The 106305-nt window shown below is 45.4% G+C and overlaps 3 protein-coding genes across 6 annotated transcripts in view; all 3 read right to left on the bottom strand.

Moving 5' to 3' along the window:
- Positions 1–9042: 9042 nt before the first annotated feature.
- CALR (calreticulin) lies at positions 9043–23449 on the bottom strand. 2 transcript variants are annotated; one of them, XM_078785535.1, is made up of 10 exons: positions 23394–23449; positions 23076–23185; positions 18870–18971; positions 17270–17473; positions 15552–15646; positions 14968–15177; positions 11285–11398; positions 10943–11086; positions 10724–10816; positions 9043–10167 (listed from the first exon to the last, which is right to left on the bottom strand). In XM_078785535.1, exons 2-10 carry the CDS (start codon positions 23167–23169, stop codon positions 9952–9954), a joined length of 1272 nt encoding a protein of 423 aa, XP_078641661.1. In that variant the 5' UTR covers positions 23170–23185; positions 23394–23449; the 3' UTR covers positions 9043–9951. The 2 variants fall into 2 exon arrangements, with proteins under 2 accessions (XP_078641661.1, XP_067963794.2); XM_068107693.2 differs by lacking the exon at positions 23394–23449 and adding an exon at positions 23353–23391.
- An 11095-nt stretch (positions 23450–34544) lies between these two features.
- Positions 34545–65973, bottom strand: ATPAF1 (ATP synthase mitochondrial F1 complex assembly factor 1). Of its 3 annotated transcripts, XM_078785428.1 has the most exons (10): positions 64523–64759; positions 64112–64207; positions 60742–60814; positions 60597–60653; positions 48277–48339; positions 46216–46266; positions 44975–45022; positions 44688–44783; positions 38705–38812; positions 34545–34932 (listed from the first exon to the last, which is right to left on the bottom strand). In XM_078785428.1, coding segments are annotated over exons 2-10 (750 nt in total). In that variant the 5' UTR covers positions 64114–64207; positions 64523–64759; the 3' UTR covers positions 34545–34680. The 3 variants fall into 3 exon arrangements, with proteins under 3 accessions (XP_078641554.1, XP_067963770.1, XP_067963779.1); XM_068107669.2 differs by lacking the exons at positions 64112–64207; positions 64523–64759 and adding an exon at positions 65750–65973; XM_068107678.2 differs by lacking the exon at positions 64523–64759 and having other exon boundaries at positions 64112–64227.
- Positions 65974–104166: 38193 nt separating this feature from the next.
- LOC144892692 (uncharacterized) overlaps positions 104167–106305 on the bottom strand; it is a 6119-nt gene continuing 3980 nt past the window's right edge. The window contains exon 6 of the mRNA XM_078781058.1: positions 104167–104736. Within this exon, the coding sequence (XP_078637184.1) occupies positions 104482–104736 (255 nt within the window). The 3' untranslated portion in view covers positions 104167–104481. The remainder of the gene's footprint in view (positions 104737–106305) is intronic.

Here is a 106305-nt window from a genome sequence, read left to right as displayed (position 1 = left end):
AAATTTATCGGGTCGGGACGCCCCGAGGGTAGAGAAGGGTGCAATGTTGCGAATATGGAATTTGGCCTCCATATCCGCTTGTAAATATTCCCCTATTTCCCCAATACTCCCCAATCCCCCATTCCCTAGTCCCATTGTCTGTAAACAACACTCTGTAGAACCGACCTTCCCCTTTTTCCCCCATTAAATGTCGTGCCCAGGTCCACCGCATCTCACGTAGACAACTTTCGGACATCTTGCTAGTTATTCTTATTCTATGTCAGTTAAGGACTCGTTTCCATTAATTCTGACTCTTCGTTGCACCAGAATGTGATGATATGGCACCAGTAGTGAGTTTAGGACCTTCCCATACCTCCTCCCGTCTTCTTCCCCAAACAACAACAACAACTACAACTACAACAACAATTACAACAACAACTACAACAACGGCGCTGCGCGGGGGGAGTGTGCGTCCTCCCACCGGCTCGGTTAGCCGCCATGAGCATGCGCTCCACGGGGTTACCACGAAGGGGCTCCCTGTCAGCCCCTCGTCAAGGGCGGAGCCGGTAACCCCCCCGCACGCACCCAATGAGAAGCAACGAGCCGATTCCATCTGGGGCGGAGCTAACGAGCCGAGGGTGTGTCACTCCCCGCCGGATATACGCAGCCACTTGCCGGATGTGAGGTCAGATGCGCCCCGAGCTTGAAGAGGAAGTACCAGTCGTGACCTCCGAGCGCTGTGACCTCCCTGCATCTACTGGACCGTACAGTACCCTGTCCTTGAGCCAAGAGTGCACCTTGAGCCATCGATACCCGCTTTCCTTGCCATCAATCCCCGTGTGAGTCAGCCTTTTGTCCCGTTTATCTGTCGTCTGTTGGGGTTAATATAAGACCGTAATTAAGTGCCTATCTTACTATGCTGTACCTCTCGTCCCTGTAATCTGACCTTCCGCCCTAATATAATCTCCTCCGGAGGTCTTGAGAACTGTATCCCTGGTGTCGTGTCATTTGAATCCCAGCCGTGTGTCTTTTCCTTCATTGATTTAGCATAGCGCGATTTGGTCAACGTCGGGTGGAATCGGGTGAGTTGGGGAAGAATCGGGGCAACTGTTAGGTCGCGGCAATACCACCGCTCGGTAAATAACATCTAAGCCGCGTCTGTAACAGTATTATTAAAGTGTAAAGTGTATTATAAAGTGTAAAGTCATTTAGACTTTACACTTTATAATAGTGTAAAGTGTATTATAAAGGTAGTGTAAAGAGTATTAAAGTCATTTAGAGGATAGTTAGGATTAAGAATCTCCTCGCACCACCTACATCCACTCACCTGAGGTGACAGAACTCCACACCATGCCATGTTTTTATTATTTTTGTGCAAATGTTTGGAATGTGAGACGCATCATGACGTGGGTGTGACATTGTGCTGATGTTCCATCTCTCCCTCCTTATGAGGATTGATGATGAATTGGTGATGGCAAATTTAGACAATGGGATTGTGACGAATTTGGTATAGGGGAGATATGGGGAAGACGTGACGGTAGCGACGAATTTGTAAATGTGTAGATTTTTTGTGTACATATGGGGTAAGGGCAAGGGTAGAGTAGGTAACAGGGGGGGGTGACGTACGGTAGGGGCGAGCTTTTCTCCGCTCAGTCTCCAGACGCACCTCACTCTGCATTGCCTTCGTTGATGTGTACCCTTGTGACCTTACCCCTCACTCACCTGTCTTCTCTGTCTTCCTTCCCCAACCCGAGGATCGTGCTCTCTGGGCACTGAGGGGAGCGTGCGGGAGGCCGCGTCGGTGTGCCCGAATCCCCGCAACTAGCTGCCTGCATCGATGCACCACTTTATGGACCACATGTCTGTGGCCAGGCACCACTCATGGACCCCACGGGTTGGGGCATGGCCCCTCTGCTGGGACCGGCCACGATGGCCCAAGATCTTGCTTGCGGACCCGGTGAGGTGGCACCAAGCCCACAGGTGAACCACCCACAGTCGGCCCCTGTGGGCCATAAATAAAAACAGTGGACACGGTTGTGCTTTTGTTTTATTTCCACCAAATAGGCCACAAGAAAGACAACTGGAAGAACGACAACGGCCAGCAGAGGGAGCCGAAGAGCAAGACGACCAACAGTTGTTTTTTTATTTTATACTGTGGTGACTGTGCACTCCGGTGCGTTTTGGTGAGTGGTGCTTTGGTGATTATTGGTGCTGGTGCGTCGATGCAGTGCATGCTGTCTCCTCCCCTCCCACAGGATTTTCTTTTTGTTCCCCCAAAAGAAAAAAAATCACAGGTCCTGGGTTGCGTTGTGTAAATACTGAAATAGCGTCACTTGTAAATAATGCTCCCCACCGTACATGTTTAGTTTGAATACAATTCCGCAATTCGGTTATCCTGTAGGCGTGAGTCTGTTAGGTAGGGTGCAATGCAGCAGAGGGACATACTTATTTGTGTTTTAAAACTGTCGCACTCAGGGTCAGGTTAATTGTAGAGGGAATTACACCTACGTGCCAAATTAAGTTAAAGTTTTATAGGCCCGGGACGTGCCTGGAGGATGAGGGTGCCGTGTTGCGGATTTGAGAATCCTGCACGTTGTAATTGTTGTAAATATCACCCTCTGTAAGTAATGTCATAATTCTTGTAAATACCTCCATCAATTTGTGTAAAGATCAAAGGTCGTCCCCTTAGTTAATCCATCGCATGCACGTAGAAAATCATATACCCTTCTAAATAGTTATTTCTTTATTATGTGTTCCAGTTTAAGGCTCTGTTGCCCATTAGTTGACACTGCATTGCACCGAATCGAATAAGATAGATCCCCTTTTTCAAATTCCCCCAAAGCCTCCCTTTCCAACTGCATTTATTGCCAACTGCATTTGCCACCATTACGGCGTGGTCAAGCCTCGGAGAAGAAGGGGGAGGAGCTACATGAAGGGCGTTGCCCACCCATCGTCATCAAAAGTTTGAGCCAGCCAGCCCCCACCAGCCAACCAGGGTTCATGAGATACCATCCCGGGCATGGCGCGCATTGATCATGAAGCGCGTTATAAAAGCGCCCGCGCAAGCCTTTTCGGGGAGATGCGGCAGATGTGGCAGATGCGTGACCCAGGAGATGAGTGAGGAGTCCACCGCAATTGAGTTGAGCTTTGACGGCAGTTTCGACCCGCTGCTACGAAGCAACGCCGCCGTGCGAACCAGATTGAGGAGGGTCGGCGGCCGCTCACCTCGAGCCTTCCCGTTTACACGAACCGGACCCGCATCCTTCCAGCTCTGTGGACCACCTGAACCTTCTCATCCTTCCAGCCATTCGTTCCTGCCTTCATTCCCCACTCGTGCAAGTCTGACTGTCGTCTGTTTGTCTGTGTTGTCCTGGGGTTTAAGTTAAGCTTGTCTAAGTAGAATTGCACTGTCTTCTTCTTCTGTAAATTACTTTCATTTTCTTTCCTTCTCCTTGGTTTCTTTGATTGTGTAAATAGTAATTAGTAGACTACGGATTTTTATGTTAAGAAAATAGGCCTTTTATGTTTTGAAAAGCGGGAATTTTTTTTTTTTATGTGAAAAAATCCCGAAATATTTTTTTCCCTCGTTTTATTCATTTTTTTTTTATTACCAAGCTTTTCAGAAATCAGTCAAAAAAAGAACAAAAAATGGTAAGCTTTTTCCTGCACAACATTAAGCACTATGGGCTAGTAAACAGGTAAAAAATGACGCTCAGGTACCTTTATTGCAACCGCATTGTTTGATAAGTAGAGGACTAGAAGAAATTGACAAGACCCTTTTAGGAACGGTTAAAGTAGGTGTTTGAAATCATTATCTTGGTAATGTTCTCCTTGGTGAGGGGGTGTCGGCGGTCGGTGAGGACGTTTCTGTAGACGGAGAAGGACCTTTCCACGTCGACGCTGACGATGGGGCAGTCCCTCAAGAGGGGGATGTCAGCAAGCTTGACTCCAGCCGGCACACCAACCTCAGATCCGTGCTGATCTCCATCCAGGATCAAAGCCACTGTCGGGCACACCAATGTCGGGACTGCGCTGCAGCACCGCCTTGAACTTGGTGAGCAGGATCTCCTTACGGCAGCCTCGGATCTTTTCGAGCTCCTCCTTGGCCTGATCAAGGAGCTGGAAGGCCTTGGCCAGCTCCATGCCGGCCACCTCCAGCTGCTTAAGGATCTTCGGGATGAACGACACGTGGGCATTTAAGAAGACCAAACTGAGCTTGATGTCCGCCTTTCCGAACAGGTCCTTGGCACTCCAGATTGCCATCGCGTCGTCATCGTTCAGCTGGTCCACAATGTCCTTGACGGCCTCGAAGTGCTCGGCATAAAACACCACGGCGTCGATCCACGTCCCCCACCGAGTCAGAATGGGCTCCGGGGGGGAGAGAAAGATTGGGCTGCTGCTCCTTCCAAAGACAACACGCGACGGGGCTTTGACGAACACCTTCTTCGTCGTGGCAATCAGGTTGTTGACGTCCTTGAACATTTCTCGGACTGTCTCGCAGACACGGTGGAGCGCGTGGGCAACGCAAGTCACATGCAGCAAGTCCGGGAAGAGTTCCTTCAGGGCATGGCCGGCCTTGATCATATAGGCCGCGGCGTCGCTGACGAGGACCTTGAGGCACTCCGGCTTGAAATCAGGCCAAAGATAGCGCAGCGTGTCATTGACTGCACGCACGATCTCCCCGGAGTTGGTCTTCTCCAGAAACATGCACTGGACGAGGTGGGGACGAAAGTACCCCTCCTTGGACAAGCGTCCCGCGATGATGTTGGCCACATATCGACCTGCCGAATCGGTCATCTCGTCAACGGACAGCCAGATGGGCTGCTGTCCGAGGTCGGCACGGATCCCCGCCAAGGCCTTGTCGTAGCACTTCTCGAGGTAGTGCTTTCGAATCCAGCTTTCATCGGGGATCTGGAGAGTGATGTGCTTCTCCAGGAACGACCGGAGGGCAGGGTTTTCCAATTTCGACCATGGGATGCCAGCGGCCAGCATGGCCTGGCACAGCTCATGAGCCACGACGTCGCACTTGTGCCTCTTTCCGCCACCAAAGTCCTCCATGGTGGCTTGCGTGACCGTCCTCTTCTTCTTCAAGGCCAAGATGCTCTTGTGGCGGTCTCCTCGGACATGTTGGGCCAGCTCAGACTTCTGCTTCGCCCGGAAAGTCTTTTCACAAGCTCAACAGAAAGCCGTGTCACTCGACACGTACTTGAAAGTGGCCCCATCGCCGCCAGCGTTGAATTCCTTCAGCCACTTGTCACGAAGAGCAGCACTCATCTTGATAGGAGACTTGTTCACACTTTGTGTACACTCTCTCACTGTAGTACACCGCCTCACTGCTGTACACGCTGGGGACGCAACGCATGCAAGTGGACGCAACGTTTTGTTTTTGAGATCGATCGCAGTTAAAAATTTCGATTGCAGTTACAAATTTCGATCACAGTTTAAAATTTCGAAAAATTCCCTAATTTTTTTTAGGGTTGCCAGACATTTTCGACCAAAAAGGGCATTTTATTTTATTTTTCCCGAAAAAGGGCGAAATTCTTTTTTTCTCTGAAAATAGAAAAATAATTTTTTTGCGCGCAAAAAAGCCGTTTTATGTGAAAAAATATTTTTTATTTTTTCACATAAAAATCCGATGTGCAGTAATTAGTAATAATAATAATAATAGCGTAAGGACTCGACTTTGTTATCCCTTTTACGCCACACCCAGTCACCCGATGCCCACGGCACTAATGGATTTATGATCTACTAGGGCATTGCCCGTACTATATCTATATCTAAAATTATATCCCCCCCCTCTATTTACATGAAATGGTTTGGTCCAAAGCGAACGGCTTGCGAGTACGGTGACAATCCCCCCCCTCTATTTACATGCAATGGTTTGGTCCAAAGCGAACGGCTTCCGGAGTTTGGTAAAGAAATCGCCATCGCGTGCACAAACGCGCAGGAAAGCGAATGAATCGCAAATTCGGTTTTATTAGTTTTAAAACATAGTTTAACGCCAACATAGTTTGCAAACGTGAAATAAATGAATACGCTCTCAAATGTGCCATCCGAGGCAGAGTGTGTCCTCCACGTTCGGCACACGCGATCGTTCGCTGCTCTCTGATTGGTTGAATCGTTTTTTGGACATAGCTCGGTAAGTAATTGTCCGATTAATATGAAACCTTGAAAAGGCACATCCTCGGGTCCCCAGCAATATACCTGGCAAGTTAAAAGTATATCGGACCCGTGGTTGTCGAGAAACAGCGGTCACAGACAAACAGACGTACAAACGTACAGACGTACAAACAGAGATTACTGGAATTATAGATAGATGAACCACGCTCTTTGTTTATCACGTACAGCCATACTCGAAAAATCTGAATTAGCCGACGTTGGGGCCCAAAAGCATCCGATTAACTGCCGATACGACGCCATCTTACGACGCCATCTTATTGGCGTCTGCTGGGTGAAGGCGAAGCAAGCCATCCGCTGATTGGACAGTCGAAGGCGACAGTCAAAGGTAGTCCCGACAGTGATACGAAATGAAATGTGTATTATAAAAGGAGCTGTGTCTGTCTGTTGTGTTGCAATTTGAGAACGGATTAACGGATTTCAATAAATACAACTACGGCGGATTCAGGGAACTCCCAGGAAGGGTTGTGATGCAAATAAACAAAACAAACAAACAAATAAATAAAAGGTCGGTTTGTGTATGGGTACATGAGCACACGCGTCAGAACTGCACATGCCAACTTGCGACTGGCTATCCCCACACAGAGGGCAGCATCTCCCAGGAATGCTATTTTGTTCTTGCTCCATAGCTTAGCCATCGCAACTATGCCGAGGAAATGGAAAGCCCTGTTTTTTAACATTTACACAAAGGGTGCGTTTCCTGCCATGGCCCGTGTCTAATACGTACCCCAGAAAATTTGATTAAAATAAATAAAGAGGAGGAGGGTGAGACATTGTTTTCATTTTGATCTTCTTATTGGTGTGTTGTTGTATATTATTCACAATTCCACATCTAAAAAGGCTCTGATGAATATCCCATTACCAATCTCTCCCTGGGTATATAGCTGGACCGGTATGTATAGCCCACATAATTTTATTTTTTTACCCATATTCTTCCACATAAAAACACAAACTTCCACATAAAAACACAAACTTCCACATAAAAACATCACCTGTTTTTTTTGGCAATTACGCAAAGATTGGTATTCCCATCAGCAAAGCGAAGGGTCTGCTATTCTAGTAATAACAATAGTCCTGCGGAATAGCAGACCAATTGTTCAAATTGTTCTAAAAGCACCAAAATTGGCACACATGTAGATTAATATATTCTAAACATTTTTGGATATGGAGGCATTCAAGATTAGCTGCCAAATTCAAAAATGGCCGCCAAATGTGCTACGGGGAGAATCTTGAATGCCTCCATATCCAAAATTGTTCAGAATGTATTAATCTACATGTGTGCCAATTTTGGTGCTTTTAGAACAATTTGAACAATTGGTTTCGTATTTTTTACTATGCCGCTGGGCTAGTCCTGCGGCATAGCAGACCAATTGTTCAAATTGTTCTAAAAGCACCAAAATTGGCACACATGTAGATTAATATATTCTAAACATTTTTGGATATGGAGGCATTCAAGATTCTCCCCGTAGCACATTTGGCGGCCATTTTTGAATTTGGCGGCTAATCTTGAATGCCTCCATATCCAAAAATGTTTAGAATATATTAATCTACATGTGTGCCAATTTTGGTGCTTTTAGAACAATTTGAACAATTGGTTTCGTATTTTTTACTATGCCGCTGGGCTATAACTACATTGGCACTCGGTAGAGCACATCCCACCACCAGGCTGAACAGTTTACGTTTGGTATCCCACTGATGGTCCAGATCTGGATCCGGCGCTGAACCAAAATCGAATCGGCTCGTTCTCTCACCTATCCTTGTTTTTTGTAAACTTGTTTAGGCTCCCCTATCTGCAATTTAACCAAAACAAGTCCAAGGTGCTGGAGATGGGCAACAATAATGTTAATAGAGATTACATGATGGAAGGAGCAATTGGAGCGTGTCACGCAGGAGTAGCATCTGGGGATGGTAATGGATACGGGAGTTAAGGAGACATGACAATGCCAGGCCACTGTAGGTAACAGGGTTTTAGGTTGTATTTGTAGGGGGGTCAGTTATAAATCAAAAGAGGTGGTTTTAACATTGCATAGGAATTTAGTGAGGCCCCATGTAGAATATTGTGTGCAGTTTTGGTCAGGACAACTCAGGCAGGACATAGCTGCCAAAGAGGGTTCAGCGCAGGGCTACTAGATCGATTCCGGGCCTAGCTAGGCTCAGCTATTAGGAGCCGCTGAAGGAGAGAAGCCTTTATATTAGAAAGGAGGTGGTTACGAGGGCTTATGATAGAAACGCTTAAGATAATAAAGGGTAGAAACAAAATAAGTGCAGAATAATTATTTGTCACAATGGACAGTGATACGATCAGGGAACATAGTTTGGGAGTAAAAAGAGGAGGGTTAAAACAGCCGTAAGGCAGGTAGAGGTCTTTCGCTCACAGAGCAGTTAATGCATGGAACAGTCTCCCGGGAAAGGTAGTGGCAGCAGCGACAGTGGATGAGATTAAATTGGAATTAGATAGATACCTGTAAGTATTGAAGATAGTCGGCATAGAAAGTTTTTTTTGCATTTTCTTATATAAACTGGACTGGTGTCGATGTTGTGCCCGCATGATGGGCCAAACGGCCTCCTCCTGCATATTCCTTGTGTATACCCAATTGATCCACCAAATTTGCCATAACTCATTCACAACTTTTTGAAATACGCTATATATCGTTTTTGGCCCAATCTCTCGATGGTGAAGAATCACTTGTAAAATGCTCGTATCCAGATCTTCACCAAAATCGAATCAATTCTTCCTGGTCACACACCAGACGTGTCCACCAAGGTTCGTCTGAATCCGTCCACGACTTTGAGATCCCCTGCTCACAAAAATACAGACACATGGATGAAAACGTAATCCGCCTCCACCTTGGGTAGCGGAGGTAATAACAGGAATCAAGAGAAGTATGAGACCGAATAGAAATGGTCTTTATTTTCTGTACAACACCCGCTCCCAGCTAAAGTCTGATTCGCATGATCTGGAAACCGTGTTGGGCGGTGTTGGTGGTGGGAAGGTGAGGACACAGAGTCCATGATTGGAGTAGTATCAAGTCAGGGAATTCCTACCCATAATCAAAGAAACAGTTTGCTTCTAAAACCACTTCCATAGGACATACATCAAGATTAAACACGTGAACAGCGGCAAAACAGCAGAATCAAAATGCCATTTCACAAATCCCTCCCTAACCCTCAATTTGTACACACACTTCCAAGACCATTTTCCTCAACTTCATTACGCTTGATCTTCCCTCAATGAAATAGTCTTCTCTACACCTTATCACCACATCACACCGACCCATCTCCCCGAATCGTCCCGAGTGGCCACGAAAACGAAAATATACAAATCACAATCCCTCGCCCTTCTCTATTTCCCCAAATAGTCTACTAAACACCCAGAGGTCACACCCAACCCTCCAAAACATGAATCGCTCCTATGACGGATTATATCACATGATCAACCCGAAACTCTCAACTTTCAACCCGACATCCTCATAATAAGACCCCAGAGCCACAAAATTAGGAATAGACATGGACAAAAACAGCATTATAAAAAGGAAAATAAAATTAATAAAGTAAATAGAAAAAAATAATAATAATAAATCAGTCCTCAAAAAAAAATAACTGAATTGAAATGAGACACAGGATTCAAACAGGAAGAACTGGGAGACGAAGGGGTCTGATTGAGGGTGAGGGACATTATTAGAGTGTTGGTGAGGAGAAGCGGGAAAGGGATAAATTAACAATCACCAACTGATGAGTCACAGCAAATGCTCAAATGCTGAGATGGAGGGAGTGGGGCAGGGCAACCATTTTATCTCACAGCTCATCCTTTGTTGGAGTCTCTTCTGCCGGGCTCTCGTCAGCCTTTTCGTCTTCTTCTTCTTCTTCATCATCGTCATCGTCGTCGTCTTCGTCATCCTCAACATCGTCTTCTTCTTCATCCCCTTTGCCATCTGCCTTGTCCTTGTCGTCCTCCATCTGCCTTTTTCTTTCCTCCTCGTCCTGCTCATCCTTCATCGCTTTCTCCAAGTCCTGTTAAACCAAAGCATTCAATGCTCAGAACAAAAAAGCAACCTAACTGAACTCTTCATTGTGAGCATTGTTCAAATCAAGAGTTCAAAATTCTTAGTTTCGCCCATTCTCAAAAACATTTTACTCACAAACAAGTTTTTTTTTGTTTTTTGTTTTTTTTGTATACAAGATCGAGGCTCGTGAAAGAGCTAACTTGAAAAATTAAAAAACTTTTAAAATCTCGTGAAAGAGCTAACTTAAATTAAAACTTAAAAAATTCCACGAGCTGAATCCGGATCCAGATCGTCACCAAAATTTAATCGATTCTTCCTTGTCAAACACACACCCTGTCCACCAAGTTTAGTCTAAATCCATAAAGTTACACAGAGTTTAAAAAAAATAGATCTAATAAGAAATGCTTTAAGCATACCAATTGCAAATGCCGACTCTTTGGTAATTTTACTTCTTCCAAGCTTGTGTGTGCGTTTTGCGCACACGCACACACTCACACGATAAAAGTGTTCATATAAATATTTATTTGGCATCTCCAAATAACAATCCAATGAAGCAAAGATACCTTGGTCGCACCCCACGACTGCCGCCCAAATTCCTCGGCGTACTTCACATCATCAGTGATTAGGAAGTTATCAAAAATGCTGCCCGACTTGACCTAGGAACAAGAGGAAAAGTGGAGCAGTTGTGTTCAACCAGATTGATGGGACAAGGAGGTAGAGCAAATCAAATAAGAAAACGTAGAGAGAGGACAACGTGCACCAACGGTGACACCATGACAAACCTGCCAGAGATCTAGGCCGATGACCCCAATGTCTGTGAAACGGTAGATATGTGGGTCATAAATATACTCCGGGTTGTCTATTTCTGGATGCTGCCACATGCCCTTGTATTTGGGGTTGTCGATCAGTCGAGGCTTCCATTCTCCCTAGTTAAAAGAATGCACGAGCATCATCTCACAACTTCATGTGTTACTGCAACAGCCTCCACACGATCTACAATTCCACAGCAAAACATTTCAACAACTTTATAACCTAAACTACCGTACAAGCAAAACTCGAAAGTTTAAAAGCAAAGTCCACAAACCAAAAAGGGCAAGCGTCGTATTAAAGTGCAACCGCCATACCTTGAAATCAGTGTTCGGTATTTGTGGAGGTTCCCACTCGCCATCCATCTCCTCGTCCCAGTCCTCTGGCTTCTTGGCATCGGGGTCAGGAATGTGCTCGGGCTTGTCCCAATCCTACGGCCACAAAGAACCATACTCAGAACCACTACGTCATAATATGATGCATCAGTATAGAAGCCTGCCAGAAAACAAAATAATTTCCTCATCCTCAGGGGCTTTTAGAAAGCAAAGCATCAGTCATTGCAACTGGCATCATAATTGGTTACAATGCCAAAATTAATAGGACAAATCTCAACAAAAAAGCCCAAACCCAAGTAGGTGCAAGAAAGTCTGGTTACCATGTAATGCAACATGTTAGGAACACGAGCAGAATACCGTTTGTCCATTTACAACAGAAGCAACTAACTACCAAAGAAACGCTCGGCATCAAATTTGATATGGAAGCAGAAATTTGACTTAAATATCGATCCAAGATCAAGGATCATGGAATATTATGAGAAAACAAGATCATATTACAATCGAGGAAAAACTAATATTGAGAAAAGGTAGATTCAGGAATGCAGCGGAGTGTTGGGAGAGGAGAAGAGGTTTTAAGTGGTGGGAAGGAAATGCACAGAACACTGGGAGAGTGGTGGGTGGTAAGGAAGTGGTTAAAAATTCCACCACATTTGCATAAGTAAATAAATAAATCTCAAAATGACCAAAGCAGCCATTAGTGTACTTCAAAATGTGTAAAAGCAAAGCATCATTCGTCATGACATTAATAATTTTAAAAATGCAAATAACCACAAAAGGTTTAAGTGCCTCTTGGTTACAGCACAACATAATTTTTAGGGTTTTGTGGACTCATCCCATTGATATGTGTTCAACTTGACACTCGGCTGATCCACAACCAATCCAGTTCAACCTCAAACACCGGTTAAAGGTCTGGTGTTCATATATTATGAACAAAGATTTAAGAAAGGTGGCGAGGGACAAACAAAGAATTACTTCCCGTTTAAATCAATTGGGGGGAAAGCAGAACTCTTCAAAGTGACCAAATTCATCCCAAAACTAGTCCTGCTGCAGATGCAAAGGTTGATGTATATAATGTGCCTTAGTTTTGCTCAACTTATTTAATGGGAGTACTGAAACATAATTTAAACAGAGCAAATACACCAAGCAACCTTCCAGAGAATTAAAGAAAAAACAAAACAACAAAGGAATGACAATTTGAGGAAGAGTTAGCTCATGATCCAAAACACAGTTCAGTGAAAAGGCCTCAAACATCATTAGTTGGTGCTAATGATATGTATATATGTATATATACATATATATGAAATACAGAATGCAAATAGTCAATACCTCGTAACGTGTTAGTTAACAATAAGCAGCTGTCGATACAATCCATAACGAGAAAGATCATAGAACACATTACCAGGTACAGTCTTGAGAAAAAAAGAAGGACATGGGCCGGGTCTATGAGCAGCAAATTTGATTGGTCGAGATGATGTAAAATGACTTAATATTTTGTCCAAGTCCTGCCAAATGGAGGTTTCTGAAAGTGCAAAAGGGGCAATTTATGTTCTATAGTGTTCAAGTATATAATTTATTATTATGAAATGAGCAGTGTCTGTGCATGGAAGAAGTTTCGGGAACTGAGCGGCGTGCTGATGAGGAGGGGAGTGTCGTTGAAGCTGAAGGGAAAGGTGTATGCTGCATGTGTGAGAAGTGTTATGATTTATGGGAGTGAGAGATGGGTAATGAACGTAGAGCAGCAACGAAGGCTGGAAAGGGTGGAAATGCGAATGGTTCGATGGATGTGCAGAGTGTCGTTGAGAGAGAGGAAGACAAATGATGAATTGCAAAAGATGATGGGAATATTGCCTGTGATTGATGCTGTGAAGAGGAACAGGTTGAGATGGTTTGGTCATGTGTTGAGGAAGGATGAAAGTGACTGGTTGAGAAGAGTGTTGGAAATGAATGTAGAAGGAAGTAGAGGACGGGGAAGACCGAGAAAGACTTGGCTAAAGATGGTGAAAGAAGAAAGGCGGGCAAGGGGGTCAACAAGGGGAGATGCAGAAAATAGGGCAAAATGGAGAAGATTGTCATGGGGACAGCAAGGCTAACCCCCGCTCTATTTGGGAAAATGGCCTTAAAATGCATATTGTTGTTGTTTGTTGTTGAGCAGTGTCTGTATTTGTCGTGTTATAACTTAAGAAGGTATTAACGTATGTCAATAAATTATACTACGGTGGATTCAGAGAACTCCCGGGAAGGATGGCGATTCAAAAAAATAAAAATAAAAGTCGGTTTGTGTGTATGGGTACATCACGGGCACGTGTCGAAACTCGAACTTGCGATGCTGGTTATCCCCGCACGGAGGGCAGGATCTCCCAGGAGTCCTTCTTTGTATGTTTTTTGTTTTTTTTACTAAACAAAGGCAGAGACGACGAGACCTCAGAGTTTGTTTCCTGCCATGGCCTGTGCCCAATACGACCCCAGACAGTTTGATCAAAAGAAAGAAGAGAGGTGGAGGGCAAGAAATTATTTTGATTTTGAACTTCTTCTTCGTGTGTTGTTGTATATTATTCACAATTCCACATCTAAAAAGGCCGTGAGTAATATCCCATCAACTATCTCCCTTTCCTTGCTCTGAGTGTTTAGCTAGGCCGGTATCTATACACCCCCCAATTATATATTTTCACATTAACAACTGGTTTTTTTTTTCCAATTGCACAAATATTGGTGTTCCCATCAGCAAAGTGACGGGTCTTACATTCTAGATTAATTTAACTAAGATGGAGAATTGCTTTGCAATACATGTCTCCTACCAAGTTTCAGTTCAGTAGGTTAAACAGCAAGGGGAAGAAGTCTGGAAGATTAAACCATATATAATACATAACATTTTCCAAGTTCAAAAAGGCCATAAATCCATGGGAATTTTTTTTTGGTGAAATGCCCCAAAATTCAAACTTGTTCTGCAACTTATAATAAGACCATCTAACAAGTTTCAGTTCAATATTTTGAAGGTATGGAAAAACAAAGTGCACAAAAACAACAGGTGCGACGGATGGACAGACGGAGAGTAAACCTACAGTCCCCTCCATTTAAGGGACTAATAAAGCCTGAAGGAAAGGAGCACACAAAATTAAATATAGTAATACTTCTCTAAACAGAAAATTACATAAAAGTACAAAGAAGGATCACACAAACAACCACCACCACCGCAGCCACAACGACAGCAACAACTACCTGTTATAAAACACCCTTTTTTCATGTTTCACTTGATTTTACATCCTCATTGAAACTCACAGACAGACATGCAATACGTTTGTGGAATGCAATGTGCTGACTTTCGATTAAACCCGTCAGCGAAGTGATGTGTCTTGTATGCTAGTTTTAAATTACTCCCAATTGGCTTTCTTTTTCAAATTCTGCAATTTCAATAACCCTGAAGCGTATCTTACAAATGCTGGTTCCATTTACTTTTGAAGCTGCAGCATACCAGGTGGAATCATTTCTACCTACAACCTAAAAAAAAAGCTGCACAGAAACGGCAAACCCGAACGACCTGCAGTATTCCCTTTGAAGAGAATAAACAACAACTTTTTTAAAATCTGCACCTTTTCCAAGGCAGTTTGAGATGCTAACTTTCAGGGATCATCAAATACAAACAAACGATACAAGATTTCCAATCGCACATCAGGTTTGACGTCATCCGTGTCTTCGATCTGCGCGCGCTCATCCCAGTCATCTGGCTTTTTCGCTTCTGGATCCTTGATCTTGGGAGGTGCAAGGAAGTCCCAGTCCTCCGTCAAGGATCCAGACTCGATCTTCTCTTGGTCCACTCGAACCTCATAAGTTTGATCCGGGTATAGCATGAGTGCGTACAGGTGTGTCATCTCATCATCCTGAGGTTGCAAAAAAGGGGAAGGAACAAAATACACTAAAGAAGTGGCAAAAGAGAAGGCTTTTGAGAGACCCAAAATAGATATGGAGACACATTTTGATTTTTGAGGGCCCACAGTCGAAAGCCAAGCACTGCTAGGGATACTGAAAGAATTTTGACAACCAAAAATGCCACTCCTGCATTTGGGCACGTGACACTTTCACATACCTGCCAATCTCAAATGGATAACGGGAATCAAAATTAATCCAGAACTTGACACAAATTTCCAGAATAAATTATTACGAGCTGCCCAAACCACGATTTTCGGAGAAAGACAAAATATAAAGAAAACAAAAATTAATAAATAAGAGATGGATGCCTAAAAGCAAAACACACCTTGCACTTCACTTCCTTCTTAATGAGGTGATTTTTTCCTTTGTTGTTCAAAATGACATGAACCTTCTTGGTACTGTAACCGCAGATATCAGGACCTAACAAAGCAATTCAGTAGAGATGTTACTCAAACACAACATAGAAAAAAGTAAATATCGTTAAGAATCTACATCGAGGCACCACAAGTGGAACTTAGACACAAGTGGCCAAAATAATGTTGGCATTCATTCTAACAAAGCCAGGAGACGAATTTCATGCAGTTGGACCATGCATCAAGTAAAAAGTGTTATGTCATAAAGACGCAAGATTGCATCAACAAAAAACTAGAACGGCACTCTTCGACATCGCGATATGCCTCCGCCCACATTATTACATAATTATACATACTTGTACCAAGTTTGATTTAAATCCCTTCAGCTGTTCTCAACCATCACATTTTTACCTGACATGTATGACCTTTGACTTCTTGACCCCATTATCTGAATCTCTTGATCACACGTCTGACCTTTGACCTATTGACCCTATTATGTAATCAGTTCATCTTTGCATCATTATACACACTTGCACCAAGTTTGACTGGGATCCCTTCAGCCGTTGTTAGGTTATCGCGGTAACGAGAACCTATCATGGACGGATGGACAGCCGGATGGAAAACCTGAAAACACAATGCCTCTGGCGACTTCGTCAGTGGAGGCATAAAATAAAAATATTATTAACTAGTTCATTAATTAGCTGGTTAACAACTAACTAGTTAACCCTTTGAGTACGGGATTTTTTTTTGATAAAAATACCCCCGGTACGGGATTAATTTGGCATTTTGGTACGGGGATGCAACCACGTACTCTAAGGGTTAATACGTACAACCACGTACTCAGCTACGTACTGACGATCTATTTATAGGTATAGTCGATGACGTGTAGTAACGTCATCCGTACACAAAACTTTTTCGCGGGTTGCGGCACTGGCCGTCATCTGTACTCAAAGGGTTAACGATAAGACCACTGTACCGACCTATGTTTGGATTGCTCACATGACCCAAACCTTAACCTCCCCTACCCCCCACCCACACACCATGGCCTCTCCTTAACCTTCCCACCTCCCCTCCTTGGCTGCTTTTGTGATGATTAATCACAAATGGGGGGGGGGGGGGGGGCAGGATAGCATAGCAGTATGCCCACTTGCCTTTGAGCTGTATGGGAACGTTCTACTAAGTTTGGATGGCCACCTCAAACTTAAATTCTTACTTTTTTGTTAAAGTGGGAAATTATCACAAGTGGGTGAATTGTCTGTCATACCTGCAAATATACGCCAGCACCGTTGTGCCGAACAACTTGTAAAGTGGATGTTATTGCAAAATAAAAACCTCAAACTCCCAGAATACAACTCATTCGTAAAGAGTAGGGGAGTTACCACTGGCACCTTGAACAAATTCCAAATTCCTGCCTAAACTACGGGTACCGAGCACATTGGTGTTCCGAGATATCCCTCGACAGCAAGGTACACCGCTTACTATCTCAGGTTGTGGTTGCTGTGCTGGCTCAGCAGGTCCGACACGATAAACAAATTCACATTCCCATGTTTTTCACATGCCACATGCGAACGGCCATCGTCGGCTACAAAAAGGGCAACCATGACGATCGTCGCCAAATTGCTTTCTACCAACAAAAGGTGGGGGCGTTGGGGATTGCAACGGCAAGACAGCGGCACAATGGGTTCCTCACCAAACATTATGTAATATTCGGATTCGCCGTTCATCTTTCCCTGATCGAGGGTCGAAGGGAAGAGCTTAATGTAGCCGCCACCGCAGTCGATCTTCTGTTCGTGCTTCACCGTGAACTGCAGGATGAAGGTCTTGCCTTCGTTGCTGAATGGTTCAAAACGCGTCGAGAGAGCGTAGAAACGCGCATCCTGACTTGTCTGCAGTCCTGTGGAAGAGTGGACGACACAGCAATGCAGAACTTCCAAAACAATCAAAATTTGAGACCATTAGCCTGAGGAATGATGGGAAAAATAAATAATACGGACCTTAACCAAAATTCGAATCAATTTGGCCTCGTCACACACCCAACCTGTCCACCAAGTTGTCCGAATCCATCCGTAACGTTTTGAGATGTCTTGCTCACGGACAGACAAACAGGGGCGGAGGCAACAACGACAACACGTGTCCACAGTGCTCCGATGTCCTAACTCCGTCAAGATCCGAGCATTTGCGTCCAATAATGCAGCGCCATGGCACGTCATACAAGGCCTCGACCTTAAAACGAGGCAGCAGAGATCTTGCAGACACGGTGACACAACCAAGTTGTATTTGTAACGTGATATTGTAAAGCGACGAGGCTCAAACAGTGCAGCAGGCCAGGTTGTACACCTACACGTGTTAATACGAGCCTCACGACGAGTCATTTACACTTTTGAATTGCCTCTCTGAATGGGCCGTTCGTCTGGCTGGGCCCGAGCAATGCGGGCAACACTATTTGTCAGTTGTACAAGGTACAGAGGGTACAAAGTCCGCATCCATCAACCTGGATTGCCAAATGGTCTGAGCACAAATAGAGCAAACCCCCCCCCCCCCCCCCCACGCCTCCTCCCCCCAAGCCCTCTCCCTCCCATAGATCTCCCTGCTCTCAAATGTTGTACTTGTGTGCTTCCCCCCTCTCGCCATCTTGTCTCCCGCTCCCTTTATTTCGTGTTATGTGTCCGTTTGTTTGTTTTTTGTCATTAATGTTAGCTCTTACACGAGCCTCGATCTTGTATTCAAAATAATAATAATAATAATAATAAAATAAAATCGTGCACAATCTCTTGTAAATCACCTTAGCCAGAGGAGATGAAACAAAACAAATAAATCACTCAACAATGAAGTGGGCACCTCAAAAAAAGCACATTAAAAGGAGGAAGAGGCGATGGGGCGGGGATGCGTCTATGGGAATTATGGGACGAGTGGGAATGGAATAAAGAGAAGGGGAAACACGTTTTTTCGTAGCAAAGCTCGAGTTAACATGTGGATCAAATGAAGAAGAGTCCAAAGCAGGAAATGATACATCAATGATCGATAAGACGAGCGAGGTTGAAACCAAGACGATCTAATGAGCGACTCCCCGGAGATTGGCCAATTCGGGTTCCCAGGTGAGCGCGCGGATCGATGTGCTCCGAGTGGAGGTTTGAGGTCCGTATGTTCCGTCGACTTGTCCGTAATCTCACAATGTCTGTCCTCCCGCTTCACGTAAAGTACACAGTCGTCTCAGGATGTCCGCATTCCTCATCTCGCGCGCGTAGTGCGTGCACAAACTTCTCCGCGATTCTTGGTTTCAATTTCCTTACCTTTATCCTTTTCCGCATCACCGTAGAACTTTCCGGCAGTGAGTTCAAACTTCCCATAATCGGACTTGAATGTCGACGGCACCCAGCGATTCTGCCAGCCGTCTGCAATGAAGGCAGGTAGACAAGTGGTGAATACAGGTGATTTGCAAGCAAAGAACTGATGTGCAGGTCACATGATGGAATGGCAGCAGTTTGGTTAATAGGGGAGGAAACACTGTACCACCCCATGACAAACACTGTACCACCCCATGACAAACACTGTACCACCCCATGACAAACACTGTACCACCCCATGACAAACACTGTACCACCCCATGACAAACACTGTACCACCCCATGACAAACACTGTACCACCCCATGACAAACACTGTACCACCCCATGACAAACACTGTACCACCCCATGACAAACACTGTACCACCCCATGACAAACACTGTACCACCCCATGACAAGCACTGTACCACCCCATGCCAAGCACTGTACCACCCCATGCCAAGCACTGTACCACCCCATGCCAAGCACTGTACCACCCCATGCCAAGCACTGTACCACCCCATGCCAAGCACTGTACCACCCCATGCCAAGCACTGTACCACCCCCATGCCAAGCACTGTACCACCCCCATGCCAAGCACTGTACCACCCCCATGCCAAGCACTGTACCACCCCCATGCCAAGCACTGTACCACCCCCATGCCAAGCACTGTACCACCCCCATGCCAAGCACTGTACCACCCCCATGTGAAGCACTGTACCACCCCATGCCAAGCACTGTACCACCCCATGCCAAGCACTGTACCACCCCATGCCAAACACTGTACCACCCCATGCCAAACACTGTACCACCCCATGCCAAACACTGTACCACCCCATGCCAAACACTGTACAACCCCATGCCAAACACTGTACAACCCCATGCCAAACACTGTACAACCCCATGCCAAACACTGTACAACCCCATGCCAAACACTGTACAACCCCATGCCAAACACTGTACCACCACATAAAAAACTGTACCACCGCAGGACAAACACTTTAGACTGTACCACCACATGGCAAACACCGTACCACCACATAAAAAACTGTACCACCGCAGGACAAACACTAACACCGCAGGACAGAAACAATAGAATGTACCACCACAGGACAAACACTGTAGACTGCACCACCACAGGACAAACACTGCAGACTGTACCACCACATGGCAAACACTGCAGACTGTACCACCACAGGACAAACACTGCAGACTGTACCACCACAGGACAAACACTGTAGACTGTACCAGAACAGGACAAACACTGTAGACCGTACCACCACAGGACAAACACAATAAACTGTACCACCGCAGGACAAACACTTTAGACTGTACCACCACATGGCAAACACCGTACCACCACATAAAAAACTGTACCACCGCAGGACAAACACTAACACCGCAGGACAGAAACAATAGAATGTACCACCACAGGACAAACACTGTAGACTGCACCACCACAGGACAAACACTGCAGACTGTACCACCACATGGCAAACACCGTACCACCACATAAAAAACTGTACCACCGCAGGACAAACACTAACACCGCAGGACAGAAACAATAGAATGTACCACCGCAGGACAAACACTGTAGACTGTACCACCGCAGGACAAACACTGCAGACTGTACCACCACAGGACAAACACTGTAGACTGTACCAGAACAGGACAAACACTATAGACTGTACCACCACAGGACAAACACTGTAGACTGTACCACCACAGGACAAACAATGTAGACTGTACCACCCCATGCCAAGCACTGTACCACCCCATGCCAAGCACTGTACAACCCCATGCCAAGCACTGTACAACCCCATGCCAAACACTGTACAACCCCATGCCAAACACTGTACCACCCCATGCCAAACACTGTACCACCACATAAAAAACTGTACCACCGCAGGACAAACACTTTAGACTGTACCACCACATGGCAAACACCGTACCACCACATAAAAAACTGTACCACCGCAGGACAAACACTAACACCGCAGGACAGAAACAATAGAATGTACCACCACAGGACAAACACTGTAGACTGCACCACCACAGGACAAACACTGCAGACTGTACCACCACATGGCAAACACTGCAGACTGTACCACCACAGGACAAACACTGCAGACTGTACCACCACAGGACAAACACTGTAGACTGTACCAGAACAGGACAAACATTGTAGACCGTACCACCACAGGACAAACACAATAAACTGTACCACCGCAGGACAAACACTTTAGACTGTACCACCACATGGCAAACACCGTACCACCACATAAAAAACTGTACCACCGCAGGACAAACACTGTAGACTGTACCACCGCAGGACAAACACTGCAGACTGTACCACCACAGGACAAACACTGTAGACTGTACCAGAACAGGACAAACACTGTAGACCGTACCACCACAGGACAAACACAATAAACTGTACCACCGCAGGACAAACACTGTAGACTGTACCACCACAGGACAAACACTGCAGACTGCACAACCACATGGCAAACACCGTACCACCACATAAAAAATTGTACCACCGCAGGACAAACACTGTAAACTGTATCACGAGAGGACAAACACTGTAAACTGCATCACCAGAGGACAAACACTGTAGACTGTACCATCACAGGACAAACACTGTAGACTGTACCACCACAGGACAAACACTGTAGACTGTACCACCACAGGACAAACAATGTAGACTGTACCACCCCATGCCAAACACTGTACCACCCCATGCCAAACACTGTACCACCCCATGCCAAACACTGTACCACCCCATGCCAAACACTGTACCACCCCATGCCAAACACTGTACCACCCCATGCCAAACACTGTACCACCCCATGCCAAACACTGTACCACCACATAAAAAAACTGTACCACCGCAGGACAAACACTGTAGACTGCACCACCACAGGACAAACACTTTAGACTGTACCACCACATGGCAAACACCGTACCACCACATAAAAAACTGTACCACCGCAGGACAAACACTAACACCACAGGACAGAAACAATAGAATGTACCACCACAGGACAAACACTGTAGACTGTACCACCGCAGGACAAACACAATAAACTGTACCACCACAGGACAAACACTGTAGACTGTACCACCACAGGACAAACACTGCAGACTGCACAACCACATGGCAAACACCATACCACCACATAAAAAACTGTACCACCGCAGGACAAACACTGTAAACTGTATCACCAGAGGACAAACACTGTAAACTGTATCACCAGAGGACAAACACTGTAGACTGTACCACCACAGGACAAACACTGTAGACTGTACCACCACAGGAGAAACACTGTAGACTGTACCACCACAGGACAAACACTGTACCACCACCACCATATGACAAACTACTACCACCACCACCACCACCACCACCACATGAGAAACACTGTACCACCACATGACAAACTGTACCACCACCACCACCACATGACAAATACTGTACCACCACAACCACCTCCATATGACAAACACTACTACCACCACCACCACCACATGACAAACACTGTACCACCACCAAAGGACAACTGTACCACCACCACCACCACATGACAAACACTGTACCACCACCAAAGGACAACAACTGTACCACCACCACCACCACCACCACATGACAAACACTGTACCACCACCAAAGGACAACTGTACCACCACCACCACATGACAAATACTGTACCAACACCACCACAGGACAAACTGTACTACTACCACCACCACCAGCACGACAAACTGTACCACCACCACTACAAACACAGAAGAAAACACTGCACCACCATCATCACCACCACAGGACAAACACTGTACTGTACCATGAAAAACACCGTACCACCACATGGACACCACTAGAGAATCGCTCCACCACCACCACTGGACAAAAATTGTATCAGACACTCAGAGAGACACACACACACACACACACACACACACACACACACACACACACACACACACACACACACACACACACACACACACACACACACACACACACACACACACACCTTCCCGAAACCAGTTCACCTGTTCCCATTAAAGTACCTCCCTAGTCATCCCAGCGGAAGCGGCTCCCAACATCGATCACGATCAACATGATCACAAAATGTTCGCACTCCAGACACAACGGCACCACCACCCACCTCCATCTAAGAATTGTTCCTTGAAGTAAACTGCGCCATAGCAAGGGGAAAGCAAAGCTGGGAGAAGCAGCACGAGAGGGATTTCTCGCAGCATGGCGGTCCAATGAGCCCTGGAGAACAGACAAATTACATAAAACGAAAGGACAGCGATCGTTGGTAAGAAAAAGAGAAAAATGAAATGAAGGGAAATCAAAGTTAAAACGAGCACAAGCTCTCTGTGGTTAACATCGATATTAATTCTGTCGCGGTTCTTTCTCTGTCTGTCTTCCTCACGCACCACATGCCGGAAACGGGCTCGGCTAACACACGGCCGCCTACCATTGGCCAGGCGGGGGACGCACGGCGCGCGCTCATTGGCCGCCGCCATCAAGTGGCCGACGCCGATTGGTCGACGTGCTGACGGGACCGGAAATTTCTGAGTCACGGAGGGGAAGGGCCGCAGCGCTGCGAGTCGACCAATCGTCGTCCCACACGCGGCCGAAGCGCTCTCGATAGTTCTCGCGAGATTTGCCTCGCGGTCACGACACGGACACGCCCTACGCTATCTCCAATGGCTCGTGCACCGATCGCTGAGGCGACGACCGGGTCAAGTGTGAGGGGGAACTTCTGAAGAGACCATTGGACTCGGAATTCTCGCGTTGCATCACCATTCACCTCATGGTTCCCGATAAATTAGAGCAGACAAGGAGGTACAATGTGAGGAGAAAAAATCGCGTACGTAATAAACACGGAATCCGATCTCATTCAAGTTGTAATCACAGCGAAGGAAACAAATGACAACCATATGTTGGCAACCATAGCTTTAATGGTGAGAAACGCCCGTAATGTCCGTGCTTCGTCCACATCCCATGAACTGAAATCAATATCCGAACGTTTTTAGGAAGTTCTTCATATATTAAATATCCCATTTACGAACCACTAACTTCATATATAATATATATATGTATGTACGTATATCTAAAGTTCGACACACTCCTTCAATCTTCAGGCAATGCGTTAATTCAGCTGAGGGAACCGGCGCACATTGGCCTACTGCTTTCGAGGGGTGGGACGTTTCACGTCTGGACAACGGGTGTTCGGTTCCCACGTCCGAAGGAGTGGATGCTCCGCGATGCAGCCCCCCTCGCTCCACAGAATAAACAAGTGGTTGTGTCATTGTGTGGTTGAAGTCTCGTTACGTATGGAATGGTCACGTGGGTTGCATTCCCATTGTTATCTGGAGGAAGGACAAACCATGGACTGCTGTCTGGTGTCGAAGACCACGTGGTACAATTCAGAGACTTTTGGGTCAGAAGACTCAGCTGTCTAAGGACTCACCTAATTATAGTTATGGAAGCCCTGGGGGGCACCAGGTATGCTCCAGTTTATCCAATGTTGGTGATCGTGGCCACCACACCAGGTATGCTTCAGCTAATACAATGTTGGTGATGGTGGCCACCACACCAGGTATGCTCCAGCTTATACAATGTTGGTGATGGTGGCCACCACACCAGGTATGCCCCTTATCCAATGTTGGTGATGGTGGCCACCACACCAGGTATGCTCCAGCTTATACAATGTTGGTGATGGTGGCCACTACACCAGGTATGCCCCTTATCCAATGTTGGTGATGGTGGCCACCAAATAATGACACATTTACATCAACGATGGAAACGTTACACAGACACCAAAACAATCACATTGGCATACCTGCTGCCGATTAGCATACCTGATCAAGGTCTTGTTGTCTTCGTCCATTGTTCTACCTGTCTACCGACGGAGATCGACACCAGCCATCACCAACAAGGGATCTTCATAAACTGATACATTAAATAGGGATGTGGTGTTTGTTTTGGGTACCAGGTGGCAGGTACTGGCATTGGGTTCATTAATTTGACTGATTATATTTTAATTACCTCCACCTAAAGGTGGGCAGAGGTTTTCTTTTCACCCCTGTGTTTGTTTGTGAATAGGATATCTCAAAAAGTTATGGACGGATGCGGACGAAACTTGGTGGACAGGTAGGGAGTGTGACTATAACAAGCCGATGAGCTTTTGGTTCGACAACAAATTTGTATATTTGAGACTTTAAACATTTTACCTTTAAAACAATTTTAATGCGCACGGGCCACCTGAACTTTAGCCAATCGTGCGAACAATTATGCAGATCCAATGATGTAAAAAAAAAAAAATCAAAACAAATAAATAAACAAGAAATTATATTAAAAATAAAAAAAACAAACATGAAGAGCCCAACCTTTGGACGGACATTACATGATGAGCAAAGCGATAGGTCAAGTCATTAATTAACCAGTTACACCAATTAATAGGTCATTGATTAGCCACGTCTGATTGCAAGCAACGTTTTACATCTTCCAACTGTATGTCATCAACTGGATGTCACCGAAACTCCAAAATTGACATTTACCAGTTGTTGGGCCTACTTAGAAGTTACAAACCCGGTTATACTTCTGGTTGCAACCCCAATAATGGCCCTAAGTGGCCACCCAAGGTCGGCAGATGAGCACGTACAACGTACAGCATGTACAAGCTCCGATAAACCCTGGGGCCGGTCCTGCCCGGGGGCCGGTAGTGTCCGCTAGTGAGATCAATGGAGTACCAAAGTTGTCTACGTTTTTCTACGGGGTCTAAATGTGATGATCTGTTACACAAATCACATAGACGCATGCAGACAAAGACATGAGATAAACCCAGATGTGAGTTCGGACAAAGTTTGGGGGGAGATGACCTAACCTCATGAAGCAATCTGGGTGCATGCAACGCCATCTTGCGGCGTCACTTTTTTTCATCCGCAATAAAATTTTCAATCAGCTTTCAATCAACCAATCAATTTTTCAATCAACCAATCAATTTTTCAATCAACCAATCAATTTTCAACCAATCCATTTTCCAATCAATTTATCAATCAACCAATCAATTTTCCAATCAATTTTCAACCAATCCATTTTCCAATCATTATCAATCAACCAATCAATTTTCCAATCAATTTTCAACCAATCCATTTTCCAATCAATTATCAATCAACCAATCTATTTTTCAATAAATTTTCAATCAACCAATCAATTTTTCAATCAATTTTCAACCAATCCATTTTCCAATCAATTATCAATCAACCAATCTATTTTTCAATCAATTTTCAACCAATCCATTTTCCAATCAATTATCAATCAACCAATCTATTTTTCAATACATTTACAATCAACCAATACATTTTTCAATCAACCAATCAATTTTTCAATCAACCAATCAATTTTCAACCAATCCATTTTCCAATCAATTTATCAATCAACCAATCAATTTTCCAATCAATTTTCAACCAATCCATTTTCCAATCAATTATCAATCAACCAATCAATTTTCCAATCAATTTTCAACCAATCCATTTTCCAATCAATTATCAATCAACCAATCTATTTTTCAATAAATTTTCAATCAACCAATCAATTTTTCAATCAATTTTCAACCAATCCATTTTCCAATCAATTATCAATCAACCAATCTATTTTTCAATCAATTTTCAACCAATCCATTTTCCAATCAATTATCAATCAACCAATCTATTTTTCAATACATTTACAATCAACCAATACATTTTTCAATCAACCAATCTATTTTTCAATCAACCAATCAATTTTTCAATCAAGTCGCAAGAGTCGACTAACAGGGTTGGTGGCAGGAAGGGCATCCGGCCGTAAAACATTGCTTCAAAAAGGGGACCATGGTGCCCGAAAAAGGCCAACCCCTGCTCTGCAGGGAAAAATGGCCTCTAAAGGTTGTTCTAAAGGTGGTTCAATCAAATTTTCAATCAATTTTCAATCCACCAATCAATTTTTCAATCGATTTTAAATCAACCAATCAAATTTTCAATCAACCAATCAATTTTTCAATCAACCAATCAATTTTTCAATCAATTTTCAATCAACCAATCAATTTTTCAATCAACCAATCAATTTTTCAATCAATTTTCAATCAACCAATCAATTTTTCAATCAACCAATCAATTTTTCAATCAATTTTCAATCAACCAATCAATTTTTCAATCAACCAATCAATTTTTCAATCAATTTTCAATCAACCAATCAATTTTTCAATCAACCAATCAATTTTTTCAATCAATTTTCAATCAACCAATCAATTTTTCAATCAATTTTCAATCAACCAATCAATTTTTCAATCAACCAATCAATTTTTCAATCAATTTTCAATCAACCAATCAATTTTTCAATCAACCAATTAATTTTTCAAACAACCAATCAATTTTCAATCAACCAATCAATTTTTCAATCAACCAATCAATTTCTCAATCAATTTTCAATCAACCAATCAATTTTCCAATCGATTTTCAATCAACCAATCAATTTTTCAATCAATTTTCAATCAACCAATCAATTTTTCAATCAACCAATCAATTTTCAATCAACCAATCAATATTTCAATCAACCAATCAATTTTTCAATCAATTTTCAATCAACCAATCAATTTTCCAATCGATTTTCAATCAACCAATCAATTTTCCAATCGATTTTCAATCAACCAATCAATTTTCCTCATCTGCAATTACGGACAATTACCACCCAACCACTCTTTCTCGTCACCGACCGTGAGATGCCAACCCATGAGGTACGTACATGCGCTATCCCCTGAATGACCATGAAGCGAGGAAGCCCCGCACACCATTTTTTAAGTCTTTAGTACAACTCGGCCAGGGTCAGAATCACGATCGCTCGGCCTGGAGCACACAATCTAACCATAAGCCCACAGATTCGGATAGACTCGTCTGTTTTGGAAAAAAAAAAACAGGAAATTTTGTTCCTTTCTTAACTTCAGGATGGTGGATGACACAAGAGGGCGGTGCGCCACCTGCAGTTTTTGCAAAATCGTACAGTGTCTCTTATTCTTCCAATCCAAATAAATACTGATTATTGTGCAAAGCTTTTTTTTTTTTTTTTGTATACAGAATCGAGGCTCGTGAAAGAGCTACCATTTATCACAAAAAGAAATCAAAGAGACAAACAAAGTATATAAAAAGGGGAGCGGTAGACAAGATGGGGAGAGAAGGGGAAGCACATAAACACAACAAGTTTGAGCTTCTTTTGCAAATAATACAAAAATGCAAACAATGCAATAATCCACCAGGCTGCGGATGAAGGCCTCGTCGGTGGATTGGAGTTCAGGTGTGTCAAGGAAGGACTTTGTTTGTTTGTTTTTTAAAATATTTCAACGTTCAAAAGTCTAAACTTATAACATGACAACAGGATAATGTCATAATGGCACGACAGGAACTCTAACCCAGGACACTAACATCTTAAGCCAGCCACCGTGACCGGTATGCAGCGATACAGTAAACACGTGATACAACTCGAGTTCATAGAACACCTTACCCCACACAGTCTTGAGAAAAAGGACATGGCAAGGGTCGTTTTAAAGTCTTGCTTTGCGTTTCCGAGCACGATCGACATTTCCTACTACTCGCAATTTTGTCTGCATCTCGATATTCCCCAACGCTGAGTGTGAGCGGCAAATTTGATTACTCGTGATGGCGTAAAATTATATCATGTTACATAAATCACTTATCGCCCGATCTCTCCATGGTGAAGAATCGCTTAAAAAACAAAAAAAATTCTCGTATCCGAATCCATATTCAGATCTTCACCAAAATCGGATCGATGAGTCTTTGTGACACACACAACCTCTCCAACCAAGTTTCGTCCAAATCCGTCCATAACTTTTTTAAATATCATGTTATACAGTGCATTCAGAAAGTATTCAGACCCCTTCACTTTTTTCACGTTTTGTTATGTTGCAGCCTTATGCTGAAATCGTTTAAATTCATTTTTTCCCCCATCAATCTTCACTCAATACCCAATAATGACAAAGAGAAAACAGGATTTTAGAAAGTTTTGAAAATTTATTAAAAATAAAAAACTGAAATATCACATTGACATAAGTATTCATACCCTTAAATGGAAGAAGTTTGGAACAACCAGGACTCTTCCTAGAGCTGACCGCCCGGAAGCCTCTCCTCAGTGAAAGACACATGAAAGCTCGCTTGGAGTTTGCAAAAAAGCACCTAAAGGACTCTCAGACTGTGAGAAACAAGATGCTGTGGTCTGATGAAACCAATATTGAACTGTTTGGCTTCCGTCTGGCCACTCTGCCAAAAAGCCCAGATCGGTGGAGTGTTGCAGTGATGGTTGTCCTTCTGGAAGTTTCTCCCATCTCCACACAGGATCTCTGGAGATCAGCCAGTGACCATCGGGTTCTTGGTCACCTCTCTTACCAAGGCCCTTCTCCCCCGATTGCTCAGTTTGGCCGGGCGGCCAGCTCTAGGAAGAATCCTGGTTGTTCCAAACTTCTTCCATTTAAGAATTATAGAGGCCACTGTGCTCTTGGGAACCTTCAATGCAGCAGAGATTTTTTTTGTAGGCTTCCCCAGATCTGTGCCTCGACACATTCCTGTCTCTGAGCTCTGCAGGCAGTTCCTTCGACCTCATGGCTTGGTTTTTGCTCTGATATGCATTGTCAGCTGTGAGACCTTATATAGACAGGTGTGTGCCTTTCCAAATCATGTCCAATCAATTGAATTTACCACAGGTGGACTCCAATCAAGGTGTAGCAACATCTCAAAGATGATCAAGAGAAATGGGAGGCACCTGAGCTAAATTTCAAGTGTCATAGCAAAGGGTATGAATACTGTTATGTCGGTAGGGTAGAGCAATATCTAGTCAGGTAGATCTGAATAGGTAACATGCTTCGTCTGTCGCGATGGGGAATCTGCCCTGTAATAAGTTCCATGTGTAGTCCGGTTTGTCAGGTAAGAGTATACCTGTGAACATACCAGGATGTTCGAGTGTTAGATAGTTAGGGATTAAAGATAACAGCCCTTGTGCATCACACCTGGTAATCAAACCTTTGTCCCTTATGGCAACGCACACCTGTAGATACTTAGATAGGCCCTTCATTGCACACAGTAATTAAATTCCCTTCACTGACAATGACTTTGGTAGAAAACGGACAGGAAACCAGACCAGGACACCGCCGATGATGGCTGCCGCCAGTCACATCACAAACTTGCATAGCAACATGCCCAGGAGGCCTGTGATTGGTCAGCGCGGTAGGCGCGAACCTCCAGCCAACCAGTGCGGGAGGCGCGAAGACGCAACTAGGAAGGAGGTTGTTCATTGGAGGGAAGTCGCTGGAAGGTTCGGTGGCTGGCGGGAAGCTACACGACGCTGATTGGGGAGCGTGCCAAGATTGACGTCACCGGGAAGGTTATAAAAGGGGGTGCTGCACGATATTTGCTTGGCTTGGCTTGGCTTGGAGCAGCAGCTCACTTGGACTTAAACTGGGACTTGCACTTGGCTCGGAGCAGCAGCTCACTTGGACCTGGACTTGGCTCTTAACGGTGCAGTCGCATTCCTCCCTGTGGCTTTCCTCGTCAAAACGCTGTTCTCTCTCCTGTCTCTCCTCTTTTGTGCTTGTAAGTGCTTTTAGGGCGTTGGACGCGTGGTGCTTGGAGCGGTGCTCGGTGCTTTGGAGTTTGGAGCGGGGCCGAACGGAGCCGTGTTTGGACGGCAGACAATACAAGACGACGGACATTTAAGACGCACCACATTCCACCACACGGCGATTCTTTTCCTTTCATCCATTCCTGTGTGCGTATTCGAAGTACGGTGTGTGGGATCCCAATGTAGGCCCATTATTTGATTACCGTCGCGTTTCATTTTCTCGGGTTCCGGAATAAACGTGTTTATTTTTGTACATTCTAATTCTGGGTCGAGTACATTAATTTCCCTGCAGCTGCCGTCGGTTCGCTGAAGGTAAGCGCTTTTGCCACAGCTTCCACTTCCCTTCTTCCTCCCGCGTTTTATAGCCGAATCCGTGTTTGGTCGTCGCCTCAAGTAAGTCCGTTCTGGTCCATCCGCGGTTCCTGGTCTTAACCGAAGGGTCCGCGCGACAATACTTATGTCAATGTGATATTTCAGTTTTTCATTTTTAATAAATTTGCAAAACTTTCTGAAATCCTGTTTTCTGTTTGTCATTATGGGGTACTAGCAGAAGTACCCGGCGTTGCCGGGCGGGGGAGGAGGGGGGAGAGGGAGGGGGAGGGGGGAAGGGGCGTGGAGGGGAGGAAAGGGGAGGGGGGAAGTGGAGGGGAGGGGGAGGAGGGGAGGGAAGGGGAGTGATGTATAGGGGGGGAGGTGGGAGGGAGGAGGAGGGGGGAGGTGGGAGGGAGGAGGAGGGGGGTAGGGGGAGGGGGAGGGGGAGGGGGGTAAGGGGAGTGGAGGGGAGGAAAGGGGAGGGGGGAAGTGGAGGGGAGGGGGAGGAGGGGAGGGAAGGGGGGTGAGGTATGGGGGGGGAGGAGGGGAGGTGGGAGGGAGGAGGAGGGGGGAGGTGGGAGGGAGGAGGAGCGGCGAGGATGGAACATCACGTGATCGCTCTGAGCGAATCAGCAAGCTGCTCTGGCACAGGCTGCGATTCAGTGTATAATGTTCCTCGCTGAAATGCGCTAAGTTAAATATGAATAAAAAATATGGATCTTGTCATCGGAGGTCATTTTTAGGTAGGCCATGTCCTTCCCAGGCCCAATGGCCATGTGTATGCCAAAAATAAAGTACGTGAACCTCTCCGTTTAGGAGTCTATAGGTAACACACACACACACACACAAACTGTGTTTTATTTATATAGATTGAGTGTAGATTGATGAGGGAAAAAATGAATTTAAACGATTTCAGCACAAGGCTGCAACATAACAAAATGTGAAAAAAGTGAAGGGGTCTGAATACTTTCTGAACGCACTGTATAATCGCCTTTCGCCCTATCTCCCAATGGTGAAGAATCACTTAAACATTCTAGTAGCCAAATCCGGATCCTCACCAAAATTTAATCGATTCGTCCTCGTCACATACACGACCTCTCCGCCAAATGTCGTCCGAATCTATCCACAACTTTTTGAGATATCTTGTTCACAAACAAACAGACAGACAGGGGTGGAAACATAACCTCCATCCACCATTGGTGGCGGAGGTAAAATAGGGGTTTTAAAATTGCAGACCTGTGGTTCCCAAACTTTTTCTCCACAACCCAAAATTCAACTCTTGACAAAAATGGTACCAGTACCTTTGATAAAAATTGTTGGAGCAAACACTTTCAACGTGAAAAAACCTCTTAAAAGCCAGAGGTTTGAGGGCGGGACGGGGGGTGGGGGTTCAAGTTTGGATCCAGACCCTGAGTTTGGGAACCCTTGCCGTAGAGAAAAAAAAATCGGAAGTTTACCGCCATCGATGCACCACCTTATTTAACACATTATGTAAGTTCTTCGTGCCTGTTGTTTGTGTCCATTATGACGTCCTTAAAACAGTACATTTCCTCTTTGGAATGTTTTTCAATTTTCTTTGACTGGCAGACAGATAGGCCAGAAAAAGTACCTTAACCCTCTCTGCACATGCACAATCGGGACGAGATTCCATACAATTTGCCAAATTCAGAGCCAAAGTGCAGCGAAACTGCAGGTTCGTACTCCGATTCATGTTCTACAGTGTTCAAAGTACAACATTCAATTGAAACCAAGTAGTTCCTCAACCACAGACAGACTGAACCAACTGGTTACCCACGCATTGTTCGTTGGTTAATCTGTGCATCATGTGATCTGTGAACTTTTCTCTATCTATCAATTCGATCTGTAAACTTCCTAACCAGGATTTCTCCCAATGGCAAAATCCTCCCATCTGGACTTGGTGATGACTAACTTTCCCGCAAATGTCTCCTGCTCTTCCTCTGCTCCAATTGGTACATCTGATCACATGCTTGTGAAAGTCAAAATCTTCCTGGCTATTCTTGCAGAGATGCCCTCAATGCCGGCGAGACTGGCACTTCACTCAAGCAGATTGGCAAGGACCACAAGCAGCCATTTTCTTCAAGACTGGTCCCCAAAATCGACTGCCTCTGATGTTAACTCAGCATGAGAATTATTCCCCAGAATCTTTCCTTCCTCCCTTCCGTGTAAGCACTACTTCATCAGGATGAATATTACTTTTTTCTCTCTCTTTCTGATTCATCCCATGAATGAATGATCGTTTTTAAGGCCATTTTCCCCGCTAGAGCGGGGGTTAGCCTTGCGGGCCCCATGACAATCATGGTTCCCTGTTTGAGGCAATGTTTTTATGACCGGATTCCCTTCCTGACGCCAACCCTTAGTCGCCTCTTACGATGCGCAGGGATACGGTGTACCTATTCTGAACCGGGGTACACACCGGGATCATTCATCCCAGCAAGCTGGTACTCAATTTGCCGACCTTGGAAGGATGACAGGCTGAGTCAACCCCCCTGGTGTTAATTCAGCGATCGACCGGGATTCGAACGCAGGATCATGGGATCCCAAGCCGGCACCCTAACCGCTAAGTCAACACCAGCCATCTGATTCATCCCATCTTGTTTTCAATTATCCTACCCTTCTTCTCGCCCATGGTACACTGAATCCTGTGGTGAGGCAGTTTCTCTGAAACAACTTGCCTTCTCTTCCAGGAAGGCAAATCTGACCAAAGGCAATCTTAGTGCATTCCAAAAATGTCCACAACAAGTATGTGTCCACTCTCAGGAGAGCTAGAAAACAACATCTGTCCAACCTCAAGAATGAACTTCCAAACTAGTCTCCCTCCTTCAAAACCTGGTGACACCTTGTTAAGTCTGTCTCTGTAGTATGCTCCCCTTCCATCTCTTCAAATGGCACCACAGCCGACTCCGGTCGTGTGAAGGCCGAATGCCTCAATTCTGTTTGTTTCTTGTCCCCATCCCCTCACTCTCTGTACCAATCCTTCCATGTCGTTTCCAACTGCTCCTGGACTGTGTTTTGCACCTGAGAAGGTGGAGAAGGTTCTTTCAACCCTCGACTGACTCTGCTATTGGACCGGACGGCATCAACTCACGTGTCCTAAAAATATGCTCTGCCGGGGCTAAGATTATACTACTCTTGCACCTTCTTGACATGTGGTGATCATAACGACCAAGTTTGGTGAATTTCTGAACAAACGTTTAGGTCACACACACACACACACACACCAAAAGGTGATGTTCTAAACTTTAGGAGATAGCGTGATGGACGGCCAGACAGAGAGACAGACGGAGCCAATTACAATGTCCCCCTGTTTTTTTTTTTTGTTTTTTTTTTCAAAAAGCCTGGGGATAAAAAGGAGAATGAGAAAGAACAAGGTGAAATTTCTGCTTTTTGGTTGCTTAGTTTCACATACGAGACACGACGCAGGTTTCTAGGTCTAAGAGAATTGAAGTGAAATGGAGTTGAACCCAATTGAAGAGGTATGACAGAACCAGTTTTAGCATTTTGGGAAATTCCAGTACCGTCACAGTTCCGAAAGCTTCTTCTTCCTCTTCTTCCTCGATGCTTCGCAACTTGTGGATTGCAGACGAATGTGTTTTTTGAAACCTTTTGAAGACGATTGCAAACAACTTCATTGAAATATAAAACAAATAAATAATTTTATTTATCATTCCATGACTGGGAATAAAATTGTAATCAATTATAATTTCAGGCATTCCGCACCGATAATGTTTTTTTGCAAACCAGGATGCAAGTTTATTTGGCCGCCGTCAGTCAAGTACTGTACCGGATACGGTTTGGCTGAAGGGGCCATTAAGGCCAAAGCAAAGGCCTCGTTCTTGGAGGGCTGCAATCACAGATTGGTGCTGAAATGTGCTCGGATTGAAGGTAAATTCTTGAACGAGGCTGAAAAGCCCGGAGGAGCTGGTCGCTTGGTTTGCATCACCTGCTTCCTGACCGGAATCATCTTCACCGTAAAACATCTGCACTTGATTGACCAAACACCGAGCTTCCATCAAGGTCTACAAGATAAATAGATGAGAGTGGAGGGAAAAGAAAACAAATCAAAAGGTGGATGGGTACATATGGAGAACAAGCGTTACGCCTAGGTCCCCCGTCCGGGAAGTGATGTGAGTTGACAAAGTGGAAGACGCAGAAAACATGCCATGATATGATATTTCGCTCACAAGGTTCCGACATACATGGAGGCGGCCATATTGGATTTTGACGTGGCGACCCAATTTTCAATAGCGTTATTCCTTGTGCCTAGATACACCCACACACCAGATTAGAAGTTGGTACTTCGCTTATTTTTCAAGATATTCAGCTCACAAGGTTCCGACATACATGGAGGCGGCCATCTTGGATTTTGACGTGGCGACCCAATTTTCAATAGGGTTCTTCCTTATGCCTAGATACACCCACACACCAGATTAGAAGTTGGTACTTCGCTTATTTTTCAAGATATTCCACTCACAATGTTCAGACATACATGGCATCAGACATACATGGCGGTGGCCATCTTGGATTTTGACGTGGGTTGCACCCACACACCAAATTCGAATGCGGTCCTTCGCTTACGCACGCACGCCCACACGGACGGATGGACGGACGGACACACGGACGGAGGGGAAAACCATAGTCCCCCTTTCGCTCCGCGGTGTGACAGGGGACAAAAAGTTAGCCTGGCTTTCTACATATTACATACAAAGGATGGGATGGGATTTTGTTTTGTTCATTTTAAGTTTGGTTGCCAAAAGGGAAACAGAGTGTATGTGATTGGGAAATACAGCGGCAACTCCATCTTCTTCAAATATTTGAAGAACAATAACTCTTACCTTTTGGTGCAAATCTAAACGCCTTTATCCGTGACATTGCAAAATGTGATGTTGGAATGATGAAATAACTTAATTCCACCATTACAATTAAAACTCCATACCTTTTTGCCTTCCCGTGTTTCCGTCAAGAGAAAACGTCAATTTCTCACCTTTAAGGAGACTTTCTCATTAGACTGTCCCCTGAGCAGCGGCAGATGGGGATTTGCAATCCCTTCTCTGTGTGTGTGTGTGTATGTGTGTATATGTATGTGTGTGTGTGTGTGTGTGTGTGTGTGTGTGTGTGTGTGTGTGTGTGCGTGTGTGTGTGTGTGTGTGTGTGTGTGTGTGTGTGTGTGCATATACTGTATATGTGTGTAAATGTGTGTATATGTGTGTATTTACAATTTGAGCTTTGTCTTCAAATTTTCAAAAGAAGCTTTATTATGACAACACGGAGAAGGCAAATTAATAATTTTCTCAAAAGGTCAAATGGCAGCGTCATATAAAATCATGAATTTTCATCCAATTGACCTGAAATTTAAATTTATCATTTGAATTTTGTCATCAAATTTTCAACAAAGCTTTATCATACTAAAATACGCCATTTGGTACGTCTGTCTGTCATGAATTTTTGACGCCAATACATTCTGTCATTACTTATCCAATCTCAACCAAACTTGACAGGATGACGAAGGGTTATATAATGGAGGTTGTAGCGCATTCATTTCCCCCCCTCCCCAAGGGGGTTTTCTCCAAGGAGCGGGTTTTCCCCACGATTGCCGTCAATGGGTTGCGTGTTGAGGTGTATATCAATGTTAAATTAGCTTTATCTTCATTAGCTTCAAATTAGCTTCATTTGGCCCCCTCCCCAAGGGGGTTTTCTCCCCCGAGCGGGTTTTCCCCACAATTGCCGTCAATGGGTTGCGTGTTGAGGTGTATATCAATGTTAAATTAGCTTTATCATGGCGTTTGTCCAAAAAAGAAGATTTATCGTGGCGTTTTTCCAAAGAAGTAGATTTATCGTAGCGTTTTTCCAAAGACGCTTTTAAAAACAAAATTAATAATAATCGCATAGTGTTAATGTTATTACAAAACAATATGAATACTAATAATGTCCCACTTCCACAAGGCGTTTTCCCTGCAGTGATATCGTGTATAAATAGCTTATAGTTATAATGGCGTTTCCGTGGGAGCAACGGCTTCCACAGGAAGTAAAAACATTATAAACCACAAACACATGCTTACCTTTTTAAACAGTCGCTAATGCTCTTTATAACACTAAATGAAGAAATTTGGAGGAATCCTGACATCTGTGAAGTAAGGTTTACTTGCTAAACTGAGCGAAGATCTACTGTACTCTATGTAACCCACAAATGTTGGGTTAATAACATGGCCTTTTCTGCCGCTACCGTGGCATTTTTCGTAGTGAACTTTTGAAACTCGCTTCTTCTGTTTAACACGAAACTGAAAGCGAGGAAGCCCGGGGTGTGCTCATTTACCCAGCAGCTAGCTAGTGCTTGCCAAGCCAGCCATTCCTTAACGGTTTTGAATGCAATGCTTGCTCAAATGGTTAAACCACTTGGCGATCTCTCCACAAGAAACTTGGTAAATGAACACACACCCAATGTTCTTGAGACCCGACCATAGATCGACTGTAATCTATATACCCAGAAGAGGAATGACCCTTCTTGCCGCTCCCGTAGTGTGTGGATGTACTAGTTATGAGAATACAGAGAAGGCAAATTAATAATTCTGTCAAAATATCAAAGGTCAGCATCACATAAAATCATCAATTTTCATCCAACTGACCTGAAATTTAAATTTAGCATTTAAGTTTTGTCATCAAATTTTCAATAACACTTTATTATGAGAATATGGAGAAGACAAATGAATACTTTGGTAAAAAGGTCAAACATCAGATCAGCATCACCTAAAATCAGTAATTTTCATCCAATTGACCTGAAATTCTAAGAATTTGCATATTGGGCCACTGAATTGGTTCACCAATCAAAACCTATTCGCTGATTGATTTTTGGATCAAAATGTCAAAGGTCAAGGTTGCGTAAAATCTCCAATTTTCACCCGGTTGACCTGAAATATTAATAATTTGCATATCGGGTCACTGACATGGTTCACTAATGAAAAGGTAGGAGTTGGCTTTTTTAGGTCAAAAGGTCAAAAGTCAAGGTTGCATAAAATTGTCAATTTTCGTCCAATTGAACTGAAATTTAAAAAAATTGCATATTGGGTCACAAAATTGGTTCACCAATCAAAAACTAGAAGCTAATTTTTTTTTAGATCGAAAGCTCAACACTCATGGCTGCATAAAATCATAAATTTTCATTTTGTATTTTTTTTTAAACTGTATTTGTTATTTTGAAGATACGGAAAAAGAAGAAGACGTCTCGATACAAACGGATGAGGACGGCCTTTGCATTTTCAGATGCTTTCTAGTTAAAATTTAAATCATAAGCATTTCTCCTTCCGATGTATCTAGTCTTCTGTCCGCCTTCCTCCTGACCAATTCAGCCATGTTCTTCCTCGATCAGAACTTCACACCAGATTACCCTCCCAATTCCAAGCTAAACTGAAAGTTCACCTCCATTGCTTCATCCCTCTATTCACTCTTTTGTGAAACAGATTCCCTGTGTCTGTTGTCCAGTGCCAAACCCTCCAGTCTTTCAACAGTTCTGCGCATTGTCATATCATGCTTTCTCCCCAATACACACCCCTGCTCTATTCTACTCAAGCCGACTGCCACCACACCCCTCCAACTCCACCACTCACTTGTCCACTCTAACACAATGTGTTTGTCTCTCTGCTCACTGTTTGACCATCTGTCAGTCTATGAACTTGCTTTTGTCTCTCTGTTGTTTGGCTCAGATTAAAACAACTCCAAACTATTGCAAAGGTCACAGCAACATCATGAGCATTTTAAATAACATTTTGGTCGAGGAGTGCAAAATTATGAAGTCACCATGAAATGAGGGTTGACATCTGCCGCCATGAGCACGATACGCTTTTCCTTCTGTAACTCATCAAAGTGCTGCAAGCTCAGTTGAGTCGGAGCATTCTCTCCCATTCTCTGCAAGCAGAAAAAACAAAAACAAAGATACATACAGGTGCACACAGGTGCACACAGGTACACACGGTCACACACAGGTACACACACATACAAACACCGTCAAACACGCACCCCTTCAAACAAGCACCCCGTCAAACATGCACCCCGTCGAACACGCACGCCGTCGAACACGCACGCCGTCGAACACGCACGCCGTCGAACACACACGCCGTCGAACACGCACGACGTCGAACACACACGCCGTCGAACACACACGACGTCGAACACGCACGACGTCGAACACACACGCCGTCGAACACACACGCCGTCGAACACACACGACGTCGAACACACACGACGTCGAACACACACGACGTCGAACACACACGCCGTCGAACACACACGACGTCGAACACACACGCCGTCGAACACACACGCCGTCGAACACACACGCCGTCGAACACACACGACGTCGAACACACAATGTCGTCGAACACACACGCCGTCGAACACACACGACGTCGAACACACAATGTCGAACACACACGCCGTCGAACACGCACGCCGTCGAACACGCACGACGTCGAACACGCACGACGTCGAACACACACGCCGTCGAACACACACGCCGTCGAACACACACGACGTCGAACACACACGACGTCGAACACACAATGTCGAACACACACGCCGTCGAACACACACGCCGTCGAACACACACGCCGTCGAACACACACGCCGTCGAACACACACGCCGTCGAACACACACGCCGTCGAACACACACGCCGTCGAACACACACGCCGTCGAACACACACGCCGTCGAACACACACGCCGTCGAACACACACGGCGTCGAACACACACGCCGTCGAACACACACGGCGTCGAACACACACGGCGTCGAACACACACGCCGTCGAACACACACGCCGTCGAACACACACGCCGTCGAACACACACGCCGTCGAACACACACGCCGTCGAACACACACGCCGTCGAACACACACGCCGTCGAACACACACGCCGTCGAACACACACGCCGTCGAACACACACGCCGTCGAACACACACGCCGTCGCACACACACGACGTCGCACACACACGACGTCGAACACACACGACGTCGAACACACACAACGTCGAACACACACGACGTCGAACACACACGACGTCGAACACACACGCCATCGAACACACAATGTCAAACACACAATGACGAACACACACGCCGTCGAACACACACGCCATCGAACACACGCCGTCGAACACACACGCCGTCGAACACACACGCCGCCGAACACACATACCCTCGAACACACACATGGGTGAACACACACGGCCGAACACACACACACACACACGGGCCATCACACAAACGGGCGAACACACACACACACACGGGCGAAGACACACACACGGGCGAACACACACACACATGGGCAAACACACACACACACACACGGGCAAACACAGACACACACACATGGGCAAACACACACACACACGGGCAAACACACACACACACACACACACACACACACACAGGCCATCACACACACACACACACGGGCGAACACACACACACACACACACGGGCGAAGACACACACACGGGCGAACACACACACACAGGCGAACACACACACACACGGGCGAAGACACACACACACGGGTGAACACACACACACACACACACACACGGGTGAACACACACAAATGGGCGAACACACACAAACACGGGTGAACATACACACACACACGGGCAAACACACACACACAGGCGAACACACACACACGGCCAAACACACACACACGGGCAAACACACACACACGGGCAAACACACACACACGGGCAAACACACACGGGCAAACACACACACACACGGGCGAACACACACACACGGGCGAACACACACACACGGGCGAACCCACACACACGGGCGAACACACACACAGGTGAGCACACACACACGGGCGAAGCACACACACGGGAGAAACACACACATGGGCGAAACACACCCACACACGGGCGAACACACACACACGGGCGAACACACACACACGGGCGAACACACACACATGGGAGAAATCACACACACACATGGGCGAACACACACACAGAGACAAACACACACACGGGCAAACACACACACACACGGGCAAACACACACACACATGGGCAAACACACACAAGGGCAAACACACACAAGGGCAAACACACACAAGGGCAAACACGCACACGCACACACACACACACGGGCAAGCACACACACACGGGCAAACACACACACACACACACACACACACACAAACACACACACAGGCAAACACACACACACAGGCAAACACACACACACACACACGGGCAAACACACACGGGAAAACACACACACACACACGGGCAAACACACACACACACACACACACTCACACACACGGGCCATCACACACACACACACGGGCGAACACACACACAAACGGGCGAACACACACAAACGGGCGAACACACACAAACGGGCGAACACACACACACGGGCGAACACACACACACGGGCGAACACACACACACGGGCGAACACACACACATGGGAGAAATCACACACACACGGGAGCAAACACACACACACACACACAGGCGAACACACACACATGGGCGAACACACACACACACGGGCGAACACACACACATGGGAGAAATCACACACACACGGGGGCAAACACACACACACACACACACACACACACACACACACACACACACACACACAACAACAACAACAACAACAACAACATGCATTTTAAGGCCATTTTCCCTGCCAGAGCGGGGGTTAGCCTTGCGGTCCCCATGACAATCTTCTCCATTTTGCCCTATTTTCTGCATCTCTCCTTGTTAACCCCCTTGCCCGCATTTCTTCTTCCACCATCTTTAGCCAAGTCTTTCTCGGTCTTCCCCGTCCTCTACTTCCTTCTACATTCATTTCCATCACCCTTCTCAACCAGTCACTTTCATCCTTCCTCAACACATGACCAAACCATCTCAACCTGTTCCTCTTCATAGCATAAATCACAGGCTCTATTCCCATAATCTTTCGCAATTCATCATTTGTCTTCCTCTCTCTCAACGATACTCCACACATCCACCAAACCATTCGCATTTCCACCCTTTCCAGCCTTCGTTGCTGCTCTACGTTCATTACCCATGTCTCCCTCCCATAAATCATAACACTTCTCACACATGCAGCATACACCTTTCCCTTCAGCTTCAACGACACTCCCCTCCTCATCAGCACGCCACTCAGTTCCCGAAACCTCTTCCATGCACATCTCACTCGAGCAACCGTTGCCGAGTCTGATCCACCTTCTCCATAAAGCATGTTTCCGAGGTAGCAAAATGTTTTCACACCTTCCAGCTTCACGCTGTCTCCAAGATCCAACTCAACATTTCCTCCATCTGCAGCTCCCTCTGTGCACACCTTACATTTGAATGTCGCTGCCACACTGGTTAATGACCCTCTCAAACCACTACATTTTTGATGAACCCACTCAGCGCACATTGTACATTGAATGGAGTTCACTCCAACACCTTTCCTGCACACAGCACATGGCCACTTCCCAGTTATTTCCACCTCACCACATGCTTTACCACTTGCCATCACCTTCGTCTTTCCGATATTCACCTTCAGACCTTTTGTCTCCATACATTCCTTCCACTTGTTCATCTTTTCCTTCAGTCCATCCTTACTTTCTGCAATCAACACCAGATCATCTGCATACAACAACTCCCAGGGTAAACCCTCCTTTACATTCTGAGCCAGCACCTCCATCACAGATACAATTAGTAGTGGACTTAGTACCGACCGCTGATGCACTCCCACCTTCACCTCAAACTCACCACTGTTCCCGTCCTTCGTCCTTTCAGCTGTGCGCGCTCTTTCGTACATTGCCATCACTACTCTGATCAACCATTCCTCCACTCCTAACTTCCTCAATGCCCATGTCAATACTTCACGTGGAACCCTATCGAATGCTTTCTCCAGATCAACAAACCCAAGAAACAACTTCTTCCTCTTCTCCATGTACTTCTCCTGCAACTGCCTCACAATAAAGAGCACGTCTGTCGTTTCTCTTCCTGGCATAAATACAAACTGCATTTCATCGATTTTCACCTTCTTCCTTATCCTCCTCTCCAACACCCTTTCCAATACCTTCATTCCATGCTCCAATACCTTTATCGCTCGGTACGAGCCACACTCCAGAGGGTCACCTTTCCCTTTGTATAGAGGGACGAGGGTACTCAGTTCCCCATCCACTGGAATGCGGCCTTCTTTCACCACCAGATTACAGATCTCTGTCATTCTCTTCACACCCCAACTTCCTGCTGCCTTCAACATATCTCCCACAACTCCCGTCGGCCCTCCCGCTTTTCTACTCTTCATTGCTTTTATCGCTTCCTCAACTTCCTTCTCAGTTATCTTCTCTGCCGGTCCTAAAACTGGGTTACTCTCTATGTTGCCATCCCATTCATTCTCTGTATTCAACAGCATTTGCATATATCTTTTCCATCTTCCTTTAATTCCATCTGGGCCCACAACAATTTGTCCCACTTCATCTTTCAAGCAACTCAACCCCATCACATCACACCTCTCTTTCGTTATCTGCTTTGCAATCCTGAATACCGCTCTCTGACCCTCTTCCGAATGCAAGCGTTCTCCAAACATTTTCCTACATGCCTCCTGCACCTTTGCTACCTCTTTCTTTGCAGCCTTCTTGGCTGCCTTATAACTTTCATGCTCTGCTTTTTCTGCTCCCGTACCCTTCGCCTTCTGCCACTCCTTGAACTTCTTCCTCTTCTCGTCAATCCTCTTCCCAACTTCATCATCCCACCACCATGTTTCCGAGTGCCTCGGTGGTCCTTTAGTCCATCCACATACCTCACCAACGGCTCTGAACAGACTATCTTTCATTGACATCCAACCACTTTCAAGCTCAACCACATCATCCTCCACCATACTCAGCCTCTCTTTTAATGCCTCCCTCACTGTCACCTCTTTCAACCTCCACACCTTCATTCTCGGTTGGTACTTCACCCGCCGAGCTCTCCTCGCACCTTTCACCCTTACGTCACCAAGTGGTGCTGTGAAACAGCCTCCTCCCCCGGGATCACCTTTGTGTCCCGGAGGTGCCCCCTATCTCGCCTACGCACCATCAGGTAGTCAACGGTTGTCGTCGACCCACCTGACGTGTATGTAACAAGCTTATTATCCTCTTTCTGGAACTGAGTATTACAAATCAACAAATCAGCTCCATCAGCAAACTCCAAAATCCTTTCACCTTCTCCATTTCTCACACCATATCCATAACCCCCATGAACTCCCTCAAAACCGTCCATACTCCTTCCCACATGTCCATTTATGTCTCCTCCTACCACAACAACTTCCTCATCTTTCACGTTTTCCATCAGCTTCTCTATCGCACACCAGAACTTGTCCTTTTCTTCTTCGCTCTGACCAACCTGCAGAGCATATCTCGAGATGACGTTCATTTGCAGTGAACTTTTGATGCCTTGATGGGCGAACACACGCACATGGGAGAAATCACACACATGCACATGGGAGAAATCACACACACACACGGGCAAACATACACACACGGGCAAACACACACATGGGCAAACACACACACACACACAGGCAAACACACACACAGGCAAACACACACACACACACACACGGGGGCAAACACACACACACACACACACACACACACACACACACGGGCAAACACACACACACACGGGGAAACACACACACACACACGGGCAAACACACACACGGGCGAACACACATTGCTTCTAATTCCCCACCTTGCCACCCCTGTTGCTGCATTTGCACTCACTTGAACATTGATGAGTGATGTGAAGTGCACCTGAAGATCATCCCATTGTCCCACGAAAAACTCATAACCATCAGAACGAGGCAAGACATAAGCAAACTGAGGATGGTGGAGTGGGGTGAGGGGAGAATGCAATACATATCGTCACATCAATATTGATCGACAATATGTGCCAACAAGATACATCCACAAACCTAACCTGTGTCTACTTGGTTGTAGAACCCGCATATGAATACAAAGAGGACAGTGATGTTTGCGGATTGTTGGGTATGAAATGCAAGGGGACGTACCAAGGGACACTGCCGGGCTCGGCCAAGCATCTTGGAGAAGGTGTTACCCTGCAAGAAGATGATCAACATTAGGTTGTTTGTCTGTCCTCCTGCAATTAAAAACAAGCAAAGCACCACAAACACCTGCACTCAAACAATTAATAAATTTCTAATTCGCAATTCCATAGGGAAACAAGGAGAAAAAAGTTAGAATGTCATAGCCACGTGGCTTTAGCAATTTGGCTGTACGGTGTTAAAGGCCATCATTCGGACATCTTTGCTCGGATTACAAAACAGAATCTTCTGCATATGTATACTCTCATGTATCGTCTTTGTGCCATGTTTGAACAAAATCGGTCCATGCATGCTCAACAATGGTTGGGGACACAGTTAAATAACAAAATGGCCGCCAGTCGGACATCTTGGATCTGATCTCGAAAATAAATGACGTGCATATTCATTATCTCTATGCCAAGTTTTAACAAGATCAGTAAATGCATTTCTGAGAAATGGTCAAGGACGTGCTCAACATCTGGTTTTTGTTACAACTAAAATGGCCGCCAATCGGCCATCTTTGATCGCATCGTGAAACAGAATGATGTGCATATGTATAGCATCATGTATTGTCTTTATGCCAAGTATGAACAAAATCAGTCCATACATGTCCGAGATATGGTCAGACACACGGATGGACGGGCAGATGAGGCAATATCAGACTATAGGGCCCGACACAAAAAAAAAATTTGGTCCAAAAGTCAAATCACCTCTCAATCGGTAGTAAAGAAAAACACAACTACAAATGCATTAAAAGCTGACTAGAAGGGAATATGTTGAGAATTCAGAAGGCTACAACATATTTTCAGGGGTCATCATCAAAGTTTCTGCAATGTCCCTCAAATTTTCTCTTCGTCAATTATTTTGCCATAAAGGCCGTTTGTCTCTTGCTCCTTAAACGCCACTTTTCTGGGTCTGTATTGTGCTGCAGTGACCTTACCGAACGAGGCCACCATGGGCCCTAGCTATCTATACCCGAGAACACCGGTGAATATTCCCTCGGTCATTGTCCAAAACGATCAAGGGTCAAAGCAATCCCATCCGACGACCATTTGGTGTCTGCATCTTACACCTCAGAAGATTCACAACTGATGATTTGCTAACTGTGTGTACAGTAAATACGGTTGCATAGTTTTATGAATATGTGACGAGAAGCAGCACATGGAAATTACTGCAGCCCTGTGAGCTGCAAGGTTGTGCAAACTTACCGGGACGACTCCAGACACCGATGGTCTTGAACTAAAATACTGGGTCCAGATCTGACGGTCAGGAGAGGATAAGATGTCATCAAAAGCAGATAATTTGGTTAGTAAAATTTGGCTTCAATAAATACTGGGTTAAATACATGCTTCAAATCCAAGACGGGACCCACGGTGGTGGTGGTGGAGGCCTGTGCTCCTGATAAGAGTATCATGGTGCTTACAAGCAATCATGAATGTTTGTGTGCCTAAGATCCCTTCCTGGACAGGTGACCGCTTTGTCGGAAGGTGCAAACGTTCTGCCGAGTAAGGATGGGAATTGACCCACACCAGTGAGGGCAATGCAGCAAGGATGAAGACACCCCGCCACCGAGCCACCCCGAATAAGCTCCAGCAGTGAACTACAATCCGAAAGGCCGAGGGGTGATGGAAACCGAAGAGATAAGGAAGTGGGCAAGTGTTCGGTGAAAGCTTTTTCATATTTGCAGGCAGCACCTTCCATCTGCGATGGACGGAGGTTATGTTTTCACCCCTGTGTTTGTTTGTGTACGGGACATCTCAAAAGGTTGTCGACAGATTTGGACGAAACTTGGTGGACAGATTCGGTGGGTGACAAGGAATAATCGATTCGATTTTGGTGAAGATCTGAATATGGATTCGGATATGAGAATTATTTAATTTTAAAGTGATTCTTCACCATTGAGAGATCGGGTGAAAAGCGAAACATAGCAGGATATTTTAAAAAGTTGTGCACGAGTTATGACAAAACTTGGTGGATGAGTCGGTTAGGTGACAAGAACCAGCTCATTAGGTTTTAGTTCAGGTCCGAATCCAGATCCGGCCTATCAGTGGGATACAAAACGTTACTGTTCAGCCTGGCGGAGGTGTGCGCTCCACCGAGTGCCCTTCTCGTTTGTAATTACGATTGGTGGCCTTACTTTTTCTCTTTAAACACAGTCTCTCCAGAGATATGACCCCGAGGGGTCAGCACTTCAGCCAGAATTATTTTAAACGTAACGTGTGTGTACTTTAGTCTTAACAACGTGTTTCTGCTTTAAATGTGTCGTCATTGAGCTTTAAAATGTAGAACCTGGCCCAGACAAATTCGCCAAATGGAAACGTCATGACAGTTGGAATCCAAGTTAGAGTCCCTACCTCAAGTCTGAGTTTTGGTCATATATTACTGATACAATGGATCATTCTCAGTACTGTAAAAGCATTAGTTTTATATTCACCTTGCTTAAATTATAAGTACTAGCAACGGTACCCGCCCTATGGGCGGGGCTTCAATTAGGAGGCCCAAATGAAAAGGCAAAATATCAGAAATTTAAGGCTTTTTTTATTTTAAACAATTTATATAAACATCCGTTAAATCATATCACACGCAAATCATCAAAATCTAAACAGTATTTGTAGAATTTCAATAAAAGCCAAATCACTGTTCATATCGGTAAATATTATTCCATCGTGTTTGGAAAAACTGGAAAATTTGGAAATTGGAAAAATTGGAAAATTGGAAAAACAATTTCGCCTATTTTACTCCAGGGGGTCCCTAGGATTACCCACCAAAAATTTCGTTGCGATCGGTTCAGCCGTTTTTGCGGTACCTGGGAACGGACGGACGGACAGACAGACAGACAGACAGACAGACAGACATTTAGTGAATTATTATAGTAAGATTGTGTGTTGAAGATTTTATATTTGGTCAACTAGTTTAGGCCCTTAATCGACCTTTCAGTGACTAGGGGCCTAAATAACAATCACATCAAACAAAACCACCAACAATCACGTGATATGGCACCCAAAATTATACCAAGCTGCAATTTGATTGGCTGATGAATCCCCAAGGCAAGTTTTACAAAGCCAAACAAAATACAGTACTCATTTAATTTGTACAAGGCCATACACAATAGGTGGTTGAAGAAACCAATGATCACTTAATACAAGTGATGCTGTATAGGACATATACAGTGCAGAAAGAAGCGGAGCATCAATAGTAACCAGGTTTACCACATTGTGTTAAGAAAATAAATAATTTCAGGCAGAGATTTAATGCGGCAAAATCCTCACCTTAGCAATTTCCTCTGGGTCCTTGCCTCGAACCAATTCCAGCTTCATGACGGAAGCAAGACTCTGATAAATGACATCACACTCATGAGGTTGTTGTACTTCAAAGCACACATCGTGACATTTTTGTTACACGCGTGTCCCAAAAGTTACCGGACTTTGTTGGTTTTGCGATCTTCATGGATACAACTTTTCTTAACATACTTCTTCTTCTTCTTCAATGTCTGCTTTGTAAATAATATAACAAATGAAAATAAACGTACTTTTTTGGGACACCTCGTATTTTGACACATTTAACATAACTTGAGGAAGATTAATGGCGGACCTTGTAAATAAACTGAAGGAGAAGATGAACAAGTGGAAGGAATGTATGGAGACAAAAGGTCTGAAAGTGAATATCGGAAAAACGAAGGTGATGGCAAGTGGTAAAGCATGTGGTGAGGTGGAAAGAACTGGGAAGTGGCCGTGTGCTGTGTGCAGGAAGGGTGTCGGAGTGAACTCCATTCAATGTACAATGTGCGCTGAGTGGGTTCATCAAAAATGTAGTGGTCTGAGAGGGTCATTAACCAGTGTGGCAGCTACATTCAAGTGTAAGGTGTGCACAGAGGGAGCTGCAGATGGAGGAAATGTTGAGTTGGATCTTGGAGACGGCGTGAAGCTGGAAGGTGTGAAAACATTTTGTTACCTAGGAGACATGCTGAATGGAGAAGGTGGATCAGACTCGGCAACGGTTGCTAGAGTGAGATGTGCATGGAAGAAGTTTCCGGAACTGAGTGGCATGCTGACTAGGAGGGGAGTGTTGTTGAAGCTGAAGGGAAAGGTGTGTGCTGCATGTGTGAGAAGTGTTATGATTTATGGGAGCGAGACACGGGTAATGAACGTAGAGCAGCAACGAAGGCTGGAAAGGGTGGAAATGGTGGAAAGGGTGGAAGGGAAAGGGTGGAAATCCCCCTCTCTTTTGTGTCCTTCCCCCTCTCTCCCCATCTTGTCTACCGCTCCCCTTGTTTTTTGTGTTTTGTGTGTCGGTTTGTCTTTTTGTGTGATTAATGTTAGCTCTTTCACGAGCCTCGATCTTGTATACAACAAAAAAAAAAAAAAAAAAAAAAAAAAATGTGAATGGTTCGGTGGATGTGCGGAGTATCGTTGAGAGAGAGGAAGACAAATGATGAATTGCGAAAGATGATGGGAATAGAGCCTGTGATGGATGCTGTGAAGAGAAACAGGTTGAGATGGTTTGGTCATGTGTTGAGGAAGGATGAAAGTGACTGGTTGAGAAGAGTAATGGAAATTAATGTAGAATGAAGTAGAGGACCGGGATAGGCTGGGCCAAATCGGAGGTGATTTTCCTAATTCAATGTAATTTACCTAAAAGTTGTGAGTGAGTATCAGGAACAAAATCATGAAAAAAAATTTCAAAAATATTGACGTTTTACGGTCAGACAGCCCGTTACCATAGCAACAGTTACAGACGACTCAAAAAATGCCTAAATTGACGATTTCTCAAGCTGTGTTTGACCCCCAGAGTTGATTCTGGTACCAAAAGATGCAGAATTGAAAGCCAAGGATGACTGGATAGCTTAACAATGTCTGTGACACAATTCAATACCACTTTTATCCAAAAAACTGATTTTTGTCTGAAATTTCAAGCATATTTATGGAAAAAAATTGAAAATTTTGCTTTTTAATCATAGGATAACCATTAATCAGATTAAATTTACTTTAAATTGTCTTTTACAACCTTGTATTGTCCAGTTTTTATAACTGTTATAACGTTGTTTAAATTTGGCCATCTTAATTTCAATTAAAAAAAGTTAACAAAAGCAGCTTACAATCATTAATTTTAATGCCTGCTTTCGGTTGTTACTGTAACCATTCATCAGGCAAGTATGCTGTTTTTGTTTACTTTTCTCATTCAAACATTATATTAATAATTGTTTTTTTTATTGCAGTGCATCACATAGGCAATTAGGCATGGATACAAAAGCCAAGACCGTGTTGTGGCTCTTCGAAAAGTGTCCCCCCATCCTCAATCTACCAGGAAACCAGGGATTCACTGGCCCTTATCCACCAACAGGGGAACTGGTTGTGCTCCAGTACCATGGGTATCACAGACATCTGCAGGAAATCAGCCACCTTCAGTCTAGCAAAAAGGATGCAGTCAAGCTTGTAGTGAAGGACTTGCAGGACCGTCGGCAGCTGGGAGATATCTACACACCCGAAGAGCTGGAAGACATAACCAGTCTCGCTGCATTCATGTCAGTCTTCTACACTAAAGCGTGGTTGACATGTACCAGTGCTGCAGATGCACCATCTAACGACCGGTACCCGATGAAGAACCTCCTCAAGGCTGAGGCCAGTATCGCAAAGAATCCAACAAAGTGGCCTGCCAAATTTCTGTCCTTTGTGACTGTGGCCCGAGAGAAGCTACAAAACCATTTGTGGTACCTCTCAGAGAGATTGGTCTCTTTGGCACTCTTCTCGGACAGAACGTCATCTGACAAGCAGACTATGAGAAGGACTATGCTCAGGTACCATGGGACTGCACATAACATGATACAGGAGATGCCAGCCTCACAGCAATTGGGGAGTAAAGCCCTCAAAGACTTTGTTGGTTACGACTCTTGGAGCATGTTTGAACTCTTGGGTATTAACTCCAGTTTTGTCAAGCTCCCCGTTGCACAGTGGCCCACCGCAGACAGCTATCGTCATGGCAAGGAAGTTGTGGCCAAACTCCCAGTTGTCAATGACGCAGCAGAGCGGACACTTGGACTCGCCACAGATTTGAACACTAACAAGGCCCCCACATCTGAGGCGCAGCTCCAGGCTCTATACAGGGTTGTGAAGGGCGTCAGGGAGAAGCTGCATGGACTGGCAACATCCACTGAGGTTGTGACTAAGAAGTCATTGGCCTCCATTGATTACAATTGGGACTAGGTTTTTTATTTTGTTATCAATGTTCAATGTCAGACCTTAAATTTGAGACAAAAAAGCTTAATCAATGACAAAAGTTAATTTAAAGTACATTTAATTTGACTATAGCTCTGATTAATGATTATCCTATGATTAAAAAGCAAAATTTTCTTTTTTTTTTTCAAACAAATGCCTTAAATTTGAGATGAAAATGCGTTTTTGGGATAAAAGTTGTATTGAATTGTGTCACAGACATTGTTAAACTATCCAATCATCCTTGGCTTTCAATTCTGAATCTTTTGGTACCAGAATCAACTCTGGGGGTCACACACAGCCTGAGAAATCATCGATTTTAAGAATTTTTTGAGTCGTCTGTAACGGTTGCTATGGTAACGGGCTGTTTTATCATAAGACGTCAATATTTTTGAAAAAACATTTCATGGTTTTGTTTCTGTTACCCAGCCACAACTTTTAGGTAAATTACAACCTTGTAGTATGAAAAATTGAGAATCACCCCTGATTTGGCCCAGCCTAACCGGGAAGACCGAGAAAGACTTGGCTAAAGGTGGTGGAAGAAGAAATGCGGGTAAGGTGGTTAACAAGGGGAGACGTAGAAAATAGGGCAAAATGGAGAAGATTGTCATGGGGCCCGCAAGGCTAACCTCCGCTCTGGCAGGGAAAATGGCCTTAAAATGCCTGTTGTTGTTGTTTTTGTTGTTGTTGTATGCTTCTAGGTCATGTGCTGGCACAGAGAAACACAGGCTGTCAGTGCAAAGCATTTTACACTATTTAGATGTGGAGAAATGTTCACCCCAACTATTTGATGGACACTGCCTTTCACCACATCAAAACCAACAAGATATCTGGGATCACAAAGCGACCGCCAAGGGTAAGGCTCTCCCGGCTTGCCTTTGGCAATCGCCCACGACTTACTCTTAGCCCCCGATCCAATTATGGCATGTTTTGTTCAGACCGCCATATGACCATGACCTTCAACATTTAGGGATAGAGTGTAAAAAAACAAAAAACGTGTCCTCATCTACCATCTATCCATAAAACTCATCGTGAAAATCGGAGAAAAATTATTCAAGTTATGATGAAAAAGTAGGTCAAAGATACTAATGAAATAACAGGTGCACAAAGTCAGTGTAGGTACACTATTATGATGCAAGAACATGTTGGAAGGCCAAGTGGTCTGTGAGATTCCGCATTGGCAAAATGGAGCAAGAACAAAAAAAACGTGCTTTTTTTCCAGACCACCAAGACCTTTAACTCGGAGGCGAATGATGTAAATTAAGTGTAAATGCACCTTGCTCTGGGCTATCCATGGAGGGCAATGCCGTTCCAATTGGGCAAACCGTAGTCCAGTTATGGTTAAAAAATGTTAAAATGTCTATAATTGGGTCGTGACCTCAAAATTAGGTCAAGGTCAAAAAAAACATTTATGTCAACCTCTCAAACTTTTTATATCCATTATTGATGCAATTTTTCATTCCGAAAGCCCCAGCCGGCTCTGAGGTACAACTTGGAAATTGGCAAAAAGGAGAAAAATCGAAATGGTGGTTTTGTACTCATATGGGTGTAAGACCTTGAGCTTTAACCTACAGGGGATGATGTAACTGAAGCGTAAATGCGGCTTGCTTGAAGCTATCCAGCGAGCACAATTTGGTTCTGATCGGATAAACCTTCGTCAAGTTATGGTGAAAAATGTTTAAACGTCTATAATTAGGTCATGACCTTAAAAATAGGTCAACGTCATAAACATGTCAATGTCTATTCAAATATTGATGTTAAATTTCATTCCGAAAGTTCCAGCTGGCCCAGATACAGCTCGGAAATTGAGAGTGCAGGAAGAATTTTTTTTAAACTAAACGGTGGTTTAGTACTCTTGGTGGTCTAATTAATTCTGTGGTACCATTAAAAATTGGGGGCGCTAATTGTAGAAACAAACCCTAAAACAGGTATAAGCCTCCTTGGATTAAATAGAGAGGGGCTTAATTACAACTATTTTGTTGAAGGGAGACACATTGGCAGACTGGAGATATATTGACAGCAGGGTGGTGGGGAGACAGGCAGACAGGGGAAAAAAAAGAGGAGAGGCGAGGGGAGGAGATGAGAGAAAAAGAAAGATAATAAGTAAACTGAAAGCAAGAGGGTTGGGTTTAGGGAGGGTTAATTGGGATAAAAAGATCAGGGGTAGGGATGAAATGTGGCACGAAATAGTGATAAACTGCTGTCTAAGAAGGAATCCCCGGAAGGAAGAGTGGAATCATCCTGACTCGGGGAGGAAGTTCCGCAAGCTGGAGAAAAGAGGAACGAAAGAATGAGGTGAGCACTGGGCCTGGATTTTTGAAGGATTACAAGGATGGGGTTGCTGGAAGAACTCACGTGACCTGGAAGGGGTATGACTGGGTGGAGGACTTAAAGAGCAGTGGGAGCAAGACCAGATGCGAGGAAGTGGGAAACCAAAAAAAAAGGAAAATACTTGAGCCTCCACTTCCTTTGTACGATATTGAGCTTTTGTGTCCACTGCATCCAAAGGTGAGAAGTGTGAAGTAAGAGAACTAGCCCATAAGGAAGGGTACTAATAGGGCATCCAGATATGGACAAAGTCCTTACAAGTCCGAAGGAGATGAGTTAAATACAAAACGTGGTTCCCGAGATATTAATCAATGACTCGAGAATGACAGTTTGGCATGAAGGATGTTCGATAACCAAACATATAACAACTTCCCAGGATTTTTTTTTCTTTTTTCTTTTTTTGTATACTGAATCGAGGCTCGTGAAAGAGCTAACATTTATTTCACAAACAAATCAACCAGACAAACAAAATATATAAAAAGAGGGAGCGGAAGACAAGATGGGGAGAGGAGGGGAAGCACACAAACATACCATTTGAGAACAGGGAGATGTGTGGGAGGGAGAGGGCTTGGGGGGAGAAGGCGTGGGAAGGGGGGGGGGGGGGGGGGGGAGAAGTATAAAACACAAGTACACCAAGGACTTCCAGGACAGAAGTTGGTATTTCAAAAAAGTGGATTTGGGGTGAAATTAGCGGGGGTAGAAAAGATCAAGGTTTTGGATGGGGGAAGATAAGAGAAGGTGGTGAACAGCTGTTTTAAAGACCTAGAGGGTGGAGTGGGATTGAAGAGAGTGAGGGAGTTTGTTCCAGAGGCGGGAGAAAAGAGGAATGAAGGAGTGAAGGTGAGCAGAGAGTCTTGATTTTGGCAGTTTAACCATAAGAGGGTTGCAGGCAGATCTTGTGCGACCTGCAGGAATATTTGGGGGACAGAGCCCAGAGAGAGCTGGGGCGGCAAGGCCAGAGAGGAGTCGGTAGAAGACGGAAGGACCACCAACCTGCCTGCGGTGAGTGAGTGAAAGGCCCTTGGAGTTAGCTTCATCGCGGGAGATTCCAATGATTCTGAACGCTTTGGTTTCAACAGCGTGAAGACGAGCTAGGTGTGAGGCAGGAGCACCAGCCCAGAGGGGAGAGCAGTATTCCATTGAGCTGCGGATGAAAGCTTTGTATGTGGTGAGGAGCTCAGGTGTGCCAAGGAAGGACTTCGCACGACAGAGGATGCCCAGTCGGCGACTGGCTTTGGAGGCCAGATTTGAAATGTGGTTTTCCCAGGAAAGATCATGGCAGATAGTAAGACCCAAAAGCTTGAGTGACAGAACTTCTTGGAGAGGATTATTCAGAAAGTAGATGGGAGGGTTGTCCAGTCGGGTCTTTTCGGAGAGACATCGTAAGAGTGTGAGATTTGTCAGGATTGAAAGACATGTTCCACTTGTTTGCCCAGTCTGTGATTTTGTCCAGGTGTGCAGAGAGTGAGGAGGCTGCAGACTGCTGATCTGAGGGATGAGGAATGGAGCGACAGAGAGTAGTCATCAGCAAAGAGATAGAGAGGATTTTCAAGAGAGTCAGAGAGATCATTGATGAAGACCAGAAAAAGCACAGGGCCCAGAACACTGTCTTGGGGAACTCCAGCCTGAACAGGAAGAGGAGATGAGAGAAACCCATTCAGGGCCACACGTTGACTACGACTAGAGAGGAAGTCCGCCAACCACGCGTGGAGATTTCCATGGATACCAAAGGAGGAGAGTTTGGTGAGCAGAGCGGGGTGCCAGACCGTATCGAAGGCATGTGATATGCAAAGGGAGACAGCTCTAATTTCCTGTTTGGCATTGAGGACCTCCATCCATTGTTGAGAAAGCAGAAGCAGCATGTCCAGAGTAGAGGGACCAGGTCTGAAACCAAATTGATGATCAGAGATCAAGCCATTGGAGAAGAGGAAAGATTTCATATCTGAAGCAATGATGGATTGTATTACTTTGCTGATAATTGGGAGAAGGCTGATTGGTCTGTAGTTGCTAGGATCTGTTTTTGCACCTTTTTGTGCATAGCGGTGATGTTGGCTGATTTCCAAATGGATGGCAGATGACCTTGAGCAAAAGAGAGGGTGAAGAGAACAGAGAGAGGGAGTGAAATAGTGGAAGAACAGGCTTTTAGGACCCGTGGGCTGATGCCGTCGGGTCCAGTTGCAGAATCAGAGTCGAGGGTTGACAGAAACTTTTCCACCTTGTCAGGAGGAATGGACACAGAGTCCAGGAGCAGCTGGGTACGACTGGGTACGGTGGGTACAGAGAGGGATGGGTTTGGGACACAAGATTTAGAGGCAAACACAGAGTTGAGGCATTCCGCTTTTTCACGTGCGGAGTCAGCTGTGTAGCCGTTTGAGGTGAGGGAGGGGATGGAGGGGGAACAAACACCAGAAACAGATTTGACCAGATGCCACCAGGATTTGGAAGAGGGAGACAGATAAGAGAGTTCGGTCTTGAGAATGGAGAGATATTGTTTCCTGGCTCTCCTGAGGGTGGACACACACTTGTTTCGGGCTTTGTGAAAGGAAATGAGATTTCCTTCCATTGGATTTGCTTTCCATGAGATGAAAGCAAGTTGTTTCTGGGCAACAGCCTCACCACAAGATTCCGTGTACCATGGACGGGAGGAAGGGTATGACAACTGAAGACGAGATGGGATAAATTTGTGCATGAGAGAGAGCAATTTACTTTGGAAGAATTCCCAGGATGAGTTGATGTCAGAGGCGGTAGAGATGGGAGACCAGTCCAGATGATTGATGGCTGCTTGAAGACCATGCCAGTTGGCCTGAGTGAAATGCCAGACTCGTTGACGCTGAGGAGGCTCTCTGAGAATGGTCAGAGAGATGTCCACTTTAACAAGCACATGATCAGATGAGCCGATTGGAGCAGAAGAAGAGCAGCAGACATTTTCAGGGAAGTCAAGTCAGAAGAGAAGATGCTCCGTTGACTGAGATCCGGGTCGGGAAATTTACAGATTGTGTCAGTCCCAGTGAGTCGAAGTCCTTTGCTGAAGAGCCATGGCTGGTGAGAGAGGTACCCACACCCAGCCAACTGGCATGGTGACAGTTGAAATCACCACATATGAGGAAGAGAGAGTTGGGATGGGTAGATAGAAGTTGGTCCATATTATCAGACAGCGAGATGTAGATGGAGTCATCACTGTTTGGTGGACGGTAGAACACACATATGAACAAAAGGTGGGAGCGAAGGGGAAGCCGTAGCCAAAGGTATTCCTGGGGGTGAGGCGGAGAGAGGGCAGTGGAGGGCGAGTGAGGAAGAGGTTTTTTTTATAAAGATAGCATCCCCACCTCCAGGACGAGGGTCAGGTCTATCATACCAGAGGAGGGAGTAACCTGGGAGAGATACCAAGGAATCAGAGACATCATGAAGGAGGAAAGTTTCTGTTAAGCAGATCACGTCTGGTTTGTCAGAAGCAACCTGTATGGAGAGATTGAAGGTAAGGGATGTGCTTGAAGGCCAAAATAATAGATGATTGAAGGCCAAAGTAAGGGATGTGCACCATGTTCTGTGAGCGAATCCATATGGATCATATTTGTTGCTGTAGACCGCCAAATCCCTCTTTCTTAAATGTGAAATTGGATTTGACTGCATTTTCAACGATACCCACCCATTTGAAAGATGGCACGTTGCTGTTCAACGGGATTCATAAAACGTAATATATCAGGAAATCATGACCATGGAAACTTGATAGTCAACTACTTGGAATTGGAATGTGGCAGGAGCATCCCAAAGCACGTCTGTTGCAGAGTGATTCCATGATATCCATGATATCCACTGCTCATATACATCCAGATGAAGATAGGATCCAACATCCATCAGGCCCATGTGGTGCAGCACTGAAGGAAGGAGCGTAACATGGTCTTCCACATCTGTCCGGACAATCACGGGCGATGGAACAGATCATTACCTTTGAGAAAATACTACTCTCCTGGTGAAATGTTGCCATATATCACGATGATATTACTTACCATCTGTTACCTGATGCCATTTACCATCTTGTGGAACCGACCAACGTTGCATTGCCAGGACAAATGAGAATCAATGTATAATCATAATTGCATTGTTGAAGATATTAGGCCACAGTGGACAAATCCAAATGGAATTTGAACCGAATATATCTGTATCGTGAAGCAACGTTCAGAGAACGACTCAAATCGAACCGTCCGACTATTTATTAACAATTGATCAAATAATTCCATTGATCATTAACGAATGATAAATAAAAGAAAACACTGCGGTTGGATTTCCTTGTTCTTTGAATGGTGATAAAACGTTTGTATTTGAGTGTCTTTTTAATAAAAGGCCACAACTAGCAATGGGTCAAACGTCATACAAGCGTGCAAGTTTGCATCTAGAGGCAAACATCATACGAAACTACGCCATTTGTGTCTGTCTGATGAATTTTTGACACCAATACATTCTGTCCTTACTTATCCAATCTCAACCAAACTTGACAAGATGACCAAGGGTTACACAATGAAGGTTGTAGCGCATTCATTTGCCCCCCCCCCCTCCCTAAGGGGGTTTTCTCCCCCGAGCTGGTTTTCCCCACCAATGCGGTCAATTAGTTGCGTGTTGAGGTGGATAGCCATATTAAGTTAGCTTTATCGTGGCGTTTTTTCCAAGGCCGCTTCGAATAACAAAACTAATGATAATAGCGTAATATTAATGTTATTACAAAACAATATTAATACTGTGGTGCTGCACACACACAACTCGATTGCCAGAGAGGTAGGCCACAACGCGTTGGTACAAACAAAGAGTCTTTATTCAGAGCTCGTACTTCAGCACTGGGCGGGCTCGACCTTAGAGCCCGCATATATGTCCCGAGGCCACGCCTTGTCCCCGGCGTGGCCGATCGGTCGAAAGGCGGGGCATGCACTTTCGTTCCCCGCCTGGACGCTCGCGCCACCCACTGGTGCGCGGAATTATTGTCCCTTGTGCTCGCCACAATACAAATAATATCCCACCTCCCCAAGGGGTTTTTCCGGCGAGTCAACGTATATAAATAGCTTATCATGGCGTTTTCGTGAGAGCAACAACGTCTACCAGAGGTAATGAACATTAATGAACAGTGATGAATATTATAAACCACAAGCACGTATGATTAGCTTTTTAAACAGTCGCTAATGCTGTTTATAACACTAAATGAAGAAATTTGTAGGAATCCTGACATCCTTGAGGTAAGTTTTACTTACAGAACTGAGCGAAGATCTACTGTACTCTAGGTACCCCATAAGTGTTGGGTTAATAACATGGCCCTTTCTGCCGCTACCGTGGCATTTTTCGTAGTGAACTTTTGAAACTCGCTCCTGCTGTTTAAGATGAAACTGAAAGGGAAGAAGCCCGGGTTGTGCTCATTTACCAAGCAGCTAGCTAGCGCTTGCCAAGCCAGCCATTCCTTAACGGTTTTGAATGCAATGCTTGCTCGAATGTTTAAACCACTTGGCGATCTCTCCACAAGAAACTTGGTAAATGAACACAAACCCGATGTTCTTGAGACCCGACCATAGATCGACTGTAATCTATATACCCCAAAGAGGAATGACCCTTTCTGCCCCTCTCGTAGTTAGCGGGTGTACAAGTTTATAAAATTCGATTTGCTGTTGAAGCAAAAAGTTACGCGACAGGATGCAATTAATTTAAGAGGTGGACAGGTTGGGAGAAAGAAATACAAACAGAACTAGGAAGTTGAATTTGACACAAATGCATTAGTGGATATGCCACCCGCCCATGTTACATGTCAACCCACTATCACTATGACAGAGAGAGGGGGGGGGGGGGGGGGGCATACGTAGAAGAGCGAAAACATCAAATGCTTCTATAGCTTGAGTTATGGGCTGCAAAATGATGTTCTAAGGGCAAATGACCTTTGACCTGTTCAATCGAAAATTCAATCACTTAATCTTTGTATTGCATTCCATAAGTGTGCGAAGTATGGTTAAAATCTATTGAGTGGTTCACAAGTTATTGCAGAAACACTGATTGAATGAATATGAATTAATATGCAGAAAGCAAAATGTAAAGAGGGGCTCGGGGAAGGAGATGCAGTTGGGTATTAATGTTAGTGCAATCAGTGTTTGAAGAAATATGAAAAAAAAATGGCCTTAAAACGATCATTCATTCATATATTTTCAAACACTGATTGCACTAACATTAATACCCAACTGCATCTCCTTTCCCTCCCGAGCCCCTCTTTACATTCTGTAGCAATCTCCAATGCGATCTGTATTTGTAGGTTAACTGCTATTCAGCAGTGCCAGAGGTCCACGTGGTCAAAATGGGGGAAAAGACATACAGGGCCAGGTGGCTCAACAAAGGAGGGGATTCAGAAGCCTTGTGGCTGAAATTGGAGATGAACGTAAGAGGCCACACCGCTTGCCGGAAGTGAGAGATTTCCCCCAATGCCGCACGGCCAATTACCGTGTGCCAGGAGGTCTAGGACACCTCTCCGAGTTGGGGTTATAAAAACGTATTGCGCTAGGGCCGAGACTGGTCGGTTGGTTTGTGTGGGAGAGCTGTGAACGTTGGACTGCTGCATCGCTCAGTCTCTGTCTGTGTGTGTCTGTCTGTCTCTCTCTGGCTGTGTGACCTGCCTATCTCTGGGGGTTGCTGCACAGACAGACCACCCCACACCGCAGCATACTGGGTCCACTTTGCACGAAACCTCTGCGCGACCAACGCCTACTCACGCCATATGTTCTTTATCGTCTTGTACCTCTTTGTAAGCATCGGGGAACAGAAACCGCACATCTTGTTACAGCAAACTGGTAAATAAACCCATAAACGGGTGAATTAGAAACGCGCATTGGCGTGCTATTAAAAGCGAGTCACCTGCAACGGTTTGCTCGGCCATTTTTGACAGGTGGGTTCACTGCGGTCATGTGGTGTTTAACCACTAACTCCAACCCCAAATTAACGAGCGGAAGCGGAGACCTCCACAGTCATGAACGTTCAGCGCATCACCGAGCCATCATTGCTGCGCTGCCCATCCATTTGGTGACCTGACTCACCTTTCTGCCGTGTAGAGCATTTGGTGAAGTTTTCTCTTTCTTGGGCTTGTCCACATCCTGGGAAGGAGACAGTCATAAAAATGTTGAGTAATGTTACCATGTCAAAGCTTGCAATCAGGCATCTACTTGTCTTGAGCACAGGTACCTTGGTATCTACAGCAGACCTGGCCTGCTCATTCAGAAGTGAGATGCGCTTTGTGAATGTCTCTGGCTCAGTCCTGCAAAAAAAACAAAAAAACGCAATTGGTAGTTATGCATCGAACACATCATGTGCTGCCAGGATGACCTCAAGGTAAGCACTAAGCACACTCACCTCCAAGCTGTCTAGCCTGTGTTCGAATCCTGACCCAGCTACAAACTGTAATCCACATGCAGAGCGATTCATCGGTGTGTGTGCCATCCCTCGGATGGACGTTAAACTGCCAGCATTCATTGGTGGATGTTAAATAGCCCGCGGTGTTCTTCGAGAAGAGTAGACAAACTACTGCCGGCAACAGAAACAGATTACAAATACCTGCCCTGACCTACAGAGGTCATCCCATCCGTGGCACAGCCTCACCCTCAGCAAATTATGTTGCTTTGGTTGTTTTACACTGAAGGGAAAACTTATAGAGAGTGCATGGCCATTGTGAATTTGATAGGAACCGTCGTTTAAGGCCATTTCCCACCAAAGAGCGGGGGTTGGCCTTTTTTTGGGCACCGTGGTCCCCTTTTTCAAGCAATGTTTTATGGCTGGATGCCCTTCCTGCCACCAACCTTGTTAATCACCTCTTGCGACACTCAGGGAATTACCAGTGAACTGGTACTCAATTTGCCGACCTCGGAAGGACGACGGGCTGAGTCAACCACCCTGGTGTTAATTCAGCGATCGACCGGGATTTGAATCCAGGATTCTAGGATCCCAAGCCGGCATGTGAATTTGATAGCTCCAAAAATATCTTTGACTTCGCATAGTAGGTAAACACCAACATGGCGGCCGTAGTACAGAAATTCTGGGTGGAGTCAGGCTTCTGGGTGGAAACTGTCCAACCAATGGGTGGAACCAGCACGTACGCATGGACGGACGCACGGCTCCTTTTATAGTGGAGGTAACCCTTTAATAGTTGTTTCCCACTGATATCCGTCCATTAGTCCGTCCGTCAGTCCGTCCGTAAACACTTGAAACTTCTTCTCCGAAACCGCGGATGGGATTGCGACCAATTTTGGCACAAATGATATTTGTTATGTTGTGACTAAAGTTTGTTCAGGGTATTAAAAAAAATTGGGGCCTAAGGGGTTTTACTGGGGTCAAAGTGGATCCAGGTTTGACCTCCCGAAATAGGAATTTGCTTTTTCCTCTGAAACTACACAAACTATTTCGATGAAACTTAACCACAGACTTCATCACCCGTGACCTACCGAAGTTTGTTCACGGCATTAAAAAAAATCGAAGTCTAGGGGGGTCTATGGGGGTCAAAGTGGGTCTAGGTTTTATCCCCCAAAATAGGTATTTGCTTTCTTTTCTGAAACTACACACACAATTTTGATGAAACTTGGCCACTACCTTCACCACCCATGCTGTACCAAAGTTTGTTCACGGCATTAAAAAAAATCTTCTCCTTTGGGGGTGTACGGGGGGATTGCCCCCAAAAATAGGTATTTACTTTCTTCTCAGAAACGACACACATGATTTCGATGAAACTTGACCACAACCTTCACCACCCATGATGTAGCAAAGTTTGTTCACGGCATTTAAAAAAAATCTGCCCCTTTAGGGGTCTACAGGGGGGAGTTGCCCCCCAATATCGGTATTTTATTTCTTCTCAGTAACTACACATGCAATTTCGATGAAACTTCACCACAACTTTAATCACCCATGATGTACCAATGTTTGTTCAAGGTATTAGAAATATTAGGGTCTTAGGAGGTATATGGAGTTTGAGGAGAGAGGGTTTGCCCCCCAAAATAGCTACGTATTTTGTTTGTTTAAAGTCTTATGATTATGTTAGTATATTCTAAATGCTGCCCTGTCTTCTAGCAATCATTGAAATTGGTTTAAAATACCTTTAGTCGGTGCAGTATACTTTTTATTCCACCAGGTGAGCACCAGGGGTATTGCCCCTATGTTTATATATACATGGACTAAGGATTGTAATGGATCACATGCAGTACCAGCGACGTCATAACAACGGCTCCGCCTTACTCACCACACTCAGCCGGGCACTTCCTTAGGAGGAATTTCCTCCTCCTCATCGATGCCAACTGAAGGGGATTGTCCGTGCTCTATCCTTTAAATGCTGAACATCAAGCAAGGACGCAGCACGTACCATTTTTGAAAAGTCTTTGGCGTGACTCAAATTATTGTCTCTCGATGGTAAAGAATCACTTTAAAAATTCTCCAATAAGGATCTGGATATTCACCACAATCTAGTAATTTGGTCCTTGTTACATTTTGGTCCTTGTTACATTACCCAAACTGTTCATCAAATTTTGGCTGAATCCATCCATAACCTTTTGAGATATCCTGCTCACAGACAGACAGACAGACAGACAGACAGACAAACAGGGATGAATACATCTATCTATAATTCCAGTAATCTCTGTTTGTACGTTTGTCTGTGACCGCTGTTTCTCGACAACCACGGGTCCGATATACTTTTAACTTGCCAGGTATATTGCTGGGGACCCGAGGATGTGCCTTTTCAAGGTTTCATATTAATCGGACAATTACTTACCGAGCTATGTCCAAAAAACGATTCAACCAATCAGAGAGCAGCGAACTATCGCGTGTGCCGAACGTGGCGGACACACTCTGCCTCGGATGGCACATTTGAGAGCGTATTCATTTATTTCACGTTTGCAAACTATGTTGGCGTTAAACTATGTTTTAAAACTAATAAAAACGAATTTGCGATTCATTCGCTTTCCTGCGCGTTTGTGCACGCGATGGCGATTTCTTTACCAAACTCCGGAAGCCGTTCGCTTTGGACCAAACCATTTCATGTAAATAGAGGGGGGGGATATAATTTTAGATATAGATATAGTACGGGCAATGCCCTAGTAATAGGTAATAAACAAAACTTCTGCTGCACTACAGTGTGAACTGTGATGTTCTTCTTCTTCGTTTATCTGTAGCACATGGCTGAAGTACCATCATTGGCTGAAGGAGACATAGCTTTGCTGCTGAAGAAACACCCCCTGTAAATTAGGACAGGAATTTGGAATTTGAACAAACAACTCACGGTGCCGGCGATAGCTTTCCTACTCTTCGTGAAGGACACCACAGGATCTTTGACGGTGACGGATCTTTGACGGATCCCCTCTACGATTCCTTCACTTCATCCTACCTTCAACCACCTCTTTCAGCAATCTAGCTCTTCTGAAATGTGACGAAGGCGGTTTTTCCATCTCTTCATAATTGTCTCAATTAAACCCCTCCTCTACTCTCTTCCCCGACACCAACAACTCAAGAACTTCTTCATTTATCTTGTTACTAATTAACCTATCCAATCATTCCCATCCTTCACCACACTCACATTTCAAAAGATTCCAGACTCTTGAGGTCCTCCTTTCTCAAGGTCCATGTCCCAGACCCGCAAAGCCCCGCATTCAAAATCAAGGATTTCACCGATCTCATGGAAGAACAACGTGTCAGAGGGAAAATTTTTTTTAACAAACTGGCAGTGGGACAACACTTAGACACAATAAGCAAGGAAATGAAAGAAGAAGAAGACGAAGGGGAAAGGGAAGAAGAAGAGACAGAATAAGAGGAGGAAGAAGGAGGAGATTAAGGAGAATATCGGGAAGAACAAGGAGGAGAAGAAGGAGACGAAGGAGAAGATTGAGGAGAAAAATAAGGAGAAGAATAAGGAGAATAATGAGAAGAAGAAGAAGAAGAATAACAATAACGACGAGTTAAACTGCCAAAATCAAGACTCTCTGCTCACCTTCACTCTTTCATTCCTCTTTTCTCCTGCCTCTGCCACAAACTCCCTCACTTCAATCCCACTCCTCCCTCCAGGTCTTTAAAACAGCTGTTCACCACCATCTCTTATCTTCCCCCATCCAAAACCTTGATCTTTTCTTCCCCTGTTAATTCACCCCAGATCCACTTTCTTGAAATTCCGACTTCTTTCCTGGAAGTCCTAGCAGTGTCCATGTGTTTTATACGTCTCCCACCACCCTCCCCCTCCCCTTCCCATGCCTCACCCCCAAGCCCTCTCCCTCCCACAGACCTCCCGATGTCCCTGTTCTCTACTGTTGTATTTGTTTGCTTCCCTCTCTCCCCCCATCTTGTCTCACGCTCAATTTATTATATGTTTTATGTGTCCGTTTTTTTTTTTTTGTGATTAATGTTGGCTCTTACACGAGCCTCGATCTTGTATCCCCCCCCCCCAAAAAAAAGAATATAAATAATAATAATAATTATAAAGAGAGAGGCGTGGAACCTGTAGTTAGACAGGGTAAATGAGGTAGAAAAGGCTGCAGGTATGCATGGGGGATGACACGAGATAGTGGGAGCACCACCTGCTTGAACCTCTGGAAGAAAACTGGGATCGTGTCGTGTGAATTTCAGGTAGTTGGATGTTCGTCTACACAAGGAACTTAACGAAACACTTGTTCTTCAACCCACGTGACAATGTTGGCCACCACCTTTGTTTTCCCCCAGAATGCTTTGACCAGCATTGACGTCACGTCCTGTACAACGTTTCCAGGGAATACGCAATTCCACAAAATTTCAGCCTTTCACTATTGTGGATCAATTCTTCAATTAAAAAACTAAAATCCACATCAACCTTGAACTGCCCTTGTACAATAATGCAATATAACTGCTCACCTTCCTTACATCGACTTTGTCACAGCTAGTGGAATGAATTGATTAACTCTGTACGGCAGCTCATTGCTCTTCCATGAGCCTCGACCTTCATTATAAAACACGCAACAGTACTCCTCTCATCACTTCCTAAACGATCAAAAAGACCATGACATGTGAAAGTCTGACCCCGCCAACTTATAGCTCGTCTCGATTGTAACACAAACCCTTCCCTCGACATTCCCATCTGACACCCAGCAGGCTCCTCGTGTGCGCGTCATGGAATAAACCGTGAGCTCTCGGCACGGATTCCAAGTGGGAAAAGGAGCACAAAGTAACGTTAAGAGACCGGCTCGCTCGCCTGCGCAATTCCTCGATCTTGACTCCGTATTTCGCGAGGAACGGGTTATCTGGTTGGGAAAGGCCACAGCCTTCGGAAGAGGACAACGGCGCAACAAGGCGGAAGGGCCGCACAAAGCCGCCATTCAGGCCTAGCGCTTGGGCCCATGGAGATCGGAACCGCGCGGACAGAAAGCCCCGCCAAGCGGCGCCAAGAGTCGACGCAGCCATGAACAGTGGCACTGTGGCAGTGGGGGAAAAAGGGCAGGGGTGGAGCCTGACTGCCTGAGCACAAAGTGGGCGGAGAAAGGGAAGAGTTTGAATAAAGGGAGGAGCTTGAGGCTAAAGGGAGGGGTTTGAGAGTAGAGGGAGGAGAAAGGGAGGAGCTTGAGAGTAAAGGGAGGCGGTTGAGAGTAAAGGGAGGAGCTTGAGAGTAAAGGGAGGAGCTTGAGAGTAAAGGGAGGAGCTTGAGAGTAAAGGGAGGAGGTTGAGAGTAAAGGGAGGAGGTTGAGGGTAAAGGGAGGTGTTTGAGGGTAAAAGGAGGAGTTTGAGAGTAAAGGGAGGAGAAAGAGAGGAAAGGGAGGAAGTTGAGAGTAAAGGGAGGAGGTTGAGAGTAAAGGGAGGAGCTTGAGAGTAAAGGGAGGAGGTTGAGGGTAAAAGGAGGAGTTTGAGAGTAAAGGGAGGAGAAAGAGAGGAAAGGGAGGAAGTTGAGAGTAAAGGGAGGAGGTTGAGAGTAAAGGGAGGTGTTTGAGGGTAAAGGGAAGAGTTGGAGTAAAGGGAGGAGGTTAAATGGGGGGAGTTTGAGAGTAAAGGGAGGAGGGTTAAATGGGGGAGTTTGAGAGTAAAGGCGGAAGCTCGAGAGTAAAAGGAGGCGGTTGAGGGTAAAGGAAGGAGGTTGAGGGTAAAGGGAGGCGTTTGAGAGTAAAGGGAGGAGGTTGAGGGTGAAGGGAAGAGTTTGAGAGTAAAGGAAGGAGGTTGAGGGTAAAGGGAGGAGGTTGAGGGTAAAGGGAGGCGTTTGAGAGTAAAAGGAGGCGGTTGAGAGTAAAGGGAGGAGGTTGAGGGTAAAGGGAGGAGGTTGAGAGTAAAAGGAGGAGGTTGAGAGTAAAGGGAGGAGGTTGAGGGTAAAGGGAGGAGGTTGAGGGTAAAAGGAGGAGGTTGAGAGTAAAGGGAGGCGTTTGAGAGTAAAGGGAGGAGGTTGAGGGTAAAGGGAGGCGTTTGAGAGTAAAGGGAGGAGGTTGATGGGTAAAGGGAGGCGTTTGAGAGTAAAGGGAGGAGGTTGATGGGTAAAGGGAGGCGTTTGAGAGTAAAAGGAGGAGGTTGAGAGTAAATGGAGGCGTTTGAGAGTAAAGGGAGGAGGTTGATGGGTAAAGGGAGGCGTTTGAGAGTAAAGGGAGGAGGTTGATGGGTGAAGGGAGGAGTTTGAGAGTAAAGGCAGGAGGTTGAGGGTAAAGGGAGGAGTTTGAGAGTAAAGGGAGGAGGTTGAGAGTAAAGGGAGGCGGTTGAGGGTAAAGGGAGGCGTTTGAGAGTAAAGGGAGGTGGTTGATGGGTAAAGGGAGGCGTTTGAGAGTGAAGGGAGGAGTTTGAGAGTGAAGGGAGGAGTTTGAGAGTAAAGGGAGGAGTTTGAGAGTAAAGGGAGGAGTTTGAGAGAAAAGGGGGGAGGTTGAGGATAAAAGGAGGAGCTTGAAGGTAAAGGGGGGGAGGTTGAGGGTAAAAGGAAGACCTTGAAGGTAAAGGGGGGAGGTTGAGGATAAAAGGAGACGCTTGAATGTAAAGGGAGGAGATTGAGGGTAAAGAGAGGAGTTTGAGGGTAAAGGGAGGACCTTGAGGGTAAAGGGGAGAGGTTGAGGATAAAAGGAGGAGCTTGAAGGTAAAGGGGGGAGGTTGAGGGTAAAAGGAGACGCTTGAATGTAAAGGGAGGAGATTGAGGGTAAAGAGAGGAGTTTGAGGGTAAAGGGAGGACCTTGAGGGTAAAGGGGGGAGGTTGAGGATAAAAGGAGACGCTTGAATGTAAAGGGAGGAGCTTGAGGGTAAAGAGAGGCGTTTGAGGGTAAAGTGGGGAGGTTGAGGTTAAAGTGGGGAGGTTGAGGTTAAAGGGGGGAGGTTGAAGGTATAAGGAGTTTGAAAGTCGTTTGAGGAATAAAGAAGTTTGGAGGATGGAGGAGCACCTCTTGGAGATGAAATATTAAGAAGCCAAGAGGGTGAAAGGGATTTTATTTTTAATGTTAATGTGACGTGTCCAAGTCAGAATTATGACTGATACTGTGGAGATTGTTGCCCTTCAACTTGAAGATAACGAAAATAACATGACTTATTACAATAATGCTTCGTTAAAGCCCCCATCCCTCTCATGACAGGAGTTTTATGTTCTTCGTCACAATTATAATTGCCTTGGTAGTAGTAGAGGGAAATACAATATACAGTATTCACTATTTACAACTTACAAGAGCAATGGAAGCCTTGACATCCACTGTGCGTACCTAATAAATAGATGGCGCCACACTAGTCCCCGACGATTACTGACTTGTGTCATTGTTTTTTTTATTACTTACGAAAATCAAGGATTTTTCAAGTAGGCCTATATTGGTTGGTCTTGTGCATTATTACTTGACAATTTTTTTTTTTTATACAGGTTTATATATCACTCCAGTTTGTGTGTGTGTGTGTGTGTGTGTGTGTGTGTGTGTGTGTGTGTGTGTGTGTGTGTGTGTGTGTGTGTGTGTGTTTGTCTGTCCGCTCACTTATACTTGCCGACAGGTCACAATTTGAAACTGATCTTCACGAAACTTCACCAAATGGTAGAGTTCGTGGTCCGACAAAATCCTATATATTTTTGAGGTCAAAAGGTCAACATAGACCAAAGGTAAACCACTTTTTTTCGAATTTCTAAAATCCTTAATTTTCATCCGATTGACTTGAAATTTGAATAGGATTTTCATGTCAGCTACCTGAATTCAACCACCAGCTATTTTTGAGATCAGCATAGGCCAAAGGTCAACAACAATTTCGAATTTCTGAAATCCTCAATTTTCATCCGATTGCCTTGAAAATTGAATGGGATTTACATATCGGTTAACTGAATTCAACCAACGACTATTTTTGAGGTCAACATAGGTCACAAGGTCAACAGATCAACATAGGTCATAAGGTCCTCAATTTTCATCCGATTGACTTGAAATTTTAAGATGATTTGCATATCTGGACACTTAATTCAACCACCAAATATTTTTGAGGCCAACATAAGCCAAAAGGTCAACATAGGCCAGATTTCTAAAAGCCTCCTCACTAAATTCAGCCACCAATTAGTTTTGAGGTCATCATAGGCCAACAACCTGTTTTAGGGATTTTGCAAGTATCGTGCTATGCACGACATATTTTTTGTTTTATTCGTTTTTGGCACATTTCCCTGTGTCGCTTTCACTGGAGACTGTTGTGGGTTGCAGGGAACCTTCAAAATGACGTCATTCTTTCGGAATCGCTGTATTTTGATCGGAGACGTGCTCGGAAATGAGGGGTTCGTACTTGTTCATTTTGAGGCACTTTCCGGTGTCTTATAGGTACTCTTACTCAATCAATCAGGATTACTCAATCGTTCACCATATTGTTTTACCTTCTCTCTCTTCTTCTTCTTCTCCCAATCCGTATCCCATCCAAGAACGCCCTCATGTGTCTAAAGTGGGATTAGCGTCGACATCACAAGTGATTGATATACGAACAGGACACAACAATGGCAAAATATCAAATGTTAAACTAGAACAGCACTCAGTGGAGCGCATACCTCCGCAGGCTAAATAGTTTTTGTTTTTTGTTTTTTTTTGTACACAAGATCGAGGCTCGTGAAAGAGCTAACATTAATCACACAAAAAGTCAAACCGACACATAAAACACAAAATAAGGGGAACGGTAGACAAGATGGGGAGAGAGCGGGAAGGACACAAACACAACATTTGAGAGCAGGGACATCGAGAGAACTGTGGGAGGGAGAGGGCTTTGGGGGGGGGGGGGGGGGGTGGGAGAGGTATAAAGCATATGAACACTGCAAGGACTTCCAGGAAAGAAGTTGGAATTTCAAAAAAGTGGATCTGGGGTGAATTGGCGGGGGTAGAAAAGATCAAGGTTTTCGATGTGGGAAGATAAGAGATGGTGGTGAACAGCTGTTTTACAGACCTGGAGGGAGGAGTGGGATTGAAGGGAGCGGTGGAGTTTGTTCCAGAGGCGGGAGAAAAGGGGAATGAAAGAGTGAAGGTGAGCAGAGAGCCTTGATTTTGGCAGTTTAACCATAAGAGGGTTGCTGGCAGATCTTGTGCGACCTGTAGGAATATTTGGGGGACAGAGCCCAGAGAGAGAGCTGGGGGGGCAAGGCCGGAGAGGAGTCGGTAGAAGACAGAAAGACCACCAACCTGCCTGCGGGGAGTGAGTGAAAAGCCCTCGGAGTTGACTTCATCGCAGGTGATTCCAATGATTCTGAACGCTTTGGTTTCAACAGCGTGAAGCCGAGCTAGGTGTGAGGCAGGAGCACCGGCCCAGAGGGGGGAACAGTATTCCATTGAGCTGCGGATATGTATTGTATCCCAGTAACGGGCCCCATTAGGTCTCAGCCCCGGGGAGGTTACCAGCCTGCCCCCTCTCCCCCCCCCCCCCCCCAAACCTTGCTGCCCCTGGGTAGGAGGAGGAGAGGGTTATTGTTTAACAATTATGGAAGCTGTGACATTTAAGATATCTTACGCAGGAAATGCCAGGTCAGCTATGGGACCACAATCGGACCTTTAATTTTGTATTTTTTTCCTTATTTTACTTAAAATTCCTTCCTTTGCCACCTTACCCTCCTCACAGGGCTTTACATATTTCCCATGGATGAGATTCTTCCATGGTTTTCGCGATATTGTTGATGATTCTGAGAGACGAGAAGAAGAACAACTGGTGTGACTCTCCCACTGATCTATGTACTGCCTGTATAGGAGGAAACGCTCAATTTTGAAGCCATTGTGCACCATGTGTGTTCACCCATGAGTGCACGCACACTGGATCGGAAGGTAGCTAACACGCATGCCTCAGGCAAGACATTCATACTTCACTCACACACATACAGTACACAGACACACACAATGAAGAACTAAATTGTCCACCGCCTGGATAGACTATAAGGACAGTGTCCCACATTCGTGGATGATAAAATGCATGCAAATATACAAAATCAATCCCCAAATAATCAAACTGATTGAGAAAACAATGGAGCTCTGGAATACCACATTGATATTACAGCACTCAGAAGGAAAAATCGAAATACCAGATGTAAAGATATGGTGTGGAATATTTCCAGGGAGACAGTCTTTCCCCCCTTGTGTTTTTTGTCTGTCTGGTTTTGGACCCACTAAGACTAAGTAACCTCATCAATGAACAAGGACATGGATACACCCTCACAACCAATAGAAGAACATCCAAAGAAATAGGAAAGGTAACACACCTACTATACATGGGTGATTTAAAGCTCTTCTCGCCAAATGAGAAAAAATTGACAGAACAACTAAAAGTAGTAAAATGGTTTTCCGAAGACATTCAAATTGAATTTGGACTAGCCAAGTGCACCAAGTGCACATTTGTACAAGGTAAACCAACAAACACAGACAACATAAAAATTGATCTTGAAACAACAATACAGCAATACAACAACCTACAAATACCTTGGAGTAGAACAGGGGGACCAAATATGTCACAAATGCACAAAACAATCGCAAAGGAATACCTACGTAGGATGAAGCTGATCCTGAAAACATACCTCTCCCCAAGAAACAAAATCAAAGCCATAAACCAGCTCACAGTACCAGTGTTCCAATATACAGTGCATTCAGAAAGTATTCAGACCCCTTCACTTTTTTCACATTTTGCTATGTTGCAGCCTTATGCTGAAATCGTTAAAATTCTTTTTTTTCCTCATCAATCTACACTTATATCCCTGCGCATCGTGAGAGCGTGACCAAGGGTTGGCGTCAGGAAGGGCATCCGGCCATAAAAACATTGCCTCAAACAGGGAACCATGATTGTCATGGGGCCTGCAAGGCTAACCCCCGCTCTAGCAGGGGAAATGGCCTTAAAACGATCATTCGTTCGTTCGTTCGTTCTATCAATCTACACTCAATACCCCATAATGACAAAAAGAAAACAGGATTTTAGAAAGTTTTGCAAATTTATTAAAAAGAAAAAACCTGAAATATTACGTTTACATAAGTATTCATGCCCTTTGCTATGACACTTGAAATTTAGCTCAGGTGCCTCCCATTTCTCTTGATCATCTTTGAGATGTTTCTACATCTTGATTGGAGTCCACCTGTTGTAAATTCAATTGATTGGACATGATTTTTAAAGACACACACCTGTCTATATAAGGTCTCACAGCTGACAATGCATATCAGAGCAAAAATCAAGCCATGAGGTCGAAGGAACTGCCTGCAGAGCTCAGAGACAGGATTGTGTCGAGGCACAGATCTGGGGAAGCCTACAAAAAAATCTCTGCTGCATTGAAGGTTCCCAAGAGCACAGTGGTCTCCATAATTCTTAAATGGAAGAAGTTTGGAACAACCAGGACTCTTCCTAGAGCTGGCCGCCCGGCCAAACTGGGCAATCGGGGGAGAAGGGCCTTGGTAAGAGAGGTGACCAAGAACCCGATGATTTTACCTGTATTGAAAATCGTGTTAATTCGTGTCGTGTCTTGAGGCCTTGTACAGTGTACACTGTACAACCTTGAGGCTTTGTTTTTCTCTCAGCGGTCCGTCGTTTGTGATCCAATAACTTTCGTTCTCTGTTTTCCCAGTCTTTTCACCCCATAGCCTACTTCCTTATGTAAATCTCAACTCAAAAAAAAAGAAAAAAAAAAGACTACCTTCTCTGTGCTCATTCGTTCATTCATTCTTATTCGTTCGTTCATTCTTCAACCACGTGTTTCTCCCCCATTTCCCCAGATAGATTGTCAAATTTCAACTCGTTATTTTATCGTCCATGTGATATTGTTTGATTATAGTTAGTTTTGGTTTGAATTTCCTGTAACTCGTAATTAATTAATCGTGTTCTGCTCCTCGTGTGTGGCCTTGTAGTTGTACCCCCGTCGGTGTTTTGTTAACTTAAGCGTGTTGTGCTTGGCTCTTAGTTTTTCCCTTCTACCCCGAACATAATACTCTGTCTAACGTTCTAAATCCCCACCCCCCCCCCCCAAAAAAAAAAACATCCAAAAAAAAAAACCAAAAACATTTATTTTCCTTTCTCCACGTGTACTGTTGTCTCATCCTGTATTTTCTGTCCAGGTGTGCTGTTCGCCCCGCCCCCATTATCTCCTTGCCATCCACCGTTTGCCCTGTTCACGTGACTCGTGGTGGTCCCTCTCGGCTCTCCCCCCGTTGGTATTTTGTGCATATAAGATTGTTCACAGTTCTGTTTAAATATTATTTAAATATGTTTAACCTTTCCCCTTCTGTGTTTTATTCAGTGGTATATTACAACACGCTGTTTTTCTTCCTATTTAAAAGGCTTTTCTCAATTTCCTCTCCAACTCATTCCACTTCAAAAAAAAGAAATTCAATATCTTATACGTCTCCCTCACTACATGGTCTAAATTCACATTCATTCCATCCCTCCTCCATCGTTCTGAATCGGATTGCTAACTTGAAAATCACAACAAACCCAATTTGTTATCAATGTTCGTCTTTCATTAATCATCCACTTTCTAAACTCCCCTCTTGCCCCTCCCATCCAAATCCCCCCCCTTGCACCTACACTCCTAAACTCCCCCCTTGCCCCTCCACTCTTAAACTCCCCCCTTGCCCCTCCACTCCTGAACTCCCCCCTTGCCCTTCCCCTCCTAAACTCCCCCCTTGCGCCTCCCCTCCAAATCCCCCCCCTTGCCCCTCCACTCCTGAACTCCCCCCTTGCCCTTCCCCTCATAAACTCCCCCCTTGCCCCTCCCCTCCAAATCCCCCCCTTGCCCCTACACTCCTAAACTCCCCCATTGCCCCTCCACTTCTAAACTTCCCCCTTGCCACTTCCCTCCAAAACTCACCCCTTGCCCCTCCCCTCCTAAACTCCCCCCTCACTCCTCCCCTTCAAAACTCCCCCCCAACCCCTCCCATTCAATTCTCCCCCCATACCATTCCTCTCCAATTCTCCCTCCTCCCCCCTCCTCCTCCAAGCTGCCTCCTCCCCACTCCGTCTCCCTTCTATCTCATACCTCCACCCCCCCAAACCTTCTACTTTCCTCTGCCCCCCCTCAAACAACCCCTCACTGTGCCTCATCCCTTCACCATCAAACCTTTCATCCTCCTCATCCTTCCCTTTCTTGGAACTCTTCTGCAATATCTGACACACTATCAACTGCTCTCCCTACCTCCCCCTCTCATCCTTCATCTTACCCTACTCCTCCCCTCCCCTGTCCTGTACCTGATGCTCCCCCTCTCTCTTCATTAACGGTATGGACCTCAAACATCCGGGGCCTTCGCTCAAACCTGACTGATCTCTCCATACAGGTTGCTTCTGACAATCCAGACTTGATCTGCTTAACAGAGACTTTCCTCCTTCAAGATGTCTCTGATTCCTTAATATGTCTTCCTGGTTACTCCCTCCTCCGGTATGATAGACCTGAGCCTCGGCCTGGTGGTGGGGTGGCTATCTTTATCAAAAACTCTCTTCCTCACTCTCCTTGCACTGCCCTCTTTCCTCCTCACCCCCAGGAGTACCTCTGGCTACGGCTTCCTCTCTGCTCCCACCTTTTGTTCATATGTGTTCTGTACCGTCCCCCAAACAGTGATGACTCCATCTACATTTCACTGTCTGACAACATGGACCAACTTCTATCCACTCATCCCAACTCTCTCTTCCTCATATGTGGTGACTTCAACTGTCATCATGCCACCTGGTTGGGTGTGGGTTCCTCTCTCACCAGTCATGGCACCTCAGCAAAGGACTTCTGTGACTCACTGGGATTGACACAATCTGTCAATTTCCCGACCCGGATCTCAGCCAATGGAGTATCTTCTCTTCTAGACTTGGTTATGACAAACTTCCCTGCTAATGTCTGCTGCTCTTCTTCTGCTCCAATCGGTTCTTCTGATCATGTGCTTGTCAAAGTGGACATCTCTCTGGCCATTCTCAGAGAGCCTCCTCAGCGTCGATGAGTCTGGCATTTCACTCAGGCCGACTGGGACGGTCTTCAAGCAGCCATCAATCGTCTGGATTGGTCTCCCATCTCCACTGCCTCTGACATCAATTCTTCCTGGGAATTCTTCCAAAGCAAACTGATCTCTCTCATGCACAGATTTATCCCATCTCGCCTTCAGTTGTCTTACCCTTCCTCCCGTCCATGGTACACTGAATCTTGTGGTGAGGCAGTTGCCCTGAAACAACTTGCCTTTGCCTCTTGGAAGGCTAATCCAACTGAAGGCAATCTCAGTTCCTTCCACCAAGCTCGGAACAAGTGTGTGTCTACCCTCAGGAGTGCCAGGAAGCACTATCTCTCCTCACTCAAGAATGAACTCTCAAACCTGTCTCCTTCCTCCAAATCCTGGTGGCGCCTGGTCAAATCCGTTTCTGGTGTTTGTTCCCCCTCCATCCCCTCCCTTACCTCAAATGGCCACACAGTTGACATCGCACGTGACAAAGCCGAATGCCTCAACTCTGTGTTTGCCTCAAAATCCTTAGTCCCAAACCCATCTCTCTCTGTTCCCACCTTTCCCAGTCGAAACCAACTGCTCCTGGACTCTGTGTCCTTCTCTCCTGACAAGGTGGAGGAGTTTTTGTCAAACCTCGACTCTGATTCTGCAACTGGACCAGACGGCATCAGCCCACGGGTCCTAAAATCCTGCTCTGCCGCTCTGTCTCACCCTCTCTCTGTTCTTTTCACCCTATCTTTTGCTCAAGGTCATCTGCCAGCATCCTGGAAATCAGCTAACATTACCGCTTTACCCAAAAAAGGTGCAAAAACAGATCCTTGCAACTACAGACCAATCAGCCTGCTCCCAATTATCAGCAAAGTCATGGAATCCATCATTGCTTCAGATATGAAATCTTTCCTCTTCTCCAATGGCTTGATCTCTGATCATCAATTTGGTTTCAAGACCAGGTCACTCTACTCTGGACATGCTGCTTCTGCTGTCTCAACAATGGATGGAGGTCCTCAATGCCAAACAGGAAATCAGAGCTGTCTCCCTTGACATATCACGTGCCTTCGATACGGTCTGGCACCCAGCTCTGCTCACCAAACTCTCCTCCTATGGTATCCATGGAAATCTCCATGCATGGCTTGCGGACTTCCTCTCTGGTCGTAGTCAACGTGTGGCCCTGAATGGATTTCTCTCATCTCCCCTTCCTGTTCAGGCTGGAGTTCCCCAAGGCAGTGTTCTGGGCCCTGTGCTTTTTCTGGTCTTTATCAATGTTCTCTCCGACTCCCTGGAAAATCCTCTCTATCTCTTTGCTGATGACTCCACTCTCTGCCGCTCCATTCCTCTTCCCTCAGATCGGCAGTCTGCAGCCTCCTCACTCTCTGAAGACCTGGACAAAATCACAGACTGGTCAAACAAGTGGAACATGTCTTTCAATCCTGACAAATCTCACTCTCTTACTATGTCTCTCCGAAAAGATCGACTGGACAACCCTCCCATCTACTTTCTCAACAATCCTCTCCAAGAAGTTCTGTCGCTCAAGCTTTTGGGTCTCACTATCTGCCATGATCTTTCTTGGGAAAACCACATTTCCAAGCTGGCCTCCAAAGCCAGTCGCCGACTGGGCATCCTCCGTCATGTGAAGTCCTTCCTCGGCACACCTGAGCTCCTCACTACATACAAGGCTTTCATCCGCAGCTCAATGGAATACTGTTCTCCCCTATGGGTTGGTGCTCCTGCCTCACACCTTGCGCGGCTTCACGCTGTTGAATCCAAAGCTTTCAAAATCATTGGAATCTCCCGCGATGAAGCTATCTCTGAGGGCCTTTCACTCACTCACCGCAGGCAGGTAGGTGGTCTTTCTGTCTTCTACCGACTCCTCTCCGGCCTTGCTCCCCCAGCTCTCTCTGTGCTCTGTCCCCCAAATATTCCTACAGGTCGCACAAGATCTGCCAGCAACCCTCTGATGGTTAAACTGCCGAAATCTCGGCTCTCTGCTCACCTTCACTCTTTCATTCCTCTTTTCTCCCGCCTCTGGAACAAACTCCCACACTCCCTTCAATCCCACTCTTCCCTCCAGGTCTTTAAAACAGCTGTTCACCACCATCTCTTATCTTCCCCCATCCAAAACCTTGATCTTTTCTACCCCCACTAATTCACCCCAGATCCACCTTGTTTGAAATTCCAACTTCCTTCCTGGAAGTCCTGGCAGTGTCCATATGTTTATACCTCTCCCACCCCCCCCCCCCTTCACATGCCTCCCCCCCAAAGCCCTCTCCCTCCCACAGATCTCTCGATGTCTCCATGTCTCTCGGTCCCTGCTCTCAAATGTTTTGTTTGTGTCCTTCCCCCTCTCTCCCATCTTGTCTACCGCTCCCGATGTTATTTGTTGTATGTGTCTGTTTGTCTTTCTGTGTGATTAATGTTCGCTCTTTCACGAGCCTCGATCTTGTATGCAAAAAAAAAAAAAAAAAAAAAAAGCCCGCTTGGAGTTTGCAAAAAAAGCACCTAAAGAACTCTCAGACTGTGAGAAACAAGATTCTGTGGGCTTTCACGTGTCTTTCACTGAGGAGAGGCTTCCGTCTGGCCACTCTGCCATAAAGCCCAGATCGGTGGAGTGTTGCAGTGATGGTTGTCCTTCTGGAAGTTTCTTCGATCTTCACACAGGATCTCTAGAGCTCAGCGCCAGAGTGACCATCGGGTTCTTGGTCACCTCTCTTACCAAGGCCCTTCTCCCCCGATTGCTCAGTTTGGCCAGGCGGCCAGCTCGAGGAAGAGTCCTGGTTGTTCCAAACTTCTTCCATTTAAGAACTATGGAGGCCACTGTGCTCTTGAGAACCTTCAATGCAGCAGATTTTTTTTGTAGGCTTCCCCAGATCTATGCCTCGACACAATCCTGTCTCTGATCTCTGCAGGCAGTTCCTTCGACCTCATGGCTTGGTTTTTGCTCTGATATGCATTGTCAGCTGTGAGACCTTATATAGACAGGTGTGTGCCTTTCCAAATCATGTCCAATCAATTGAATTTACCACAGGTGGACTCCAATCAAGGTGTAGAAACATCTCAAAGATGATCAAGAGAAATGGGAGGCACCTGAGCTAAATTTCAAGTGCCATAGCAAAGGGTATGAATACTTATGTCAATGTGATATTTCAGTTTTTTATTTTTAATAAATTTGCTAAACTTTCTAAAATCCTGTTTTCTCTTTATCATTATGGGGTATTGAGTGTAGATTGATAAGGGAAAAAATGAATTTAAACGATTTCAGCATAAGGCTGCAACATAACAAAATGTGAAAAAGTGAAGGGGTCTGAATACTTTCTGAAAGCACTGTGTGTATATATTGTTACGGACGCGGCTTAGATGTTATTTACCGAGCGGTGGTATTGCCGCGACCTAACAGTTGCCCCGATTCTTCCCCAACTCACCCGATTCCACCCGACGTTGACCAAATCGCGCTATGCTAAATCAATGAGGAAAATGACACAACGGCTGGGTTAAAATGACACGACACCAGGGATACGGTTCTCAAGACCTCCGGAGGAGATTATATTAGGGCGGAAGGTCAGATTACAGGGATGAGAGGTACAGCATAGTAAGATAGGTACTTAATTACGGTCTTATAATAGCCCCGACAGACGACAGATAAACAGGACAAAAACTGACTCACACGGGGATTGATGGCAAGGAAAGCGGGTATTCGATGGCCAGCACAAGGTGCACCTTGTGCTCAGGGACAGGATAGCGCAGCCCAAAAGATGCAGGAGGTCTCTCAGCGCTCGGAGGTGGCTCTCTTGTCTTCTCAAGCTCGGGGCGCATCTTACGTCACGTCCGGTGAGTCGCTTCGTATATCCGGCGGGGAGTGACACGCCATCGGCTCGTTAGCTCCGCCCCAGATGGAATCGGCACGTTGCTTCTCATTGGGTGCGTGCTGGGGGGGGGGGGGGGTTACCGGCTCCGCCCTTGACGAGGGGCTGACAAGGAGCCCCTTCGTGGTAACCCCGTCGGAGCGCATCGTTAATGGCGGCTAACCGAGCCGGTGTGAGGACGCACACTCCTCCGCGCAGCGCCGTTGTTGTAGTTGTTGTTGTAATTGTTGTTGTTGTTGTTGCTGTAGTTGTTGTTGTTGTTGTTTGGGGAAGAAGACGGGAGGAGGCATGGGAAGGTCCTAAACTCACTACTGGTGCCATATAATCACATTCTGGTGCAACGAAGAGTCAGAATTAATGGAAACGAGTCCTTAACTGACATAGACTAAGAATAACTAGCAAGATGTCCGAAAGTTGTCTACGTGAGATGCGGTGGACCTGGGCACGACATTTAATGGGGGAAAGAGGGGAAGGTCGGTTCTACAGAGTGTTGTTTACAGACAATGGGACTAGGGAATGGGGGATTGGGGATAGTTGGGGAGTATTGGGGAAATAGGGGAATATTTACAAGCGGATATGGAGGCCAAATTCCATATTCGCAACATTGCACCCTTCTCTACCCTCGGGGCGTCCCGACCCGATAAATTTTTACCTATTTTAGTGTGGCACTCAGATGTAGTTCCCTCTACTATTAACTCTACCCTGAGTGCGACAGTTTTACAGATATTCACAAATGAGTAAATATGTCCCCCTGCGACGTTGCACCCTTCTCCTCTCAGAAACACACCCACAGGATAACCGAATCCGGAAAGAATTCGCAAACTAAACATACAGCCGGTAGGGAGCATTATTTACAAGACTACGCTGCTATTTACACTACGATCCAGGACCTGTTTTTGGAGGAACACATGCAGATGTTATGCATAGAGAGAGCACGCATGCCAGCATCGATACACCAACCCACGAGTGCTCTGTGGCCTACGGCCTTTAATAATGTGCAGAGCACCCCTTCCAAACACCAAAAGCACCACCCCATCACACAGTCAGCACCATCCGGTGCACCAATAAAGTGTTTATGAATCACCGGTGGTGTCACAGCCGGCCGATGTTCTGCCGCTGGTCTTGCCTTCGTGTGGTGCACTTGGCCTTCTTACTTCTTTCAAAAATAAAGAAAGGCGCCAACCGCGTCCATTTCTCTATTGTGGCCATCAGGGGGCCAACTGTTAGTGGTTCACCTGTATGGCATAGGTGCCACGTTGACCCATAGGTCCATCCACGGGTGGTGCTTGGCCGCAAAAGAACTGCGGTCCATTGTGGGTGGCCACAAACATTGCGGTCCATATGGTGTATCGATCCAGGCAGCAAACAGCGAAAGTGCAGGCCCACAACTGCGAAGCCAGCACCTCTCTCTCCTCTCTCTCTACCCCAAAGCCAGATCCTCGGAGGTGGGAGACAAAAGAAGCAGACAAGTGAGTAAGGTGGTAAGGACGCAAAAGTGCACGCAATACAAGATGATGCACACTGGGGGCACATGGGAACCAGGTGAGACAGGTACGTTCCTATCGTACGCCCCCCCCCCCCCCCCACCAGGTAACCTACATGGCCCCTCCCTTACCCCTTACTGTATCCACAAAACACAACACTACCCATAAACATCTATTTTACCAATCAACAAACATCCCTACTGTCTTCCCCGTTCCTCCCATAAACCAAATTCGTCTGCTCTCCCTCCTAACCAATCAAATTTGCCATTTTCAACTTTCATCAAAATTTGCCATCTCCAACTGAACATCAAAATTTGCCATTACCAATTCATCATCAGTCCCTCCTAGGGAGGGAGAGATGGAATCACCCCAATGTCTCATCCACGTCGTGATGCGTCTCACAAATCCACACAGCAATTTCATTTCCTGCAACAAACAAAGAAAACACAGGTGTGGAGTCATCATCATCACCTCAGGTAAGTGGCTGCGTATGGTGCGACAGGTTCATCAATCCTAACTATTTCCTAAATGACTTTAACAACATTACACTACCCGGGGTCTTTCTCCGGCCAAACCATTGGCCCTCTTACACTATGGGTTCTAAAAACCAATTCCCATTGGCCAAACTGTGGTGCTTTTCAATTTGGGGTCTCACTCCCCCGATTCATCTCCCGGTGCCCTCGCACAATTTCTGGGCTGTGGCGTGTACCTCTCCCAGCGGGTCTACCCACCTGCACACCTCCACCACTGCAGTTGCCTCCGAGCTTACCTGCTCCTCACCCTAACCTAACTACCTGGGGAAGGCCCTCTGGCGCTCTCCCCACTCGGTGCCCTCTCTGGCACTGGGCTACCCGGGTCCGTCCTCCGGATCCTCGGGCCCCATCCACAACTCTACCGGCTCCCAGAGCCCACCTGCGGCCTCACCTGGCCGACATCCTCACAGTGGTGGAGTGCCCAACCAACTACACACACTAACAGGCTACACGCCCAGCCATTTCCACAACACTAATGCACCCATCCACAACACCATTCTGCAACCGCACCACAAATGCCAATATCCAACCACAATTTACCTATACCCTCTACCTAACACTTACACTACCCGCCCCGGGTATCCGTGATGGGGGTCCACTCTTCCCCCATTCACACCTTCGCACCATGCACACCACTCCGTACCACTTACTCCAACTCTCTCCACACACCTGTACTTGCACACCTGTGCTCTCACACCTGGTGCCACCTGCACCCTTCTCTCCCCAAGCGCATTCGCGCTGATCCACAACACTCATTACTCACACACTGCTCCACACACCCGTCCAGTTGCACACCTGTGCAATCACACCTGTTCCATCCTCACACACACGGCATCATCTCAGCTAACTACTCCCTTCTGAAACTTGCGCTTCCCAGTCGTCCCTTTAAACTATTGCGCTCCCACGTCATTATTATCCATACTAATCTACCTGCGTCCCCACTACAGGTATCAGTCACTAACTAAACTTAACGTCACCTAATGTCATCTTCGCTAGATCCCTATCAATATAACCTAACCCACCCGGGCTAGTTTTCACTGCCATACACCCCATAATCTATTGCTCCTTTGCCCCCACATGGGAAGGGTGGCAGGGATGCCACCCGTACCCACTGGGCCTATCGCTCACTACCAATTTTGCACATCAAATTTCAACAAATTAAAAATTTGCCAATCACTACCCATCATCTGCCAATCACTACTGCCAATCCCTTGCCAATCATCAAATTTTGTTCTTCTCTAATTTTGGGTCCAAAACACTAACCTCATCACCCAGTCTACTCACTAATGCCTCTCGGTGCGCCAATTCCTGTCCAAAGCCCGGCTTCGTAAAGCCAAGCCATGAATGCGGGTTGTTTTGTGCCAGCGGCTGGACGCGTCCGGCACTCGGTGCAGGGACGGGGGCTTACCCGGGCCGAGATCCCACGCACCGAGATCCCACGCACCACCTCGGCGTGGAGCCATCCCATGTCCCGATCTCGACCTGCCGGACTGCCTCAACAAAAAGTGGTCGCCATGACGACCCTTTCTATCGGGCTGCCCGCTCCGCCTAGTGGAGCACGGACGCGGCCGTTCAAAGCGAGGCCCAGCACGCACCGAGGGCCCGATTCGGCTATACGTCGTTCTAAACTCTACCCCGTCTAACGTCGATGCTTCACCTGGACGCTTACACCCCGCAGCCCGTTCCTTGCTCACACATCCAGCCGTGCCCATGCTCCTCGTACCTTTCCTTACACACCCAGGTACACCCATTCCACTCACAGCCTTGGTCACACACCTGACCACCGAACACTTTGGCACACATTCGTTGGTCGCACACCTCACCAACACACCTCTTCGTGCCCCCTCCTCTGTCACCTCCTCTGTGACAATCACAGGTGTGCTCTCATTCGCACACCCAACCACGTGCCTCACTACCAATTCCAGCGTGCATTCCCACTCACGCTCTACCATTCCAGGTGTGCATCCTTCCATCCCAGGTGTACATCCTCGCTCACCTGTCACAACCAACTCACTCTCCTTGTCACTCTCACTACTCTCACCTCCATTCTTGACAGCGCACTCACCCTTACTCTTGACAGCGCACTCTTTCCTCGTGCACCTGTCCGTCACACACCTTTCTCGCGCACACTCTTGCGCACACTCTCCCGTCACACCCTCTGTAACATTTACCACACCACGCTTCCATGTGCTCCCTCGCACACACGCTACGACCGACTCACTCTCGCCAGCACCCTCACTCCTTGGCACGCACTTTTTCCTCACACACCCCAGAGTCGGACTTTCTCGCACACCTCCTTTTTCGCACACCAGACCTGTCGCACACTTCACCAACGGCCTCTCACGAACACCCGGGTCCATCTCGACCCCCAAGCTTCTTAAATCCCCTGGCGCATCATATGCACGACCATATTGGTCACCACTTACACCGGGTCCCCTTCCTCTTCGCTTCTCCTCCATCACCTGCGAATCCCTCATCCGGTTAATGAGCACATCATCACGATCCGAACACAGACTTTGGACCAATTCTTTTACTTCCTCCTTTATCTCTTTCTTATCCTCTCTCCGTCGCTTCTTAATTTCGCTCACCCCTTCTTCCACTTCTTCTAATTTCTGCTTCACCTCCTTCATCTCTTCGTGCGCCCCTTTAAGTTCTTCCTCTAACTCCACTTTATTTTTTTCTATGTGCTCCCGCACCTCCCGTTCTTTAACCTCCATCACCTCTACCACTTTGTTCATTTTTCTCGTCAAGTCCTCATGTACCGTCTGACACTCTTTTTTAATTACCCCTACGTCCTTTTTCATCTCCTTCTGTGTCGATTTAAAACCCTCTATTACCGCTGTGTTCTTCTTTACCTGGTCCCCCAACTCCTTTTGTCCCACTGTCAGTTGTTCTACTCCCAGCGTCAACTCCTCTATACCACCTTGCAATTTTACAGTCCCCTTTCTCACCTCCTTCTCCATGCGCTCCTTACAGTGCCTCACCTCCTCGCGCACTCCTCCGACCTCCTCACTCACACCTCTTCTGATCTCCTCTCCCATCACTTGCATCTCCTGCCCAGATGCCACCCTCATCTGCTCCATTTCCTCCCTGTGAGCATCCAGTTTAGTTTCTACCCCCATTCTGACCCCCTCTATCTGCTGCCCCATTTGGTTAACTTCCCTTTCCGCTTGGTCCCTCATGTCCCTCAATTTGCCTTCCATACTGTTTTCTAACCCTATTAACCCATTTCTCACCTCTTTTATCCCGTTGTCTAACCCCTCAAAATTATTGTCTAACTTCCCAAATTTCTTGTCTAACTCCTTAAAATTATTGTCTAACCCCTCACCGGTACCCCTCGCTTCGTCCCTCATTACCCCCATTTGGTTTCCCATTACCCCCAATTGGCCCTCCAATCGCTCACTCTGAGCATCCATCCGGTTCCCCATTACCCCCATCATTCTGCTTTCCATTTCTTCGCTATTCTTGTCCATAAGGGCCTTCATTTGTAGAAAAAAAAGGTTCAAATCCACCAGGGGCGCTGCCACGGTCGCGGGCGCGGTGACCAGCGAGGCGCCATTTTGTGCGTCTGCTACCCTCGCTGCTTCGCTCTCCTCACGTCCCTCATGTCCCTCAATTTGGTCCTGGACCGACCCTGCCTCACTCTCCACTACCGGACCCCAGCTGTCTTGGTCTGCCATAGCGCGACTTTCAAAATTCGGGTTTTTATTTCCGTATAACAAAATCAAATTTCGCCGTTATAATTTCGCGCGGGAAACGCGCTCCGAATCGATTCTACTACAAATTTGGGCCTAATAAATTTAGTCCCGGGTTCGAATTCCACTCCTCGACACCAATTGTTACGGACGCGGCTTAGATGTTATTTACCGAGCGGTGGTATTGCCGCGACCTAACAGTTGCCCCGATTCTTCCCCAACTCACCCGATTCCACCCGACGTTGACCAAATCGCGCTATGCTAAATCAATGAGGAAAATGACACAACGGCTGGGTTAAAATGACACGACACCAGGGATACGGTTCTCAAGACCTCCGGAGGAGATTATATTAGGGCGGAAGGTCAGATTACAGGGATGAGAGGTACAGCATAGTAAGATAGGCACTTAATTACGGTCTTATAATAGCCCCGACAGACGACAGATAAACAGGACAAAAACTGACTCACACGGGGATTGATGGCAAGGAAAGCGGGTATTCGATGGCCAGCACAAGGTGCACCTTGTGCTCAGGGACAGGATAGCGCAGCCCAAAAGATGCAGGAGGTCTCTCAGCGCTCGGAGGTGGCTCTCTTGTCTTCTCAAGCTCGGGGCGCATCTTACGTCACGTCCGGTGAGTCGCTTCGTATATCCGGCGGGGAGTGACACGCCCTCGGCTCGTTAGCTCCGCCCCAGATGGAATCGGCACGTTGCTTCTCATTGGGTGCGTGCTGGGGGGGGGGGGGGGTTACCGGCTCCGCCCTTGACGAGGGGCTGACAAGGAGCCCCTTCGTGGTAACCCCGTCGGAGCGCATCGTTAATGGCGGCTAACCGAGCCGGTGTGAGGACGCACACTCCTCCGCGCAGCGCCGTTGTTGTAGTTGTTGTTGTAATTGTTGTTGTTGTTGTTGCTGTAGTTGTTGTTGTTGTTGTTTGGGGAAGAAGACGGGAGGAGGCATGGGAAGGTCCTAAACTCACTACTGGTGCCATATAATCACATTCTGGTGCAACGAAGAGTCAGAATTAATGGAAACGAGTCCTTAACTGACATAGACTAAGAATAACTAGCAAGATGTCCGAAAGTTGTCTACGTGAGATGCGGTGGACCTGGGCACGACATTTAATGGGGGAAAGAGGGGAAGGTCGGTTCTACAGAGTGTTGTTTACAGACAATGGGACTAGGGAATATGGGGGATTGGGGATAGTTGGGGAGTATTGGGGAAATAGGGGAATATTTACAAGCGGATATGGAGGCCAAATTCCATATTCGCAACAATATATATATATATATATATATATATATATATATATATATATATATATATATATATATATATATATATATATATATACATATATATATATATATATATATATATATATATATATATATATATATATATATATATATATATATATATATATACATACATACATACATACATACATACATACATGTATGTATATACACACAGGATACTGGCCACACCTGTTTGTGAACCAGCAATGTTCAGCCTGCGGTTAATAATTATTCTTTGCTCGAGTTGGTGTGGTTTAAAGGAATACATGAAAGCTCCGATACCTATAACTCTCCCTCCCCGTTTTCATGGCAGCCTCTCTGTGCCCCATATCGGTTTGCAATCTCGTTTCACCCACCCTGGCTTTTCGATTCAGCAGCTATTCCAGGGACCAAGCCTGACGTATAAATAATGCTGTCACTCAGGTGCTGTCGCCGAGGGCAACTGACTTGAATAATATGGAAAAAAAAGAAAGGAAGAGGAAACCACCTCCAGAGAAAATGCCTGTTTGCTTGTCCAGTTTGCGGTTAGTGTCAGTTATGAATTAACAACAGGGGAAAATGGCATTTGCAGAGACCAATTCAAATGGCCCAAAGTCTGAAATTTGTTCTGCTTCAACTTCCATTTGTCTTTACGTGGCCTTTAAGCACGAGTATACCCCGCACAAACCACTGCGCCCCTTTATGCGTCTCTTTCACCTCTTCTCACTCCCCCTGTCTTACTCTTCATCGATCCATCGTTACTTATGTCACTGCAAGTTTTTTTTGCGTTTTCTCTTATGTTCCTCCTGAGTCTTGCCTTTCAATTATTCAAAGCCCGTTGCCTTGTTACTTAACAAGGCATTACGAGGCTGTTGCTGCTGGTCGATCCGTGCCTAGCGAAAGCCAGTGACGGCAAACAAACCATCGTTCGCTTTGGCTTCCTGATGGATGTGCCTTGTCAAGAAGGTGGGATATTAAAACAGCGCCCGCTGACACGTAGTCCGCTTTAAAAGAAGGACGTGGGCCTTTTGAGCACTTCTCAAATCGTTAACAAGGCATGTACTATTATATATATATATATATATATATATATATATATATATATATATATATATATATATATATATACATACATACAGACTTGGCATTTAATATGGAATTTTTTTCTTTTTCTTGACTTGGGTGTACTTTCTGAACTCGGTATATCAATCTGGTGAGTTTCTTTTACACTTCGGTGATTTCTTTGTTAAAAGAACCATGTCACTGATTGTCTGCCGCAGCAAGAAGTCAATAACAGGATTATATCACAGGTGGCGTGACAAAATGTACGGACAGGTACATTTGACGATTGGCTTCACAATCGGGTATATAAGGGTTGTTGCGTTCTGTATTACTGGAAAACAACTGCTGCACGTCTACAAAAGTTATTGCCGCTTCCCCGGGAGATGGTCCGTCAACTCGACAATGCTGTTTGTCATTTAGTGGTGGCTTTACGAAATTCCGGCATGAAACAGCGTGCTATTGCTTGGCAATATGGCATCACTCAAGGTCAGGTGTCAAATATCGGAAACGAAATGCTCAGAGGGGTGTCCCTACTCCAATACCGAGGCCAGGACGTCCCCGCAGAACCACAAGGAGGGATGATCGCCAGCTGCACCGGTTAGTCCGCAATGGCCGTACCAAGTCAGCTAATCGGCTTAGGGCTGAGTGGCAGCAACTGACAAATGTGCCTGTATCCAGAAGGCTAGTCAACAAACGACTGGTTCAAGCAGGCTATCGTGCCAGGCGTCCCCTGAGAAAGCCACGTCTGACCAGACAACACCGCCAGCGCCGATTGCAGTGGGCCAGAGAGCACCATCAATGGCAGCCAGGACACTGGAATCATGTGATCTTCAGTGACGAGTCTAGATTTCTGGTCTATCGTCAAGATGGCCGCGTCCGAGTGCGCAGACAAGTGCATGAAGCCTACAACGAAGATTGTATAGTGCCAAGAGTCCAAGCTGGAGGTGGTGGGGTGACCGTTTGGGCTGCTTTTCATGCAGGGGGCAAAACTGACCTGGTTGTTCTGAATGGAAACCTGAACCAGTTCAAGCACAGGGCCATTCTGGAAGAAACATTGCTTCCATTTGTTCGTGCAGCCTTTCGAGGAAACTTTGTCTTCCAAGATGACAATGAACGGCCTCATCGTGTTCGCATGATCCAACACTTTCTTGCTGACCGTGGTGTAGAGCATATGGAGTGGCCTGCCATGTCCCCGGATATGAATCCGATAGCGAACTTGTGGGCAGAATTAACGTGTCAAATCGACAACTTGGACCAGCAGCCTGCCTCTGTGCGTGAATTGCAACAGGCTATTGTAACTGCATGGCAAGCGATTCCTGTCCAAACCTTGGCAAATCTCGTGAACAGCATGCCTCAACGTGTACGTGCTCTCCTGAATGCTCGTGGGGGTTACACGAAGTACTGAACTGCAATTTTACTGTCCGTAATCCCAGTCGTAATTTAACTTTTGTTTAAAATTTTTTTGGCTAATGTGCAAAATAAAGAGATACTTCTGGAAAACGCACAGAAGTTTAACACAGTACTGTCCGTGAATTGAGTTCGATATCAGTTTACATCACTTTCAAGGATCAATTTATTTGCTTCAAAATGTCAAATGTGGTTTTTGTTTCGTTTAAAGGTCACATTAACAAAATCTAGAATAATTTCAACATAATTCCAATGAACTTTTGGTTCTAAGTCATCTTGAAAAGTAAGTTCACCCCCACAAAAAAAACATTCCATATTAAATGCCAAGTCTGTATATATATATATATATTGTTACGGTTTTTAGAACCTTCACTTTGTAAATAATAAGCCTTGTAAATAATTCCCTGTGAATATCCCCATCTTCCAAAGGTCAAAGGTCGCACCCTAGCTAGTCCATTTTGCAACACGTAGGACACCATAGGAATCTTCTTCAGTTATTTCATTAGTATGTGTTTCAGGTAAGGATCTGTTTCCAATAGTTTGACTCTGCGTTGTATTCATCAAATAACCTAGGTCCCCTTTTCAAATCCTGTTCATTTTGCGGCTTTACCCTCTCCAAATTGTATTGCGCGCCTCTGCCAGTCGCAGCCGCCTCAGCGCTCGCTCCAAACGCCATTGACCACGCGGCTGAGTTGGAGAAGAAGGGGGAGGAGCGCCAGGAACAGAGGCGTGGCCCCATCAACGTGTCACGAAGGGAGGTGCCGGTGAACCCTCGCGACCAGTCAGGGCCGAGGCGTGTTCACCGGTAGGCGGAGCAAAGCGCGCGCGGGTTGATTTGGAAGGCGCGTGATATAAGCGCCGCCGCGGACTACTTCAACAGATGAGCCAGGGAGAGAGAAGGAGTCGAACACCAAGAGAGGGAGGAGAGAGAGCGTGGCAGAGCTGGAGCTGTGACTAGAGCAAAGAGACGGTGAGAGAGTCGGTCCGCTACCACGACGACACGAACGGCGCTGCTTGCCGGGTTTCACCGCGAACCAAAGCATGGACCGGAGCGGAGCGTGAGCTTGGAGCCGGACCTTGACGCCGGAGCCATCTGCCGGACCTTCCTTCCCTGCCATCTGCCTTCTCTTCCTTCCTACCACTACCCTTTCGTGTAAGTCCGTTTGTGATGTCCTGGGCGTGATAATTAAGAGTGTATATGTTGGAACCCATCTGTGGATCGGTCCCATCGGCCGATGGGTCTGACCCATCTGTGGATGCACGAGAAATGACAATGCAGACCCATCGGCCGATGGGTCTGCGCCATCTGCGGATGTGTTGTTCACCTTGAAGGAATGTGTATGCATCAATGGTGGATGAGTATGTTTATTTGAACCTAAAAATAAGCAATTGATGTCATAAATGTTTATAAAGCAGTCCGTGACATGTGGTTTGTCGATAACCGTTTGTCGATAAGATAAAAATAAGATAATATTTTATCTTAGTATATATATATATATATAGTATATATATATATATATATATAGCTAGTATATATATATATAGCTAGTATATATATATATATGTATATATATATATATATATATATATATATATATATATATATATATATAGTAGATATATATATATATATATTGTGGATATGAGAATGGTTTTTTTTTGTTGTTGTTATTGTGTAAATTGTTGTTAAAATATCGCCCTCCTTACTCCAGTTATGTATAAAGGTCAAAGTGCGTCCCGTAATTAGTTCATAAACACCACACGTTAGCCAATCATAGATTTCCCCCCTTGTTGACAGTTATATCCTTATTATGTGTATTAGGGTAAGGCCTTGTCTTCCATTAATTAATACTCCATTGCACCGAATTCAAATAGATAGATCCCCTTTCATTCCCATTCCCAAAACTTCTACTGCCAACTGCAATTGCCGCCATTACGGCGTGGTCAGCTCGGGGAAGAAGGGCGTGCCCGCCCATCGTCATCAAGGGTGGAGTCAGAGGGCCTGTGCCCACCAATCAGGGCCGAAGCGAGCTCACCGATGGGCGTGTCCTGAAGGCCGGCGGCTTGATCGCCCGAGGCGTTATATAAGCGCGCGCGGACGCCGTTGCACGAGACAGAGAGAGAGAGAAGGTTCGAGAGAGAAGGTTCGAGAGAGAAGGTTCGAGGTCGATTACAAGAGTTGCACGAGAAGTCAATTATAAGAGTTGCGCCAAAGGTCTATTGCAAGAGTTGCGCCAAAGAGAGGTGAATGACAAGCGTTGCGCAAAAGGTACCAAGACAGAGTTGTGCAAAAAGGGTCCAAGAAAGAGTTGCGCCAGAAACGGCAGACGCGTCCTGAGGTGAGCCAGAGAAGCAGCTTTGGCTCCACCAGCAGCGTCGACTCCACCAGGCAGCTTCAACCCGTTACCCCGCGGGAACCAGATAGCGGTGGCATCGGTGGCCGTCGAGGTCCAGCCGACGTCCCGTGCGGGATCAAACCCGAACCATCTGCCCCAGCTGAACCTTCCCATTCCTCCTTCCAGCATCCATTCCTGCCATTCCATCCTTCTTGTGTACGTGAGTTTGTTTTGTTTGTCTTGTCCCAGGGTTAATTAAGCTTGTATAGTTAAGCTAGTATTTTCACTGTGTCACCTGCTTTTTCCATTTTCCCTGTATATAATCTTGACTGCTCCTTTTGCTTAGTGTGTGTAAATAATAAATCCTGTTACTCTTCTGTATGTCTTCTTCTTCCTCTTTACATTCGGTCGCTTTAGAGGTTTCCAAATTGAATACCTGTGGCGCGATTTCGGCCAACGTCCAGGAATCGGGTTAGTCGGGGTAACTGTTCGGCCGCGGCGCCATCCGCTCGGCAAAACAACATCTTATCCGCGGTCCGTTATATATATATATATATATATATATATATATACAGTCACATGAAAAAGTAAGTACAGCCCATGTAAAGTTTTGACTTTTTCAACATATTTCAACATACAGCTATTTGATCTTCATTTCAACAATATTGATAGATAAAGGTGATATAATACAACAAATATCATGAAACATTTACATTTTGTAGTCCATTGTATAATTTAAATAAAAATTAATGCAAATTTCGCGTGTGGAAAAAGTAAGTACACCCCTACATTTATCACTACTTCAAATACCTAAAATTAGAATCAGGTGCACCAGCTCAGGTGCAAATGATTGGAACATCGTTAGAGAGGATCTTGGAAGAATCTGTCTTATTTAAACATCAGACATTTCGTTTGGTTTGCTCTTTGTTGTTGAAGTGTGTGGCGTCACCATGCCTAGATTAAAAGAGCTCTCTGAGGCCTTCAGAAAGAAGGTTAGAGATGCCTATGAGTCTGGGAAGGGATTTAAAAAGATCTCCAAACAATTTGAAATCAATCATTCGACTGTCCGGAAGATCATCTACAAGTGGAGAAGATTCCAAACAACTGCCAACTTGTTCAGGCCAGGCCACCCCAGCAAGTTCAGCCCGAGTGCAGACCGCAAGATGCTGAAAGAAGTCTCTAAGAACCCCAGAATGTCATCACGGGACCTACAGGTAGCTCTTGCCACTGTTGATGTCAAAGTGCACGAGTCTACCATTAGAAAGAGGCTGCACAAATTTGATCTACATGGGAGGTGTGCCAGGAGGAAACCTTTGCTGTCCAGAAATAACACCAATGAACACCGAGGCAAAGACCAGCACTTCTGGAACAATGTGCTCTGGACAGATGAGTCAACGGTAGAGCTATTTGGCCACAGTACCAGAAGACATGTTTGGCGAAAACCAAAGACAGCATTTGACCACAAGAACCTGATACAAACTGCAAAGCATGGTAGTGGAAATATTATGGTTTGGGGCAGCTTTGCTGCATCAGGGCCTGGGAATCTGACCATAATATAATCCACAATGAATTCTTCATTGTACAAGAGGGTGCTTGAGGATAATGTGAGGCCATCTGTCAGAGAGTTGAAGCTCAACCGAAGGTGGACCTTGCAATATGACAATGACCCTAAACATACCAGTAAATCCACCAAGGAATGGCTGAAAAGAAAGAAATGGAGGGTTCTGGAATGGCCGAGTCAAAGCCCGGATCTAAATCCCATCGAGATGTTGTGGGGGGATTTGAAACTAGCTGTGCATGCAAGAAACCCCTCAAACATCACAGCTGAAAGAATTCTGCATGGAGGAGTGGGCAAAAATTTCTCCCAGTTGATGTCAGAGACTGGTAGACAGTTATAAGAAATGCCTACTTGAGGTTGTTTCTGCCAAAGGGGGCAATACCACCTATTGGAGTCAAGGGTGTACTTACTTTTTCCACATGCGAAATTTGCATTTATGTTTATTTAAATTATACAATGGACTACAAAATGTAAATGTTTCATGATATTTGTTATATTATATCACCTTTATCTATCAATATTGTTGAAATGAAGATCAAATAGCTGTATGTTGAAATATGTTGAAAAAGTCAAAACTTTACACGGGGTGTACTTACTTTTTCACGTGAGTGTATATACAGTACATAATATATACGTACACTACATAATAGATACAGTACATAATATACGTATATATATATATATATATATATATATATATATATATATATATATATAAATATATATATATATATTGTAACGAATTTGAGAAGTGTAACGGTTTTGAAGAGTGTAACAATTTTGGAGGAAGTGTAACGAATGTGAAAAGTATGGTTTTGTTGTGTGTAACACCCTCGTAATGTAAATAATGGTCGCAGCCGTCCTCCTAGTTAATTCCATGAAACTTACACACAGGCCACGATATATCTTTTTAAATAGTTTATTTCCTTATTCCATGTAGGCTAAATATGTGTTTCCCACTAGATTGACTCTGCATTGTATCAAACGAAATAAGCGTAGGCCCTTTCAATTTCCCCAAACATCTCCGCTCTCCGAAGTTCCTTTCAAAAGCGGTGCGAGTGGTGTTCAATCCCGCAAGCCGCCATTGCCCATGTGCTCATCTCGGAGAAGAGGGGGGTAGGAGCCGCCAACTCACAGGCGTGGCACGTCGTCATGAGCAAAGGAGGAATCGGACAGCCCTAACAGCCAACCAGCACCGCGGTTAGCGACCCGGTAGGCGTACCCTCGCAGCCGGCGGCTTGATTCCGCCCCGAGTAATAAAAGCGACTGGCAGGGACTGCTTCGGCAGATGACCTGGGAGATGAGCGAAGAGGTGACATGCGAGAGGAGCTGTGAGCTGAGCTGTGAGATGAGAGACGCTCCAAGCCAAAAAGGAGAGGTACTCGGAGAGGAAACCAGCTTTGGAGAGACGCGCTGAGAGGAGGGAGACGGCTCCACCAGAAGGAGAGGAGCAGGTGTGACCGAGCCAGCGCGTGACGTCTACAGCATCAGCAGCGTCCACGCGACCGAGGGTTTTCCCGCCAAAAACGCGAAGAAGTGGGAGCTGCTACCTCCAGCCCTGCCGGTTGCAGGGACCTGACCCTGCCTCCCTCTCCAGCAGCCCACCTCCGCCATCCCTGCCTGCAATTTCCCCCGTGTAAGTGTGAACGTCGTCTGTCTTGAATGTTGTCCTGGGGTTAAGTAAATTGAATCGTATAAGTTAACGATTCACTGTGTGACTGCTTCTTCCATCCATTGCTTGTGTGTGTATAATAAATCTGTTCTTCCTCCGTACTCTGTCTTTTTCTCTTTTCCTTCTCTTTCGGTCGCTTTAGAGGTTTCCCGATTGAATATCTGTGGTGCGATCTGGTCAACGTCGGGTGGAATCGGGCCAATTGGGGATCCTGTAACGGTCGCGGTTGGACCATCCGCTCGGCCCATCATAACATCTAAACCGTGATCCATAACAATATATATTTATATATATATATATATATATATATATATATATATATATATATATATATATATAGATATAGATATATATATATATATATAGATAGATATATATATATATATATATATATATATATATATATATATAAGTTCAAAACACACCTGGTCACAAGTGTGCCGCACTGACCGGGTCCTCAGTCAAGGTCCTCAGCATCATCCCGTTTCGGCCCTTCTACCTCAATAGGGTCAGTTAAGGTGGGCCAGCAGGGGCACATACACATCCACATGCAGCAACTACACCTGGATGCGTACATACCCCCACCCCCAGCTAGTGCGAACGCAGACTACAACAACAACACCTCCACATCCAGAATGCACAACACCAAACACACATGGTGGAACACTCAAACACCCACCTTTATACCCTTCACCACTCACCAACAAAACACAACAGATCATTCATACACACACATACACACACAACACCAACCAACCACCTACCCTTACAACATACACCACTCAACATACAAAAACACACACTCATGCAAAAATTCATTCAAGCAATAACACACACCCTCACCTACTCACTCACTCACATACACAAAATAAGAAATAATAATAGTAACAAAAAACAAACAAAAAAAAACACACACACACAACCAACCTACACCGTTCGACGTGCCTCCATAAACTTCCTCCATATCCAAAATGAGCCTTTCAAAGCAACCTGGGCCACCTTGTCACACATCCTACTTCTTTCTGTCCCACACACTCCCAGCCGAGCAAGAAATGCAGAAAAGGAATTGCCAATATACCCTCTACACCCCACCTCAAATGGCTGACACGAAACTCGCCAACCCTTCTCCTGGCACTCTGCCTCCAGCTCACTGTACTTTCCTCTCTTCCTCTCGTGCACCTCCTCCATGTTCTCTTCCCACGGTACAGACAATGCCCCGAAGATGACCTGTCTTGTTGCACCTGACCAAATGACAATGTCAGGCCACAACCTTGTCACATAGATCTCCTCTGGGAATACCAATTGTGGCTTTAGGTCTGCCACCACCTGCCAATCACAAGCATCTGACAGCCCTCTTTGACAAACCACACCTCTCCCCCATCAGTCTCCTTCTCCACTCTTCTCTCTCTCTCGACTTCAGCACCTCTTGTTGCACCATCTGCACCACCACCGCCAGCACCTGATCATGTCGCCACCTGTATTGTCCTGCTGCCAATGCTACTGAACATGCACTCAGTGCATGCTGCACCATTCCCACACCTCCACACAAATAACATCTCTCCTCCTGCAACAACCCCCACAATCTCAAGTTTACTGGTGACGGAAGCACATCATACGTTGCCCGCAACAGGAAATTCAACAATATTGGCTCCATCCTCCAAATCTCTTGCCACTTCAACATCCTCACCCGCACACCTTCTCACCTAGTCCAAGCACCTTGCTGTGCCTGACCGACTGCTTTCACATATCTCCCCTCCTCTTCCTTTCTTCTCACCTCCCTCTCAACCATCTTCCTCCTCTCTTTCACACATGCCTTTCCCCATCGCTCATGCTTCATCCACCCCAAGCCATGCTTCCCGTGCTGTACCATCCCCATGACCTCCTCCTGTTGCAACCGCTCCTCCATCTCGTCCACCTCTGCGCTTGCATTCCACTTCCGACTTCCCTTCTTCTCTGGGATAGCATTTTTTACCACTGCATCACTTGTATCCTGCAACATCATGGACTCCCGCACCCTCACCACCTTAAACTCCTCGTTTAATGATGTCAAGGGAAACTGGAGTTTTCCATCATGACCATAAAAGGCAATGTTTGTCAAACAGTGTGGCACTCCCAACCACCTCCTCACAAACCCGTTCACCACAACCTCCATCCTCTCTACATGCCCAATCGCAATATCATACATCAGTAATGGCCAATGGCCAAGTAATGGCCAAATGGCCAATTGATGCCACGAGTATTGTGGCCATTACTATAAAATATAATATTTTTTATTATATTTTATAGTAATGGCCACAATACTCGTGGCATCAATCCAAACTTCAAACACCATACCTTCAACTAACCTGCCAAACCACATCCATCAATCCTCTTCAAACCTCTCAAAAGCTTGTTTCTGACCTCCTCCACTCTTCCCACATCATTCAACTCCACTGTATACCATCTTCCCCAACTCTTCACAGGGGCCTCCACCAATGATGGAACCACCTCCCCTCCCAGCTCAAACCTGTGCATGTTATCCACCACTCCTCATCTCACTACCACACTCCTCGACCTTCTTGCTTTAAATCCCATTCTTGCCCACCGCATCAACCTTTGCAGTCGTCCCAGTACCTCTACTGCTGCATCAGCGGACTGTTGGACAACTGTCAGGTCATCCATGAAAGCAAACATTGCTGGCAACCTCTGACCAGGGGCTAGCTCCACTTCTTTCCCATGTCCACTCACCACACATATCAACAACTCCATCACCAGCACAAACAAAATAGGGGAGATGGTACATCCCATCGGGATCCCCACTTCCAACTTCTGCCACTCTGTTACACAGGACTGTGTTGCAAACCGCATCCAAAACTGATCATAATATGCCATCAAAAATCCCTAAATCTCCGTGGCACCCAAAATAAATCCATGGCATACCTGATTAAGACATGCGGCAATGACCCATATGCATTCTCCAAATCCAGCCATACCACCACCACATCCTTCCTTTGCCTCTTTGCCTCCTGTAACACTTGCCAGACCATTGCTGAGTGTTCAATGCATCCTGGTGATCCTGGTATTCCTGCCTTCTGCACAGAACCATCCACAAAACCATTCCCTCTGATGAAGCCTGAGAGCCGTGCCGCAAAGACACTCATCAATATCTTCCCATCTACATCGAGCAATGATATTGGTCTAAACTGCTCCAGTCACAGCCTCCTCCTGCTTTGGAATATAAACTCCTTCCGCCATAGTCCATTGACTGGGCACCACTCCTTGCCTCCATACCACCTTCAGAGCCTTCCACAGATACTGCCTGATGCCTTCACAACTCTGAAACACCTTGTATGGCACTCCACCTGGTCCTGAAGCCGATGCCGCCCGTGCCTTCCTCAAAACTGCCTCAATCTCAGACATCTTTGGCTCTGACAAATCAAATGGAACACCTGGCTCTGTCGGTCTCACCAATCCTTCGATGTCCTCCACCACTTCGTTCCTCATTGTGTCTGCATACGTGACACACAGGTGACCTTCCAACTCTTCCTTTGGTAGCTTCAGTACACCAAATCGAGACGGCTCCAACAGATCCTTCATAAACTGAAAAGGCTTCTCAAATAACCTCTTTCTCTTCCTCTGCCTCTCCTTTCTTCACTTCTTCATCCTTTCCGCTCTCTTCAACTTCACCAACCTCATCCTCACATGCTTCGTCAACACCTCAAGCCCATTCCTCTCCCCTTCCACTGCCCTCTTCCATCTTCCATTCAAACTCCTCAACTCCATTCTCAACTCATGGATCTCCCTCTGCCTCCTGCTCAAACATGCCTCCTTCTCACCCCTCTCTACACACTCTTTCACTCCAAACGTGACACATGCATACTCAAACACAATCTCATTCATCTTTCTCAATCTATCTTCCACCCTTCCTTTCAACCTATGAAGCGCCCCACACATCACTCCATCCATTCTCTCCCATACTTCCCTTTCTCCCATACCTGGCCATTTCACTCTCCTCCTCACATCCTTTCCCTGCTGAAGTACAACCCCAGGACATACAACACTGCAGCTTGCTACCTGGCTGTTTCTCCCGGCCGTCTTACGTGTCCCCTTTTCAAAGGCACTGCGTTGCTGTACCTCCTCCTCACCCACCTTACGCACACAACCCATCCGGCTCTGATGGATATGCAATCCTCTCACTGACTCAAACTCACGTCCACACCCACACTTCTCTCGATTTTCAAAGGCACTGCGTTGCTGTACCTCCTCCTCACCCACCTTACGCACACACCCCATTCGGCTCTGATGGATATGCAATCCTCTCACCGACCCAAACTCACGTCCACACCCACACTTCTCTCGAACCTGCCCTGCCTCCACATGCACACCATCACCCCATAAACCAACATCTCCCACACGATCACTCCCACACCCTTTCCTGGCCTGATGGATCCTCAACCCTCTGATGGATCCGAACTCAGGTCCACACTGACACCTCACCAGACTTGCATCCACAATCCGTTCTCGTTTGTCAACATCAGTATAGGGGTCTTTATCCGTTTTATCTGTCCGTTTGGGCCCATCTTTTATATATATATATATATATATATATATATATATATATATATATATATATATATATATATATATATATACATATATATATATATATATACACAGTACAGAATATATTGTTATGTCGGTGCGGTAGAGATACTTTAGAACAGGTAGGATGTATAAATTAACATGCTCCGGATGTCGGGCAGAATCACCCCATGTAATAAGTATTTGTTTAGCCCGGATGTCGGATGAAGTTGTATATCTGTCCCCGTCATGAGGGGGTGGGGCATGTTATTTAGCTCAGGGAATAAGAATAAATGATCCCTGTATGTCTTACCCTATGTGATTTATCCTTTGTCCCTTATGGCACCGCGATAGACACCAGCGCAGGAAATGCCCATTAATTAAACCATAATAAATAATAAAACCAACCGGAAGCCAGTTCTGAGCACGGCCATTTGGACGCACCAGCTACATCGCCACGGAAGACAGGCAGGCCGAAGACACATCCCGAGGAGCCGTGATTGGCCAGGGCGGAGCAAGAAGCAACTCGCTATTGGACGGGAGTTGACGAAGAGGAAGGCAGGAGCAAAAAGCTACCCGCTGATTGGTGGCGGGAAGGTCGAGGAGAAAGCAGAGCGCCATTGCCTTCCCAGCTGCAGTCAGGGCAGAAATTTGTTCATGATGCCTTGTGATAGCTCCTCTACTCTTCATGAAGTACACTGTGGGATGGATCTTTAACGTCGACCAAATATAATGCTGAAGGATGGCACACACATTGATATATGATTGGAATGGAAGGCCTATATACTGTATAAACAAAAACAACCACCTTTAGAGGACATTTTTCCCCACAGAGCAGGGGCTGGCCTTTTACTGGCACCGTGGTCCCTTTTTTGAAGCAATGTTTTATGGCCGGATGCTCTTCCTGCCGCTAACCCTGTTAGTCGCCTCTTGTGACACACAGGGAATTACCAGTGAACTGGTACTCAATTTGCCGACCTCGGAAGGATGACAGGCTGAGTCAACCCCCCTGGTGTTAATTCAGTCATCGACCGTGATTTGAACCCAGGATCCCAAGCTGGCACCTAAACCGCTAAGCCAACACCAGGCTGGAAGGCCTATACATATGAAAAACAAAGACCAACACACATCTCTTACATGTGAATTTTGGGAATAACCAATCAGCTCTCACCTAATCAATTACCACAGGTAGCTAGGATTAAATAGATCAAAGCTGTTAGATCAAAGGGCATAAAACAGGGGGAGAGGCAGCAATAAAATAAAATAAACAGAAAGGCCACCAAAAACTGTCTGTGATGTCAAAAACAGTTCTTCTACTTTTTCCTCATCAAGGGATATGCCAATAGTGTTGAGAGCTTCATATTCACAGAATGGTTGAGAGACAGATGTGATACTGGCGTGCTGGCCCGTAAGGGGATAGCTGTACTCCACTGAGTTACAGACAAGGCACCTGTAGACTGTGAGTAGTTGTGTTGCTAATTTCTGTTTGAACAGCCAACAATAAACACATCGATAATTAATTTAAGGCAATCTTGTTCAACTGTCCCACGTTTTACCAAAGGGAAGATGGCTGCGATATTGAACTTCACATTAGAAAAACATTGTCAAAGTTTGGTTGTTTGCTTAACCTCTACACATGATCATGACGTCTATATGAACCTCTGCACATGATCATGAGGTCCATATGAACCTCTACACATGATCATGAGGTCCATATGAACCTCTACACATGATCATGACGTCTATATGAACCTCTACACATGATCATGAGGTCCATATGAACCTCTACATATGATCATGAGGTCCATATGAACCTCTACACATGATCATGAGGTCCATATGAACCTCTACACATGATCATGAGGTCCATATGAACCTCCACACATGATCATGAGGTCCATATGAACCTCTACCCATGATCATGAGGTCCATATGAACCTCTACACATGATCATGAGGTCCATATGAACCTCTACACATGATCATGACGTCCATATGATCCTCTACCCATGATCATGAGGTCCATATGAACCTCTACACATGATCATGAGGTCCATATGAACCTTTACACATGATCATGAGATCCATATGAACCTTTACACATGATCATGAGATCCATATGAACCTCTACACATGATCATGAGGTCCATATGAACCTCTACACATGATCATGAGGTCCATATGAACCTCTACACATGATCATGTGGTCCATATGAACTTGTCCCCCGCTTTTGTTTTTCTTCACCGCAACATGCACCAACACGAAATTTCACAACCTCTTAGAATTTTCCTTATGGCATCTGAATTTCATTCCAACTCTACTATTTATTCTGTTTGTCCAAGTCAAAAGGAGACTTTTCACAAAGCGTTTTCACAAGCTGGATGACATCACAGCATTCCAGTGGGTGGCACTTCAAACTCAACCACCACAGCATGGCTATTGTTGTCTCCATTTATTCCGTTTGAGGCTGGCAAGATAGCCAAGAGGTATGCATCCTCACCTCTGAGCTGTCAAGTCTGGGCTTGAATCTCACCCAGGTATAAACTGTCATCCCTGTTGTTATGTGCCGTTTCTCAGATGGATCTTAAACTGGGCGTCCCATGTGCCGACATTGGTTGGTGTACGTTACGGATCCCATGGTGTCCTTTGTGAAGAGTAGGCGAGTCATCGCCAGCATCCTGGCTAAATTCTGAAAACCTGCCTGGACTGCGGGTAGCAAGTGGTCTGGTCTTCTTGGAGGTTCCTCAACACCACGTTGCACTGCTTGCTCTCTTGTAGTGTGGTTTCTGTGTGAGCAGCAGCTTTTACATTGCAAATAAATTGATCAGATTTTTCACATGTTATATTTGTCAAGGGATTGGTGCTATTGTTCTAGGATCTTATTAAATCCTATCACCCACCCTTGTCAGGTATATCTGCACGTATTAAATAACAAGACCAAAAGTCTAACAGCGGCGTAGCCGGGCTTGTAAAATATTATAAACCACAAACACACATGATTAGCTTTTTAAACAGTCGCTAATGCTGTTTATAACATTAAACAAAGAAATTTGGAGGAATCCAGACATCTCTGAGGTAAGTTTTACTTACAGAACTGAGTGAAGATCTACTGTAATCTATTTACACCACAAGTGTTGGAGGTGTGCTCATTTACCAAGCAGCTAGCTAGCGCTTGCCAAGCCAGCCGTTCCTTAAGGGTTTTGAATGGAGTGCTTGCTCGAATGCTTAAACCACTTGGCGATCTCTCCACAAGAACCTTGGTAAATGAACACACACCCAATGTTCTTGAGACCCGACCATAGATCGACTGTAATCTATATACCCCAAAGAGGAATGACCTTTCCTGCCGCTCTCGCAGTGAGCAGGTGTTTACGCCTTAATGACATCATATACGTAATGAGGTAACATGACGGCCGGACACAAAACTGCCGCTACTTTAATGTATATAAGATATATATTTAACCTCCAGTAACGTTGCAGTCACTACAAAGGGATTAGTGCTACGATTAGATTTACTATAATAATAATAACGTTATGTTATTATTACGAAAATTATATTATTTTTAAAAAACCGAGGTGAATTCCCTACTTCCGCAGTTACACCGCTTCAATCCATCAACTTTCCATTCACGACTTTGGGATTAAAGCGTTATGGTTATATTTACTATAATATTATTATTACCACAAAAACGATACTACTGAAACGATACACTAATGTATTAAGAAACCTGGGCATAATTTGTCCGTATGGAAGGTGTCATAACGCCTAAGGCCTATACGTACCATATTGTTGGAAGAGATGTAATGCCGATGCTTTCGATATTGGATGGTCATTTTAACAATCGGTTTGTTTGTGTTTCACACTGAATGAAAAACGTAAAGGTAGAGCATGGCGATTGTGATATATGACAGGTTTGACGATATGTTCGGCATATAAATCAAAATGGCGGTGTGTGGAGAGTCAGCCGCCGAAACCGCCGTAATGACATCAGACGTAATCACATCACCCTGTCATGTGACCAGATTCTCAGCTCTGATTGGTATATGTTTGAGGGGACATACATACATACAGTCACGTGAAAAAGCAAGTACACCCCATGTAAAGTTTTGACTTTTTCAACATATTTCAACATACAGCTATTTGATCTTCATTTCAACAATATTGATAGATAAAGGTGATATAATATAACAAATATCATGAAACATTTACATTTTGTAGTCCATTGTATAATTTAAATAAACATAAATGCAAATTTAGCATTGTGGAAAAAGTAAGTACACCCCTACATTTATCGCTACTTCAAATACCTAAAATTAGAATCAGGTGCACCAGCTCAGGTGCAAATGATTAGAACATCGTTGGAGAGGATCTTGGAGGAACCTGTCTTATTTAAACCTCAGACATTTAGTTTGGTTTGCTCTTTGTTATTGAAGTGTGCGGCATCACCATGCCGAGATCAAAATAGCTGAGGCCTTCAGAAAGAAGGTTATAGATGCCTACACGTCTGGGAAGGGATTTAAAAAGATCTCCAAACAATTTGAAATCAATCATTCGACTGTCCGGAAGATCATCTACAAGTGGAGAAGATTCCAAACAACTGCCAACTTGTTCAGGCCAGGCCGCCCCAGCAAGTTCAGCCCGAGAGCAGACCGCAAGATGCTGAAAGAAGTCTCTAAGAACCCCAGAATGTCATCACGGGACCTACAGGTAGCTCTTTCCACTGTTTATGTCAAAGTGCACGAGTCTACCAATAGAAAGAGGCTGCACAAATTTGATCTACATGGGAGGTGTGCCAGGAGGAAACCTTTGCTGTCCAGAAAGAACATCAGGGCAAGACTAAAGTTAGCCAATGAACACCTCGGCAAAGACCAGCACTTTTGGAACAATGTGCTCTGGACAGATGAGTCAAAGGTAGAGCTATTTGGCCAAAGTACCAGAAGACATGTTTGTTGAAAACCAAAGACAGCATTTGACCACAAGAACATGATACCAACTGTAAAGCATGGTGGTGGAAATATTATGGTTTCGGGCAGCTTTGCTGCATCAGGTCCTGGGCAGCTCACCATCATAGAATCCACTATGAATTCTTCATTGTACCAGAGGGTGCTTGAGGATAATGTGAGGCCATCTGTCGGAAAGTTGAAGCTCAACCGAAGGTGGACCTTGCAACATGACAATGACCCTAAACATACCAGTAAATCCACCAAGGAATGGCTGAAAAGAAAGAAATGGAGGGTTCTGGAATGGCCAAGTCAAAGCCCGGATCGAAATCCCATCGAGATGTTGTCGGGGGATTTGAAACGAGCTGTGCATGCAAGAAACCCCTCAAACATCGCACAGCTGAAAGAATTCTGCATGGAGGAGTGGGAAAACATTTCTCCCAGTCGATGTCAGAGACTGGTAGACAGTTATAAGAAACGCCTACTTGAGGTTGTTTCTGCCAAAGGGGGCAATACCACCTATTAGAGCCAAGGGTGTACTTACTTTTTCCACATGCGAAATTTGCATTTATGTTTATTTAAATTATACAATGGACTACAAAATGTAAATGTTTCATGATATTTGTTATATTATATCACCTTTATCTCTCAATATTGTTTAAATGAAGATCAAATAGCTGTATGTTGAAATATGTTGAAAAAGTGAAAACTTTACATGGGGTGCATTTACTTTTTCACGTGACTGTACATACATACATACATACATACATACATACATACATACAGATGGACAAACACTGTTCTAGACGGCTCTGCCCGATGGGCTACACCATAAAAATGCAATTATTAATTAGTTAAAGCTAGCAAGTATTAAATGAAATAAAAATGCATTAAAAAATAAAAGAAAAACATGTTGACTAAATTTTATTACGTGAAGGTCTCATTGCAGAAAGCAGCTTTTAATACATAAACAAGTATATATGTTGTTTACATAAACAAGCATAACAGGAGTACCCGGCGTTGCCGGGGGTGGGGGCGGAGGCAAGAGAGGCAGGGGTGAGGAAGGGAGTGTGGCAAACATATAAAGAAGAACCAAAACGTTTCCTATCCGTCAGCAAAACGGATCAAATCACCTTCTTCATCATCATGAGCATCAGCTTCTACCACTACCAAACCTTCGAGTTGGCGCTCCCACATCCTCCACCATCACCCCAATTTCCACGTCAATCGCCAACGCAACCGTCATAGCTGCCATCGCCATTACCGATGTCGAGGTTGGATGACGGTTTAAGGGATATTTTGTAAAGGTGGTTGTAAAGAGACCCAAGCTGCTGACGGAAGGTGATCATTTCATTCTCCGTCTTTTCCAGTTGGTTTATGCGGTGAACAAGCTCTTGAATTTGGGGCTCCAGCAATTGGCAGCTCTCTTCAAATGCGTGTTGGAGAGCTCCAGCGACGAGTTTGTAAAGACTGTCTACCTGTAAGTAGCAACAAGCGGCACAAAACGTGGGTTGTTTATTCATTCCATACGCGGTAGAGAGAAAAATATGTAAAAAATGCAAAATTTGAACATTCCGACACAACGGTGGACATCAAAGTGGGGTTTAGGCCAGGTGTAGAAAATGTACACACACAAACAGAACGTTTAAAATCGATGAATGCAACCACAAAGATCAAAAGGTGCAACCTCTGAATAAAATACGAATACCATCCTAAATAATCCCCTGGAAGCGGGAAGGTACCGTACTCCTCATGGTTGACAGGTAGACGAGGTCCCCTCTAGTCAGATTCGAAACTGTGCGATAATTGCAATATTTTTAGCTCACCTGGAACGAAGTTCAGGGTAGTTTATGGGATGGCGCGTCAGTCCGTCCGCCCGTAAACACTTGCAACTTCTTCTCCGAAACCGCTTATGGGATTGCGACCAAATTTGGCACAAATTATATTTGTTGTGTTGTGACTAAAGTTTGTTCACTGCATAAAAAAAAAATTGGGATGTAAAGGGGTCTACCGGGGGTCAAAGTGGATCCAGGTTTGACCTCCTAAAGTAGATATTTGCCTTTTCCTCTGAAACTACACACATAGTTTTGATGAAACTTGATCACAACCTTCACCACCCGTGATGTACTGAAGTTTGTTCACGGCATAAAAAAAAAATCGGGGTCTAAGGTGGTCTATGGGGGGGGGGGGGGAGAGAGGGGGGGGGGGTTGTCCCCCAAATTAGGTATTTCCTTTTTTCTCAGAATAAGCACACGTAATTCTGATGAAACTTGACCACAACCTTCATCACCTGTGATGTACCAAAGTTTGTTCACAGCATTAGGGCCGTGAGGGGTCTATTAGGGGGTTGCCCCCCAAAATAGGTATTTGCTCTTTTCTCTGAAACTACATAAACAATTTCAATGAAACTTCACCACAACCTTCATCACCCGTGATGCACCAATGCTTGTTCAAGGCATTAGAAAAATTGGGGTCTGAGGAGGTATGCAGGATGGGAGAGGGGAGGGGCATAAGGGTTTCCCCCCAAAATAGGTATTTTTTTGTTTGTTTGTTTAAAGTCTTATGATTATGTTAAGTATGATTCTACATGCTGCCCTGTCTTCTAGAAACCATTCAAATTGGTTTAAAATACCTTTGGTCAGGGCAGTATACTGTTTATTCTACCAGGTGAGCACCAGGGGTAGGTATTCTACCAGGGGTATTCTACCAGGTGAGCCCCGATGTTTTTCTTTCCTACCATGTGAAATTATTAGCAGGTTAGATGCTGATACCTCGTGTTTGTGCCATCAGTCATGGTCGGAGCAAAGTCATCATGCTCAGACCAATGCACCAAGGAACTTAAATGGATTCCGAGCTAAAACCGGTAAAATGTAAAACCTCAGAAATATGTCGTCACTCTCTAATCCAAGGCCTTACCAAGAAGGTCTAGGCAATGAACCATGTACGTCATGTTATTGTAGGGCTGATAGGATGGCCTAAAGGTACGCACACTCTCCTCCAAGCTGTCTCACCTGGGTTTGAATCCCGACCCAGGTATAAACTGTCAT

This window comes from Myxine glutinosa, chromosome 1, assembly GCF_964187855.1.
Source record: "Myxine glutinosa chromosome 1, kmMyxGlut1.1, whole genome shotgun sequence".
Taxonomy (NCBI): Eukaryota; Metazoa; Chordata; class Myxini; order Myxiniformes; family Myxinidae; genus Myxine; species Myxine glutinosa.
The sequence above is the reverse complement of the archived record's forward strand: the minus strand, read 5'-3'. Positions and strand labels throughout refer to the sequence as shown.

What these genes read in the sequence shown, in the direction of transcription:
- ATPAF1 (XM_068107669.2), bottom strand. Translation starts at nt 65,958, where the DNA reads ATGGCTGCGTCGACTCTTGGCGCCGCTTGGCGGGGCTTTCTGTCCGCG. An exon ending in GGTCTGCTGTAGATACCAAG is followed by an intron (nt 60,654 to 60,741) that starts GTACCTGTGCTC and finishes TCTCCTTCCCAG; the next exon opens with GATGTGGACAAGCCCAAGAA. An exon ending in ATGTCAACCCTCATTTCATG is followed by an intron (nt 34,933 to 38,704) that starts GTGACTTCATAA and finishes TTTATCTTGTAG; the next exon opens with ACCTTGATGGAAGCTCGGTG.
- CALR (XM_068107693.2), bottom strand. An exon ending in TGATGCGGAAAAGGATAAAG is followed by an intron (nt 17,474 to 18,869) that starts GTAAGGAAATTG and finishes ACTCTTCCACAG; the next exon opens with GACTGCAGACAAGTCAGGAT. An exon ending in AGTCGTGGGGTGCGACCAAG is followed by an intron (nt 10,168 to 10,723) that starts GTATCTTTGCTT and finishes TTGGTTTAACAG; the next exon opens with GACTTGGAGAAAGCGATGAA.